At 39.3% G+C, this 144179-nt stretch overlaps 4 protein-coding genes and 1 non-coding gene across 9 annotated transcripts; 3 read left to right on the top strand and 2 right to left on the bottom strand.

The window, feature by feature from the left end:
- Window positions 1–8356: 8356 nt before the first annotated feature.
- Window positions 8357–8485, bottom strand: LOC118893732. The gene has a single exon (XR_005019580.1). It is a non-coding gene; the product is annotated as a small nucleolar RNA SNORA76 (small nucleolar RNA).
- Window positions 8486–24244: 15759 nt separating this feature from the next.
- On the top strand, window positions 24245–32872 carry LOC118893109 (granzyme A). The gene is made up of 5 exons (XM_036848322.1): window positions 24245–24342; window positions 26080–26227; window positions 27769–27910; window positions 31056–31328; window positions 32416–32872. Exons 1-5 carry the CDS (start codon window positions 24282–24284, stop codon window positions 32566–32568), a joined length of 777 nt encoding a protein of 258 aa, XP_036704217.1. The 5' UTR covers window positions 24245–24281; the 3' UTR covers window positions 32569–32872.
- A 10094-nt stretch (window positions 32873–42966) lies between these two features.
- On the top strand, window positions 42967–50964 carry LOC118892869 (granzyme A-like). The gene is made up of 5 exons (XM_036847896.1): window positions 42967–43072; window positions 45682–45820; window positions 47576–47717; window positions 47978–48247; window positions 50089–50964. The coding sequence occupies exons 1-5, from the start codon at window positions 43003–43005 to the stop codon at window positions 50248–50250; spliced, it is 783 nt and encodes a 260-aa protein (XP_036703791.1). The 5' UTR covers window positions 42967–43002; the 3' UTR covers window positions 50251–50964.
- Window positions 50965–54923: 3959 nt separating this feature from the next.
- On the bottom strand, window positions 54924–120639 carry CDC20B (cell division cycle 20B). The gene is made up of 12 exons (XM_036849027.1): window positions 120409–120639; window positions 120048–120110; window positions 95894–96113; window positions 91561–91691; window positions 88684–88777; window positions 81894–82010; window positions 77397–77593; window positions 76235–76329; window positions 73982–74207; window positions 61191–61316; window positions 60569–60686; window positions 54924–55095 (listed from the first exon to the last, which is right to left on the bottom strand). Exons 1-12 carry the CDS (start codon window positions 120469–120471, stop codon window positions 54995–54997), a joined length of 1551 nt encoding a protein of 516 aa, XP_036704922.1. The 5' UTR covers window positions 120472–120639; the 3' UTR covers window positions 54924–54994.
- GPX8 (glutathione peroxidase 8 (putative)) lies at window positions 109113–113836 on the top strand. Of its 5 annotated transcripts, XR_005019466.1 has the most exons (4): window positions 109113–109197; window positions 109284–109350; window positions 109945–110206; window positions 113226–113836. XR_005019466.1 is itself a non-coding variant. In XM_036849030.1 (3 exons), exons 1-3 carry the CDS (start codon window positions 109147–109149, stop codon window positions 113387–113389), a joined length of 477 nt encoding a protein of 158 aa, XP_036704925.1. In that variant the 5' UTR covers window positions 109123–109146; the 3' UTR covers window positions 113390–113836. The 5 variants fall into 5 exon arrangements, 4 of the variants coding, with proteins under 4 accessions (XP_036704925.1, XP_036704923.1, XP_036704924.1 ...); XM_036849030.1 differs by lacking the exon at window positions 109284–109350 and having other exon boundaries at window positions 109123–109197; XM_036849028.1 differs by having other exon boundaries at window positions 109125–109350; window positions 109942–110206.
- Window positions 120640–144179: the final 23540 nt, after the last annotated feature.

Consider the following 144179-nt stretch of genomic DNA (forward strand, 5'->3'; position numbering starts at 1 on the left):
TCAGAAACAATTTCCCATGAAGTTTATTTATGTCACTGCTGCCCTGAAAACAAAAGATCAAGAAAGTAAGAAAATAAGGATATTAAGGCTGGAAGGAAGACCTTAAATGAAGGCTCCAAACTTAATTTTATTCCTAGTGGGAGGCCCACATATAAAAGAAGTGGGCCTGAAACTGATGGGCTTTGGCTGGAACAGCATGTTCATCTGACAGGCTACAGAAGCAGCAGCTGTAATCAAGGGGGAGGATATGGCCCTCCAACGACAATCAACATTGCTGTTGGGGACTCTCCTGGACTGGCTGTCCCCTACTGTGGCCTGTCTCATGACCCTTTGACCTTAAGGCAGGACCACAAACTTCACTCCTATTAGATCAAGTTTACTGCCCATGCTTTGAGGGGGAAAAACAAAAACAAAACAGAACAGAACTTACAAAAAGTTTTCCCAGAGCTTTAAGCTCAACTTCTAACTTATGACAATAGATATATAATATGTGTAGTTGAGTGTCCAAGCTCATAATTTAGAAGACTCAAGGTAAGGAAAATATATTGTATTTATCCATATTTTTGCTTACTATGTTCTTTCTTCCATCTTGATGTTCCAAGATTCCTTCTTTTATCATTTCCTTTCTCTTAAGAGAACTTCCTCTAGACATTCTTTTAGAGTGGATCAAAAGAGAACAAACTCTTAGTTTTTCTTCATCTGAAAATGTCTTGATTTCTTCTTCATTCATGAAAGATATTTTCACTGGATATAGGATTCTGGGTTGACAATTTTTCTTTTTTTCAGCATTTGAAAAATGTTGTGTGACCTCCATGGTTTCTGATGAGAAATCATCTGTCATTTGAATTGTTTTTTCCCCTAAAGGTAAGGTGTCAGTTCTCGCTCACTGTTTTCAAGATTTTTGCTTTGTCCGTAGTTTTAGAAGTTTGACTATGATGTGTCTTGGTGTGGACTTGTTTGGATTTATCCTGCTTAGGATTTACTCAGCTTTAGATTTATGTCTTTTGGCAAATTTGGGAAGCATTCAAGCCATTATTTCCTTGAGTATTTTTTCAGGCCCACTTTCTCCTTTCTCCAGAACTCCTATGACATGAAAGTTAGATCTTTCATTATGGTTCCAAAGGTTCTTCAGGCTCTGTTCTTTCTTTTTTTTTCCAGGTGATTTTCTCTCTACTGTTCATATTGGGCAATTTCTATTGTGCCATATTTTAGTTCACTAATTCTTCCTCTGTCTCAGACGTGGGGAGGGGAACACTGGCCCTTTCTCCAGGGCAGCAGGCTGGGGTCTAAGTGGAGACCAAGGCAGAAGATCCTGGGCCTGTGGGTCCCAAGGGAAGCCACACCCAGTAGCCAGTTGATAATCACTCTTCATGTTATAATTCCTTTTTCTTACCCTTGAGTCATCAATAATATCTTTTTAAAAGATACAGCCTGGCCAAGCAGTTCTATGAGGAATTAAGGGAAAGGATATGTTTACGTGTGGCCCAGAGAAATAAAAGGGCAGCAACAGGTGGAGTTGCGGGGGGACATCCAGAACTACAGGTACAGTGGCTAGAGGCTTAGCAAAGAGGCAGTCTGCCCCCAGGTGACTGCAAAGACACAGATGTAGTGGGACCTGATGAGGTGACACCTGCCAGCCAATCCCCCAGAACCTTGAAAAGAAGTGGAGGTCTTGCTCTCACCAAGTGGGAACATTCACCCAGTAGCAGATTTAATATAATCTCCTTCATATACTCAAACAAGTGAGACCGAAGAGTTATTTGGTCCGCACCCATTGTATAGATGAGTAAACTTAAACTTAGGGGTGATAACAGCAATAACAGCCAATAGTAATAGCCAGTAAATAACAGAGCTGGCATTTGCACCATGTTGGACTGACCTCAAAATCTATACTATGTTTACTAAAGGGGAAGGGGAGGATTCTGAAAAAATGTGTGGAGGACTAGGCAGATTTAGTCAGACACCATGAATAGTATGAGAGGAAACTTTAGAAACTGAACACTTCAATGGTGCTACCTGTTAAGAAGATACTGGAAGCCTGCAAGTGGAGACCCAGAGAACTGGGAAGAGGCAGAAGTATCTTTTGCCAGGGAGTGACTGGCCAAGTGACCAAGACAGAGCTAAGTCATGTGATCACTAAACGTGGGCAGTCACACACGTTGCTTCAAAAATGATGATAGTCCATTACGCAGCATCCACTGAATGCACTCAAAGTTCACAATTCTAGAGGAAAAACTGAGAAAGTAAAAAGCACAGTGTCCAGCAAGATTGCTGTTTGGCAAGCGAACACACAAGACTTTTGTTGGCCACGTCTCTCAGTCTAACCTAAAACTGACCATGGGCCACAGCTTCAGTGTAGAGAGAAAACTTCTTTGAGCCAGTCAGTGCCAGTTAGACTGTGCCAGCGTCCCGGATACACCACTTCCTGTGTGTCTCAGTGTGCTGGTCTGCCTGCAGAGGAGGAAAGAGACCCTACCAAACGCTGGGGTGATGCCTCAATCTTTGAGATGACCCCCAGGTCTCACTGAAAGTGTGATGTAAATGCAATGCCCTTGAAAGCACTGAGGCAGTGGTGTACTGGTAAATGGTTAGCAACAGGCTGGCCCTTAAGGGGAAAAGCCCTAATTTATAGTGTTTGCCAATTTCTGTGGTATAAATACTCCACCACAGCCGATTTCAAACAACCAATGTGACATCACTGAACATGGAGTTGGGAAGAGATGTACAGTAGTGCATCATTATATAGCACAGATAAGACTGAAATAAAATATCTCAAAAGCACAGATATTAATAGAACATCGTAAAATGATTAAGTGATGAGTTTAGAGTATTATCTTTATTTTATATAATTTATGTAATTGCAAGTTTATCTAATTTAATTTTTAATATTGACTGTGTTTAACAACTGGCTTGCAAATTTCCTGAAAATTTAACAATTGGCTCTTGTGAGCTGGTATAAGCCAGAACCAGTATGCTACTGAGCCAGTGTTTTCTTTTATGGATAAATATTGACTGAAAGGTGAACTTGTAAAAGGATGGGCATTTTACAAAGAGGTAAAATATCCAAGGAGGTAAGGTTTTTGTTTTTGTTTTTGTTTTTTACTTATGCTATGTCAGAATAGGTTTGTTATATCGTTTTACTTAATGCTTTGTCAGATTGTGACTTCTCTCCTCTATTGAGCCCTCTACGGAATATATCAAAGGCCTAACCCAGTCTTCCACATGCTTCCATTATAATAAAATATAATAGGTGCCATCTTTACAGTTTTATCTGTCTCAAAGACAACATGAATGGGGGACAGAAGGTGGATGGGGGAAGATTGTAGTTAAAGAAGATAAACTGGTGGTTTAACACCACTTCACTGCCAACAAACTCTATATTAAATTTAATGCTGCTCCCAAGATCAAAGAGGCAGACGGACACATATAGAAATCAGCAGGATGCGCTGGAGCAATTAAAGATCAAAGATATGGATAATCCCTGCCCTTGAGGATTTTTGTTCAGGGATGTGTCCCCAGTGCCCAACACAGTACCAAGCAGATACACAATGGTATCTGGTGCTCACTCACTGGCCATTGGTTCTCCCATCCTTCAGAAGCAAGCTCAGTGCTCCAATGCAGACAGACCTATCTAAAGAAGGGATTGCCAAGCAATATGAACATACCCTATGGGAATTCAGTGCCTTGCTGCATTGTCCAGAGTCCTAAGGAATAGCTTCTTAGGAATATTTATATTGCTGGAAGAGTTACAGGAGTTTATAAATTGTAGACCTCACCTCCAAACCTCCATGAATTATTAAGGAAAATCAATTTACTACCACCTGTTTTGTAACAACCAAATACCACACTAAGGTCAGTATTTCCTTAAATTGATAATGGCCTCACTTATGATGGGTTCAGCTTCTCTGAGAAAATCTTCAGATTGGTTTGTAGGATTCTTGGCCACCGACTAAATCTAGCCTTCATCTGGCCCCAAAGCTTTAGGGGAAATTGTATTTCTCATCAGAAGTTACCTCCTCAGAGTCTGCCTTTTTCCCCTGGACAGGATCCCCTTCTTTGAGCTCCTGGCTATAAATTTCATCTGATTTAAAATATTTTAGTGAGTCTGTGGTGAAACATTTAGTCTGCCAGTAGGACTCAAAAAATTAAAAACAACTCCTTGACCACATACTTTCCATGTTCCGCATAAATCCTCACCTAAGACATACAGAGTATGCAACTTATGGCAAATCATGTTCTCACTTAACTAGAAGTAATTTGCCCAGGAATCTTTAAATCATCTTCCTTCTTGACACTCATGAAAGTAATATTTGGAAATAGGGAATTCAAAGAATGGCCGATCAAACAAAATGTTAAATATTTCCCATTAGAAAGGTATAGACTTGACAGGGTGAAATTTCACAAATGAGACTCTCAGCACAAAAAGAAAAGGCAATAAATATTTCTCTACATATGTAAAGCAAGGAAAATAGAACTTCAAGTTCCACTCACCTTTTAAGATTAAGCATAGCTGGAAACAATAATATACCCAGGAACAAGCATGAAGCCATCTTTCCAAGGTGGGACATTGGAGGAATCTGAACCATTAAAGATAACCTAAGACATCTGTGAAAGACACAGGTTGTATTCTAAGGATAATAGAGACAAGACATTTTCAAATGTTGTATATAGCAGGATGATCAAAACCTTGAAATGTTCAAGGAAATTCATTTTTATTACATATGTGAATAACTTCACAAGGAAAACACACATAGAATACGTCCACCAAAAAAAACCCCTGTTTATATAAATGTATAACCAGTTCTGAAGGTTATTTTCACACAAGCATAATTTTAATCTGGTTATAGTCTTTTCATGTATCACTATTTTATAAACTGTTTATCATGTAACAACAAAGTCCACCTGGTCATCCATCATTGTAATGACTGTCATAGGCTGGGTTCCTCCAGAAGCAGATGCTGAGACAGATGTGAATGCAAATAGCTTCTTTAGGAGGTGATTCCAAGAAGCACTCAGAAAACCAAGGAAGAATGCCAATGAGCAGGCTATCACCGTGGGCAACCAGGGCTCAATCCCCATTGGGGACCTTTGGAAGACAGTGTGGAACAAGCCTCAGAGTTAGCCCAACCAAGGAGGGAAGCAGTTGGGATATTTCTACACCAACCGCCATCAGTCATGGGTTAAGAACAGTTTCCAGAGGGTGTTAATTCCCCAACACCTCCAGGCTGCCCTGTTCATAGGCTGAGAGGGCGCCAACAGCTAGAGAAACCTCACAGGCAAAGATCTGTAGATGCCTGCGGTTGGAAGTTTTTGGTTAGAGAACATGAATAGGAAGTCCTGCAGGGCCCAAGAGCATCAGACACAGTAACTATGTGATATCTCATCACATTTCTATGCCATTGTTTTTCTATTTGCTTTGAGAAATACAGATTCAATTGTCCAAGTTTCAGAAGGAAGTCAGTCAGTGTAACATCCATGTGAAACTTAGAATAGGTACCTGGGGAAAGAGATGCATTAAATTGTTTTGTAATCAATGCTGTGGAAAGCTAAGTAAATTATTATTATTCAAAAGGCATTCATTCACTTCACCTCCATTATGATAGCTAACATAAAAAAACAGAAAATAGCAAGTGTTGATAAGGATATGAAGAAATTGGAACACTTGTGCATTGCTGGTGGGAATGTAAAATGCAGTTGCTATGGAAAACAGTATAGCAGTTCCTCAAAAAATTAAAAATAGAATTACCCATATGATCCAGCAATTCCACTTCTGGGTATATACCCAAAATAATTGAAAGCAGGGACTCAAACAGATATTTATATACCCATGTTCACAACAGCCCAAGTGTCCATCAATGGATGAATAGGGAAACAAAATGTGGTATGTACATATAAAGGAATATTATCCAGCCTTATAAAGGAAGGAAATTCTGACACAAGCTACAATATGGATAAACCTTGAAAACATTATGCGAAGTGAAATATGCAAGTCACAAAAGAATAAATTCTGTGTGGTTCAACTTATATGGGGTACCTAGAGTAGTCACATTCATAGAGACAGAAAGCAGACCAGTGGTTTCCCAAGACCGGGGGAGGGAGGAATGGGGAGTTACTATTTAATGGGTACAGCGTTTCAGTCTGGGAAGATGGAAAAATTTCTGAAGATGGTTGTTACTGAAGGTTGCACAACAATGTGAACATACTTAGTACCACTGAACTGAACACTTAAAAATGGTTATAATGGTAAATGTTATTTTATGTATATTTTACCATGATTTTTTTTAAATCCTGAAAAATTTTTTAATTTTTTAAAAATAAAAGAGTGAACTACTATTCTATGCATCAATATGGATGAATTTTTCAAAGATGTTCATTAATTTTCTCAACATCTTCCAAGCTGTATATACTTAGTTTCTGGAAATTAACATCTAGAGCCTGTGAAAATATTTTAGCAAAAGCCACTCCAGGGCCCTCTGATGTTCTTCCCATCCTTACTCTAAATGTGTACACACCAAAGGTCTTCCTCATGCCAGAATAAAGGCAGTGCTAGATCCAAAAAATGGAATGCTTTCACTTCAGCTCTTTCTCCAAGATACAGTTCACTTACAGTTGTGTGTTTCTAGGGTTTGTGCAAAGGAGCCAACTCATGAAACCAGGAGCTTTCAATACTCAGGAAGAGTTGGCAGCAGGGAACTACCAGCGGTGTCTGTGTGGAGAGCTGATTTGCCTGCCCCCTTTAGAATGGTTGTCAGAATCTGCTTAGGAAGCCATCAAGGAAGGCAGTTTTCAAGTTAGTCTTTTGGCAGGCTTCTCTCCTTGGCAGGATCCTAAAGACTCCAGGATGGAGGTAGCTTCTGTCCCTAACTCCTTTCTCTTTAGCACTAATTGAGGCAAGATTTGAGCCTGATACTGTCTTCCATATGATAGCTTGTTCTCAAAGGTGTAAGGGGTGGATGAGACAAAAGCCTCCAAATCGCTTTAAGTAACCTCATGCTCCCACCAAACTGAATTGCTTGCTGTGCCCCAAACACTTTCCCACATCCCTGCATGTGTGCACGAGTCTCCCTTCAGAGGAAAGAGACACTTCTGCCCTCTCTCCCCAACCTCTGTACATCCAAATCCAATCCTGTCCTCCACGATCCCTTGCCCAATGGCTAATTAGAGGTAATTTCTTCCTCTTCCAGAATCCCATAATACTTTAGCAGTTCTCAGGTTTTTGCATTTGGCATTTTCTACCTTGTATTTTAGATATTGATATTTCTATCTTGTCTCCCTTACTAGACTCTAACTTCCTTTAAGACAAGGTCCCTATCTGATTTACCTTAGTACCTATCCCACACAGAATGTTAGTTCAAGATGTTTCCCATAATAGGAAGTCAGTAAATATCTCACAAATGAATGAGTAAACCAATGAATGAATGCAAGCTTGAAATCCTACAAGAAAAGCCCACCAAGTCTGGGAAAAGCTGTGCCACCAACCATTTGTTTTTCAAATGCCCATGTTTCTGGCCGTGCCCTGCCCCTCCACACCTCTGCAAGAAATACAGGCTATAATGGGAAGACATGTCATCATCTTCAAACCCCTGTCTCTACCCCTTGAGCCTCTGAAGCACCAGACAAGCAATAATTCCCATGGCCCTCTCTGCACACCCCCATCCCCATGCCTTACTGTCACTTCAAATCTGAGAGCCCAGATTCCTCCAGTTAAGGAGCCTGAGTATAGACCACAATTTTCCAGCTCTTCCCTGGAGCCCTATAGTTTCAAGAAGGTGAAGGGGCCATGAGGAAGATACTGGGATGGCAAGCCCTTGGGACCCACACATATACACATATACTCACATTGTGCTTTGGCAAGAGCAGCTCTGGTTTTCATCTATTTTATATTTTAGTTTTCCACAGAAGATTTCATGGAGAGTAGAAGCTTCCCTGCTAAAAAATAAGATATCTGAAAAGCACTGGTGTAGCCCATGTATTTGGACTATGATCTCTAGGAGGGCAAGAGGTCAGAACTGTACCATTCATTGCCCCCTCATACCTGGCACAGTGCCATAAACTTAATTAGGAAGCATCTTGGTGGCACCAGGCAAGAAGTGCCAATAACCCAAGTCCCGGTCCCAGCTCTAGTATGAGCCAGTTGGGTAAACCCCTTCTCTGAGCTTCAGTTTCCTCATTTTCAAAACAAGGGGATGGCACAAAAAGAGGACACTCAAACTTACAGGGAAGGCACAGGATATGCAGGACACTAAGTAACAGAGACTGCAGGATCCCCGACATCTCCCAAAGAAATTTCAAACTTGGCTTTAAGGGCTGAGGCCTGAGTCGCTGCAGCACCTCACCCACTGGCAGACTGGCGATGCCGGCTCCCAGTTAAAAGGGCCGATGCCGTGGGGCCAAGTGGCCCCATTTATTCGCAAGTGTGGGCTCTGGCTTGGCAGCCTGACTCCAAAGTGCCACGCGCAGGCACGGCGGTGGCTCGAGGCTGCGCGTTAGAAAATATATTTATTTTTTTATATGAAGACATTGAGTTGTACTTTGAAGTGTTTGAGAAAAGAAGAATTTACCTGTACTTTTATATACATCTATTTTTATTTCATTATTAAAATTTTCAACTGTTTTAGCCAGCTTAGGCTAAGTCATGCTGCAGCAACAAATGATCTCAAAGCTTGTTGATGACACAATAAAAGTTTATTTCTTGCTCAAAAACAAAACAAAACAAAAACCAAGGGATTGGTCCAGAAGATTCTAGAACACCTCTGTCCAATAGAACTTTCTAAGAGGATGGAATGTTCTATATCTGTGCTACCCAATATGGTAACCACCAACCATATGTGAATAGTGAACATCTAAAATGTGGCTATTGAGATCAAGAAACTAGATTTTTAATTTTAATCAATTTAATTTAAATTTAAACAGCTATATGTGGTTAATGGCTGCCATATTGGACAGCACAGCTCCAGAACATGATCTCCAAGAACTCTTTCAGCTCTGACATTCTAGAACTCTCTAAATAACCCTGCCTCCACCTCACTACTCCCATCACCAGACATTGTGATTACAAATCCCTCCCACTACCAAACACACACACACACACACACACACACACACACACACACACACACAGGACATTGGATTCCAAGGACTAAAGTTAGCTGTCTTCCTCAAAATGAACAGTAGGTGTCTCCCTTACCCTGAAACATCCACTGCTGCAATTACCTCAGAAGCTTCGGTGATTAAAGCAGCCATAAGACGCAGGGATCTTAGTGAGAGGTACATGGGCAAACTGGCCAGAGCACCATAAGACAGAAGGAGAAAGGAAAACAAGATTGGAGGGACTCCATGATTCTTCTCCAACCGTGTGGCTGACAGGGTCTTGGTTCTCCAGCCGGGTGTCAAGCCTGAGCCTCTGAGGGGGGAGAGCCGAGTTCAGGACATTGGACAACCAGAGACCTCCTGACCCCACGTAATATCAATCAGCAAGAGCTCTCCCAGAGATCTCCATTTCAATGCTAAGACCCAGCTCCACTCAACAACCAGCAAGCTCCAGTGCTGAACACCCCATGCCAAACAACTAGCAAGACAGGAACACAAATCCACCCATTAGCAGAGAGGCTGCCTAAAATCATAATAAGGTCACAGACACCCCAAAACACACCACCAGACATGGTCCTGCCCACCAGAAAGACAAGATCCAGCCTCATCCACCAGTCCCCTCTACCAGGAAGCCTACACAACCCACTGAACCAACCTTACCCACTGGGGGCAGACACCAAAAACAATGAGCGGCTGCAGGTTCGTAGCCTGGGGGCTGCAGGCTACGAACCTGCAGCCTGTGAAAAGGAGACCCCAAACACAGTAAGTTAAGCAAAATTAGAAGACAGAGAAATATGCAGCAGATGAAGGAGCAAGGTAAAAACCCACCAGACCAAATAAATGAAGAGGAAATAGGCAGTCCGCCTGAAAAAGAATTCAGAGGAATGATAGTAATGATGATCCAAAATCTTGGAAACAGAATGGAGAAAATACGAGAAACGTTTAACAAGGACCTAGAGGAACTAAAATGCAAACAAACAATGATGAACAACACAATAAACGAAATTAAAAATTCTCTAGAAGGAATCAATAGCAGAATAACTGAGGCAGAAGAACAGATAAGTGACCTGGAAGATAAAATAGTGGAAATAACTACTGCAGAGCAGAATAAGAAAAAAAGAATGAAGAGAATTGAGGACAGTCTCAGAGACCTCTGGGACAACATTAAATGCACCAACATTCGAATTTTAGGGGTCCCAGAAGAGAAAAAGAAATGGGCTGAGAAAATATTTGAAGAGATTATAGTTGAAAACTTCCCTAATATGGGAAAAGAAATAGTCAATCAAGTCCAGGAAGCGCAGAGAGTCCCATACAGGATAAATCCAAGGAGAAACACGCCAAGACACACATTAATCAAACTATCAAAAATTAAATACAAAGAACAAATATAAAAAGCAGCAAGGGAAAAGCAACAAATAACATACAATGGAATCCCCATAAGGTTAATGCTGATCTTTCAGCAGAAACTCTGCTAGCCAGAAGGGAGTGGCAGGACATATTTAAAGTGATGAAAGGGAAAAACCTACAACCAAGATTACTCTACCCAGCAAGGATCTCATTCAGATTTGATGGAGAAATTAAAAGCTTTACAGACAAGCAAAAGCTAAGAGAATTCAGCACCACCAAACCGGTTCGACAACAAATGCTAAAGGAACTTCTCTAGGCAGGAAACACAAGAGAAGGAAAAGACCTACAATAACAAACCCAAAACAATTAGGGAAAATGGTAATAGGAACATACATATGGATAACTACCTTAAATGTAAATGGATTAAATGCTCCAACCAAAAGACATAGACTGGCTGAATGGATACAAAAACAAGACTCGTATATATGCTGTCTACAAGAGACCCACTTCAGACCTAGGGACACATACAGACTGAAAGTGAGGGGATGGGAAAAGATATTCCATGCAAATGGAAATCAAAAGAAAGTTGGAGTAGCATTCTCACATCAGACAAAATAGACTTTAAGATAAAGACTATTACAAGAGACAAACAAGGACACTACATAATGATCAAGGGATCAATCCAAGAGGAAGATATAACAATTGTAAATATTTATGCAGCCAGCATAGGAGCACCACAATACATAAGGCAAATGCTAACCATTTAAGCCATAAAAGGGGAAATCGAGAGTAGCACAATCATAGTAGGGGACTTTAACACCCCACTTTCACCAATAGACAGATCATCCAAAATGAAAATAAATAAGGAAACACAAGCTTTAAATGATACATTAAACAAGATGGACTTACTTGATATTTATAGGACATTCCATCCAAAAACAACAGAATACACTTTCTTCTCAAGTGCTCATGGAACATTCTCCAGGATAGATCATATCTTGGGTCACAAATCAAGCCTTGATAAATTTAAGAAAATTGAAATTGTATCAAGTATCTTTTCTGACCATAAGACTATAAGACTAGATATCAATTACAGGAAAAAAATCTGTAAAAAATACAAATACATGCAGGCTAAACAATACACTACTAAATAACCAAGAGATCACTGAAGAAATCATAGAGGAAATCAAAAAATACCTAGAAACAAATGACAATGTAAACACAATGACCCAAAACCTATGGGATGCAGCAAAAGCAGTTCTAAGAGGGAAGTTTACAGCAATACAATCCTACCTCAAGAAGCAAGAAACATCTCAAATAAACAACCTAACCTTACACCTAAAGCAGTTAGAGAAAGAAGAACAAAAAAACCCCAAAGTTAGCAGAAGGAAAGGAATCATGAAGATCAGATCAGAAATAAAAAAAAAATAAATGAAGGAAACAATAGCAAAGATCAATAAAATAAAAGCTGGTGCTTTGAGAAGATAAACAAAACTGATAAACCATTAGCCAGACTCATCAAGAATAAAAGGGAGAAGACTCACATCAACAGAATTAGAAATGAAAAAGGAGAAGTAACAACTGACACTGCAGAAAAACAAAGGATCATGAGAGATTACTACAAGCAACTATATGCCAATAAAATGGACAACCTGGAAGAAATGGACAAATTCTTAGAAAAGCACAACCTTCCGAGACTGAACCAGGAAGAAATAGAAAATATAAACCGACCAATCACAAGCACTGAAATTGAAATTGTGATTAAAAATATTCCAACAAACAAAAGCCCAGCACCAGATGGCTTCACAAGCGAATTCTAGCAAACATTTAAAGAGATAACACCTATCCTACTCACAGTCTTCCAAAATACAGCAGAGGGAGGAACACTCCCCAACTCATTCTACAAGGCCACCATCACCCTGATACCAAAACTAGACAAAGATGTCACAAAAAAATAAAACTACAGACCAATAGCACTGATGAACATAGATGCAAAACCCCTCAACAAAATACTAGCAAACAGAATCCAGCAGCACATTAAAAGGATCATACACCATGATCAAGTGGGGTTTACCCAGGAATACGGGGACTCTTCAATATATACAAATCAATCAATGTGATACACCATATTAACAAACTGAAGGATAAAAACCATATGATAATCTCAATAGATGCAGAAAAAGCTTTTGACAAAATTCAACACCCATTTATGATAAAAACTCTCCAGAAAGTAGGCATAGAGGGAACTTACCTCAACATAACAAAGGCCATATATGACAAACCCATAGACAACCTCATTCTCAATGGTGAAAAACTGAAACCATTTCCACTAATATCAGGAAAAAGACAAGGTTGCCCACTCTCATCACTATTATTCAACATTGTTTTGGAAGTTTTAGTGACAGCAATCAGAGATGAAAAAGAAATAAAAGGAATCCAAATTGGAAAAGAAGAAGTAAAACTGTCACGGTTTGCAGATGACATGATACTATACATAAAGAATCCTATAGATGCTACCAGAAAACTGCTAGAGCTAATCAATGAATTTGGTAGAGTAGCAGGATACAAAATTAATGCACAGAAATCTCTTGCATTCCTATGCACTAATGATGAAATATCTGAAAGAGAAATTAAGGAAACACTCCCATTTAGCATTGCAACAAAAAGAATAAAATACCTAGGAATAAATGTACCCAAGGAGACAAAAGACCTGTATGCAGAGAACTATAAGACACTGATGAAATAAATTAAAGACGATACAAACAGATAAGAGATATACCATGTTCTTGGATTGGAAGAATCAACATTGTGAAAATGACTATACTACCCAAAGCAATCTACAGATTCAGTGCAATCCCTATCAAACTACCAATGGCATTTTTCACAGAACTAGAACAGAAAATTTCACAATTTGTATGGAAACACAAAAGACCCCAAAAAGCCAAAGCAATCTTGAGAAAAAAAAAATGGAGCTGGAGGAATCAGGCTCCCTGACTTCAGACTATACTACAAAGCCACAGTAATCAAGACAGTATGGTACTGGCACAAAAACAGAAATATAGATCAAAGGAACAGGATAGAAACCCCAGAGATAAACCCACACACATATGGTCACCTTATCCTTGATAAAGGAGGCAAGAATATACAATGAAGAAAAGACAGCCTCTTTAATAAGTGGTGCTGGGAAAACTGGACAGCTACATGTGAAAGAATGAAATTAGAACACTCCCTAATACCATACAACTCAAAATGGACTAAAGACCTAAATGTAAGGTCAGAGACTATAAAACTCTTAGAGGAAAACATAGGCAGAACACTCTATGACATAAATCACAGCAAGATCGTTTTTGACCCACCTCCTAAAGAAATGGAAATAAAAACAAAAATAAACAAATGGGACCTAATGAAACTTAAAAGCTTTTGCACAGCAAAGGAAACCATAAACAAGACGAAAAGACAACCCTCAGAATGGGAGAAAATATTTCAAATGAAGCAACTGACAAAGGATTAATCTCCAAAATTTACAAGCAGCTCATGCAGCTCAATATCAAAAAGACAAACAACCCAATCCAAAAATGGGCAGAAGACCTAAATAGACATTTCTCCAAAGAAGATATACAGATTGCCAACAAACACATGAAAGGATGCTCAACATCACTAATCATTAGAGAAATGCAAATCAAAACTACAACGAGGTATCACCTCACACCAGTTAGAATGGCCATCATCAAAAAATCTACAAACAATAAATGCTGGAGAGGGTGTGGAGAAAAAGGAACCCTCTTGCACTGTTGGTGGGAATATAAATTGATACAGCCACTATGGAAAACAGTATGGAGGTTCCTTAAAAAACTAAAAATAGAACTACCATATGACCCAGTAATCCCACTACTGGGCATATACACTGAGAAAACCATAATTCAAAAAGAGTCATGTACCACAATGTTCATTGCAGCTCTATTTACAATAGCCAGGACATGGAAGCAACCTAAGTGTCCATCGACAGATGAATGGATAAAGAAGATGTGGAACATATATACAATAGAATATTACTCAGCCATAAAAAGAAACGAAACTGAGTTGTTTGTAGTGAGGTGGATAGACCTAGAGTCTGTCATACAGAGTGAAGTAAGTCAGAAAGAGAAAAACAAATACTGTATGCTAACACATATATATGGAATCTAAAAAAAAAGAAAAGAAAAAATGGTTCTGAAGAACCTAGGGGCAGGACAGGTGTAAAGACTCAGACGTAGAGAATGGACTTGAGGACATGGGAATTGGGAAGTGTAAGATGAGATGAAGTGAGAGATTGGCATGGACATATATACACTACCAAATGTAAAATAGATAGCTAGTGGGAAGCAGCCGCATAGCACAGGGAGATCAGCTCAGTGATTTTTGACCACCTAGAGGGGTGGGATAAGGAGGGTGGGAGGGAGACGCAAGAGGAAGGGGATATGGGGATATATGTATATGTATAGCTGATTCACTTTGTTATACAGCAGCAACTAACACAACAATGTAAAGCAATTATCCTACAATAAAGATGTTAAAAAATAAATAAAACAGCTGTTGTCCTACCCAGTGTGTTGTCACTCAGCTCTAACTAGGCCCAGGAATCAAGTCGCTGTATGGAAACTCTCCTATATGCCAAACTGTTGGGGAGTTACCCCAAGAAGCAGAAAGTCAGGCTACTCGCAGGCCCCTGGGCAGCTGTCCAGCCAGTCACCACCAGAGGTTCTCCCTGCTCCCCTGAGCCCCAAGGTACCCTCCAAACTTCCTCATAGATTCCCACACTTTGTAGAAAATGGTGACAAAGAAATTATAGATTGGTATGTATTTGTCCAAGATGACATTCTGCAAACAAATTTTGCAAGTCATTCACCTAGTCTCTGAGGCAGTGCCAGGACTTCATGTCTAACTATCCTCCCACGAAAGAGACAGAAACTGTAGCTGCGAAGTAAATAAATGGATTAGAGTGGGGGCAATCCACAGGGCACTGAGAGAGTCAGGGCGAAGATCCAGATTTTCTGCAGCTTTCCACCCTTTGTAAACCCAGGCTGACTTGGGTTGACCAGCTCCCTCATTTTAAGGAGATAGTTTCAGACATCACTGTTACACAGACATTGCTATTGCACAGTGATTAACGGAATGGGCTCTGGAGACAGCCTGGATTTGCATTCCAGGTGCATAGTCAGTGAGCTGTGTTACTTAACCTCCCTACTCATCAGTTTCCCCATGTATAAAGTGGATAGTTGAGAAAACTGCAAGAGATAATCACAGTGGCTGTCTTCTACTTGTATGTTAGTTATTATTAAAGAAGATTAGTTCTTTCTTGTAGCTCAGCTATATGATAACTGCTGTTCCATCTTACTCTTTAAAAATGTTGCCACCAAATTAGAGATGAAGCTGGACTTCCTTCTGGGGAGAGCATCTGGCCTGAAGAGAGTCTGTGACTAAATCCTTCAGGAGTCACTGCAAAGTCTGGGGTGGATCTGCAGAGCCTAGAGCCTCTCCTTCCACCCATGTTCTTCGTACGGTTTGAGAAGAGTGGAAGACTGGGGGAGTCACCTTGCTCCAGGTCAGCTGGACAAGTCCTGCGAGTACATAGGCAGGAAATTTAGCTTGTACCTGAGTGGTCTTCAGGAGGACACAGGCTGGCAAAAGGGCCAAAAGCCCCTCTCATTTGGAGGTTTCAAAAACAGTAAGATCTTTTACAAAAGGGATATAGATGGACAAAAGGCACAGTATTAGGAACAGAACCTTAGATGGGCAAGTGTCTTATCAAGTCTCTGATCCAATGACTCATCAAACTTTAAGGGCATTGGTCAGTTTTTGGGTCAGGCAGTACTGGGCTCAAATTCTGATTTATCAGCTTATTAATGGTGCAACTTTGGTCAAGTTATTTACCCTCCTAAACTTCAGTTTCCTCATCTGTAGATTAAGAATAAACAACTCCTCTTTCATAACAACAACAAATGGTGCCACTCTGGAGATATTCCTATTTAACATCTTAGTAAAACTACCTCTTTCATTATTTTCTCAGCTTAGTTGAAATTCTTCATTTCAACTAAACACATCCTAATGAAGCCTTTGTTTTCATAATTGGTCAGCTTACAGCACACACATACATATACACACACTTTCACTCCACACCATCCCCCTACACCTCACCCCACATCCCACTGCCCCAGGGCACCCTGGGACCCCAATCCCATCCCTTTCCAGATGTCAGTTAAGAAGATAAAGAGATCTCATTCTCCATTTACCCTCAAACACCTTCTTGAGAGATAATTTAATCTGATCTAATAAAGTGGCCTGGTGGACAAAGCAAAAACAATAACTCAAATTACTTAGTTCCCACAGGAGCACCCCAATAACTAGCTCTATTCTCCTTCAACATCAATGTGGTTTTCATCCTCTGAACATTTACTCTAGTAGGATGGGGCGTGTCTAACTCAAACAGCTAGGGAGCTACCACTCCCTGCCCAACAGCTGTGCTTTCAAGTTGTGGTTCAGTTTATGGCCACAAAACTGAGTCTATATTGCTCTCTATGAAGCTATAAAAAGTCAAATATACTATATGTCTCTTCAAATTCACCCAGACCAAAAATAAAAGATCAGCTATCTCACGGACTATCAATAAAAAACTCAAAAAATCCAAATAAAAACAGAATAAACATTTAAAATACACTAAAAAGGAGTTTAAAGATTTTTTTACATTATAACTCATAATTAGCCAAATTCTTCTGGACTGTTGATACGGGATATTTGGTAAACTGGCCAAGTTCAACAATACCTCTCCCTATGAATGGCAAGAATATACTAAAAGGTCACTCTTCTGTCAAATGTACAAATAATACAGAAAGCACAGGAAAGCCGACAAGGACTTTATTTTGTAATGTCCAAAAGTATAAAGAATAATATATATGAATCCCTACATATCTATCACCCAGCCCCCATCACCAGCTAATTATCAAATTTTGCCAATTCAAAGACTTTTGAAAGGAAGATTTTTTTTTTAAAGGATTAGTTTTTTTTGGCTATGTTGGGCCTTCATTGCTGTACTCGGGTTTTCTCTAGTTGCGGCGAGCGCAGGCTACTCTTCATTGCGGTGCACGGGCATCTCACTGCAGTGGCTTCTCTTGTTGTGGAGCACGTCTCTAGGCACGCGGGCTCCAGTAGTTGTGGCTCACGGCCTCTAGAGCGCAGGCTCAGTAGTTGTGGTGCACGGCTTTAGTTGCTCCGCGACAGGTGGGATCTTCCCGGACCAGGGCTCGAACCCAGGTCCCCTGCATTGGCAGGCGAATTCTTAATGAAAGGTAGACTTATACCATCTTATACCATCATCTAAAGTATGTGTTTTCACAAAACATAGAACAGGCATCTGGTTGTTTTGAGGGAGAGGAAAGACTGGACTAAATTTCGGAGAAACAAGAGGAAGACGCTACCTATGCTCTGGCCGAGAGTAAACTGCGGAAGTGTGTTGCCTTGAACTAAAGTCCTTGGTCTCTAGGTGCTGAGAGAGGCTGGGGAGGAGGAATTATAAAGTTCTAACCCACTATGTTCCTGGGAAGCAAGTCTCAGGCAGCTACAGCCCAGTCAGTCTCTGACTCACCGGCAGCAGACTTTCTTCCTTCTGACTCCATCCATTCCCCACCCCAGTCACAATAAAGAAGAAATCAGCCTTGCCCTCTGGGCTGCATCTGGCCAGGAATGTGAACTGCAGGTGATTCCAGGTTAGTCCAGGAGGTGCACCAACATTGCTGAGTGCCGTCTATGTGCCAGGTAACACTTTACCCCAGCACTTCTCCACCCTGACTACTGCTTTATAATCACCTGGGAAACTTTGGGAGAAATGCCTGGGATCACCCCAGACTAAGTATCTCAGAGCGAGAACCATTACTTTGCAGCAGTCCTTTCAACCGCCCAATAAGCTAGGTACCACTGTGCTCAGAAAGGATGTGGATGTTAAATGACAGGGCCAGGATTTAGAGGCAGGGCTCTCTCATTTCCAAAACCCTGCTCTTCTCACTGACCACAGCACTGGACATTAGTGTTTCTAAGTCTCTATTTAGGCCATGAGATCCATTCAGACAGTAACTCCCGGATCTAGCTCATGGTAGGTACTTTATACGTATCTTAAATTGAATGAATAAGTGAATGGATATTTCAGCGTTAAGTGGGTCCACATAGTCCAGATCAGTGAAACAAAGAATCAGATTGCAAATGTAGGCTCAGACTAACAAAGAAAAGTGCAAAGACTTTCATGCCTTCACCAGGATTAAGTCTCATCCTATTAATTACCTCTTCAAGTATTTCTTCTGCCGCCTTGCCTCTCTTCTTATTTGGATTCCAATTACATGACTGTTAGTTTGATATTGTCCCACAGGTCTTGCATGGCCTGCTCTGGGTTAATTTGTTTCTTTTTTCATTTTTCTCTTTGTGCTTCAGTTTAGACAATTTTGATTGACCTATCTTTAAGTTCCCTATTTTCTCAACTGAGTAAAATCTCCTAATGAGCCCATCAAAGTGATTAGTCTTTCATCCTATTTTTCATTTCCAGCATTTCTATTTGGTCCCTTCTTAGTTCCCATCTCTCTGCTGATAGCCTTCCTATGGTCATACAGTTGTCCATCTTTTCCACTAGAGACTTTAACATAATAATTATAATAATTTCAATTCTCTTTCTGATAACTCTAACCTCCAAGTCATATCTGAGTGCGATTTTGTTGATTGCTTTGTCTCTTGACTGTGTGCTGTTTTCTTTGCTTCTTTGTGGGTCTCATAATTTGCAGTGTCTACTAACACTGAGGTAAACAGTTTCATGTCTGGATATGTGAATAACTCTTCTTTTTCTAGGCCTCTACTGTGAGGAATTGAGTCAATCTAGTGAGGAGTTGATCTGGGTTTGCATTTATTGTTGCTACAGGTACCCTCAGGACACCTCAGGCTAGAAATGCCTCTGGCGTTACCTTGTACTTCTGGCTGGGTTTGGGTTTCCAGAGAGCATTTCTCAATGTTCTGTTCCACTTCAGCCTTAGGCTTTGCCTATGTCCCTAAACCTCAAAGATATTTTCTCCCCTCATTTTTGCCTCCAACTAGTAGTAGACTATTGTTATTTGTTACTCAGTTCTTGCTATCCTTGGGGTGGGAAGTGGGGAGACATTTTCTGTTATCCATATTCAGGCCCAGTCCTAGGCAGGCACTGTGTACCTTAGTCTCAGGTGTGGGACCATCTCAGTGATCCTATCTCTGCCCTAGTGGCAGAGGCTCTTTTCCTTCCTCTCCCTCAGAAGCAGAGGGTTGGTTTTTTCTTTTCCCTTCTTCTAGCTACAATATGTCTTCACCTTGACCCTGAGGGTGAGAGTATTTGCTGCCCTTTCCTCAGAAACTTAGGGCTTTTGCTCTGTGAAGAAGGTAGGGGTAAAGTATCCTGGCAGAGCTTCGTGCCCTTCCTGCAGAGGTGGCTGCTCTTGTCCCCTGCACCAAAGGGGAGGCTCCTTGCCGTCACTGCCTTGCCCCCAGCTGTCTCCTGATGAGGTCCATGGAGAAAAGCCTGCCACCTAGTGTCAATTCTCCTAATGTCTGTAGCTCCCAGGGGCGCTATATTCTCATGCTAAGTCACACTCAGCCCTTAGTGATTCATTTTAAAACTTATCCGAACTCTTCCGATCAGCTTCTATGATGTCCAGCACCTCTTCCGATCATGCCTTTCTCCAGGTAAGCAGGTCCTCCCTGGAGGTACCTGTCTTCCCTTAGATTTCAGCCTACTTGTTTGACCTGCAGCCTCAAGTCTGAGAAATTAAAGAAAAATTATGATTTTGTAGACTATCCAGATTTTTCTTTGTTATAAAGGTGGAATTAGCACTCTTTCCAACTTTCTACATCCTAAACAGAAACCAGAAGTCTGCAGCTAGAGTGCTGCAAGGATCAACTACTTGTATATTGAAAGTCCCAAGAATTAAGGCATAAGTAGGAGTAGAGAAAGTAACAGGAAGCTAGGATCTAAAGTTGTCAAATAAAGGGATTCCTCAAAAAGCTTAACATAGATTACCATACAACCGAGCAGTTCTACTCCTAGGTATATAACCAAAAAGCAGGGATTCAAACAGATATTTTTACACCAATGTTCATTGCAGCATTATGCACAATAGCCAAAAGGTGGAGACAACCCAAAAGTCAATCAGCCAATGAATGGATAAACAAAATGTGGCATATAAGTACAATGAACTATTATTCAGCCATAACAAGGAATGAAATTCTGATACTTGCTACAACTGAAATAACCTTGAAGACATTATGCTAAGTGAAATAATACAAACAAAAGGACAAATATTATAAGACTTCATTTACATGAAATATTAAGAATAGGCAATTTCATAGAGACAGAGGGTAGATTAGAAGCTGCTGGAGGCTGGAAGGAGAGGGAAATGGGGAGTTATTGCTTAATGATTACAAAGTTTCTGTTTAAGATGGCTAAAAAGTTTTGAAAATAGACAGTGGTAATACATGCATAACATTGTGAATATAATTAATGCCACTGAATTGTATATTTTAAATGGTTAAATGGCAACTTTTATGATATATATATATATATAAAACCACAATTTTAAGAATTAATAGCTACATATCAAGAACCATTGAATTGTACATTTTAAATGGGTGAATTGCATGATATATAAATTATATCTCAATAAAATGGTTTAAAAAAAATGAAATGAAGGGGACTGTCCCAGTGGTCGCAGTAGATGCAGCAACGGTGAGGTTGTGAGTGATCTAGTGGGGTGACATGAGACGCAAAGCTGGGGGTTGGGGACTGGGGGAGGAAAATAGTCTGTCGCTTCATTACCTAGAAAACTCACCACATAGAAACCTCTGACCCTAGACCACATCTAAATAACCGAATTATAACCAGAAAGATTTGGTGGGAACCTCTTAAAAGTCTCTTCTCACTCTAAGAGTTCACTCAAAGTTTACTCTAAGTCCAAAGTTCAGAAAATCAAAGAAGTTACAATTACCCCTTTCCCACCTGCCCTACTTCAGGGAAATCCCATTCCCACACGTGTCCTTCTTCACTGGGAGGCAGGGGACAGGGCTGCCCAGATCCCACATCCCAGGGTAGGAGAAGCAAAAAAGCCCACTGCCCCTTCACTCTCCCCACTTACCACCACCAAAGGAGTCCCCAGTGTTTCAGTTCAGCGAGTCATTCCACTCCAAATCCTACTTTTTGGGTCTAATTTACAAGGTTACTCCCAACTCCTAGTGCCACTCCCAACTGTCAGCCTGAGTTCCCGGAGGGGAGAAGTTAAGTTCTGCCACTTTCTTAGAGATCAGAATACTTGAGAAGGGGGTAGCAGGTGGTGTGAAGGGAGAAAAGAGGAGTGTTGAGGAGAAGCACAATACAAAGGTGCATGGTTGAACAGGAAACCTCTTGGCATCAGGCACAACTGATTGCTCAGACTATCTTCCAAGAACTCTAAGTACTAGTGCTTCAAAGAATAGCTTATTTATCAACTAGATTCCATCTCCTGCTAATCAATAGATTTCCCCAAAAGGCTTGAATTCCCCTACATTTCTGCATCATACCCTAGATCTCAGCAGCAGCAGTGGAGTCCAGTAGTGGGAGGCAAAAGCTGTATCATGCAGGCATGAGGCAAGGTGCTGTCAGGTGGTGCCCAAGGTGGTACAAGGCCATGCAGAATTAGTCTCCACAGAGTAGGTGGAGAAGAACAAGTGGCCAAGGTCCATGGATTTTTTTAAATATTTATTTATCTATTTATTTATTTATTTGGCTGCACCAGGTCTTAGTTGCGTCATGCAGGATCTTTAGTTGCAGCATGCATGAGGGATCTAGTTCCCTGACCAGGGATCAAACCTGGGCCCCCTGTATTGGGAGCATGGAGTCTTAGCCACTGGACCACCAGGGAAGTCCCAAGGTCCATGGATTACATGAGGCCAAGGGGATCTGTGGTGACACACAAGAGGTGTCTGATACAGCAACATTTTTGTGATCACTTTCCATGCTATTTAATGGTTGCACAGAATGGTTGTACAAATGAATAATAATTTACTTACTCTGATATGCAGAATAATGCTCCCACCCATCCAAAGCTGCCCACATCCTAATCTCTAGAGTCTATGAATCTTAGTTTACTTGGCAAAGAGGAAATGAGGTTGTAGATGAAATTAAGGTTGCTAATCAGCTTGCATTAAAATAGGGAGATTATCAGAGTGAGCCCAATGTAATTACAGGAGTCCTTAAATATGGAAGTAGCAGGCAGAAGGAAAGTCAGTGTCAGAATGAGAAAGACTCCACCGGCTATTGATGCCTTTGAAGCTGGAAGGGGGCCAAAAGCCAAGGAATGCTGGCAGCCTTTAGAAGCTGGAAAAGGCAAGGAAATAGATTTTCCCTTAGAACCTCCAGAAAGGAATGCAGCCCTGCTAATACCTTGGTTTTAGCCCAGGTAGACCCACATCGGACTTCTGACCTACAGAACTGTAAAATAATAAATTTGTATTGTTCTAAGCCACTAAGTCTGCAGTAATTAGTTACAGCAGCAATGGGAAACTAATATGCTTACCTAATTCCTTACTTGGGGGCATTTAGATTATTTTCAACTTTTTCTCATTAGGAACAATAATGCAATGGAACTCCTTATTGCTAAATTTCACAATTTTTAAAATTATGAATCATAAACATGACTTGTTGGGTCAAAGATCATGCAAAATTTAACAACCCTTTCATAGGTATTGCCTTCCAGAAAGATAGCAGCAGTTTGAAATACCACCAACACATGAGAATTTCCAACAACAGAGAGTATTTTTTGTGTTTTTTAATTTTCAGTAATTTGACAGGCAAAAATAGTACCTAAATGTTTTAAATTGCATTTTTATTATAGATAACTTGTGCTATGTGATTATGCATTCCTCTGTAGGTTAGGAATATAGGAGCCACTTTTATTTCTTCTTTTGTAAATTACTTGTTCAAATTCTCTGACCATTTTTCTTTTCAGGTGTTCATCTTTTCTTATTGCTTTATAAAAATATCCATTTGTGTCACGTAGATTGAAAATGTTTGCAATTTGGCTTTGTATTTGCTGTGTTAAGGTACAGAAGCTTCAATTTTTCATCATTGAATCTATCAATCTTTTACAAATTCTGCCTTTGACGTCATATCTCAAAGTCCCTTTCTCATTTCTGCATGTGTGTGAATATCTGTATCTTCATTTAGTGCTTTTATAGTTGAATGGTGTGCTTTAAGAATCTAACTTCAGTTTTCCCTTGATGATTACCCACCAATCTCAACAATGAATGCATCAAATATCTGTCCTTTCCCCCACTACAATAGGTTTAAAGATGCTATTTCAAAATAATTTCTTATATAGACTTGAATTCTCAGCTTTTTAAAATAAACTCATGTTAGAAAGTGAAAAAGTTGCCAAAGAAGAGCAATTTTCTGTTTAATGATCTTAATTTAAAACAGTCCCCATGGCTGATTTGCTTTGTTGTGCAACAGAAAGTAACACGTTATTGTGAGGCAATTATGCTCCAATAAAGATGTATTAAAAAATAATAATAATAAATAAAAATGAAACAGTCCCCATGGCTTCATATTTACCCTTTAAGGTAGGAAAGGTCTAACCCTGAAGGAAATGTGAAACAAATAAGTAACCACACCATCTCTAAAATAAAGCTATGTTTTTCTGCAATAAAATACCAAACTCTTTAGCCACATAGCAGAGAAAGATAAAAAGAAAAAACCCACATCCTTTGTGTTTCATTATATATTACTAAGTCAGTACCTGAAACTAAATAGTCTTCATATGTGAGTAACAGAAGCCATGAAAATTCCTTTCCCTTTCTCTTTTCCCACTGGCATGTGTCTCCTTCTAATTCCTGGAGGTAAGACATATTTCCATATGCTTTTTAGTTTTGCTTATAAGAAAATAGAATTTTATATTGCTTTAATTTTTGTTTAATATTGTGTAAAAGGGAAAAAGAAATCACAACTTAATTTCCAATAATTTTTCATGTTACCTTTTTTCTTTGCTATCTAAATGGCATATTGGCTTTTTAAGATGAAAACATACCCTATTGTGTCTACAGCAAAAATATGAAAGCATTAACTATATCTGGAGGTTATCATAAATTCAGGCCAGATCTACAGAGCTCAATCTTCAAGTGAAAAACCAACAAAGCCGTTAAATTGGGGATGGATAGATTACTTATTAACTGGAGGGCTCAGTCATACAGATACAACTGAGTAGTCATAGCTCTCAGATAAATCTTAAAACTTTGGTTTTCAGAAGGTATTTGTGAGTGTCTATTTCCAGCAGTGGGGGTGGTGAAGAAAGCAATAACATCAATGTAAAATAATCTAATGAACTGTGTGTGTGTGTGTGCACGTGTGTGTGTGTGTGTGCACGCACGCCAACACTGCATAAAACTTACAATGAAGTATAGCAGTATTCTACGTGTTTTACATATACTCTTCTTAAGTATCATTGTTATCAGCCCATTTTATATATGAGGAAACCAAGGCACAGATAGGCTAAGTCAATTTACTAAAGTCATCAACTAGTAAGTAATAGGGCTGGAATTTGAACCCAGAGTTCAGGTTCTTAACCACACACTATGATATCTTATAGCTCAATGATACCTTCAGAGCTGGGATTCTTAATGTGGGATCCACGAGCTCCCTCAAGGCCATGGATGGGCATCAAGAAGTCTGTGACTCTCCCAAAACTGTATGCATATATTTACATGCATCTGTGTGTCTGTACTATATCAGATTCTCAAATGGCTCTATATTTCGAAACTAACAAAGGTGCAGAGCCACTACTTTAGGCAAACACTGCATCACAATGGAAAGAGTATGATTTTTCATGATGTGGAACAGTATTAGAAGACTGCTTTGCTATTTATTAGTTGTGTGAACTTGGGTGAGGTAATTGCCCTGTCTAAACTTCATGTTCCTTATCTCTACATGGGAATAATAACACCCACCTTGCATTGTAGCAAACATCAGAACCAGTGTCTGAAACTAACCAGTGCCTGGTAAATCATAGATGCTTTCATTATTATTGCTACTATATTGTTGATTTTTTTTCTTTGAATTTAATATAACTTACCAAACCATCATTCCAAATAATAATCTCGCCATGGAACACTGAGATTTTTAAGGTCAATAACAGTGTCCAACCCAAGACTGAGACAATGCAGCCTGTAATAGGAAGTGAACAGACTAGTAATGGCAGAAACAGGAGAATGGGGTTTCTCCCCAATCTGCTCTTACTGTGTGATGTTAAGTCTTTAATCTTTTTGCTTTTTGAGCTTTAAGAAAAGAGACTCTATTGCCTGACATTTTCGACCTCCCAGGGATAGGAAGGAGACAGACATTATGTTAAAGGTGCTTTGCATTCTTGAGGAAGAGAAGATTGTTTAAGTTCAAGATACTATTATACAGAGCTGTCATGGAAAATTTTAAAAACTCTGTGCCACCTGGACTGCTTTGATCTTCTCTCCCTGACACAGAGTGCACATCTATGTACTCGATCTGGATCTATTCATTATATCAGAACTTTTCAGAGGGAAGCATGACTTGGTAAGATAGGATTTCACTCTGGATCACTCTTTTAGTTTTTCCAGTATCCTGTGAGGGAATTATAGGAGGAAAAGAAGTGCCACCTCACACAAGACGCTACATGGCTCTAATCAAAGGGCTGAAAGTCTGTGCAGGGGCTTTGATCAAAGAAAACTGGGTGTTGACAGCTGCTCACTGTGACCTGTAAGTAATTCTGAGCTCCTCTCATTCTCAGGCAGTTTGGGGGGTGGGGTGCGGGGGACAGGGGCTGTGAAAATGAAGTCCAAAACCAAAATTAGGTAGAGATGGAGAAGAAAGTGCACAAGCACAGTCACTGATACGGACTATTATTACGTTTATCTCTATAAGCAAAGGCCAGATCCTATAGAATAAAATTGAAATGCATGACCATTTTCTCATATTATTTAAAAATTTTTTTCACTATAAATAACAATATTATCAACATTTTGAAAAACAAAATGGTGAGAAATAGCACTCATAATCTTATCAACTTCACACAATCACTGTTAATATTTTGCTATATTTTGTTGCAAGCTTTTTCCATAAGTATATTTTACACAGTTGAGCAAGTTAAGTGTTCTCTATGATTACAAGCAATTTACTTACTGTTATATAATTAGTTTTGTCCCATGTTGCTACATATTAGATTGAACCATAAGAAATTACTGATATTTAACTGTTTGACTTTACAAAATAGCCATTTCCTATGGTTCAAACTAATGTTTTTCTTAATTGTGATTTGAAAGTCAAAATAATGTTTATCACAAGGATATGCTGCTGTTTTCTTTATCAGTACCTCTTGTTGGTACCTACTATTTCCCTGCTCACTTTTGCATAAATTGCATGAATAAAAAAAGAGACTTAAAAACTAGCTTCCCACAAAGAAGATCAAAACAGATCTGCATTATGTTGTTGTATCAAATGAGAATTTATCAAGTAGGAAATTCAGCACAACGTACACTATGAAGATCACCACTGGCACTCTTGATTAACAGACCCACTTGGTGCAAAGTCTGTCTGGCAAATCAAGAAATCCTTGTGCCCACCTCTCCCAGATTAGCTATCATTAGGTTCACAAACTAGACTTAGGGGCTAGCAGTTTATTTGCTCGTGTGTGTGTGTGTATTTAGGTTCAGCTTTAAAATTTCACTATAAAGTCGATTCATTTCTTCAGTCCTACCTATTAAAAGCCTGACTCTTTTCCATCTTTGTCATCTTTGAAGACTTAAGCAAGGTACACTGTCTCCCTGAAACACAGAAAAGCAAACCCACTACCCCTGCTCTCACTCTTAGGTTTAGTCTCTAGTTCTTGGGTTGAGTCTCTTCCATTAGGTGTTGATTCCACAAATCCAAGGCAGATGGAGAAACTGGCAGCTCCTCTTCCTGCAGCAGTCCTCTTTGGTCAGCACCCAAGCATACCTCTCCAGGCCTTGCCAACCCAACGCTCTTGCCTCTGCCAAAAGACCTGGGATTTCTCTCCTGTTGCTTCTTCCTTGAAAAGATGTGAAGCTGAAGCACCTAAGATAACACATGTCTTGGGAGTTTTAGGTGAAAATAACTAAAACACCAAAAGAAAAAACCTCATAAATTCCCCCCTGCCTTGCTGTGTTTGTTTATAAATAGGAAACCATCTGAAATAACTGGTCAGATTTAATAAATTAAGTTCATGCTTAATTTCATCTATTCTCTCACATAAATGATACATCGTCCTTGTTTTTTTCCAGGAAGGGCAATCCTCGAGTTATTCTTGGGGCCCACTCTACCTCCCATAAAGAGAAATATGATCAAGTATTTTCCATTAAAAAGGCAATTCCCCATCCATGCTTCAATCCACAGACATTTGAAGGGGATCTTCAACTCCTTCAGGTAAATATGGGGTTTTTTTCAATAACTATTTTGAAATTGCTGAATTTTGAAATTTGGTCAGTTTAACCTGAAACTAGTTTTTACACACTGGCCTCATAGCCAGTGGTTGGCTAATGCCAGGATGTAGGGGTAAGAAGGACAGCTGGGACCCAGCGCAATTGTACAGATGTTCACCCTCTTGGAATTCAGTTCAATTTAACAGATATTGACAGAAGTCCTACTGTGATAAGACCTGTCAATCCAAAGTGGTAATGCCACCAGCAACTCAACTGCAGTCAAACCAAGTTGCATTTGTTGATTCTTGCTCAGCAAGGGAGACTGTACACCATGAGGAACCACGGGGTGGCTCAGTAAGAGAGTGTTAGATGGGGCTTATCCTAGGATTTGGGCTTGTGTCAGATGAGGGGGAGGGTTCTAGGAAGTAGGAGTTTGCTCTGAACTGACTGTTGTCAGGAAGTGGGGTAATTCTATGACTGAGTATCTCAGTGAATCTTACTTATCTAGGAGACTAAACCTGTGATTGATAAGAAGCAGCAATCACTCATTTTAGCCGATAGGGGGCGCTTGGTCATTTTTGTGGTGGGCACAATGACCTTGTTTTTGCCTGTACTCAAACGTGACTGCAGAGCGGCCTAGGTTTTGCTCCCTTCTTGAGGCTCACCTTGTCTGATATTGGTGCTCTATGACAAGTGTTCGTGATCAACAGGAAAAATCGTGGCCCAGCTGTGATTGTCAGTAAGCTTTTCTCTTCCTCATAAGGTAAATAGGTTCTGTTCTCAAAGTGTTCACAGTCTAGTGGGAGAGACAGACAAATATATCAACAGCTCTGATCTGGTGGTATGTGACTCATCCGTGATGGAGATGACTAAGAAGGGGACTCTACGGGAGCACATGGTGTGTCCAGGTGGTCAGGGAAGCTTTCTTAGAGAAGGTGCAGGAGTTAGTAGGAAAGAAGGAGGAAAGGGCCTTTCAGGCAGGAAGAGCAGTGTGTATAAGAGGAGTCTTTCTGGAAAATGCATTTGGAAGAAGAAGGGAAGAAAGGGAAGTTATCATGAGATTTGAGAAAGAGGGGACCCAGATATTGTGAACCATGGGAAGAAGTTTGAACTTTATGGGGAAGGAGATGGGAAAGTGTGTTAAGCTGGGCAGTGACATGATCAGACTTGTTTTTAGAAGGATTATCTGGCTGCTGTGCAAAAAGTATAATAGAAAAGGCAGAACTGGAAGGCAGAGTGTGAGCTGAGGTTCACACTTGTCCCAAGGGGCTTGATGAGGAACTTCCCTAGCAGGAGTCAAGAGGATGCTCAGGGGATCCACACACCCTCATCAGGAGGAGTAAAGAGAGGGTCCTAGAGTGCCATGTGTTTCCGGCAAACTCCCCACATTCCCTGCTCCCCAATACTTATCAGTGACCCGCATACTATCTGCCTTGAGACTCTCAGGCTGGGCCTCTCTCTCAGGTCACCCTTCCTCCCCTATACTCTAATCCCCTCCAGTCCCCCTCCCTGGGCAGGGAAAGGCAATTCCCTCCCCTGCCCAGTAGAGGGCACTCCCTGGCCTACTTCCCTCCTGCGTTTTTCTCCACAGTACGCACTTCTGATGTACTTTAGTTTGTTTGTCTGCCCCCCTCGCTGGAATGTAAGCTTCAAAGAACAGATATTTTTGTCTTTTTATTTGTATGCCCTATATCAGGTAGTATAGTTCCTAGTACATAGTAGGCCCTCCATAAATATTTCCTGAATAATTTTGGATAAGGGATGGAATTAAGCCAGACAGTGGCAAAGGTCATCAAGAGAAGAGATTCTGCGCTCAGGTTTCAAGAAAGTGGTAGCAGTTGTCAAGTCTCCTTCAGGAACTAAAAATCTTTCCTTTACAATAGTGTGGGGTGAGTAGGGGGTGCGAGGGGTTCTTGGTCTTGAAGTAGAGTCAGGAAACTCCCTCTCACCTCTGACACTGTGGTCAGTGGGGTGATTTTGCTAGAGAACTCACAAAGAGGGTGTGAGAACCTCCTTGTGGTTAACTTTCCACGGTTAAAACCTCCCGATGTGCTCATCGCTGCTGTGTGTGTCTGACCCCAGGAGAGCTACTTACAAACATATGCACCCCGACTCCAATTCCGATCCATTCATTCAGACCTGAAGTCCTTTCTGGGGGTTCTCCTGTCTCCTTGTCCATCCAACCAGACAACAAGCATGAAGGCTGTGAGAAAGCATGAGTAGGAGAGAAGCAGAGACGTTGCGTGTAGGCATTTGAAGTCATGTTCTATGGAGAGATTTTAGACTATGGCCATCTCACTTTCAAAGTGCTAGCAGGGTAAGGGTTGGGCACACCAGCAACTCAGAGTGGGCACTGAGGAAGTGGGGACTGTCTAATGTCAGGAAGTGGGGTCTGAAAGCAATGCAATGATAGGAATGTGACAGTGGCCTTTGCTGCTGTGCTCCTATGTTTTTAGAAGGTCTGTAATACCAGGACTCCCTACAGCTTGAGGCAAGAAGAAAAGAAAGAAGTAGAATTATCTTCCTCTACCCTCTACTCAACCTTGATCACACTCCCTGCTCTCCTTGCCTTGACTTTTCAGAAAGAGAGAAAGCAAGGTGGTGAGCCAAGAAGAGAGCTTAGTGAATCAAAGAAAAGGTCAGAGTGTGGGTGAGCCCTCAAAGGCAGTTAAGCTGGTTTGCACTTGCTCAGAAGCGGGGAAGCCACATTTCCACTAAAGCGGAAAATGAGGACACCGGCCCCTTTCCCACCCCGCCCCACTGCACCTGGAGCCCTGGCTTCCTTCCATTGGTCTCAATACCAGTCAGTTCACAAACCTAAGACCACCTGAATAAAATAATGATTGCACTCTCCAGTACAGCTTTTCAACCCCGGAACTGTCAGTCACCACCAACATAATTTCATCACTGCTGACAGGTCAGCTGGACTGAAGTTTATCTAGACTAGCCTAGCAAAACATGCATGAAAAGGTGTGCTGTGACTTTTAAAAAATCAATAACTGATGGTCAATTAGGTTGGAACAGGACTATGGCCATGTCCTTCGTAAGAACATGCTAAATAAGCAAGATATCTATTGCAGTCAGAGCTGTGTTCTGGGTTTGGTTACTGTTGTCCTTCCCTAAAACTGCATCTCCTGTCTCTTTTCTAGCTGGATGGTAAAGCAACTATGACCAAAGCTGTAGGAATACTTCAGCTACCAAAAAGAGGAGACGATGTCAAACCCCACACCAAGTGTCATGTGGCAGGATGGGGAAGCACCAAAAAAGACTTGTGCAAAATTTCAAGTGCCTTGAGAGAAGCCAACATTACTGTGATAGATAGGAAAATATGCAATGATGCCCGGCACTATAATTTTAATCCGGTTATTGATCTCAGTATGATCTGTGCTGGTGGTAGAAAAGGTGAAGATGATTCATGTGAAGTAAGTAAATTAAAAATTTTAACCGTTTGGGGGCTATAGGAAATCAGGTTAAATAGAGTGCCTAGGAACAAGAGGGCGGACTGTCATTATTACTTTTTATGTGTGAGGCCTGCAAGAACGTCAGCTTGACACTGGGCTGGTGTGTGCTCCTTTGTCTCAAGGGAAACCTTCTGCCCAGGGAAACTTCTCTCATTCCTAATAATCAGGATCCCACTTAACCACCGCTTATGGGTGCTGTTCAGCCCTCTCAAAACTGGTCACAGCAGCTGGCATTTGTCAGATTGCAGGAACTATGTCAAGTTCTATACTCTATGCCACTTGATCCTCAAATAGCCCCATGGGATAGACACTATTATTACCAACTCTATTTTACAGTTAGGGAAATTAAGGCTTAGAAAGTTACTTCCCCAAGTTAGATAACTCGGCTGTCAGTGGGGTGGACCTGGACTTAGACTGGGGCCATCTGACTCCCACCTCCTGCGTTTTTCTGCCTCTCCATGTGCTTGACTATGGTTTGGTCCTATTTGGAACTCATGATCCAGAAGTGGTTTGCAAGGTCAGAGAGAATATGAAATGAGGGCTGATGAAAACTGGAAAAGATCCCTAAAAATTTTTTGAACTATCACAAATACTCCTTGGTCTGAGACAGCTTAACCTGTGTCCTCCTTCAGCGCAGGGAGTGGATCAGATCCCATCTCATGCCTTCAGGCAGCCCCTACATTCAGTTTCTTCCCCTAATATCTACTGACCAAGAAAAGGGGATACAGGTCAACTGAAGGAGACAATTATTTTTCACAATTATTTTAAAGGCTTCCTTTGTTATTCTTTCTTTGTTTTACCGATGAAAATGAGTTTGTACATCTTCTCCAGAATTGCCTTTTTCAAAATGAAAATGATTGGAAAATATAAACTGATCTGTGTTAATTGATGCTGAGGGCAGACAATTAATAAAAAGAGATATAAAATTAGCCTTTAAAAAGGAAAGAGAGAATGTATGAGCGAATGAGTGAATAAATGAATGACTAAAAAGGTAAGTAAATATCTTTGGAAAGCACTTCTGTTTAAAACATATGACTTTCTTTTCCAGGGGGATTCTGGAAGTCCTCTGATATGTGATAACGTTTTCAGAGGTGTCACTTCCTTTGGGAAGTGTGGTAACCCCCAGAAGCCTGGCATCTATATTCTCCTTACCAAAAGATACCTCAACTGGATAAAGAAAACCATTGCAGGAGCCATATAACATTTCTTCTTCAAAGTAGAAAATTGAGGTAACCAAGTAAAGGCGGTTTTAACTTGACCTATCTGAAGAAACACCTCACAACCCTCTTAACCCCATGTACAAATGACAGCCTGTCTGAAATAAAATCAGCAATGAAAGAAATAACCTCCTGCCTTCACTCTTCCACGATTAGTGAAGACTGATTCATCACATGTTCTCTATCCATGGCAAGAAATGTCCCTTGAGAAAAAGTTCCCCAGTTCAGTGATTCTGATTCTCTGTTTTATTCAGAATTTGAGGACTGTCACTTTTGTATTCATCCTTAAAAGGAAGTCAATCTCAGGGAAATTTAGAATATTCTTCTTTCTTCCAAATGAAACTCCAAAATATTTGTGGCCTTAGGAATTTAGAGCCTGATATTCTATTCCATGTTGGAATAAGGACAGAGATAAAGAGGGATTTTTCACTTCTTACTCTATGCTTCCATATAGTTTAACTTTTTACAAAAATTCTAATTATAAATACAGTGGGAAAGTTGCAATGTGTGTTTTAGATAGTTGGAAAATTTGGAATTTGAGGTTAGAGATAGTTCAGGGCAATTGTATCATTTATTAATTACAAGTAGACTAAAATTTCATAGACCAATAGGCCACGGTCCAACCAGTATCTTGATATGTATTTTGCCTTAGCTAATCAATTTATATATGCAAGTACTAAGCTTCATTCTATGTTATTCTTTTTTGGGGGGAGTATAATTGCTTTACAATGTTGTGTTAGTTTCTGCTGTACAACAAAGTGAATCAGCTGTATGTATACATATATCCCCTCCTTCTTGAGCCTCCCTTCCACCACCCTGATCCCACCCCTCTTGGTCATCACAGAGCGCCAAGCTGAGCTCCCTGTGCTATGCGGCTGCTTCCCACTAGCTATCTATTTTACACATGGCAGGGTATATATGTCAATGCCACTCTCACAGTTCGTCCCAGCCTCCCCATCCCCACTATGTCCACATGTCCATTCTCTACGTCTGCGTCTAGTTCTATGTTATTCTTAATAGATTGTGATATGTAATAAAGGAAAGTGGCTTTTTTATCACCTACCATTTGTATCTCATCTTTTTGTTGTGTTTTTCTCCACAGGGTTGATTTATAATAAACTCATTCTCTAATAATCCTGGGTGATTTATCCAATTTAATTCCTCAAACATTTCCTGAGGGCCCACCATGTACCAGGCATTACGTCCAGATTTATAAATACTAAGACATGACCACTGCCCTCAAAATATTTGAAGTCTAGTAGAAAACAAGGAGAAATCCATAAATAAGAGGACATCTGCTTCAGGTTCTGAAGAACACATAACAGAGTAAGGCTGTCTACTGTGTTGGGAAGGTGATGGGGGAAAAGATAAATAATATTTCACACTCCCAGCAGACCTCACAATTAGCCCTCAGAGCCTTCCTGCTGAGATCTTCCCTGTATTTAGACAGACCAATGAAAATTTCAGATTCCTGACTAGAATGCCACAGACATCACAACAGCCTGGTGGAAAGAATCACTGGTTCACAAGTCAGACACCAATTCCATCACTGGATAGTATAAGACCTTGAGCAGGGAATTAGTCTGTGCCTCCATTTTCACATCTGTAAACAGTAACATAAAAGGGTCTAATGGGAGGTGCCCCCAAAAATCTGAAGTTGAGTGGTCCCATCCTCCTAGTTCACACCTCCTAGGATGGCTGTCATCAAAAAACAGACAATAACAAGTGTTGGCGTGGATGTAGAGAAACCCTCCTACAACACTGATGGGAATGTGAAACGGCACAGACACTGTGGAAAAGTTTGCCTGTTCCTCAAAAGGTTAGACATAGTGTCAACATATGACCCAGCAATCCCACTCCTGGGCACATGCGAAAATCCATGTCCTCACAAAAGCTTGTATATGAATGTTTATAGCAACATCGTTCGTAATAACCAAAAAGTAGAAACAACCCAAAGTCGACAACTAATGAACAGATAAACAAAATATGGTATGTCCATACAATGCAATATTATTCAGCCATGAAAGGAAATGAAGTACTGATACATGGTATCATGTATGAACATGGCTGAACACAGCTAAAGCTTGAAAACACTATTCTAAGTGAAAGAAGCCAGATAGAAAAGGCCACATGTATGATTCCATTTATAGAAAATGTCCAGAATAAGCAAATTTATTGACAGAAAGTAGATAGGTATTTGCCAAGGGGTAGAAGGAAGTGGGGGACAGGGAGTGGCTGCTAATGGTTACGGGGCTTCCTTTTTCGGAGTGATGAAAATCTTTGGGAATTAGGTTATGGTTATGGGTGCACAACCTTGTGCATATACTAAAAACCATTGGATTGTACACTTTATAATGGCCGGGTTTATGCTATGTGAATTATATCTCAATTTAAAAAAAAAAAAGAGCTGTCTGTCTTCTAAGACTGAAACTAGAAGCAGCAGCTTTCAATGGGTGCACAGGGGTTACCCAAGCATCCCACCCAAAGGGAGGAGTTGTCAAGAGCTCACTAAATAGACTTGAGAAGAACAAGTCATACAGTATCTCCAAAGGGCATCCTAAAGATTGAGAAATAGCTGAAGAAAGCTATTCTGTAATCTAATCCTCTCTGTTATCACCAGTATGTCTAAGGAAAAGAGACAGGAGGGACAGAGCACTTTCTGAAAAAGGAGAGATAACAAAGAATCATTTGTCAGTGTTTATTGTTTACGGTATGCTGATTCTGGAGGCCTGATGTCAGCTCCTTTGAGAGAGACAGCACTAGATCAGCAAGGCGAAAGTCTTACTGGAAGGAAATGTGATTTCAGATTCGGGGTAGGAGTTAGGGGAGTTATAAAATCCTATCTAACCAAGCAATCTTCAGCCTTCAAGCTGATGTGCCTTGCGAGGAGAGAAGATGTGCCCAGAGCAAGTGAAAAATGCCATTCTTCTGTCACACGATAGTGTGCTAAATCTGCTCTCCATTTTAAACATTACTCTCCTCCAAGTTTGGGTACGTGGGTTAGGCCTCCAGAGCTTCAGCAGAGAGTAAACTGCAACATGGATTTTCAGGAGTGCCTTTCACCAACTCAAAGACATCAGCTCCAGCAATTCTGCATCCCTCCCCACCCCGCCACCTCATCCTCAATTTTTTCCATTCCCATAAGCATATAAACATGCTTCTACCTTCCCCAGCTTAAAAAAAGAAAACAAGACTCCTTCTCCAGGCATTTCCCCATTTCTCTGTTTTGTTCTATGTCAAAACTCCTCAAATGAGATGTCTATACTCCAATTTCTCTCCTTCCATTCTCTCTGAAACTGCAATATGGCGTTTGCCCCACACTCTACAGAAAAGGCTCATCAAGGGCTTCATTTTGTTAAACCCAATGGTCAGTTTTCAGTCCCCTTTTACTTGCCTTCCCAGCAGGATTTGACACAGTGGAGCTCTTCCTCCTCTTTGAAGTGCTCTCTTCACTTGGTTTCCAGCACGCCACCCTCTCCTGGCCCTCCTCTTACATCACAGGTCCCTCCTCCTCGGTCCCCATTGCTGGACCTCCTCTTCTCTTCTACCTCTTCATGCTGGGGTGACCCGCAGCTAAATCCCGGGACTTTTCTTATCCATCCTCACTCCCTCTCCCATGGCATTTAGGCTCTATGACTCTGGAGATGGTGTGCCATCTACACGCTGATAATTCCTAATCCGTCTTTAGCGCAGACATCTCCCTAACTCCAGGCTGCTAGAGCCAGCTGCCTTACTCTAAAGCTCCACTTGGGTGTCTAGCAGACGTCTGAAGCACAACCTGTCTGGAGCAGACCTCATATCTTCCCTTCCAAACCTGCATCAACTCTAGACTTCCCCGTTATTTCATGGCAGCTCCATCCTCCATTCTCCCCGTTGCTCAGACCAAATATTCTGGAATCTTTTTGACTCTTCTCTTTTTCTTTCACTGCACAACCATTCTGCAAGGGAATATTACCTGCCCTACCTTCAAAATATATCCAGAATCCGACTATATCTTGTGACCTCTGCTGCTACCTGCTGGGTCCAGCCCACCATCCTCTCTGTCCTAAATCACTGCAATCACCTCCTAACCTTCCCACTTCCTCCCTTGCCCCCATTCAGTCTGCTCCCTGCACGGCAGCCAAAGTGATCCTGTTCAGACACTTCAGCTCATGTCTCTCCCCTGCTCAAAGCCCAGCAATGGCTCCTGTTTCTCTTGGGGTCAAGGTCCCATGAGGCCCTCACAGTTTTGTCTCCAGCATTCCCCTGACTTCATTTCCTTCTGTGCTCCCCTCACTCTCTTCTCTCGAGCCATGCTGGCCTTCCTGCTCTTCCTCATACTCACCAGGAACCCACTTAGGGCTTTTCCCCTATTCCTGGAAAGTTCCCCCCGATATCTTCATGACTAGCACCCTACCATCCTCCAAATCTTTGCTAAAGTGTCACCTTCTCAACACACCTTCCTAAATTTCCCTGCTTAAAATCTTATTGCACACACATCCAATTCATGCTCCCTCCCCCTTACCCTGATCTTTATTTATATAGTTGGCCCTTGAAGAACAGCAAGGGTTAGGGGCACTGACCCTCTGGACAGCCGAAAATCCATGTATAACTTTATAGTTGGCCCTCCATATCCACAGTTCTGAATCTGCTGATTGAACCAACCTAGGATCAAGTAGCACTGTAGTGCTTATTTAGTGGGAAAAAAAATCTACGTATAAGTGGATGCTCAAAGTTTAAACCCATGTTGTTCAAAGTACAGTGCCTGGAAGGCACACCAAGCAACCTCCACTCACTGAAACCCAGCGTGCATAAAGTCCATGCTGAAAGAACCCCAAGTGATCAAAACAGTGGTTTCAGAAACCCACACCCTGGCCTTGTATATTCACTGACTGTTGAGCTTAGAAGGGCCCCAAAGAGCACTTAGTCCAACTCTCTCCCTCACTGTGTAGAGAAGGATGCTGAAGTCTGGAGCAGTTCAGAAGCCTTACTTACAAGAAAATACTCTCTGAAATGTCAGTTTTCCTGCTCCTTCCCTCTCCAAGTCTAAATTATCTCTTCTTTAAAATATGTAGAAATAGACATTTCTGTGTATCCAATGAGACAATTCCAAATATTGAATGCTTGTTACCTACAAGGCACTCAGCCCTGAGCAATCTCCCCCACTGAGAACACTGAGACAACCTGTACAAAAAGAACTGTACTTTCTCTAAGCAGAAACCCAGCTACAGAAGCGATTCGTCTGCAGCCCTGACTGGCAGAGTAAGAAGAGCAGTGAACCTGGGACAGAGGTCCTGATCTTCACTCTGCCTCCGACTCACCCCAGGACCCCATAAACCATTCAAGCTCTCTGGGCCTTGGTTTCCTCAATCTGTCATGGGCGGAGTGGACAAGAACATCACCCTGTTCCAAAAGTGTGTAAATAAAATATCCTCTAACAGAGGCCTTTTCACAGACATTGAGAACAGATCTGGACTTCCCACGGTGTACGAGGCCCTGCTCGAGCTGGAGTCTCTGCCTCACTCACTCCACTCTGGCTGTGCCAATATTCTTCTCTCAGTTCCACACACACACACACGTGCGCACACACACACACACACACACACATGCACCAGGCTTTGTGCCCACCCACCTGCCCTCACACACACACTCTCACATACATCCCCATCCCCACAGGCACTCACATTCACACCTGCACACACACTCACTCCCCACAAACTAGGTTTTCTCAGGTTGGCACCCTTTCATCCGGCAGGTCTGGGCTTTAATGTCAGCTGCTCATCTTCTCTGAGACAGACCATCCCTTAGTAGTCTCCATTTTGGCACCCAATTTTTTTCTTTTATGTTACTTTCAACAATCTAAAATCATTTCACATGTTTATAAATTTCTTCCTTAGTAGACTCTATGCTCCATAATGGCAAAGATTAAATCTGTTTTATTCACCTTTGCTTCTTATCCCCAGCATTTAGCACTGTGTCTGGCACCTGAGAGGCATTCAATAAATATTTATGTGATGTATCAATCAATATGATTCCAGGCCTTTTCCCCAATAGCTGATTCACTCCTCTATGACCATGGAAAGAGGACAGCAAATTCAAATACAAATGCATGTAACAGCATGCATTGCTCTCTTGAAAAATATCGATTCATTGAGTTATGTAGATTTTCCAAATGTTGACACATTCATTACACAGTATTTTTTAAAATACATTTGTTAATATCACTATCACCTCATTGGGAAAGTCCTTAAGTGTTTGGAAGATGTCAAGCTCATGATAGCAGACACAGGTGTTCCCAAAATTCTAATTTTCACTTGAAAGCTCTAATTTTATCATTAGCAACACATTGCCAATTGTTTTCTCTAAAGTGACAGGCTCACTTCATTCATGTTTGAGAAAATGTCTGTCAAATACCCATGTCTGAATAATCATATTTTGTCTGTTAGCATTCTTTCGAATAAAAATAGTATTCCATGAAAGAGATAGATAAGTTCACAACTCAACAAATTGCACCAGTGCTTTTCCCCAAAGCAACCGTCGTACTTTAATGTGTAGCCAACGTGCTTCATGCATATTTTGCACAGTTCCCACATCACAGAGAATATTAAAGAGACATTTACTACAGGGTAAAGATGTGTTAAATTTTTTTTTTAATTTTCCTGTTTCTACTGTCTCATCAAAGACATTCTTTTTTTTTTTTTAATTTTTATTGCAGTATGGTTGCTTTACAATGTTGTGTTAGCTTCCACTGCACAACAAAATGAATCAGCCATACACATACAGATATCCCCTCCCTTTTGGACTTCCCTCCCATTTAGGTTACCACAGTGCATTAGGTAGCCTTCCCTATGCTATACAGTATGTTCCCATCAGTTGTCAAAGAAATTCTTAGTTGAAACTGGTTTTCTCTTCTGACAGTGTCTGACAATGAAGAATACAGTGACTACTAGTACAGTTTGGTTCTACTGCATTGATTTGTGCTAAGGCACCAGCAGTTTTATCCATCCTTCCCTTTGTGACATCAGTGAAAATGTCAACACAGATGAGAAAGCAACACCTTAGTATTATTATGAAAATAATTTTAATCTTGCAGACCCCTGAAAAGGTTTCAGGAACCCCTAGGGGTTCACCAACCACACTTTGAGAACTACTGGCTTACAATATTGCAATGGCTCATTCACATCTGGAATAAATTAAAATTTTTCCCAAGAATGTAAATAAACAGCCTTAATACACAATTTTTAGAATTTATACTTTATAGTCAAAACATCTTGAAAAAGATGGTTAGAACGAACAAAGTTAGTGGGAAAGTTAGTGGACACACACCTTTCAATTTCAAAACTTTCTACAAAGCCTCAGTAATCAAGATAGTGTGGCACTGGCATAAGGACATATGCCAATACTGTACTGACATAAGGACAGATAATGTTATAAATTGAGGGTCCAGAAATAAACTCTAACGTTTATGGCAAACTGATTTTTGACAAAGGGATCAAGACAATTCCTTGGGAAAGAATAGTCTTTTTAAGAAATAATTCTGGGGCTTCCCTGGTGGCGCACTGGTTGAGAATCTGCCTGCTAATGCAGGGCACACTGGTTCGAGCCCTGGTCTGGGAGGATCCCACATGCCGCAGAGCAACTAGGCCTGTGAGCCACAACTACTGAGCCTGGGCGTCTGGAGCCTGTGCTCCGCAACAAGAGAGGCCACGATAGTGAGAGGCCCGTGCACTGCGATGAAGAGTGGCCTCCGCTTGCCGCAACTAGAGAAAGCCCTCGCACAGAAACGAAGACCCAACACAGCCATAAATAAATAAATAAATAAATAAATAAATAAATAAATAAATAAATCTGGGACAAATGAATATCCACATGCAAGAGAATGAAGTTGGACCCCTACCTCAAACCACACACAAAAATTAATTTGAACCAGACAAAATTTTAATTAAAAAGGTGACCTAAATGTAAGAACTAAAACTATAACAATCTTAGAAGAAAATCTAAGAGTAAATCTCTGTGATCTTGGGTTAGTCAGTGATTTTTCAGATGTGAAACTAAAGGCACAAGTGATAAAAGAGATGGATAAGTTGGACTTCATCAAAAGTTAAAACTTTTGTGCTTCCAAAAGACACCATCAAGAGAAATAAAAGACCACCCCCAGACCGGGAGAAAATATTTGGAAATCATTTATTTTTTAAGGGACTCATATCCAGAACATATAAAGAACACTTACAACTCAACAATAAAAAGACAAATAAGTCAGTCAAAAAACAAGCAACATTTTTGTATAGCCATTTCTCCAAATAAGATATACGAATAGCTAGGAAGCACATGAAAAGAAACTCAACATTAGTCATTAGTCATTACAGAAATGCAAATCAAAACCACAATAAGAAACTGCTTCACACCCACTAGAATAGCAATTATAAAAAATAATACTAATAGCAAGTACTGGCAATAATTTAGAAACCTGGAACCTTCATTGTTGATGGGAATGTAAAATGATGCAGCCACTTTGGAAAATAGTTTAGAAGTTCCTCAAGATGTTAAACATAGCTACAATATGACCCAGTAATCCTGCTCCTAGGTTTATGCCCACACCCCAAATGAAAATGTATGTCCACACAAAAATTTGTACATAAATGTTCATAGCAGCATTATTCATAATAGGTAAAAAGTAGAAACAACTCAAATGTATATCAGCTGCTGAAATGGTAAATAAAATGTGATATTTCCATATGATGGAATATTATTTGGCAATAAAAAGGAATAAAACACTAATACATGCTACAGTATGGATGAACCTCAAAAGCATTATGCTAAGTGAAAGAAGTCATTCACAAAAGACCACATATTATATGATTCCATTTATATGAAATGTCCAAAATAGGCAAATCTAAGGAGACAGAAAGTAGATTAGAGGTTGTCTAGGGCAGGGGAGTGGGGGAAGGAGGGTAATGCAGAGTGACTGCTAATGACCATGAGGCTTCTTCAGGGAATGATAAAAATGTACTAGAATCAGATTATGGTGATGGTTACACAACTCTAGAAATACACTAAAAGCCATTGAATTATACACTTCAAATGAGTGAACTTGATGGTATGTAAATTATATCTCGGAAAACTGTTAAAAGTTAACATGAGTCTAGGAAAGGTAACCATAGTCACATAAAAAGAAACAGAATTATCAATGTTTCCTTTAGGACATTTTCAGTAGCTGTAGTCAATTAAAATTTGATTTTTTTGAAAGTCTGCACTAAAATTATTCACCAAAAACAGAAGCAGGGTATCCCACTGCTTTACTGAAAATGATTCATCTTTGATGCGCTAGCAATATCTGGGAAAAGGAAACACAGGTGTCTCAGTAGGGCTTCCTTCCAAGGTCGTGTGATTTCTGAAAAAGCAGCTTCTGAGTCTGAAGTCATCAGGGTGTTAATTCTGGGGGTGGCTGGTTAACACCAAACACCCTGATCGAACGTATGACCATATACATGTAATATAATAAAGACCACATCCTCAGCTCAGAACAAGAGCTACAGACTTCTAATAGAAAACATACTGAACACTGTTCCTTCAGGGACTGAGGATGATCCTTCTTAGAGTGAGATATTTTCCTTACCGGAAGGAAATAGCCATGTCTGACTCCCATTTTCCTTTCTTAGCTAAATCCAGAAGGAAGGAAGGAAGGAAGGATAGGAGGGAGAGACAGGAAGGGAGGAAGGAAGGAGCAACTCAGAGATACTTCCATATGTCTAAAGTTGTAAAATCAAATGACCAGGGGAAGCACAATCAGGCGACTGGAAAGAGCCAACCCTCCCTGCCCCCACAGCCTCTGTCCCCACCTGCCAAGCTCCAGACAGGGGCACAATAAGTTACCCTCCACAAAGTGGGGGAGGAAAATCCAGGCAGGAGCTTATGAATAAATAAGCCTCCATCCTATATTTCCACGTGCCCTTGGCTGATTAATCCTTACAAAATCCAAGCAGATGACTAGAAAGACACTTGGTTGGTGACCAACTTTTAGGTGACCAATTTTAAATCTCTGATTTAAGTCTTTAAAGAGCTTTCATTTGTGGATAGAAAAGATAATGTTGCTGCTGATGAAAACTAGAATCCTCGAAATCTCAGCTGAAACATTTGGAGTCTCTTCTTGTATACTATGTTCTGATGGCAAAGAGGGCCCATTATCCCCATCCGCTCTGTAGAATTACAACCCTCTCCCCTCAGCAATCCTAGCCGAGGAAAGCATGCCCGCAGATAAGGAGTGATTACTCACTGTTCTCACTTGTGGTTTGTTTGTTTTTTTCCTAATACTCAACTTTGAAATTGGAAAGAAAGAAAAGAAAGGAAACCACATCCTCTGTACTCTCGATATATAAATAAGAGCCAGTAAGAACTGAAAACAGATTTTCACATTGATTGACGTGGGGACACCAGCCACAATGAACAACTCCTCTACCTTTCTGGCAGCCACTCTCTCAATGGTCATTTTTCTCCTTCTAATTCCTGAAGGTAAGACTGATTCTTGTCATTTCCATTATAGCAATTAAGCAAAATGGAGCAGACTCTTTGGCGATATTAGCTAAGTGTACTAAGAGGAGATGTTTTTCTCACAAGCCTTAACATTCTTTCTTGGATTCTACATATATCTTTATTTTAGAAGGAAAAACATCCTTCTTTCTGCTTTACAATTCCTTTACAAAAGATAATAGAACCACCAGTGCTGCTGACTTGTGGCTTGAAAACTGCCAGAAAGGACACTTTAAAAACAAGTAAACAAACAAACAAAAAGTTCTTAAGTTAGGAAAACAAATAGGACCTTTCAGGGAAGGAACAGTGATGCCTCAGCCTTTCTTGCTGCAGAAAATGCATAGATAGCTTTAATGACAAAATCGACTATACTTCAATAATAAATAAATAAATAGTTAAAAAAAAAAAACCTGACCTAGACATACCCCCAAAATCAGGAATGTTTCAAATATTTATCATTATTTCTCTAGGCTAGTGTGTCCTTGGGAATATATTAGGACATTGGGAGCATCCCCGCTTTGACTCTTTGGAAGTGCTATAGTATTTTGTATTAAGCTTATTCTTTGATGTACTAAGTAGTAACCAACTTGCCTGGTTTTGTGTGAGTTGCACATGCATCAGTTTGAAATGCTGTAAAAGTCATGGGATTATCACTAGAAGGGTAATAGCCCCTGGGTAGCTCTAGATGTTCCTTAAAAACTTTCTAGGCAGTGAAAACCACTCTGGGGCTAGGCTGAACTGTGCTGACAAGTGTGGAGCAACCATGGGTTTTCCCCACATTCTGGCAGCTTTTGGAGATGGAAGTGGTGGGCAGGGGTTGATGCAACAACCTATCTTACCAAAAATTCCCAAGGAAGTTCTCTGGTTTATCTTGCACCTAAAAGTTTTAGAAGTAAGAAGGTTGCAGGGCATTAGAAACAAAAGGGTGGGCAGAGTACTATAAGTATGGCATAGCACAACTATGTTCAGGCATGTTAAATCCTCCACAACAGTGAAAAGAGAGCAGATTAAAAAAATCCAATCATATCTTTTCTTCAAAGGAAACAACAGAAGCAACTTACTCTTTGTTTCCTGTGGTCAGAGGGAGCAGTATGGGTCCCTGAAAGGAACAGACACAGTAAAGCAAGACTTGATGCTCTGGACGGGAGGTCTCAATCCTTCTACACGTTAGAATCCTCTAGAGGGTTTTGAAACAATGCTGATATCCCAGCCCCAGTGATTTTAATTTATTGTGATTCTGGGTGGGAACCAAGAATTGCTAGTTTTAAAAGCTTCTCACCTGCTCTAAATCCTATTCCCGAATCCTAGGTTGTGGGATATGGGGACTTTTTCTGAGGTGGTATGTGTGCTCACCAAACACAGCACTCTGCAAAACGAAGTATTATATTGAGTTTATGATTTCTGCAGCCCAGACGGTCCAAAGATGCATCTTTGAAATCCATCTATTCGTGATACACCCTAGGAAAATTGAGATGTAGGTGAAGTTCTCTTGGTTTCTCTAAGTCCCTTATCCTTTTACTTCTAGAGCCTAGGACTTCCCCTTCCCAACTCCCTTCTGGAAACGAGAGGCCTTCTGGACACCCACTTCCCCTTCCCCCACTCTCATCATTTACACCTCATTGTAAATCTGGCAATGAGTTAGCTTTAATAATGGAGTAACAGGCACTGTGCCCTATTGAAGGAAACCTGAGTCCCAGCCAATGGTCAGGAGAAATGTTTGGGGAGAATCCAAGAACATCTGGTGTAGGAAGGTGGTGCTGAGAGTATATCACACGGGCACAAGATCCTCTCAACCAACATGTATGGTTTGCCTTGTGCTTTGGTCTCACTGTTCGCTAATAGTGAATCTCTACTCTTGTTCTATCACCAAAGAAATTTGACTAAGGCAGAATTCTCTCCCTATAGCATCTTCTCTCCTCTCTTCATTGGAAAAGGAATTAGATTAAACCATGTGGTTCAGTCTGGAGATTGAAGGGGAGCTTCAGGTGCAAAAGATATTATTCTCTCAATTTATGAATGAGAAGAGTGCAAATTTCAATAAGAAAAAGTCTCACAATGACCAAAGAACTCAAGGGTAGGGTCACAGTTAAAAGGCACTAATATCAGTTTGTAAGCTGTGGGGTTTTGCAAGGGCTTGGGGCAAAAAAGGGTGGTTTTCAAGCTTCTAAAAGCCACTCTGCTTCCCCAAATTAATACTTAGCCAGAAAGGGAGAGGTGTGGGGGAGCATTCAAGGCTGTCATCATCACCAGCGGCTCCTGGTGCACCTGTTCCTGGTATAAACCCGTGCACAGTTGTCTGCCTTTGCAAGTCCTGAGGCCTGAGGTCAGCGGTTGGGACAAATTTCCAGCCTGATAATCCCTGGAACGGCCAACGGCATGGTTTCTGTGGGTGAAAGAGCAGGACCTTCTCAGAAAGTCCAACAGGAATGGGATTTACATTCAGATATCTGAAATCCACATGAAGATGGGGAGGGTGCTCTCATCTCCCCTCCTCTCTGAGTGGGAAATGCATGTCTAGTCTTAGAAACATGGCTTTAGGTAGAACTCTTTGGAGGGGTCACTGATATGACTTGTCCTTTTCTTTTTAACAGATCTCTGTGTAAAAATTATTGGAGGAAGTCAAGTGACTCCTCATTCAAGACCCTACATGGTGCTACTTCAAGGGAAAAATATCTGTGCCGGGGCTTTGATTGCAAAAGACTGGGTATTGACTGCAGCTCACTGTAATCTGTAAGTGCTTGGGTTTAAAAAACATTTGTGGAGATATTCTAACCTGGGGGAATATTAATGAAGAGAGTAAATACCACTAAAGCCACAGGATCTTTACATCGTTTACATCTTTGACAACTTGCTTTACCCCAAAAGGGAGTTGAGCCCAGACTCAGCCCCAGAGAATCAGACCAATGAGGAAGCAGCATCCAGAGCTGTTTCTGAAGATCTCCGCTAGAGCCACCCGGCTCAGGTGCTGCAAGTCTTTGCTGCTGGTCTTGATTTCATGATGGTGCGGAAGGGTGAAAATTTCAGTGTCCACTCAGGGACCTGAGCACCACTGTCAAGTAGAGAAAGCTTCTTTTGAATGCCTTCCTGTTTTTCTTATGAACTTCTCACGCCTTCAGCCATCTCTTAACCACCGTCAACCACTGCCTTCAAACCTCTTCCAGAGCTGGTCTTTTCTCCGCTCCCTAAATCAAGCCTCTAAACCTGGGCTGTCTATTATGATAGTCACTGTCATGTTGGCTATGTAAATTACCTATGGCTATATACATTTACATTAATTAAAGTTAAATCAAATTGCAAATTTCGGTCCTTGGTCTCACTGGCCACATTTCGAGTCCTCAGTAGCCTACATGGGGCTCCATATTGGACAGTGCAGATTTATAGAACATTTCATCATCAAAGTATAGTCTACTGAAAGCACTGTTCTAATGTCTTAAGTGAGACTAATATCAGCTGTGTAATGGAAAAACAGCAATGTGAATATATGGTTGGTGTAGTTTATACACTAAGTTGTGAGTGATAATGGCCTTCATCATTAATGCATCAGAGAGTATCTTGATTTTATTAACCAAAATGAACCTTTAGCATGGAGTAATAAAAGGAAAGAATGCTGGGACCCTCCTGCAGACCACCATCCCCTCAAACACACACTCAAAGCCATGCAAATAGGGTCTTCCACTAAGCAATCTATCTCTGAAAGTTTTCCCATTTAAGTCTGCTGTTCTGTTACAAAGATATCTTCAGTGCATTAGTCTACAACTATCGAGTGTCTTTTGCTTTTGTCTCTAGACTACTGAGACCTCTGTTTTCCAGTCATCTGCAACCTGATTCTCTATTACAACTAAAGGAAGGTTGAGGGGACAGCAGTAAAACCCCAACAAAGATCCCAAGACTTGGCTTAGCTGCCATGGAATTCTCTTATCATTTGTTTTTCAATGAAACCTAGTTTAGCTTGTTATAAATAAGCTGCAGGTGATCATGATGATAATGGTAATGATAAATTCATAAACAATTCACTTTTTATTCTTTAAAGTACACATTTTTTTAATTTATTTATTTATTTATTTATTTATTTTTGGCTGTGTTGGGTCTTCGTTTCTGTGCGAGGGCTTTCTCTAGTTGTGGCGAGCAGGGGCCACTCTTCATCGCGGTGCGCGGGTCTCTCACTGTCGTGGCCTCTCTTGTTGTGGAGCACAGGCTCCAGACGCGCAGGCTCAGTAGTTGTGGCTCACGGGCCTAGTTGCCCCGCGGCATGTGGGATCTTCCCAGATCAGGGCTCGAACCCGTGTCCCCTGCATTGGCAGGCAGACTCCCAACCACTGCGCCACCAGGGAAGACCCTTAAGTACACATTTTTTTCTGAGCCACAAACAAGTATTTTCATAGCAAGCATATTTACAAATGGGACAATGAAACTGATCAGCACATAATATGCTCAGCTTCTGATTTAAAGAGTAAACCAAATTAACGGTGTTGTGTCTGTTTTCAGGAACAGAAGATCCCAGATCGTTCTTGGGGCTCACTCAATAACCAAGAAAGAGCCTGAAAAACAGATCATGTTTGTTAAGAAAGAGTTTCCCTATCCATGCTATGACCAGGACACGCATGAGGGTGATCTTAAACTTCTAAAGGTACGAACCTTTGATTATACTTTTGATTGACTTAAAAGTCATAGAAGCTCCTATAGTCTGGCCACCTACATGGAAACCTTTCTCAGTGCCCCGATAACTACAGACTGTAGCTGCGTAAGGGGGTGGGAGTTGGGGGGGTCCCTGAGGGTTGGGCTGGAATTTAAATAAAAATGTGAAATTTTTATTTTTTTTAATTCATTTTTATTGGATGAAATTCTTAATTATCTCATTCTGTTAACTTTTTGCTTGTCTTCCAACAGCTGAACAAAAAAGCAACAATTAATAAAAACGTGGCTATCCTTCCTCTCCCTAAATTGGGGGATGATGTGAAACCGGGAACTATGTGTCGAGTTGCAGGGTGGGGTATATTTCGTAATAATTCACCTCAGTCTGATATTTTGAGAGAGGTCAATGTCACCGTCATAGACAGAAAAATCTGCAACGATCAAAGGCACTATAATTATAACCCTGTGATTGGACTGAATATGATTTGTGCCGGAAGCCTCCAAGGTGGAAGAGACTCCTGCAGTGTAAGTAAAATAAGATCCCAAACTCTAGCTGTTGGGTTAAGTCATGCAGATGTAGAGAACGTGAAGTCACTCTTTGCCTTGTCATGACATTGGCTTCTACAGCGTCCTAGTGCTTTTAAAAAGAAGTTTGATAAAACTCCAGTCAAATTAATTAATGTTCTCAGCTCAGGTGAGTTGTTCATCATAAACCATGCTAGTGCCTGGGTTGAACTACTACATCTTCTTGATTTTATATCGAAAACCACTAAGAAGCTATTTTTTCTCATTTTTCATATTAACATATATAGATCTAAACTGAAAAATATATAACACTGAGGAGAGCTGAAGTCAGGGTTCCTCTAGGGCCTTCAGTACGTTTTCCCCATCTGAGCACCCCCCAAAATTCCTCTGCCATTTAACCAGGTAAGTCTGGAATGCCTGCATTCCCAAGACAGACTGAAGATCTCCGGGGTAAACCCCATAGCTTCCTAGAGCTGAGCTCAACCCCCGGAAACAACTTCCAAGAATGATACATTCCAAAGTGCACACAAGCCTCCCTACCATATGCCCTGAGAAGGGCTGGGGCTGGGCTCTGCTTAAAGATAGGAGTAGAAGAACCCTTGACAAAGGTTTAAGCTCTGAGCACTGGTTTGTCACTTCTCACTTCACTGGATGGAGCTGAGCCCTCAGAGCCTTGCATTTGCAGAACTCTGTGTACAAGCCTCAGTAGCCCTTCATCCGGCACCACCCATCCTCCCTAAAGCCAGAAACAGCCAATCTGGTCTCTAGACCTTAAATACATTTAAATATGCTGATTCTAAAGTTCCTTGAGAGAATACAAGGTCACATATTGGGTGGCTCACGCACAAGAATAAAGCATGATTTACAGCTAACTGAAGCCTCCCTCCTCATGGAAACAGGCAGTTCCAAAGTGTTATCATTGACTTCCGGGAGCATCCATCTAGCATCAGATGCTCAAAGGAGACTCGGGAGGAAAAGCAAAGAATAATGTAAATTCCACGAGAGCAGGACTTTTTGTCTATTTTGTTCACTGATTTAGTCCTAGTGTCTAGAAGACTACATGGCACATGGTAGATGCTCCATAAATATTGACTAAATGAACGATGTTTGCTAGAGAAGAATGGTGTTTGTGGGAGTTTGAAGGAATTGACCTCCAAGGTCTAATTTTAATGTTCATTGATACTATATAGGGTGATAGACTGGCAGATTAATAACACAAGTTTTAAAGTGTAATTTTCTCTTCAATGATTACTGTATTGATGAGTTGAATTTTATTTTGAGTCTTTCACATTCCATACGCTCTTTAGAGATATTGTTGTATAACTTATTTCATTAAATGTTTCTTTCTCATTAAAAAAAAAAGGAGACTTGAGGGAGCAATTTCTGTCTATTTGAGAAGGGGAAGGAAAAGGTTGCTTTGGTTTTGTTCCTTTGGGAAGACAATTATCTGCTGGAGGAACTAGAAAACGTGGCTTTTATTCTTTGCCTCAGTGGCCAATCTGCATTTGACTATTTTATCCCTTGAGTTATTAAACATTTTGAGAAAATGACAAACAGGAGAGTTTCTAAAGCAGAGAATTTGTCTCGAAGTTAGTGGATTACACAAACAATAATACAAGTTTCATTTCAATTTTCACTGCTTCACAAACAAGTCGAGAAAACCAATTTGAACATATTATTGAATATTCCCAAACATTTTGGTTTTTTAAGCACTAATTGTCAAGTAAGTCAAGGTTGGTCTTAACTTCACCTTAAGTGCTCCACATTAAATGGAATTTCTTCCATTCTGCTAGTGGTCATATTTGATGCTGGTCTTCATCATTCCTCTTGTTTTCCCCCAGGGAGATTCTGGAAGCCCTTTGATATGTGAAGGCATTTTCAGAGGCATCACTGCCTTTGGCCTTCCAGGGAAATGCGGAGACCCTCGAGGACCTGGCGTCTATATTCTTCTCTCAAAGAAACACCTCAGCTGGATAGCTAAGACTATGAAACATGCAGTTTAGATAACCGTATTTCATTTCATTTGCTGTTACTTCTTTTTTTTTAATTTTTATTAGAGTATAGTTGACTTACAATGATGTATTAGTTTCAGGTATACAGCAAAGTGAATCAGTTATTCATATACATATATTCACTCCTTTTCTTTAGACTCTTTTCCCATATAGGCCATTACAGAGTATTGAGTAGAGTTCCCTGTACTATACAGCAGATTCTTATTAGTTATCTGTTTTATATATAGTAGTGTGTATACGTCAGTCCCAATCTCCCAATTTATCCCTCCCGCCCCTTATCCCCTGGTAACCATAAGTTTGTTTTCTACATCCATGACTCTACTTCTGTTTTGTAAATAAGTTCATTTGTACCCTTTTCTTTAAGATTCCACATATAAGGGATATCATATGAAATTTGTCTTTCTGTGTCTGACTTACTTCACTCAGTACAAAAATCTCTAGGTCCATCCATGTTGCTGCAAATAGCATTATTTTGTTCCTTTTTATGGCTGAGTAATATTCCATTGTATATATGTACCACATCTTCTTTCTCCATTCCTCTGTTGATGGACATTTAGGTTGCTTCCATGTCCTGGCCATTGTAAGCAGTGCTGCAATGAACATTGAGGTGCATGTATCTTTCTGAATTATGGTTTTCTCCGGGTATATGCCCACTGCTGTCATGTCTTAATTTTATCATAAATAAAATCAATTTGTATCACTGTACTTGTTGCTCTCCTATAACTTTAGCAGGCAGATCTCCACCAGCAAAGTGAACCAGAGTAATATAGAGACCTTGTGGATAATGCAAAGGAGAGATCAAGGGACCAATGTCACCTGTGTCACCCACGTGACAAGTGATATGCAAACTTAGCTTGAATTATTCACTTCACTGATTCAGTGGGGCCCAGCAGGAGGGACACTAAGGTCAGTCTGTCTAGTAACAAGTACAGTGAAGGGCTCAGCAATTCTGCAAGAAACAGAAACAGCCAGTCTGGAGTGTTTGTATTAAAAGGAAATGTTTGCCCTTCAAAGGCCATTGTTTCACATCAACACCTGCTATTCAGATTTATATGTAAGAACCTGAGTCGATGGGAGAAGTAGAAACAGAAAATGCCTTACAGTATTTTCCAAAGGCAGGTGAGAAACAGAAATTAAAATTCTAGGGGATATTAATGAGGCACTTCGCTAGCCAAGAAAAGGATACAAGGAAAGTCAGCCTCCTTTCTCAGTAGTTTGAATTTAAGCCTTGGATTATCTAGGTGATTTCTTGGTTCCCCTTGTCCTTGAGTCTGGGTAGGTCCAATCAACATGGTGATTACAGTGACTGCCATCTCATACTAGGGAGTGAGTGTTAAATCGTGACCTGAAATTTTCCTTTGGGAAAAAACTCAAGGTATTTATTCAGCGTATTGAACTTAGTGGATAGTCATCAGCCCAGTAACCACTTCAAGATGAGATTATGTGAACAGATTCCTTTGATTTCCATCAGTTCCTTTTGGAATATAAATCTTATATTTGTGCACATGTATGCATACATAAACATCTACATACACACACACACGGTGTATCCAAACTAAGAACATACAGCAACACTAAGAGGACAGCTTCTTAAACAAATGAAGGAACATAGCTTAAAGACTGACCAAAATACTGGTCCTTTGGTTTTCAACCATGGCTGCCCATTAGACTTACCAGGCTCTTTAAAATGACCAATGCTCAGGTCTCACCCTTAGAAATTTTTATTTAATTTGATGAGAACCCAAGAAAAGTATTCTTTTTATAAGCTCCCCAATGATTTTAATATGCAGCTGGGGATGAGAACCCCTATATTAGAAAGTGAAGTCTCATGCTGATATCTAAAAGAGATGCTCTAAGAGGATATTTTAGATGCCTGCTATAATCCCTAATTAGGATTTTAATAGCAATAAGAGGATGGATGGAGTATTCCCTACTGGCAACATTTATTACAGATTTTGAAGTCTACTTAAAAAGAGTTGTATGAAACCCTTGTTCATTGCTGGTAGAAGTGTAAATTGGTAGAGCTTCTTAGGAAAAGTGGCAGTGTCTATTAAAACTGAATGAACACATATGCTATGACCTAACAATTCTACTCCTGGGTATATACCAAACAGAAATGAGGGCTTTTCTCCACCAAATACGTGTTTGAGGATGTCCGTAGCAGCTTTATTCTTAAAAGTCAAAATTGAAAATAACTCAAATATCCATTCATAATAAAATGGATAAACAATTGTTGTATATACAATGGAATGTTACACAGCAGTGAAAAAGACCAAACTACATGCCTGTGTCATGCATGAATGCAACAATATGTATTACTCTTACAAATCTAAGGTTGAGTAAAAGAAACCAGACCAAAAAAAAAAAAAAAAAGAATATTTACAGTAGGATTACATTTATCTGAAGGTTGGCATAAGGCAAAACTAATTCATGGTGACCAAGGTCAGAATAATGGAGGACTATTGACTGAGTGGACACAAAGAAGTCTTTGGGGGTGAAAGAAATGTTCACATCTTGATCTGGATGATTTATTCATATGATCTTGATCTTATTCATAAATTAAACACTCACTGAGCTATACACTTAAGATGTATGTGCTTTATGTGACTTATTAGTCAATAAAAAATTTATATTACAAAATTTGTGTAGCAGAGGCTTCTATTTTGTGTATTATCTGTAAGTTCATTTTTTTCTTTACTGAAACCATATTCCAGACTTCCACCAAAACTAACAGCAGTAAAAGATATATTGTTATTTTTCTTAAATGAGAGCCTTGTTCACACACCAGTATTAATTGAGAGAAGTGATCTTTTGTTATGTCATAATGCTGTGAGATTGTTAAGATAGAAGTAACCATATCAGAATGGTGGGGGACACTGGAAGTGGCCTCACCATTTTGCTCCTTTCCCTGCTAAACTTTTTCTTATAGTTTATACCTGGCTAAATAAGAAGAAGATCAAATGAAAGCCATTATCTTAAAGAAGAAGAGTGTGTATTGCAGGAATGTAGCATATTTGCAGCTTTTGGTGACCTAAAATTTTATAAGGTAAAAATTACTAGCACTACCAAGCAGATTTTCTGAGTCTAAAAACAGGGAAAAGAACAGAATGTACTGGCAATTTGTCAGGAGAGTCCTAACACCCCTTGTATTTACTATTCCACTTTTCAACTATCAAGGCTTTTATTTGGTATTTTTTTTTTTTTTTGAGGAGGGGTATTAAGGGAGTGTGTATGTATTGGTAAAAACCATTTATGACAAAGCAAATAAATTAATCAACATATGTTAGCTGACACATGCAAAACATTCCAAAGGACACCAAAAAATATAACATCTTGACACTAAAAAGCACGTCATCTTGTTTGAGCCTCATGACAACACCATGGAGAAGGCAAGGCCAATATCCCTCAAACTCCTCAATCGAATTGGTCCGGAAGAAAATAAGCATGTTAAAACTTAAATAAACAAAGATTCACATAGTAATAAAAGATTTTTTTAAAACAACTAGAATAGTTATATTAACACAAAATAGGTGATACAGACTGATGCCAAGAGTTAAAGCCAGGTAACATCATTTCAAAACACTTCCTGGAGAGGTCAGGACTTATGTGAAGGTGCAAAGCAAAAGAAGAGAGGAGCAGGAATTCAGACTAGAAAGAAGAGGTCTAACAAAGCATAAGGCAGGAAATCACAAGACCTAGCCCAGGGTTAACACAGGAGGGGTGAGGATTAACAATTAAAAAGATAGAACAGTGGTCTGACCAAGCTTTAAAGAAACCTTAGCAGTTACCAAATCCAAATCCTATTCTTGCAAATGTTGTGACAGGACCCAAGGTCACTCAGTAAGTTGTGGCAGAGCCATAACTGGTACAGGTCCCCAGCTTCAGGCCTGTGGGCTCAGGACTCCGAGCCGGAGGCCCTATGGGGTTAGGTAATGGGAGTCATTGGGAGTTTATGAGCAGGGGACTTGGAGGGTCAGCACAATGATACTAGAAATGTAACCAGCAGGAATGTGGAGACCATGAAGATAAAGCAGGAACCATTAGAAGGCAGTTACCACAAACTGGTCATCAGGTATGCAGACATTACTAGGGTAAAACAAAAAACAGAGAACAAGGGGTAAACTGAATAACCAGGGGGATCCCTGAGTAATGAGATGACCAGGATAAGGATGACACCATGATAAGAAAAGGGAGTCCCACAGAAGTCCTCTTTTTGAGAGAAGTAATATGCATGCTTAACATAGAGTAGCACTTTAATCATGTTTTTCAAGTGAATAAGTTGTGTTTTTAATGTATTGAGTTTGAGCTAAAGACAAAGAAGTATCTCAGAAAAGAAATATCCAGAAACAGACAGAAGTATGAGGCTGGAGCTTGGGAGAAAAGTCGAGTGACAAAGAAGCGTTTAGAAATCTTTGCTGTAGATATTCTTGTGACTATAACAGTGAAAATGCACCTCTAACGAGGAAAAGACAGAGAGAGAAGGAGAAGAAAAGGGGAGGAGGAGGAGGAAGTCAGAGAGAGAAGCATAGAGTCAAAGACAATGTCTGGGAAATGCAATGGACCGAAGCAGAGCAAATAAAGTAACCTGAGAAGGAAGGTCAGGAGAACAGGCATTCACCTAAGGAAAAGCACGTCATCTTGTTTGAGCCTCATGACAACACCATGGAGAAGGCAAGGCCAGCATCATTATTCTCACATAGAAATGAGGAAGCTGGAGCTGAGAGGGGCTGAGTGACTAGCAGCAATTCCATACACAGGCTGTGCCATCAGCTGCGGCAGAAAAAACCCGGGTCTGGTCTGGGCTCAAAGCCAGATGCAGCACTCTGCCTCGGTGGCCTGTGGGAAGAAGGACAGACAGCTCATGTTCCACATGTCAAGGGCTGTTGCTGAGGACTGGGAAGCAACCTAAGCTGGGGCCACGAATCCCATACAGGACAAAGGGCTTCTCCAAACCCCTGCCACATTCAGGGCTGGCGCTCCCACTGCGCCTTTGCTATGGAAAATACCAGTCAGGGAGGACTCTGGGTAACACCCTAAAGTGGCTAAGGTTTTGCTTCACTGTTGCCCTTCAGGGCTCTTCCCCCTTGTTTTGGTTCCCTAAGGCTGCTGTAATAAATTACCACAAACTGCACGGCTAAAGACAACGGAAATTTATTCTCTCACAGACCAGAAGTCCAAAATCAAGGATTTGGCAGGGCTGGCTTCTTCTGGAGGCTCCAGGGGAGATTCTCTTCCCTGCCTCTTCTAGTTTCTGGCAGTTGTTGGCCATCCCCAAATTGTAGCTACGTCACTCTAATCGCTGCTTCTGTGGGCACATCATCTCTGATTCTGTGGTCACATCATCTCTGATTCTGTGTCTGTTCTCTGTGTGCCTCTTATAAGGACACTTGCCATTACATTTAGGGCCCATCTGGATAATCCCGGATGATCTCATCTCAAAAATCCTTTACTTACTTACATCTGCAAAGACCCTTTCACCAAATAAAGTCACACTCACAGGTTTCAGGGATTTGACGTGGATAGCTTTGAGGGGACCAGTTTTTAGCTCACCACACCCCTCATGCCTTATACTATTATTAGTTCTATCTTCTCTAACCCACCAACACCCAGGAATTACCATGGCTGTGCTCCTACCACACACTCCATCCCTCTTCTTATCCTTCCCTGAAAGTCATCCTTTTGGGATCTTGGTTTCAAGAAACTAATCAAATAAACTGATGCAGCTTAATGGAAAAGGACCCAAAAATCTGTCTCACAAAACATACATGAGTCTTTCATATGGAATTCTGAAGACAATACCCTCTTTCTGTTATCTATCTGATCATTTCCGAAAGAATATTCTGTGGAACAATAGTTCTATATGAGGTTGATAGGTATTAAAAATGAAAAGAGTCTTTAATGTTCCCATTAATTTGGGAGCTCCAAGTTAAGAAAATTAAACAGGAATTCCTTATTTCAAAACTGCTATATGCATTAGAAATATTTGGAAGAAGAGGCTATAATAGGCAGCATTTCTGAAACTTATTTCACCAGAGTCCTTTTGACTTGAACATCTCAAACTATTAGGGTTCCTTGGAAAATACTTTGCAAAACCTAACCTAATTCAACAGTAACTTTCACGATCAAAACTTCAGGCCAAAATCCACAAAGCTGACTCCATGAAAGAAAGCTGGGACTGGGAAGATGAGAGAAAAAAAGAGGTTGGATATGTTTTTGAGTGGGTAGGTATTTGGGGGCACAACTAAACTTAAATGAGGTAGGTGGCCACCCCCTCATAGGAGGAGTACTGCTTACAACTCAATTGAGAGCTGGAATTTCAGAAATAATCTTGTTCTCTGACACAAGATTCTCAACAGCAAGGAGTGCAGATACACTATTCCACTCCCAAAGGAGACATTTCTTAGATACTTGGGGCTTTTTCCATCTAAACACATAACTCCCAATGCTCTCCTTCATGCATACACACACACACATGCACATACACATACACACACGCAAAGACACACCGCCAAGGAGACATGGGATTGGCGCTAGGCATGTTGGTGCATTAAAAATGTTTAAATTTATAGATATAATGCCATCTTCTTATTTTACAGATGAAGAAAAAATTTAAGAATATCGAACAATTTGTTCAAGGTCACACAGCTGATTAATGGCAGAGCCAGAACTAGAATCCAATTCAATGCTTTAACTATTTACCACGCTCCAAATCCAACGCAAAGAAGAATCTCTTTTTCTAATGAAGGCCAGTATCCATTATTTTTTAAAAATTAAAATTTTTTAATTTGAGCCATATAAATGAAAAGCAACTTAATTTAGTTAAGAAAATATAGATCATTATACCAATGCTTTAAAATTAAACCTAAAAAAGAAAAATCTATTCAATAAATATAATCAGTGATAAATACTCTTTCATTCTTTATTATGGTGTGTTAAGATGAAGAGGAAGGAGGAAGAGAAAGTGGAAAAAGGAATAACAGGGAAAAAATCCCAAATGTTTTATAGAGCAGGCTTTGAAAAATATCTTGACTTAAAAAATGGATAGCTACTTCTAGAACTTGTTAGGAATATGGCATTTGGATGGAAACAAAAACATTCTTGAAATACATTTTTCACATTAGTGGCAATCTTAGTTTACTAGATAGTGGGAAATGCCACCTTATCTCAGATGAAGGTCCTCTTTTAGGATTTACATCCCCACGTGCCAAGAGTACTGTCACTGAAAGCATTGAAAGTTTGGTTTTCTTTATGCAGCTACATCCATAAATGAGGCCACATACTGACGTATGTGCAATGGACTGATGAAACCCAGTCAAAGGCCAGATCTCACTTATAGACTAGAAAGTTACCTGCCACTGTTTCAAACCTTGGAAATTACAACTCTTGGTTGGGTGGATAGGAAGGGGAATTATAAGGTATCTTTCTTCTGTAGTCAGGTGGGTGAGACCTCTTTAACTAAAATTTTCCCCCAGAGAATTATGACTGTGGGTAACAGGGTGAGACTTACTAAGGGCATGACCACAATCTAGAACAGCTTTTTTCCAGCTTTATGACCACAACTCATTGTCAAAACTACATTTTATGCAGTGACCCCCGTACATGCAAATGTACTGATAACTATGACAAAAGTTATTCACAAAATAATACCTACTTTTCCATTTTTCCATTCTATACCATTCTATTTCTTTTTTTTTTTTTTTCAGTGCTGATCTTGACCCACAATGGAAACATTGACAGACAGTAAAAACACATAGAAGCTGAAGACCTCAGCAGCCCCATGCCATGTGGCAGTGTCCCCTGAAGCACGTTCACAGAGCAAGAACCTCAAGATGCTCCCATACAAAGATTTCCCAGATGAATTTGGAAAACAGAGAATGCTGTAACTCCTCTTGGAGATTCCCAGTACACATAATGCATCAAAGGCTTTGAGACATTCTTAGGAAAGAAAAACTGTTCTTGTTTAACCCAGAATTTCCAAATTTATCTGACCACATGGTGTGTGTTTGTAAAACAATCTTCCTGCTAAACATTTTGGGGAAATCTTGTACACAGCAGAAAACTACTGAGTAGAGATGAAAATTATTGTCTAAAAGTTCAAAATTAACTGCATCTTCTCCAGCCAAAAGCATTTTAAAGGAAGGAGAAAGGTTAAATGTACCTTTGGATAGCTATCTAATATCAATGAAAAAAATTCACAAGTCATTAAAACTAGAAAAGTATAACTTATTAAGGACAGAGAAACAACAATGCACTAAGTACATTCTTTATTCTAAGCATCAGCAAATGGTTCAAGTATCTATCAGTACTCCCACCTAGCTGAAGGACCTATCTAGCTGCTGGAATTATAATTTTGTAAAGAACTGGGTTTTGAGGCTTGATTTTAAGTGTTTCTCTAAACTAAAAAGGTCTGGTGAATTGTGATTAAATATATGCAAAGAACCAACTCATGCTTCTCCTACACTCATACTGGTACTGAAGTGGCTCTGTCAAGAGCTGCCTGTATTTTTTTTTTTAACATCTTTATTGGAGTATAATTGCTTACAGTGGTGTGTTAGTTTCTGCTTTATAACAAAGTGAATCAGCTATACACATACATATATCCCCATATCTCCTCCCTTTTGCGTCTCCCTGCCACCCTCCCTATCCTGCTCCTCTAGGAGGTCACAAAGCACCGAGCTGATCTCCCTGTGCTATGCAGCTGCTTCCCACTAGCTATCTATTTTACATTTGGTAGTGTGTATATGTCCATGCCACTCTCTCACTTCGTTCCAGCTTACCCTTCCCACTCCCCGTGTCCTCAAGTCCATTCTCTATGTCTGTGTCTTTATTCCTTCCTGTCCTGCCCCTAGGTTCTTCAGAACCTTTTTTTTTTTTTTAGATTCCATATATATGTGTTAGCATATGGTATTTGTTTTTCTCTTTCTGACTTACTTCACTCTGTATGACAGACTCTAGGTCCATCCACCTCACTACAAATAACTCAACTTTGTTTCTTTTTATGGCTGAGTAATATTCCATTGTATATATGTGTCACATCTTCTTTATCCATTCAACTGTCAATGGACACTTAGGTTGCTTCCATGTCCTGGCTATTGTAAATAGAGCTGCAATGAACATTGTGGTACATGACTCTTTTTGAATTATGGTTTTCCCAGGGTATATGCCCAGTAGTGGGATTGCTGGGTTGTATGGTAGTTCTATTTTTAGTTTTTTAAGGAACCTACATACTGTTCTCCATAGTGGCTGTACCATGACTGTATTTTTATTCACCAAGTCACACAGTATAACAGCTGAAGGATATGTAGTCATTTTGAGGCTAACCTGAGCTCCAGCCAGCCTGACCAGCAGAAGCAGGAAGTCTTTCTGTTAAGGGTGTTTTGTTGTGGCCAATAACATTCTCAGAATCTCCAAAGAGAGTCATGGTATTATCACTACCTAATATTGTATATATTTGGTTTTTGTCTGTCTGCTCTCACAAAAGTGTGAGCTCCATGAGGGCAAGGATATTGTCTGTCTGGTTCAGCTGTGTATTCCCAGTGCCACAAAAAGTGCCTGGCACATAGTAGATGCTAAATAAATAAATGTTGAATAAATAACTTTCAGGGATGACCAGAAGACAAGTTGAGTGGCAAGAGGAAGAAGATAGAATATGTAATCAGAGGTCTACAAGAGACTGGATGCCAGTGCTCTGTTCCTTCATCAGCCAACACTTCTGTCTCCCTATTTCCCTCAGTCCCCTTTAACATTTCAGATTGCACCAAAGAGCATTTAAGGCTCTTGAGGACAAGGCCCGAGTCTTGTTCTCCATCACGGGGTCTTGCTCTCAAGAAATAGCCAGTAAACATTTACAGAACTATGCCGAGAAAGAACAGCAGTCTGCCTTGAAAGGGCAGAGGCTCCCCAGAGTCTCACAGCCTGGAGTGGTCTCCCCACATAGAACAATGTCTCACCCTTTTCATACTTCTTTATCTCCCACACATTTCAGCTCTGCTGGTTCTTCTGCAAAGTAGGGTAAGATGAGTTATAATGCTAACTCCAGAGTTCAGAAACACATTTTGAAAACTGTCCACAATCATCACTGCATACACGAATGCAAGAAGACATGACAGTTATAAGTGACGAACAATCAAATTCAGAAACACTCAGCTATATACACTCCCTGAGGTGTGGTGGGTGTAGGGCTTTTACCTCTGATAAAATATATACTTCAAAGAACCAGAAGGAGAAAATCTTCCATTCATGGATTTTTCCACCAGTAGCAGCTCATTTTGCAATAGGTACATGGAATTTTACTTACCTATTTACTTACCAAAAAACCCATGGGACCTGGCCAGAGCAGGACAGGACCACACAATCACATCATTCTTAGGAGACCCTTGGCCAGTTGCGATCTCCTTTGTCTTAGGTAGCCAGATTAGGGAACAAATCTGTAATAATGACCCCCAAAGTATAGAATTATGGCAATTTCTGATTCATTGAATGCATTTTAAACTGATCCTAGGCTGTATACTCTGTCCACATCTATCCTCCAGTCCACACATGGGGTTAGGGTATTAGAGGAATTATGTTAGTTCTAGGAAAGTTTATCCCAAGGCAACAAAAGACTAAATATACAAATAGGCTTAGGCACAATGAACCTATGAATTGAAGTGGACTATGGTCATTGTCTAGGAAGAGTCAGACTACGCTCACGTTTCACAGTCAAAGCAGTGCTGAGAAAGAAGGGAAATGAAAAAAAAGGATACACAACTTAAATTAACTTTCAACTCACAGATGAAGAAGGTTTTACAAAAAGAAACTCTTAAGAACTGAAATTCCTGTAGACTTAGCAGGTAAAGAGAGGTGTGTTTGGGTCCTATGCTCTATCATAAGTTATTTTCACAAGATTCTAGAAGATCAGTATGAAGGAAAACTCCCTGAGAGACGTTTACCTGTGAGTTTGTGCTTGGGGTCTGGATGCTCTGCCCAGTATTTATGTCCAGGATGTGTAAGTGTCCGTCCTTCATTCCTCCTCCAACAGCGAGGATTTCAGACTGCCAGGGACACCAATCCATGGCCTTTAAAGTTCCAAATAATCACACAGGCAGGTCAGCTTTGGAGAAGTTGAACTCATGAATGAGCTGCACGCATATAAGCAGAAGTTCCAGAGCTCTGTCCCCGTGGCAGATCTCCAGGACCTCTGATCCAAAGGCAAAAGCTACTTTACTCTCCAGAGATTACTTCTCAGGGACTAGAAATCACATATTGGTGCCTTCTTCAAATTTAGATAACAATTGCAAATATTTTAAACATAGAAAAACTACACAATAATATGTTTGAAAAGCTTCATTCAACATGTCCTCTGGGGCAAAAATCTGCTGGAAGAGTTGACATGTGCCCCTAGCATCTGGTTATAAAATACAGTCTTCCTCTGGTTTGTCTACCTGTGTCCTTAGGTTCTAGGTCAGAGAGGGAATAGAAAAGAATGGAGAGCTATACATGCTTGCTCGCAACACAAGAAAATCTCATGTATTTCAAATCTTGATACATTTTAGAAAATAAAATTGCCTTTTCTTTAGTTATAAATTGTTATTGTTAATTCTGAAAAACAGAATTTAATATTATACATTTATATTGATAATTGAAATGACTAGTAACAGTAACTTTAAAAAACATTTTAACAAATATTTCAGTTATATTTATCTGTATATCCTTATCAATCATCCTGGCAACTATTCTCATTTTTACATATTATCTTCTATATGTAAAAGTATTTTATAAAGTACTAAGCATAATGTATATACTATTTTATTTTTCTGTTGTTTTCACTTACTATACGGCTTTCCATGTTTAACTTATTATTCATAATTATCATTTTTAGTAATCCCACAATATTCCATCATGTTATTATACTCTAATTAATGTTTGTTCTAATGTTGGACTCAGGTTGATTTTTTATCTTATTTTGGTTTGGTTTGCATTGGGTTGGGTTGAGTTTTTTGAAGAGAAGTGGATTTGGGGAGATTGTGTTTTCGTTGTTTGTTTTTATAAAGAATACTTTAATAGGGTTCAAGATGGCAGAGTAGAAGGATGTGCGCTCACTCGCTCTTGTGAGAGCACTGGAATCACAACTAACTGATGAACAATCATCGACAGGAAGACACTGGAGCTCACCAAAAAGATACCCTACATCCAAAGACAAAGGAGAAGCCACAATGAGATGGTACGAGGGGCGCAATCACAGTAAAATCAAATCCCATAGCTGCTGGGGGGGTGACTCACAAACTGGAGAACACTTATACCACAGAAGTCAACACACTGGAGTGAAGGTTCTGAGCCCTACGTCAGGCTTCCCAACCTGGGGGCCTGGCAACAGGAGGAGGAATTCCTAGAGAATCAGACTTTGAAGGCTAGCGGGATTTGATTGCAGGACTTTGATAGGACTGGGGGACACAGAGACTCCACTCTTGGAGGGCATACACTAAGTAGTGTGCGCATCAGGACCCAGGGGAAGGAGCAGTGACCCCATAGGAGATTGAACCAGACCTACCTGCTAGTGTTGGAGGGTCTCCTGTAGAGGTGGGGGTGGCTATGGCTCACCACAGGGACAAGGACACTGGCAGCAGAAGTGCTGGGAAGTACTCCTTGGCATGAGCCCTCCCAGAGTCGGCCATTAGCCCCACCAAAGAGCCAGGTAGGCTCCAGTGCTGGGTTGCCTCAGACCAAACAACCATCAGGGAGGGAACCCAGCCCCACCCATCAGCAGACAAGTGGGTTAAAGTTTTACTGAGCTCTGCCCACCAGAGCAACACCCAGCTCTACCCAACACCAGTCCCTCCCATCAGGAAGCTTGCACAAGCCTCTTAGATAGCCTCATCCACCAGAGGGCAGACAGCAGAAGCAAGAAAAGCTACAATTCTGCAACCTGTGGAACGAAACCACATTCACAGAAAGATAGACAAAATGAAAAGGCAGAGGATTATGTACCAGATGAAGGAACAAGATAAAACCCCAGAAAAACAACTAAATGAAGTGGAGATAGGCAACCTTCCAGAAAAAAAAATTCAGAATAATGATAGTGAAGATGATCCAGGACCTCGGAAAAAGAATGGAGCCAAAGATCGAGAAGATTCAAGAAATGTTTAACGAAGACCTAGAATAATTAAAGAACAAACAAACAGAGATGAACAATACAATAACTGAAATGAAAAATACACTACAAGGAATCAATAGCAGAATAACTGAGACAGAAGAACCTATAAGTGACCTGGAAGACAGAATGGTGGAATTCACTGCCGTGGAACAGAATACAGAGAAAAGAATGAAAAGAAACGAAGACAACTGAAGAGACCTCTGGGACAACATTAAACGCAACAACATTCGCATTATAGGGGTCCCAGAAGGAGAAGAGAGAAAGACCTGAGAAAATATTTGAAGAGATTATAGTCGAAAACTTCCCTAACATGGGAAAGGAAATAGCCACCCAAGTCCAGGAAGTGCAGAGAGTCCCAGGCAGCATAAACTCAAGGGGAAACATGCTGAGACACAGAGTAATCAAATTGGCAAAAATTAAAGACAAAGAAAAATTATTGAAAGCAACAAGGGAAAAATGACAAATAACATACAAGGGAACTCCCATAAGGTTAACAGCTGATTTCTCAGTAGAAACTCTACAAGCCAGAAGGGAGTGGCATGTGGCACGATATATTTAAAGTGATGAAAGGGAATAACCTACAAACAAGATTACTCTACCCAGCAAGGATCTCATTCAGATTCGACGGAGAAATCAAAAGCTTTACAAACAAGCAAAAGCTAAGAGAATACAGCACCACCAAACCAGCTCAACAACAAATGCTAAAGGAACTTCTCTAAGTGGGAAACACAAGAGAAGAAAAGGACCTACAAAAACAAACCCATAACAATTAAGAAAATGGTAATAGGAACATACATGTCAATAATTACCTTAAACATGAATGGATTAAATGTTCCAACCAAAAGACACAGGCTTGCTGAATGGATACAAAAACAACATCCATATATATGCTGTCTACAAGAGACCCACTTCAGACCTAGAGACACATACAGACTGAAAGTGAGGGGATGGAAGAAGATATTCCATGCAAATGGAAATCAAAAGAAAGCTGGAGTAGCAATACTCATATCCGATAAACTAGACTTTAAAATAAAGAATGTTACAAGAGAAAAGGAAGGACACTACATAATGATCAAGTGATCAATCCAAGAAGAAGATATAACAATTATAAATACATATGCACCCAACATAGGAGCACCTCAATACATAAGGCAACTGCTAACATCTACAAAAGAGGAAATCGACAGTAACACAATAATAGTGGGGGACTTTTAACACCTCACTTACACCAATGGACAGATCACCCAGACAGAAAATTGATAAGGAAACACAAGCTTTAAATGACACAATAGACCAGATAGATTTAATTGATATTTATAGGACGTTCCATCCCAAAACAGCAGATTACACTTTCTTCTCAAGAGCACACGGAACATTCTCCAGGATAGATCACATCTTGGGTCACAAATAAAGCCTCAGTAAATTTAAGAAAATTGAAGCATCTTTTCCAACCACAATGCTATGAGATTAGAAATCAATTCAGGGGAAAAAACGTAAAAAACACAAACACATGGAGGCTAAACAATACATTACTAAATAAGCAAGAGATCACTGAAGAACAAAGAGTAAATCAAAAAATACCTAGAGACAAATTACAACGAATATACAACAATCCAAAACCTATGGGATGCAGCAAAAGCTGTTCTAAGAGGGAAGTTTATAGCATTACAAGCACACCTTAAGAAACAAGAAAAATCTCAAATAAACAATCTAACCTTACACCTAAAGGAACTAGAGAAAGAAGGACAAACAAAACCCAAAGTTAGTAGAAGGAAAGAAATCATAAAGGTCAGAGCAGAAATAAATGAAATAGAAACAAAGAAAACAATAGCAAAGATCAATAAAACTAAAAGATGGTTCTTTGAGAAGATAAACAAAATTGATAAACCTTTAGCCAGACTCATCAAGAAAAAGAGGGAGAGGACTCAAATCAATAAAATTAGAAATGAAAAAGGAGAAGTTACAGCGGACACCGCAGAAATACCAAGCATCATAAGAGACTACTACAAGCAACACTATGCCAATAAAATGGACAACCTGGAAGAAATGGACAAATTCTTAGAAAGGTATAGCCTTCCAAGACTGAACCAGGAAGAAACAGAAAATATGAACAGACCAATCACAAGTAATGAAATTGAAACTGTGATTAAAATCTTCCAACAAACAAAGTCCAGGACCAGATGGCTTCACAGGTGAATTCTATCAAACATTTAGAGAAGAGCTAACACCCATCCTTCTCAAACTCTTCCAAAAAATTGCAGAGGAAGGAACACTCCCAACTCATTCCATGAGGCCACCACCACCCTGATACCAAACCAGACAAAAATACTACAAAAAAAGAAATTACAGACCAATATCACTGATGAATATAGATTCAAAAATCCTCAACAAAATACTAGCAACAGAATCCAACAACACATTCAAAGGATCATGCACCATGATCAAGCGGGATTTATCCCAGGGATGCAAGGATTCTTCAATATACGCAAATCAATCAATGTGGTACACCATATTAAACAACTGAAGAATAAAAACCATATGTTCATCTCAATAGATGCATAAAAAAAGTTTTTGACAAAATTCAAAACCCATTTATGATAAAAACTCTCCAGAAACCGGGCACAGAGGGAACCTACCTGAAGATAATAAAGGCCATATATGACAAATCCACAGCAAACATCATTCTTAATGGTGAAAAACTGAAAGCATTTCCTCTAAGATCAGGAACAAAACAAGGTTGTCCACTCTTGCCACTATTATTCAACATACTTTTGGAAGTCCTAGCCACGGCAATCAGAGAAGAAAAAGAAGTAAAAGGAATACAAAATGGAAAAGAAGAAGTAAAGCTGTCACTGTTTGCAGATGACATGATACTATACATAGAGAATCCTAAAGATGCCACCAGAAAACTACTAGAGCTAATCAATAAACTTGGTAAAGTAGCAGGATGCAAAATTAATGCACAGAAATCTCTTGCATTCCTATACACTAATGATGAAAAATCTGAAAGAGAAATTAAGGGAACACTTCCATTTACCATTGCAACAAAAAGAATAAAATACCTAGGAATAAACCTACCTAAGGAGACAAAAGACCTGTATGCAGAAAACTATAAGACACTGATGAAAGAAATTAAAGATGATATAAACAGATGGAGAGATATACCATGTTCTTGGATTGGAAGAATCAATATTGTGAAATGACTACACTACCCAAAGCAATCTACAGATTCAATGCAATCCCTATCAAATTACCAGTGGCATTTTTTACAGAACTAGAACAAAAAAATCTTAAAATTTGTATGGAGACACAAAGACCCCGAATTGCCAAAGCAGCCTTGAGGTAAAAAAAACGGAGCTGGAGGAATCAGACTCCCTGACTTCAGACTATACTACAAAGCTACAGTAATCAAGACAATATGATACTGGCACAAAAACAGATATATAGATAAATGGAACAGGATAGAAAGCCCAGAGATAAACCCACGCACTTATGGTCAACTAAGCTATGACAAAGTTGGCAAGGATATACAATGGAGAAAAGACAGCCTCTTCAATAAGTGGTGCTGGGAAAATTGGAGAGCTACATGTAAAGGAATGAAATTAGAACACTCCCTAACACCATACGCAAAAATAAAATCAAAATGGATTAGAGGCTTAAATGTAAGACTGGACACTATAAAACTCTTAGAGGAAAACATAGGAAGAACACTCTTTGACATAAATTACAGAAAGATCTTTTTTGATCCACGTCCTAGAGTAACGGAAATAAAAACAAAAATAAACAAATGGGACCTAATGAAACATAAAAGCTTCTGCAAAGCAAAGGAAACTACAAACAAGATGAAAAGACAACCCTCAGAATGGGAGAAAATGTTTACAAATGAATCAATGGACAAAGGATTAACCTCCAAAATATATAAACTTCTCATGCAGCTCAATATTAAAAAAACAGGGGCTTCCCTGGTGGCACAGTGGTTGAGAATCTGCCTGCCAATGCAGGGGACACGGGTTCGAGCCCTGGTCTGGGAAGATCCCACATGCCGTGGAGCAACTGGGCCCGTGAGCCACAACTACTGAGCCTGCGCATCTGGAGCCTGTGCTCCGCAACAAGAGAGGCCGTGATAGTGAGAGGCCTGCGCACCGCGATGAAGAGTGGCCCCCGCTCGCTGCAACTAGAGAAAGCCCTTGCACAGAAACACAGACCCAACACAGCCAAAAATAAATAAATAAATAAATAAATTTATAAAACAAACAAACAAACAACCCAATCCCAAAATGGGCAGAAGACCTAAACAGACATTTCTCCAAAGAAGACATACAGATGGCCAAGAAGCACATGAAAAGCTGCTCAACGTCACTAATTATTAGAGAAATACAGATCAAAACTAGGATGAGGTATCGCCTCACATCAGAATAGCCATCATCAGAAAATCTACAGACAACAGATGCTGGAGAGGGTGTGGAGGAAAGGGAACCCTCTTGCACTGTTGGTGGGAATGTAAATTGATACAGCCACTATGGAGAACAGTATGGACTTTCCTTAAAAAACTAAAAATAGAATTACCATATGACCCAGCAATCCCACTACTGGGCATATACCCAGAGAAAACCATAATTCAAAAAGACACATGCACCCCAATGTTCATTGCAGCACTATTTACAATAGCCAGGCCATGGAAGCAACCTAAATGCCCATCGACAGATGAATGGATAAAGAATATATGGTACATATATAGAATGGAATATTACTCAGCCATAAAAAGGAACGAAACTGGGTCATTTGTAGAGACGTGGATGGATCTAGAGACTGTCATACAGAGTGAAGTAAGTCAGAAAGAGAAAAACAAATATCGTATATTAACTCATATATGTGGAACCTAGAAAAATGGTACAGATGAACCAGTTTGCAGGGCAGAAATAGAGACACATATGTAGAGAACAAACGTATGGACACCACGGGGGGAAAGTGGGGGGTGGTGGTGGTTGTGTGATGAATTCGGAGATTGGGATTGACATGTATACACTGATGTGTATAAAATTGATGACTAATAAGAACCTGCTGTAATCCAAAACCTATGGGATGCAGCAAAAGCTGTTCTAAGAGGGAAGTTTATAGCTATACAAGCCTACCTAAAGAAACAAGAAAAATCTCAAGTGAACAATCTAACCTTACACCTAAAGGAACTAGATAAAGAAGAACAAACAAAACCCAAAGTTAGCAGAAGGAAAGAAATCATGAAGATCAGAGCAGAAATAAATGAAATAGAAACAAAGAAAACAATAGCAAAGATCAATAAAACTAAAAGATGGTTCTTTGAGAAGATAAACAAAATTGATAAACCTTTAGCCAGACTCATCAAGAAAAAGAGGGAGAGGACTCAAATCAATAAAATTAGAAATGAAAAAGGAGAAGTTACAGCGGACACCGCAGAAATACCAAGCATCATAAGAGACTACTACAAGCAACACTATGCCAATAAAATGGACAACCTGGAAGAAATGGACAAATTCTTAGAAAGGTATAGCCTTCCAAGACTGAACCAGGAAGAAACAGAAAATATGAACAGACCAATCACAAGTAATGAAATTGAAACTGTGATTAAAAATCTTCCAACAAACAAAAGTCCAGGACCAGATGGCTTCACAGGTGAATTCTATCAAACATTGAGAGAAGAGCTAACACCCATCCTTCTCAAACTCTTCCAAAAAATTGCAGAGGAAGGAACACTCCCAAACTCATTCCATGAGGCCACCACCACCCTGATACCAAAACCAGACAAAAATACTACAAAAAAAGAAAATTACAGACCAATATCACTGATGAATATAGATTCAAAAATCCTCAACAAAATACTAGCAAACGGAATCCAACAACACATTCAAAGGATCATGCACCATGATCAAGCGGGATTTATCCCAGGGATGCAAGGATTCTTCAATATACGCAAATCAATCAATGTGGTACACCATATTAACAAACTGAAGAATAAAAACCATATGTTCATCTCAATAGATGCATAAAAAAAGTTTTTGACAAAATTCAAAACCCATTTATGATAAAAACTCTCCAGAAACCGGGCACAGAGGGAACCTACCTGAAGATAATAAAGGCCATATATGACAAATCCACAGCAAACATCATTCTTAATGGTGAAAAACTGAAAGCATTTCCTCTAAGATCAGGAACAAAACAAGGTTGTCCACTCTTGCCACTATTATTCAACATACTTTTGGAAGTCCTAGCCACGGCAATCAGAGAAGAAAAAGAAGTAAAAGGAATACAAAACGGAAAAGAAGAAGTAAAGCTGTCACTGTTTGCAGATGACATGACACTATACATAGAGAATCCTAAAGATGCCACCAGAAAACTACTAGAGCTAATCAATAAACTTGGTAAAGTAGCAGGATGCAAAATTAATGCACAGAAATCTCTTGCATTCCTATACACTAATGATGAAAAATCTGAAAGAGAAATTAAGGGAACACTTCCATTTACCATTGCAACAAAAAGAATAAAATACCTAGGAATAAACCTACCTAAGGAGACAAAAGACCTGTATGCAGAAAACTATAAGACACTGATGAAAGAAATTAAAGATGATATAAACAGATGGAGAGATATACCATGTTCTTGGATTGGAAGAATCAATATTGTGAAAATGACTACACTACCCAAAGCAATCTACAGATTCAATGCAATCCCTATCAAATTACCAGTGGCATTTTTTACAGAACTAGAACAAAAAAATCTTAAAATTTGTATGGAGACACAAAAGACCCCGAATTGCCAAAGCAGCCTTGAGGTAAAAAAACGGAGCTGGAGGAATCAGACTCCCTGACTTCAGACTATACTACAAAGCTACAGTAATCAAGACAATATGATACTGGCACAAAAACAGATATATAGATAAATGGAACAGGATAGAAAGCCCAGAGATAAACCCACGCACCTATGGTCAACTAAGCTATGACAAAGTTGGCAAGGATATACAATGGAGAAAAGACAGCCTCTTCAATAAGTGGTGCTGGGAAAATTGGAGAGCTACATGTAAAGGAATGAAATTAGAACACTCCCTAACACCATACGCAAAAATAAAATCAAAATGGATTAGAGGCTTAAATGTAAGACTGGACACTATAAAACTCTTAGAGGAAAACATAGGAAGAACACTCTTTGACATAAATTACAGAAAGATCTTTTTTGATCCACGTCCTAGAGTAACGGAAATAAAAACAAAAATAAACAAATGGGACCTAATGAAACATAAAAGCTTCTGCAAAGCAAAGGAAACTACAAACAAGATGAAAAGACAACCCTCAGAATGGGAGAAAATGTTTACAAATGAATCAATGGACAAAGGATTAACCTCCAAAATATATAAACTTCTCATGCAGCTCAATATTAAAAAAACAGGGGCTTCCCTGGTGGCACAGTGGTTGAGAATCTGCCTGCCAATGCAGGGGACACGGGTTCGAGCCCTGGTCTGGGAAGATCCCACATGCCGTGGAGCAACTGGGCCCGTGAGCCACAACTACTGAGCCTGCGCATCTGGAGCCTGTGCTCCGCAACAAGAGAGGCCGTGATAGTGAGAGGCCTGCGCACCGCGATGAAGAGTGGCCCCCGCTCGCTGCAACTAGAGAGAGCCCTTGCACAGAAACACAGACCCAACACAGCCAAAAATAAATAAATAAATAAATAAATTTATAAAACAAACAAACAAACAACCCAATCCCAAAATGGGCAGAAGACCTAAACAGACATTTCTCCAAAGAAGACATACAGATGGCCAAGAAGCACATGAAAAGCTGCTCAACGTCACTAATTATTAGAGAAATACAGATCAAAACTAGGATGAGGTATCGCCTCACATCAGAATAGCCATCATCAGAAAATCTACAGACAACAGATGCTGGAGAGGGTGTGGAGGAAAGGGAACCCTCTTGCACTGTTGGTGGGAATGTAAATTGATACAGCCACTATGGAGAACAGTATGGACTTTCCTTAAAAAACTAAAAATAGAATTACCATATGACCCAGCAATCCCACTACTGGGCATATACCCAGAGAAAACCATAATTCAAAAAGACACATGCACCCCAATGTTCACTGCAGCACTATTTACAATAGCCAGGTCATGGAAGCAACCTAAATGCCCATCGACAGATGAATGGATAAAGAATATATGGTACATATATAGAATGGAATATTACTCAGCCATAAAAAGGAACGAAACTGGGTCATTTGTAGAGACGTGGATGGATCTAGAGACTGTCATACAGAGTGAAGTAAGTCAGAAAGAGAAAAACAAATATCGTATATTAACTCATATATGTGGAACCTAGAAAAATGGTACAGATGAACCAGTTTGCAGGGCAGAAATAGAGACACATATGTAGAGAACAAACGTATGGACACCACGGGGGGAAAGTGGGGGGTGGTGGTGGTTGTGTGATGAATTCGGAGATTGGGATTGACATGTATACACTGATGTGTATAAAATTGATGACTAATAAGAACCTGCTGTAATCCAAAACCTATGGGATGCAGCAAAAGCTGTTCTAAGAGGGAAGTTTATAGCTATACAAGCCTACCTAAAGAAACAAGAAAAATCTCAAGTGAACAATCTAACCTTACACCTAAAGGAACTAGATAAAGAAGAACAAACAAAACCCAAAGTTAGCAGAAGGAAAGAAATCATGAAGATCAGAGCGGAAATAAATGAAATAGAAACAAAGAAAACAATAGCAAAGATCAATAAAACTAAAAGCTGGTTCTTTGAGAAGATAAACAAAATTGATAAGCCATTAGCCAGACTCATCCAGAAAAAGAGGGAGAGGACTCAAATCAATAAAATTAGAAATGAAAAAGGAGAAGTTACAACAGACACCGCAGAAATACAAAGCATCCTAAGAGACTACTACAAGCAACTCTATGCCAATAAAACGGACAACCTGGAAGAAACTGACAAATTTTTAGACAGGTATAACCTTCCAAGACTGAAAAAAAAAAAAAAAAAGAACCTGCTGTATAAAAAATAAATAAAATTAAATTTAAAAATTAAAAAAAAAAGAATACTATAATAAATACATTCTGGCATATGTCTTTTCTGTCTGATATATTATTTTTCTAGGTAAATTCCAAGCTTCAGAAGTGCTGATGTAGATTTCCAAATAGTTGTAACTTTTTATAACACCAACATCAAATGAGTACATTAATCTCATCCTGAGTTTAAGCTTAATTGGAGTTAAAAATTAATCTCCCATCCCACATACCCTTTATCAACATCCTCCATCAATATGTAGAATCTCATTCTCCTCCCTTTGAATCTGGGAGGGCTTGTGACTAGCTTACAAACAATAGAATGCACCAACAGTGTCACTGCGTGACTTGCGGAATTAGTTATAAAAGGTGATGCCGCTTTCACCTTGTTCTCTGAAGCACTGGCCCTGTTGCCCTGAGCCACAAAGTCCAACTCTCTTAAGGCTGCCATGTTGTGAGGAAGCCCAAACTGACCCAATGTGGAGAAGCTCTGAGACCACGTGAAGAGGGAAGGATGACTAGCCAGCCAACAGCTGCGCCAGCTCCCAGCGCTTTTAGCTTCAGTCACTGTCTGACTACAACCTCATGAGAGACCCTGAGCCAGAACTGCTGAGAAGACCCCTTCCCGAAGTCTGACCCACAGAAACCATAAAAGATAATAAAATAATCGTTGTGTTAAGCCACTAGGTTTTAGGGTAATTTGTTACATAGCAATAGATAACCAGAATAAATACCATAAATAGAAAACTTAAACAATGAAATATGGTTATAGTTCATACAAGAAAGACAATGAAGAACTCTAATCAGTCAACCTACCTTCAAAGTAAAGACCTTGACCTTGTATGGTGAATAAATGTACAATTTAATTTTCAGTTGAAATAAAATATTTGCAATATATATGTATCATATCTTATGGTTACCTACCTTAGTTGTCTTTTTAAAATAACCATTCAGCTACACCCCTGACTGGGCTGGATAAGAGGGCTATTTCAGTAAACACAAAATTTTGCATACAATTTGAAGAGGCTGAGAAATTCTCCTGAGCCCGTGGACCCCAGTTTTATCATAGAATATTTTTATGTTTTTTAGAGAGTATCTTTATGTTTATTAGCAATCATTTTCTTCAATACCTTACTTCCAATTAGCTTTTACTATAAACAAGCTGTTTTGGCAAAACTAGAATCTCCATCATGAGAGAAATCACACAGATGTCAACCTCTGAAGTCTGCTTCTGCTCCTGCTATACTAGTTGGCTAGTTGGTGGTAAGTGTGAAAATATTTACACTGGTGACTGTTCTTATGATTCCCCAGGTAGTAGCTGCCACAAGGCTTGGCTTGCCCAGGTTTCCAGAAACTCTTAGTTCAATTCAATGTATTTCTGATAAGACATCTAAGAATGTAAGCAGCTCTTTGCAGGAAGCAGCTCTCTGCAGATCTTTTGTCTTGTCACTTCAGCAAAACTATATTTTAACTAATTTTACACCAGATGCCCCATGCTTAACTAACCTCCAGCCCAAGCACAACTTTCAAAACTGTTGGATTTCTTACCTTGACTGCTGTAGGTTGGGGTATGACGTTTAGCGGGTGACCCTGTGCATTCACACCTGGATCATGGGGCCATATAGTCAGCAGTCCGTCACTACAGCCACTGGAAAGCAGCCTGCCACCCGGCGACCACTTCAGGGCACACACAGCTTGCTTGTGGTGAAGAGTTCCAACATGGTGCTGGGCTACCCGAACATCGTGATGATAAACACGGCCCAGTCTCGACCCACTGCCCAGAGGTAAAGGGGCAGGTTTAGGACAGAAAACTTGAGCCCTAATGCTGCATAAGCATAACATGAAAGAAAGTAATGTTCAAACCCCTGAAAGACCCCTGAGGACAGATACAAAACACAGACATTTCTTGAGTTAATAAGGATGGAGTATTCTGCCTGGGTGATTCTTCCCACAAGTGAAATAGATTTGCCTGGCAGAGTTTCAAATCTGGATATTTAAAACATATCTTTTGATAGATAACTCTAATGGCTTTAATATGATGCTTTAAAGTTAATGGCTTTAACTTTAATGGCTTTAATACAGGCATGGAAAAAATAAATTTAGAAGATTATCATATTTTCCCAGATAGTAGTTTATGTACTAGACCCAGGAAATATTACTTTTCTGGAATTCAGAATATTTCATATTATCTCAACGAAATGGCATATGCGTATGATATATGTGTTAGACATAAAAATGTATTATTTCCTTTATCTATTAATCTACAGATCTACTATTAGTTTGCTCATGCTACTAATATCTAAAATGAATATAAAACTATCTGAATGTCACAGCAAACTGCAATATGATTCAAAATCACTGGATAATGTCTCCAATCTCAGTGATTTGGATCCAAATGATGATAAAGGTCCTATTGCACAAAGATAATGAACTCTTTCTGGACTAGTTTTCTCCAAGGAGAAAGTAAATAACTGCCTACATTTATTTCTGAAGTTTCTCAAAGTGCAGCATCAGATTTTTAAAAACTACTTAGGCACAGCCCAGATAGCATTTTGATGAACAGTATGGACTCTGTGGCCAGACCACCTGGTTCGAAGCCTGACTCTTCCCCTTATGTTAACCATGTGACCTCAGGCTGGTGTCTCAGTTTACTCCTCAGAAAAAGAGGGTGGGGGGACATAAACCACTTTATAATGTCATTGCAGGGATTAAAACGCAATTACACACATAAAGAGTTAGCACATTGCCTGGCACAGAGTATTCTAAAATGTTAGCTGCTATGATTATAAGAAAGTATTTGTTCATGTTCCTCATGGATAATGAAACTAAACTTAAGCAATGTAAATAGATTGTAAAAGGAACTCGAGTATAGAATTGACCTGACTACAACAACTTCACAGGGTAAATATTTAGGCCTATATAAGGGCAATTTGCTTAAGTAGTTTTAAGTCTAGCCTATAATCACAAGGTATTAAAACCTCAAATTTACATCTGTGCTACTTAAAGAAATGGTAAAAGGCTTAAATTTTATTTAAATTTAAATCTACTTTAAGAAATACAGTATGAAGATGAATGACTGTTATTAAATACGTATTTAGACCAATTATGTAGGCTCACAGGGACAAGTCGCTTAACTTTCCTGGTCAAAAAGAAGCAGTTAGATGACTAAATCAGTAGCTCTCAAAAGTGATAAAGTGTCAGCATCACTTGGGAAATTAGAAATGCATATTATCAGCACACCTCAGACCTACTGCATCAGAAATTCCCAGAGTGAGAGCAGCAATCTGGGTTTTGAGGAGCTCTCCAGGGATTCTGACACACTCTCAAGTCTGAGAATCACTGAACTGGTTAATCTATGAGGTTCCTTCCAGCTCTAACCTCTGTGGGTCTGGGAATTGGAAATGTGCCCCAGAAAGCTTAACATATTCCAAATTAGTGATACTGATAGCAATAAATACCCATTTCAACAAAATATCCCTCTAGTAGGTATTACTTGGCACGGAGAAACTTTTCGCTTAAACGGAGTATTGCATTTTATCTGAACAATCTAATGAATCCTGCACGTCACATCTCAGTATGAGTACATGCTTTAGGCACAGAGCCACCGTGGTACACGTGGCCACTGGACCGCTTATAGCACCAGAAGGTCTGAACACCTGACAGGTAGGATCATAACTGTTACTAATCATGTCTGTTTTGTTTTACTTTGGTTTTGGTTTAAAATATTGTAGTTCTGTTCACTCAGCACCCATAGTCAATTGGTGATGCAAATATAATTGGTTCCAGTAAGACACTGCTCACCTGCTAAGGAGGTAGTTATTCCAGCTTAGAGCCCCAACTACTGACAAATGACCAAGCATATTTCTCAGTCGCTTTTTAGTGACCACATCCCATAACTGAAAAAAATGAACAAGCACAGTTATGTAGCATTTTCACAACCCACGGTCTTCTCAAAGGCCTGTGTTGATATAGCCAGTCCTTATGCTAAGTGAAAGTTCAGCACCTCTAACCCTAGTCAGCAGTTTTCAATGCTGTCTGCATATTAGGATCATTGAGGGAGCAGGCTACGGGTGCTAGCCATTCTGACTTAATGGTGGGAGTAAGAGCCTGGGAATATGGCATTTATTTTAAAGTTCCCCAGGTGAAGTCAATGGGCTGCAAAGGGTTGAGAATCACTATGACACTTCTAGTTCCTTCAAATTGTGGGAATTCCAAACCTGGAAATTCACCTATAGTTATCAATAAATAAAATTTGAGTGCCTAGACACTTTCTAAAGTCAAGAATTCTATTTACTGCTAAGAGACTCCTTTTCTGCCAGCTATAAATGACATTCTGACCCATATTAGGAATGAGAACTTTGGCATAAGAAGAAATCATGACATAACCCTCATAGTATCCAGTATCATTACAGAGATGAGAAAACAGTAGAGCCATCTGTGGCCCTCCAAAGTCATTGAACACCTGAGCAATACTGTTTACACTATTGCTAATAAACAACAGTAACAATAATGGTACATGAGAAATTAGATAGATTGATGGAAACTTGGTAAGCTCCCATTTCAGAGAGCCTATTAGAAAAAAATTCACTCATTTTAAGTAACTCTACTCCTGATCATGGCTTAAGGTGAGACAGGAAGACTGGAAGTTTGTCTTCTTCCCTCCAAAGTCCTAAAACTGGGGATCTCATAAGTCCAACTTTAGTCTGAGAGAAAGAACGGGGGGAAAAAAGGAAATGTGACAGAAAGAAAGCTTGTGTGAAAAAACTAAGCAGAGTATCCCTACATCCTCATTAAACACCATTGAGAAAAGACCCAAAATGGTATATCCTCTTACTCCCCATAGCTTCAAGTACCACATCTACTATAGTTTCTTTATTTTATAATAACCTGTTATTAAAAGTCAATCTTAGTTATCTAGCAACTATACAGAACACATTATGAGAAAGAAAAAGGTGTCCAGTACTTGCACTTCTCCCTCGCTGGTGCCAACTGCCAGGCAGGTTCCCTCTTTTGTCCAGGACACAGAAGATATATAGTTACAAGTGACACTTAAGTCTATATTTTCAATCCTATTGTGATTATCCCCATTCCAGATGTATACAGAAGATCCAAGGGCTATAGCAACAAGATTTTGAAAATTCCAGTCCAGGATATTCAGATCTATAAGAAAAGCATTTCAAATTAGGGTGATTATACAGCCAAATAAAAATATTTTCAAATAACTTTATTTATAGATAGAGGAGAAAGATTGATAACTTCCCTATGGTCAGCTGGAAAACAGAATCATGGATCCAAGCAGACCATGAGAAGTTCAAAAATGAAAGTTGGAATAGAATCTTGTATCAAGATACACAGTGTAATAAGCAATAACACTTACCATTTATGCTCTTATATAATTATTTAGAGGCATTTAGAAAACTTGGCAGTTTCATCTACCATAATAAATATAAATGGATTTCATCTAACAGATCATTAAAATTTAAAATCATGTAATTCTTATGGAGACATCCTCGGACCTAGAATATACATATGGGAGATGACACCATCATTGCTAATCAAAAGGCAACCCAATTACAGTATATCTAGAAGAGGTGATCTCTGGCTTATTTATGATATCTAGAAGTTCTTAGTAGTATTCTCTATCTTACCCTATAAGAATCATATGACTGCTCAGAAAAACCATATTTGTATGACCACATACTAAACTGTACCCTATCTTATTTCTTATAAGACAGAAACTCCTATCCTGATTGACACATATCAGTACAAAACTATGAAACACACCAGTTTCACTAGAGCAGTCTAATCCCCTATAACTCATCCTTCCCACTGATGCAAACTACAAACTCTGAACAAAATTCAAAAAACAAATACCTGAGAACTCTGGAAAATAAGCAAAAGCAGGTAAACCAAGTAAGGGAGTGAAAATTTGGAGAAGCAACCTGCCCAGGGGTGAGTTTTCCATTTTTTTCCTCACACAGCTTTACCCTGAGTGTGGGCCCCAATCATGGAGTAACACCAGCAGCTCAAACTCTGATAGAAAGCCCACCATGTCCCTGGTCAAAGAAACCAGAGAAAGGAGCCTGAAGTGGCCAAAGTGTGAGGAGAAAGCCTGGGAGGGATAGGAGGGGAGCCACAGAAAGGCATCCTCTAATTGTGAGTGTATAAACCCACACACATCTCAGCCTAACCCCAAATCGTGTAAGTGCAGGGAAAACTCAAATTATCCAATCTAAAGAACATGGAGGAAATGTAAAATAGATAGCTAGTGGGAAGCAGTCACATAGCAGAGGGAGATCAGCTCGGTGTTTTATGACCAGCTAGAAGGGTGGGATAGGGAGGGTGGGAGGGAGATGCAAGAGGGAGGAGATATGGGGATATATGTACATGTATAATTGATTCACTTTGTTATAAAGCAGAAACTAATACACCATTGTAAAGCAGTTATACTCCAATAAAAACATTAAAAAATAAATTAATTAAATAAAATAAAAAATAAAGAACATGGGGGAAAAATTTTTACAGAAATGGACAGAACCTCAGGGATTTGTGGGATAATATCCACAGATCTAACATATGTGTAATTGGAGTCAGGTCTTGGAAGCAAGAGAGCAAGGTTTCAAATGAGTTCTCACCAGAAACCATAGAGGCTAGAAGTCAGTGGAACATCTTTAAAGTGCTGAAAAAATACATCTGGCAACCCGGAATTCTACATCAAGCAAAAATATCATGATAAGGGTAAGAGAAGTCTTTACCAACAGACCTGATCTGCAAGAAATACTAACAGAAGCTTTTGACTGAAAGGAAATTATATAAGAGGGAAATTTGGATCTTCAGGAATGAAGGAGAATGTTGTAATTGGTAAATATTTGGGTAAATATAAAGGACAATTTTTTCTCTCTTAAAATATTTAAAACACAAATGCGTATGGCTTTTTAAAGTAAAACTTAACGATGGTGGAGTTTTCAATGCATGTAGATTTAAAACATAGACAACTAAAGTAACTCTCCCAAAAAAGTTGGGGGCTGGGGAGACACATGTGACTGCAAGATTTTTACATATTGTGTGAAATATGCAACAGTAATTCTAAGTAGACTGAGAAAGTTTAGATTGCATTGCAATCCCTAGAGCTACAACTAAAAACGTAATACAAGGAGATATAGCCAGAAAGCCAATAGATCAACTAAAATAGAGTAGAAGTCAAAAAGAAAAGATGCCCAAGGAATGAGACTTGGTGCATTCCAAAATGTAGGAGGCAGAGAGATAGAAGAGGAAGAGAAACCAGCAAAAAAAGACTAAGAAAGAGTGAACAGAAAACTAGGAGGCAAACCAAGACAGTGGGATATCAAGCAGGAGGGAGTGACCAACTGTCTCCAACGTGGCTGATAGAGTTAAGTAAATGATCTCCAAGAAGTGACTGCTGGATTTAGCAATGAAGAGTTTTGGGTGATGTTTGGAAGAGCAGTTTCAATGGAATGGTGAGATTTAAGAACTGACTAAAGCGGATTCAAAGACAATGGGGAGAGAAATAAGAAATTGTGAATATAGACATCTTTTGACAAGTTTTGCTGTCAAAGGGAGGAGACAAAAGGGGTTATGGCCTGAAGGGGAAGTAGGGACAAAAGGTTTTTGTTTACTTTTTTTTAATATGAGTGTTGTGCTTTTTAAACATCTCTTGAAATGAATTCTTCAATTTTCATTAGTCATGGCAATAAATTCTCTTAGAGAAGGAGGTATAGGAGGAGAATGGTAGGAGAACTGTTCCCTTTAACGATTTAGCTTTTTCCTGCTCATTCCTCTCTGTGAATGCTCCCCAGAAGCAGACCTCTTCCCTCTGCTCCTTTCTCCCTCACCAGGAGAGCTCACCAGGGCTCTCAGCTTCAATCATACTCATCTGACCTACACTCTAGCCTTTCCCCTCTTTCAACTACAAACCTCATTTCTAATAACCTGCCAGAAACTCTTGTATATCTCACTGTCTCCTCAAGTGTAATACTGCAAGATAATCTTCCCTCCTCACATGGCTTCTCCTGCTAACTTGTCTTCTCAGTGACACCATCCTTCCCCTGCTTCAAAACGTGGAATAATCTCTTTTTTTTTTTTTATAATTTTAGCAATTTCATGTATCTTTATTTATTTATTTTATCTATTTATGGCTGTGCTGGGTCTTCGTTTCTGTGCGAGGGCCCTCTCCAGTTGCAGCAAGTGGGGGCCACTCTTCATCGCGGTGCGCGGGCCTCTCGTCATCGCGGCCTCTCTTGTTGCGGAGCACAGGCTCCAGACGCACAGGCTCTGCAATCGTGGGCCACAGGCCCAGTCGCTCCGCGGCATGTGGGATCCTCCAAGACCAGGGCTCGAACCCGTGTCCCCTGCATTGGCAGGCAGACTCCCAACCACTGCGCCACCAGAGAAGCCCCCAAAACGTGGAATAATCTTAAACTTGTCCCTCTTCCCATATACTTTTCCTCATGGAGAGAAAACAGTCCCTTACTTTTTGGTAGCTCTCCTGCTAAAGGCATTCTGCATACTCTGCCATGAATTTTCCTTTGATATTTCTCCTAGTTGAGAATTCCCACAACAAATCTAAAAATCTACATCAGGATTTGAAATATATCCATAATCTGCATCCATCTCCTATTCACCAGTCCCCTGTGTATCCTCTTCATTGCCATTAATTACCATGAATTACCAACATCCTGCCTTTGTTCATGCTGCTAACACCACTGAAAATGCTCTGTCTTCTCTCTTCCACTCCTCCAAGTCCTACCCATCTTTTAAGACCCATCTCAAGTCTGAATGTCTCCACAAAGCCTTTCTGGACAAATCCAAAGATCAGCAAACTACTTACAGTCCTTATAACTCCTTAAACCCCACAATTTATTATTTATACTCTACATTGGCACGTTGGTAGCAGGTCAATGTGGGTTAGTCCCATTTTCCCAACTAGATCACAAGCTAGTGACATAAGAAGAAGCTAGAGACAAAGAGCCAATGTGGTTGTTTGATAAGATTTATCCATGTTTAAAATATAAGCAAAAAGAGTGGATATATGTATATATATAACAGATTCACTTTGCTGTATACCTGAAACTAACACAACATTGTAAATCAACTATACTCCAATAAAAATTTTTTTAAATAAAAAATAAAAGCAGTGAGTGTAAATAAATAAATAAAAGATAAGAATAAGAATAGGCCACCATTTATACACTTCATTCTAACACAGTAAAACGTAATGTGTAGTTCTTGTGCCTCACCAAGACCAACAATACCCATTCCTGAACATGAAAATTCCACAATGAAAAAACCACTATATTAACCATATTTGGATGGTACACCATTTAAGCATGAGGCACAAGGCCATCTGGTTCTTCCAGAATCAAATTTCAAGTTTATGCCAGAGCACAGAATACATTTTGTCATTTCAACTTTTCAATTCATGATCTAAGCAATAACTTACAATAGTCATTTCGAAGAGCGGTAAGATGAATCTTCACCTCTGGTTGGAGTATGGAATAGTTTATATCACTGAACCTTTGAATGTGGAAGTATTCATCTCTGACTCCATCACTGCAGCCTACAAGAAATGAACAGTTCTACACTATAATCCTGAAAACAAAATCTTTATCCTTGCAGGTATTAAGAGATAAGGGGGGTGTAAAACAAAGTGGTCATCATGATAAAATTGAATTATAAGTTGCAGGGGGAGGAAAGGAAGAAAAAGACTTCAGCATTAATTTAAACAATTTTAAAAAAAATATTCAATGACATTTTCTAATAAAAAGCACATGAGTATCAGGCCTAAATGTAATGACAGATTTTGTGGGGAGCACACAGAGACACTACATCATGCTTTGAATATTTATTCTGTCACTTGAGATTTTAAAACCAAAGTAATGTTCACATATCCATGTATCTATAACATCAACAATTATCTAATAGACCTAAGCCCTACTCTGAGTCTTTGTCAATAAGACTGTTGAGTCATTGATTTTGGCTCTTTCTCTCACTGTTTCTGTACCAGAGCACACAGAGTTACTTTTGGCTAGTGTTACCCATGACTATCTAAATTCAAGGTTATATCTTGTGCTCAGTTTTACTTCTCATCAAATGACCCCACTAAGTCTAAACCACAAGCCACTGTCTTTTCATCTTTCCAACCACTTGGCTTGTAATCAAACTGAGAATGACATGATCAACAGGAAATGAGCCCCCCCAGGTAACTTGTGGTCCTACGACCACATGGCTTCTGATAAAAGAATGAGAGCTTCACAATGCTATACCAAGAAGCCAGATTGTTACTCATCGTCGCAACGTTAACTATGAAAACCTGCAGTTGTGGGCAGAACTACAAGGTTACTAGAAATACATACTCAAGCACTGCTGATAAAGGTTCAAAAAAAAAATCAAGTACAAACTTTCAGTTACAAAATAAATAAGTCATGAGAATTTAATGTAAAGCATGTATGGCATCTTTGAAAGTTGCTTAAAAAGTAGATCTTAAAAGTTCTCAACATAAGAAAAAATTCTGTAACTATATCTGGTGACAGTTGTAAACTAAACTTATTGTGGTGATCATTTTGCAATATATACAAATATATCATTACATTGCACACCTAAAGCTAACATAATGTTCTATATTTAAAAAAAAAAAAAAAAAAAAGCAATACCCAAAGAATCAACAAAAAACTCCTGGAACTAATGAGTGATTATAGAAAGATATAAGATTAATATACAAAAGTCAACTGCTTTCTTATATACCAGCAATAAGCAATTGGAATTTAAAATTAAAAGCACAATACCATTTACATAAGTATCTCAAAAATGAAAAACTTAGGTATAAATCTAACAAAATATGTACAAGATCTATGTGAGGAAAACTACAAAACTCTAATCAAAGAAAAGCTAAATAAATGAAGACATATTCCATGTACATGGATAAAAAGACTCAGTATTATTAACATGTTAGCTCTTTCCACCTTGATTTATAGATTCAGTGCTATACCAGTTAAAATCCCAACAAGTTATTTTGTGGACACTGACAAGCTGATTTTAAAGCGTATATGGAGAAAAGTCAACACAATATTGAAGGAGAAGAACCAAGCTGAAGGACCTACGCTATCTGACTTTAAGACTCACTAAAAAGCTACAGTAATCAAGACAGTGTAGTATTGGCAAAAGAATAGACAAATAGGTCAATGGAACAGAATAGAGAGCCCAGAAATAGAGCCCCACAAATACAGTCAACGGATCTTTGACAAAGGAGCAAAGGAAATACAATGGAGAAAAGTCAGTTTTTTCAACAAATGGTGTTGGAACAACTGGACATCCACACGCAATCTGGAAAAAAAATAATCAAATCACTTTGCTGTACACCTGAAACTAACACAATGTTGTAAATCAACTATACTTCAATTTTTAAAAATGTATCTAAACACAGACCTTATACCCTTCTCAAAAATTAACTCACAATGGATCCTGGACCTAAAAGTAAAACACAAAGCTATAAAACTCCTAGAAAATAACACGAGAGAAAATCTAGATGTCCTTGGTTTTGGCAGTGACTTTTTTTTTTTTTTTTTTCCGGCCACACCACACAGCTTACAGGATCTTAGTTCCCCAACCAGGGATTGAACCCGGGCCCATGGCAGTGAAAGCACTGAGTCCTTAATTCACTGGACCGCCAGGGAATTCCCTGGCAGTGACTTTTTAAATACAACACCAAAAGCATGATCCATGAAAGAAATCACTGATATGCTGGACTTCATTAAAATTAGAAACTTCTGCTCTGCAAAAGACATGTCTAAAGAATGAGAAGATAAACCACAGACTGAGAAAAAATATTTGCAAAAGACATATGTGATAAAGGACTGTTATCCAAAACATACAAAGAAACTCTTAAACCTCAACAATAAGAAAACAAAAAACTCAATTTAAAAATGGGCCAAAGATCTGGACACCTCACCAAAGAAGATGGCAAATAAGCATAAGAAAATATGTTCAACATCATATTTCATTAGAGAATTGCAAGTTAAAACAATAATGAGACACCACTGCACATCTGTTAGAATGGCCAAAATCCAAAACGCTGACAAACACCAAATTCTGGCAAGGATGTGGAACAACAGGAGCTTTCATTCATTGCTGGTGGGAATGCAAAATGGTACAGCCACTTTGGAAGACAGTTTGGCAGTTTCATATGAAACTAAATATGCTCTTATCATACAATCCAGCAAACACACTCCTTGGTATTTACCCAAGTGAGTAGAAAGCTTATGTCCACAGAGAAACCTTCACACAGATGTTTACAGCAGCTTTATTCATAATTGCCAAAACTTGGAAGCAACCAAGATGTCTTTGAATAGGTGAATGGATAAATAAACTGTGGTACATCCAGACAATAGAATATCATTTAGCGCTAAAAAGAAATGAGCTATGAAGCCATGAGAAGACATGGAGGACACTTAAATGCATATTACTAAATGAAAGAAGCCAATCTGAAAAGGCTACACACTGTATGATTCCAACTAAATGACATTCTAGGAAAGGCAAAACTATGGATACAGTGAAAAGTTTGCCAGGGTTAGAGGAGGAGGGAGAGATGAATAGGTGAAGTACAAAGGATTTTTAGAACAGTGAAACTACTCTACATGCTGTTATAACGGTGGCTACATGTCATTACACATTTGTCAAAATCCACAGAATACACAACACCAAGAGTGAACCCTAAAGTAAACTATGGACTTTGGGTGATAACAGTGTGTCAATGTATGTTCATCGATGATAACAAATGTACTATTCTAGTGTGGGATGTTGGTAGCGGGGGAAGTTGTGCATGTGTTGGGGCAGGGGATATAGGAGAACTCTCTGTATTTTCCATTCAATTTTGCTGTGAACTCAAAACTTCTCTAAAGAATAGGATGGATGGATGGATAGATTGTAGACAGATAGGTAGATACATAGATACATAGAGATAGATAGATCTCCTAGGATAACAAAATAATATAGGTACATTCTCTCTGCCTTTATAGAATATACAATTTCTATTCTACATCAAATCTTCAGCATGTTACAGAAACACAAACTTGTTGCCATCAGAAGAAATGGGAGAGCTAAGTTAAGACGTGTCCCCAGATATTTTATTTTGCTTTTAAGAAATTATAACTCTAAGGAAAAGGATAAAGAAGTAAAGGATAAGTTTCACTCATTCATCCAACTGTACATTCCCAAACCTCCCAAAAGAATATTCAGCAGGCCTTAACTTTTTGTGCCTACTTTTAGGCATCTAACTCCGTTTATGTCCCTTTTATACTGCTGGGAAACAGAGGCATGAAAAATACACATGCACAAAGTTATCTTATCCCAGAGGGAAATTTAACAGGCAAGTTTCCTTGGCATTTATGAGTTGAACCACTAGTTCTCTTAAGTTTCTCTCACAGAGCTAGGCTCCTAATCAATTATTTTCCAACCATGATAACAATCTCATGAATGACACAAAGACTTCCAAGATGGAAAGAGGAAGTAGGAAGGAGAACACGTGGGGTGCAGGGTAAATTTGACTTTGGGGGCACTAAATGCAGCATGGAAGGAGGACCTTCTAGAAACTGCCACAGTAGCAATATCTCCCCACTGCATGGCTGCAGAGTCACCCTGATGCACACATGACATCACCAACCAAAGATTTCTACCAGCTTTGGCCCCAATAGGTATACTTACAAGTCACAGGAGGTGCCTACTGTGAGGTTTCAGAGTCTTAGCAAATATGGGTGAGGCATGAAGAAATACTTTATATGCACAGCACCTGGATAAAATTTGTCCCAGTGATCCACTTGCCTAAGAGTAGTTACCTGGCTTACGTAGAATCTGTTTCACACTTTAACTCCCCTTAAAAGAATTAAGAACAGAGCCCTTCATAGAACATTCCTTTCAATCAGACTCTGCTTCCAACAGCCCATGCCTTCATATCTTCCTCAGTGCTGCCACCAAAGTCATCTGTCTAAAGCAGAGCAACAGACTTGCAAGTCAAGTCAGAAGAATGGTCACATACGTGTATTTCCTCTGCCTCCTATTTTCAGCCTCACTAGAATGACAGCAAATGACTTTTTTAAGGTGTGAAGATATAAGAACAAAGAGTATGGGAGTGAAATAGCAGTAAGAAGACATTACAGTAGTTTTCTGCAAAATGGATAAAGGTTTGATAACTGACCAGGAGGAACATAAGAAATGACCCTCAAGTGCCTATAGAGGGGGCATGGTGAAGAGAAGCAAGCTGATTTGTCTTGCAGAAACCCCACAAGGGGTCAGGGCTCAGAGGCACAGGGAAGGTTTAGAATGAGATGAGTTTGGTTATAAGACTGTCAAGTTCACACGCACACACACACACACACACACACAAATAACCTGTACATACACACACGTGCACATGTCAAAAGAAACCAGATGTTTACTCCCTGAATAAACCAAAAAAGTGACAACCTCTTAACTCAGGAGCACCAGCAAAAACAGATAGAGTGAAAATTGTCATAGTGAATTTGGCAGGTCACAGCTCTTTACCTTAGTACTATTTCTAGAACACCACACATTTCAGGAAACTTCACTGAAGCCTTCTTGACTCTGAAAGAGGGAAACCAAAACTACTGCGGGAGGAGCTAAGCAAAGAAAGACAATTCAGGAAGAACAGCAATCCTTCCAAAACTGTATGTGAAATTTTTTCAGAGAAATAAGAGAAAATAGTATATACATGAAGCATGAACAGGATGCTGGACAGAGAGAAAGAGAGAAGGAAGGAAGGAAGGAAAGAAGGAAGGAAGGAAGGAAGAAAGGAAGGAAGGAAGGAAGGGAGGGAGGGAGGGAGGAAGGGGTATAGGGGGGAGAGAGAGAGCGAAAGAGAGAGAAAGAGATTAAAACTAGGATAGCCAAAATAAAAAATTTAATCGCAAGGCTAGTGGACAGAATGAGGTAACCACCTACAAAGTAGAAGAAAATGTGAGATGAAAAATAGAATAGAAAAAAATAAGAGAACTAATCCAGAAGGACCAACAATTATGGTCAACATTTCAGAAAGAAAGAAAAAAGAAACAAAGGTGAAGAAATTACTAAAGAATATTTCAAGAAACTTTCCAAGAATTAAAAGACATAGGTCTCCAAGATTGAAAAGATCCACCAGTGGGCTTGTCAGTTATAATGAGGTTTGTTTTTTTTTAAATCTACACGAAGCTTTATCATCATGAAATTTTAAAACACTAATGATAAGAGATTTTTCTGTGTGCATTCAGAGAGAAAAAGCAGGTGGCATACAAACGACAGGAATATAACTTCCTGGAATATAACAACATCATATAACTTCTCAGCAGCAACAGTGGACGCTAGAAAACAATAAAGCAATGCCTTTTTTCACAAAATTCTGAGTGAAGCTAGAATCTGTAGCCAGCCAAACTATGAATCAAGTGTAAAAGTAGAGTAAGCACATTTTCAGACCAGCAAACCCAGAAAGAGCACAACATGGCTGCCAGAAAATAACGGATCTAACATCAGAGAAGAGAAGTCCCAGAATCACAACTGTGGGACTGGCCAAGAGAGCAGCGTGTTCAGCAGGCTCTGGGTAGGAGGCCACCAAGGAAAACAAGAACTGATATGGGTGGGTATGTGGAAAATGTTATTGATGGCTGTGGAACAAAACATGGGAGCATTTAGGGAAAACAGTCATAGTTTCACAGGTATCTAATAAACGAAAAAATAAAGCAACTTTTTAATTCTAGGGAAAAAAAGGTTATACTAGAAAAGAGGCATAGTTATAGTACACTATTTGGCTTGACAGGAAATAATAGTTTTATAGTAATATGATGTAAACGTTAAATACTAACTTTACTCTTTAAAAGTGTAATATAAATAGACTGAGGGAGGTGAATGAAACAGGAGGAGAGCTAAGTTCTTACTATGCTAGAAAGTTGTGATAAAGTCTAAAATTGTAAAAAAAAAAAAATAGCAGTTTACAAATATTACTTAGAACATAGATGTAAATACCAGGGGGCATAGCTGGAAGAGCTAAGGGTGGTTGCCTCTGGGAAATGGGAAGTGGTGGTAGGGATGGTTAAGACAGAGGATCACGAGAATTATCTACATTTTACAATTATGTTGAGTTTGTTCTAATAAATATAAAAATACAATATTTTAAGATAAGGAAGAAATGAAGGAGGCAGGGAGAGAGGAGGGTAGGAAAGAAGGACAAACAGAAAATCTTTGGCCCATACCTTTCCAAATGCATTGGGATTGTTCGCAGAGCTGCATTTTCCCATTAACCTGCTGAGCCACTTTCTGGGTTGATAATAGCTGGTTTAAGCTTTTCTGAAAACAAACACAAAGAGATTACTTATTCAGAAACATATGTGTACATCTCAGATGTGTTGTATGGTATAGAATTAAAACTGATAATTCACTGCAAAGTTCAAAGACTACACATCACCGAAACCAACACTAGAATAATTGCCATTATTTATTAGCTAACCACTGTGTAATAAACACAGTGCTGAGCGTTTTACTGCTATATTATTTGTAATCTCCCCAACAACTCCAGAGGGAGGGTATCACTCAGCTACAATAAAATCCTCTTTTATTCTTCTGGCCTAAAAATTCTTTTAGCCCACAAACCAACCATATGCCAGTGACATCATCAAAGCCTGCAAGAACTGAAATGTCGTATTTCTAGTACTCTCTGAAATTAAAAGACCTCCTCAAAACAATAAAGTTGAGTATTAGTAAGAATGCTTTCCCCAAGAAAGATTTATTTCAAGGGGTGTCTCTCAGCATTCAACCCAGAGATGGTCTCTCAGTCTGTTACTGAGATTTTCTCTGGACCTCAATTTTCCTCATCTGTAATATGTTGGGATTAAACTTATTATCTTAAAGGTCCTTTTCCACTAACACCTTTACCCATGAGAAATGGGAATATCAAGTCAGAGAGAGCTTAAGTAAATTGCCTAAATTTCCATGAGCACAAAACTCTGATTGCTATCTCTCTGGGCCAGTATATAAAGAGCACTCCTGGTGTTCTTACTTCCAACTTCAATCAAAAACAGATGGGAAATTAGTAAAAAGGGGAAAGAAAAGTACTTATCCTAGAAATATAATAGTAAATAGTTAAAACACAGAAGATTCTCTTTTTTCTCTTTCACAACAATACATTTAATCACTGGATCACCATACTTCAGACAGAAGTCTCTCTGCTGAACATCATTTTGATATTTTGGTTTTCTTCCCAGATATTGTGTCACATAATAGGCATTCATTCATAGTCAATGAATCATGGATTTTTAGGTATTCAAAGTAGAACAATTAATTATAAAGCAGGGCTTCACAACTTCAGAACTATTGGCAGGTAATGCATTATTGTGGTCTACTAGATACCTATCCCTGGTTGTGATAATCAAAAATGTCTTCAGACTTTGTCAGATGTCCTCTGGGAACAAAGTAGCCCCCGTTTGAGAAGCACTGGTATAAAATAACATTCCTACAATGACCTGCTGGCCAGTAGCTCAATGTAACTCTTCACAGATTCACTTCTTCAGAATCCCATAGTTACCTCAAAGCGGACCAAGGCATTGCCCAGACAGTGTGCTTCTGCTCGATATACCCAGGGATACTCTTCCCTAGGTGAGATCCACTTATTATCGGGTTGGCCAAGAAGTTCATTCGGGTTTTCCTGTAAGATCTTATGGAAAAACCCAAACGAACTTTTTGACCAACCCAATACTTTAATGAGCAACTTGGCATAGAGCTGACTGGATATGAGAATTCTGAAGTCTCTAGAGTTATGCAGGTCTCATTGTGGAAACACCCTCCAGATGATCTCTGAGGACCACATGAAGACACACCTTTACTGTCAAGGTAAAAGACCTCACTTTATATATCTGCACCATTCTTGCTGATGTTAGACTTCCAGTTAGTCATGACAACAAATGCTCTACATAAAGTAGTAAAAAGGCTTCCCTTATTCCCTGCCCAGGTTCTTCAGTGATGCTGGGTTGATGTTCTGGCTGGATAACAATTGCTATAACAATAGTAACTTGCCAACACCATTGTGACCCCACAGACAGAGCCACCAACTTTGCTGCCACGAGTTACCAGACAGCACAAGAGGAAGGAAAAGGGAAGTCGTGATGGTCAGGGCAGTAAAAACTCCAAACAGCACCAGAGGGTGGAAAGGACAGTGGTGTTAATAGCCAGGCCTGGGCATGAGCTCGACAGCACCCATAGTTACCTCAATAGAACCCCTTGGCCATCCACCCACCCCAAACCCTTACCCAACAATAAGCACCCAGCAAAAGACCTGCTCTAATAACATTTGTTTCCAACTGCATATGAGTTCAAATAATTAAATTTTACATTCACAATATTTTATTGTTCCTCCAGCAAGATATATATGCCAAACACAGGAAGCACACACTCAATGAGTAACTTTGCCTAAACTGAGAATTTATGACATTCCTAGTTCAAAGTTTTCTAAATGAAACATTGATTCCTTCAGAGGCTCTTCATGGGATTTGATAAACCTAGAAACGTGCTACTGATATTTAATGTGCACAAAGGATTTAGGGCAGACTCCTATGATCTTAAAACCATAATAAATAAGATACTTAAAAGAATTAAATTAACTTAGTAGAGAAACTAAAAAAACAACAACAAAGACGTAAGGGAAATATTTAAAAGACCATCTTATAGACGAAGAGTCAAACTGATCCTGAGAGACCCCAAAGGGCAGACCAAGTCACCACATACTTTCCAAATAGTTTGGAAATTATTGTACAAGAGAACTTTTGGCTGAGAGGAAACATACCATAGTACGTATAATTTTATTCTATTTTTAGTCTTTACCTTTTTGATGGTTAGTCTCATTTTCACTTTTTTGACTGATGCTAATTAAACCCTTTTTTGTGTATTTGCCAGGTATTCTATTTCTTTTTGGAAACGCCTCTTTTCATGTCCTTCACAGACTCATTTCTTTCTGTTAGGAACCCGTCATCTTCTTATTGATTCGTCACAGCAGCTAAGCCAGCTCTTACCTCACATTTGGGACTCAGTTGTCTGAGCTTCTCAAGATGTGAGATCTTCAGTTTTCTCTCTTTACCTACCTGGCCTTTTGAGGCAACAGTTTTCCTCTTGCCTCCGTCCAGTGCATGAGGTGCCTTGCAAAAATGGAGAGCAGAGTTATTTGTTTCAAAACTTCCTTTGTTGGGGGTCTTCAGTGGCTCTTTGTAGGATCCTGCCAGAAAAACATTTAGCTTTGAATTTGGTTTTTAAAACAATATAATCTTTTAAACCTTTGGTTGGAGGTCAGCCCTTGGCATGTACCATAGAACGGAATGTGAAGATACAGGCCCTCGTCTCTGCAAAATCCTGGGTGGGGTGGGGTGGAGAGGGCGGCACAGGGCCTATGCAGAGCACTGGGTTCATAAGTGAACACTGCATAAGAAATTGCCTCAATGGCTTCCAAAACCAGGAGGAAATGCTAAGATTAAAGACCTGACCCCAACAGCAGCAGCAGCAGAAATGCTTTATGTCTGCCTGGAAAGGACACATTTGCAGATTTGAAGAATGGATACAAACAGTTCAATAGTTTAAAATGCTGGAGCGAAGGGTACCTGGTTTGCCCAGGCTGTGATCATCCTGCCAGGAAATCACTATGGAATGCTTGCCTTCCAATCATTGACGTTCACTACATGATCACAAGCAAATCACTTTGCCTCTCCCTCTTCCTATTGCACAAAGATGTAAAGCTAGTTTGAGATGACTTTAGTAAGATTCTTCCTAAGTTACAGTCATGGAAGAGTCAATGTTATTTGCATTGTTATTGTCCATTTCTAGTCTCTTCTCAAGACTGAGAAAGCCCTTTACCATACTTAACTGCACTGAAAACTTTGACAAATCATCCTCTAAAGCTAAATATCTGCTATATCACTTGTTCATCAGCGGAACCGTGGGGCCACTAGATTAAGTATCTTGGCCTTTTGCGATATGACAATCCCTTCTTCGTTTGGACAAATGTGTGCTAGATAAACTGTCACTGATGTTCCTAGAGCCCAACACCTCAATTTCTGGGCTATCCAAAGTCTAAGAGGAAGGAGGAATCCAAAGTCTAATTTCAAGGAGGAAAGAGGGATGAAAACATGAAATGTTCTGCAAAGTTTTATTTTTTTTTAAAGGCATTTCTTTTTTATTTTAACGTATTTTATTTATTTATTTATTTTTGGCTGTGCTGGGTCTTCGTTGCTGCGTGCAGGCTTTCTCTAGTTGCGGTGAGGGGGGGTTACTCTTCCTTGCGGTGCACGGACTTCTCATTGCAGTGGCTTCCCTTGTTGTGGAGCACGGGCTCTAGGTGCACGGGCTTCAGTAGTTGCAGCACACAGCCTCAGTACTTGTGGCTTGCGGGCTCAGTAGTCGTGGCACACAGGCTTAGTTGCCCCACGGCATGTGGGATCTTCCCGGACCAGGGATTGAACCCGTGTCCCCTGCATTGGCAGGCGGATTCTCAACCACTGTGCAACCAGGGAAGCCCCTTCGGCAACGTTTTAGATCTTACTCTTTGTCTTGCAAAATTATGCATCCTTGTTTTGTCTTATTTGTAGACAAGTAAAGAGGAGAAGAAGCCAGCTCTCTGAACCTCAAATGAGAAAGAAAAAGTTACAGTTGTATGCTAGTGCTGACAATCACCCCAGTTATCAACAAAGAGGTCAGGTCCACCAGGCTAAGGAATCCGGGACCTCTCAGGTTTTGTCCACAGAGCATGACTGCAAGTGAACCTCTCTGCAAACATCCCTTTTAGGATGGGAGGGTCTTCAGGGTTCACCCTTCTGGAACAAAAAGAAAGAAACCCCACCAGCAAAACACTGAGAAACCAATGTTTCTGATTAATATGCAGTATTAACTTAAAGAGAAAATGAAATGTACTTTCTTGTAAAATTATTTTGACTGATAATCTCTCTTAGAATTCTGAATTTCTCATGCAATGCTTTATTTGAAAATAATTAATTAATTAAGGACCTATGAAGGAAAAAGGAGCCCTTAATTTTAGCCAGAAATTCCTCTGATACAGTTAGCATTAAAATCACCCCTCAATTAAAACATCTTTCAGAAGATAGCCATAAGGATGACCTTTCTTACAACCCTTTTTCTCCTACTGCTTCAATAAGCTATTTTCTGTGTTGATACTTACTATTGCAGGAAAATTTCATTGGTTTAAAAATGATTTGAGCTCCCTTTCAATCTGCAGGATTACGGTGCTTCACTGTGTCTAATGTCATTGAGAAGAGAGTGGCACTAAGTCACCATTTGTCTTAAACATGCTGATAAGACAATGAATTACGTTGCCTAGGATTTTAAAAAGGAAGAACAGAAATTAAATCACTAAGTGTCAAGTTTTGCTTCTGAAGGATGGGAATAAAAAAGGTTGTGCTCCTATTGGTGGGAATGTAAATTCATGCAGTCACTATGGAAAACAGTATGGAGGTTCCTCAGAAAAGTAAAAATAGAACTATCAGCAATGATCCAGCAATTCCACTTCGGGGTATTTATCCAAAGGAAATGAAAATAGGATCTCGAAGAGTTATCCACAATAGCCAAGATATGGAAACAATCTAAGTGTTCATCAACAGATGGACAAAGAAGATGGGGTAGGGCTTCCCTGGTGGCGCAGTGGTTGAGAATCTGCCTGCTAATGCAGGGGACACGGGTTCGAGCCCTGGTCTGGGAAGATCCCACATGCCGCGGAGCAACTAGGCCCGTGAGCCACAACTACTGAGCCTGCGTGTCTGGAGTCTGTGCTCCGCAACAAGAGAGGCCACGATAGTGAGAGGCCCGCGCACTGCGATGAAGAGTGGCCCCCACTTGCCACCACTGGAGAAAGCCCTCGCACAGAAAACGAAGACCCAACACAGCCAAAAATAAATTAATTAATTAATTTAAAAAAAAAAAAAGATAAAAAAAAAGAAGATGGGGTATATAAACATACAATGAAACATTATTCAGCCATGAGAAAGAAGGAGATCCTGCCATTTTCAACATGGATAGAACTTGAAGGCATTATGCTAAGTGAAATAAGTCAGACAGAGAAAGACAAATACTGTACGATCTCACTTATACCTGGAGTCTAAAAAAGCCGTACTCAGAGAAAGAGAGAGTAGAATGGTGGTTGCCAGGGGCTAGGGGGTGGGGAAAATGGGGAGGTGTCAGTCAAAGGGCACAAATTTCCCATTAGAAAATGAATAAACTCTGGGGATCTAATGTATAACATGATGATTATGGTTAACAATACTGTATTATACACTTGAAAACTGCTAAGAGAATAGATCTTAAATGTTCTCACCACAAAAAAAATGGTAATTATGTGACGTGATGGCAATGTTAACTAACTCTATTGTGGTAATCATTTTGCAATACATAAGTGCATTGTGTCATCATGTCATACACCTTAAACCCACATAGTATTATATGTCAATTATATCTCAACTGGGACTTCCCTGGTGGTCCAGTGGGTAAGACTCTGCACTCCCAATGCAGGGGGCCCGGGTTTGATCCCTGGTCCGGGAACTAGATCCTGCATGCATGCCACAACTAAGAGTCCACATGCCACAACCCATGCCACAACCAAGACCCAGCACAGCCAAAATAAATAAATCTCAATACAGCTGGGAAAAAATTTTTTAAAGTTGTGCTAATATGAGACATATTTTAGAAGGAGAGCTTGTGTTTCAAAGCTTTGACAGGTTAATCCTGGATCCCTGCCCACCAGATCACAGCTTTGGTGCCAATTCCCCATCTCTGTCCCAGGCAGGCATTAGACTGTCCCACTCTCATCTTTCCTTCTCTTTGCTTCCCTCTTCCCTCTTTCCCTCTCTTCTTGTTTCCCTCCACTCCCCTCATCTCTTCTCTTCTTTCTTCTTCTTATTCCTCCTCTCTCTCTCTCTGTCTCCTCTCTACTCTCCATCTCTCTCCTCTTCCTTCCTTTTCTTTCTCTGCCACTCATCCTCTCCAGTTTTCATCTTTTTCTTCTCCTATTTCATACCTAATTATTTCATTACTAATACATCTTTTTCCTGACTGTTGTAGACAAGGATTCTTACCAGAGTCATCAAAAACTCTATACTTTACAAAACATAAGAGATACATATTTGTGTGTATACATATGTATGTATACACATATTTATACATACTTAAAATCTTTACAAAAACAATCATCTACCAATGCAAATCTCAGAGACACATTTAAAATACAACATACTTTCTTCTGGTTTTGTTTCAGGCCTCCCCTTCCCCCTGCCCCTAGAGATTTCTTATTCAAAGGGAGAAAAAGAGAAAAGCAGTTGACTAAACGTGACATCAGATATTTCTGTAAGACAAAGGTTTTCTCAGGAATACATCTTTTTTTTAAGATTTCAAAACTGGCCTGTGGCATTTTTATTACCTCACCTGGAATCAAGGTCTCTTTCTCAGGAGTTATCTTCAGCAGAGTTTCTGGGTGGTCAGTTGTTGAATGCTCTTCCCCAAAGGAATGGGCTGCCACATCCCTGGTTTGGCTTTGCCGCCATCTTGTGGTAATTGGGCTACTGGCAACAGGAACTTCAGCCGATAGCCTCTTCGCAAAGTTGCTCTTGAAGTTAGAGTATGTTGGATTAACTGCATCAAATACCTATTTAACAACAAAAGGATCCATGATTTATAGTAGCCTCAATGATACAAAAATTAAAATTCCTTAAAAGAAAATTATAAACAACTCACCTAGTACATTATATATATATATATATATATATATATATATATATATATATATATATATATACACACACATGTATATATATACCACACTTAGAGCCTCTGCTCAAGGGTCTGAAGACATACCAAAGCAGTTACAGGAGTAAATATGTTTATGCTTATTACTATTACATACAAATATAAAATATGAAGTTGAATAACACTATATACTGATCATATAAGATGTTAATATAAAATCATAAAATTTCATAAAAGCATAAAATATCATAAAATCTGGAAATAAATAGCAATTGTCTAGTCCAATCCCATTTTGCAGATGGGAAAACTGAGGCCTAAGTTGCTCAACTTCTGTCCATCCCCTCTGAGAAACACCAAGAGTTTGGTATTTACAGATCCTTTAGTGGTGAGCCATGCCATGTAGCTATGTGAAATTAAAATGCATATGACAAACTGAAAATGAATTATTTTTTAACAAAATGACAAGCATGTTAGGTTAATATCTTTGTATAAAGGGCTCTTACAGAAATTTAGACAAGTTTATCATCCCAAGAGAAAAATGAACATGGGACATAAAAAGACAATTCATAAAAGAGATATATAAAAGCCCCAAATATATTCAAGCTCATTAATAATCAAAAATGCAAATTTAAAACAATAATGAGGTGTTAGCAATGATTTTTTAAATGACAATTCCCAATGTTGAAGGTTCTAGAAACAAACACTGGCATACAGTGCTGGTGGAATGTCAATTAGTATCTGGAAAGGACAATTTGGCAATGTGTGTCAAAAGCCCTCAAATATGTGCCTAACCTGTACTGACCCAGCAATGTCACCTCTAAGAATTTAAGGAAGAAATCAAAGATTCCAGCATCTATTGATTGCTTACCACGTACAAACCCATATGTTAATGGCTTTACGCACATTCATATTTAATCCTCTGAAACACTTGGTGAAGCAGGTCTGTTATTTATTCCCATTTTGCCAATGAAGAAACTGAGATTTAGAAGTTAAGTGAATTGCCTAAGACCACACTAGGAGTAAATGGAGATGCTATACCCTAACCTCATCTGTCTGACTCCACAGTCCATGCTTTCAACTGAGAACGTGAGGGTGTGTACTGCAGTATATATGTAAGGGCAAAAAGATGAGAGGGACTCAATGTTTACCAGTGGAGAATTGACTAGATAAACTATGTGGCATCCATAAAAGGGAATATTCTGCAGCCATTAGAAATTAGGGAAATGAAATCAAAACCACAATGAAGCACCACTTCACACCCACTAAGATGGCTATAGTCAATCAATCGACCTATCTATAACAACTATTGGTGAGGATGTGGAGAAATTAGAACCTCTGTACATTGCTTATGAGAATGCAAAATGGTGCAGCTGCTGTGGAAAAAGTTTGGCACTTCCTCAAAAATTTAAACCTCGAATTACCGTATGACCAGCAATTCAACTCTTAGGTATATACCCCAAAGAAATGAAAACAGGTACTCAAATACAGGTACACAGATGGTCACAGCAGCATTATTTATAATATCCAGAAGGTGGAAATGGATAAACAAATTGAAGGGGGAATGTATGTGTGCAATGGAGTATATATATATGCCTGTATAACAATATGTGTATGAATATTACTCAGCTATAAAAAGGAATGAAGTACTAATAAAATGCTATAATGTGGATAAACCTTGAAAATATTATGAAAAGTGAAAGAAGCAGACACAAAAAAGTCACATATTGTATGATTCCATGTATATGACAAATCCAGAATAGGTAACTCCATAGAGACAGAACACAGATCAGTAGTTTCCATGGATTGGGGGAAGGAGGAAATGGGGAGAAACTGCCTAATGAGTATGGAGACTTCTTTTGTGTGTGTGTGTGTGTGTGTGTCTTCTTTTGGGATGATGAAAATATTTTGGAATGAGATAGAGGTGGTGGTTGTACAACACTGTGAATGTACTAAAGGCCATTGAATTTTTCACTTGAAAATGTTTAATTTTATGTTTAATTTCATGTTTTTTAATTTTTATGATTTCACCTCAATTTAAAAATCTTTAAAAATAGGATTAAATTCAATAAAACACAGAAATGCTTATACTATACTACCAAGTGAAAAATGGACACCAAGAAAGAGTATTCCAATATGGTCCTACTTCCTATCTATAAATGAAAGATAGGAAGGAAATATGCCAGAACATTAAGGCAGTGAATATTGGTTTTGTTTGGGTTTTTTAGTAAATGTGTGTAAGGTGACCACCCGGTCGCCTGCAGCCACTCCAGCGGGTGGGTGGAGATCTCTCCCCTACTGCTGCTCTGTTTTCCTCCAGAAACTGCACCAAAAAGGCCACCTTCCCCAGAAAAAGAGAAGTCAGGAGCCCGAGGCCTTTGCTGTTGTGAACAGTGTTGTTTGGGGTCAGTTTTTTTGCCTTTCGATTGTTCTACCCTTGTTCTTGTTTTTGAGTAGGAACAGGAAAAGCTGAAAAGAGGGAAAGATAGAGCCCTGGAAACGTAAATCAGGCGTCTCATCCTCAGAAGCCCAGACAAGGCAGCGGCAGGGAAGGAGCTGGCAGAAGCGGGCCTGGAGGGAGAAACGTGGCCCACTCAGACTTTCATCTCCTGCTTCTTGGTTTCTCTCAGACAAGGAAACTGCAGATCCAGCTCAAAGACTGGAGACACTCGGCCCCAGTCAGAGGGAGACTGGGTGGTGGGAATCTCTCTCTGATCGGAATGCTCGTGTTTCAGCAAGAAAGATAGTCAGAGGGGTACGTTGTCCCATGTTTTAACAGAAGTTATAAATTGAGACTTTTCCTATCAATTTCCCTACTTTTCAAAGTTTTCAAGTGATTCAAAAATTTTAAAACGCGTGGGATTAAGCAAAGCATGTCTGTGGGCCCCATTCAGGCTGTGGGCTAGGCTAGGTCTGCAACCTCTGCAAACACCAGCGAAGCAGCCCTCACCCTTCTAGGCAGCAAGAAAGGGAACAGCCACCATATTTGAAGATATATTTAACTTGCAACAAACATGATACTCTTGATCAAGGTTTTCCTGGAGTCCCAAATTTAAATATACATTTAAAAACAAAATAATCCTGAGTTTAAAAGAGGGAAAATAAAGAATAATTTGATATGTCAGCTAAGAAAAATGATTAAGAAATTTCACACTGAACTGACAATGAGCCATGTTTCTCTGGCTTGTCCACTGTCACTCTCTCCATACGGTTTCCCCATCTGGGATGCTCTTCAGCAGTTCTCTAGCCCACCCTCATGGCTGGGGTCAGCCACCAACTCCTTCAGGAAAGTGTCTCTGACATTCCTTTCCTCCCCATTCTAAACTGGGTTGGGCAGCCTGTGGTGGGCTATATAATTGTGATGGTTAATATTATGCGTCAACTTGATTGAGCTAAGAGATGCCCAGATAGCTCGTAAAACGTAATTTCTGGATGTGTCTGTGAGGGTGTTTCTGGAAGCATTTGATTCAGTAGACTGAGTAAAGAGATCCACCCTCACAAATATGGGTGGGCATCCTCCAAACCACCAGGGTCCCAAATGGAACAAAAAGGCAAAGGAAGGGCAAATTCTCTCCCTTTGTGAACTGAGACATCCATCTTTTCCTGGCCTCAGACATCAGAGCTCCTGGGCCACAGATCTTCAGACTCCTTAACTTACAACAGCAGTCCCCCAGTTCTCGGGCCTTTGGACTTGGACTGAATCATCCACCAGCTTTCCTGGTTCTCCGGCTTGCAAATGGCAGGCTTGTGTGATTTAGCTTCCAAAATCTCATGAGCCTCTTATCTATATCTACATCTATATCTATACCTATAACTATATCTCTGTCTATATCTATATATCCTATTCATTCTTTTTCTCTAGAGAATCCTAATACAATAATGGCCCCGTAAGATATCCATATCCTAATCCCTAGAACCTATGAATGTTACCTTCTATGGCAAAGGGGTTTCGCAGATGTGTTTAAGTTAAGGATCTTGAGATGGGGAGAACATCTTGGATTATCTGGGTAACCCCTAAAGGAAATCACATGTCCTTCTAGAAGGAGGCAGAGGGAGATTTGACTACACACAGAGGAGGAGAAGGAAATGTGACCACAGAGACAGAGACTGGGGTAATGCACAACTAAGAAATGCTGGTTCACCAGAAACGGGAAAAGGCAAGGAATGGCTTCTCCCCTAAAGCCTCCCCTGCTGATTCCTTGCCTTATGCCAGCAAAACTGATTTTGGACCTCTAGCCTCCATAACTGTAAGAGAATAAATGTGTGCTGTTTTAAGCCTCCAAATTTGTGGTAATTTGTTACATCAGTTATTGGAAACTAATACACAGCACTCCTGTGCTTCCATAGCTCACTATGTGTGATTCCAATAGAGCCTGGTCACATTTTATTAATAATAACAGCATTTATCAAGCACTCAATAAGTGCCAAGCACTGAGATAAATGTATTAGAGGGTTTTTATTTAAACTTCATCACAACCCTGTGAGATAGGTACAGTTATATCCCCCATTCTCCAGAGTTGGAAAGTGAAGGTTGATAGGTTTGAACAAGGATAGCTTGAGAAAAGATACAGCGCTGATAAGTAGAGGATCCAGGATTCAGACCACTGCACACAATTGTACACAACATTGCCTTTATGAATGGCAGCCCCTGGAGCATGCAGTGCACAACCTCACAGCCAACCAGGGTAACCCAAGGTTTAAACTCACAAAGTGATTCAGTCCCCGTGCTTTTAGCACCTCTGCTCATGCTGTAGTCTCAATGTTTGTGTCCCTCCTCCCCCCACAAAAAAAATCATGTTGAAATCCTAACCCTTAAAGGTAATGGTGTGAGTAGGTGGGGCCTTTGGGAAGTGATTAGGTCATGAGGGCAGAGCCCTAATGAATGGGATTAGTGCCCTTATAAAAGAGGCCCCACAGAGCTCTCAAGTCCCTTCTACCATGTGCGGGTACAACAAGAAGTCTGCAGTCCAGAAGACAGCCTTCAACTGACCATGCTGGGACCCTGACCTCAGACTTCTAGCCTCCAGAACTGTGAGAAATAAATTTCTGTTGTTTATAAGCTACCCAGTCTATGGTATTTTGTTACAGCAGCCCACAAAGACTAAGACGGCTTATATTCCACTTTTCTGATTATTTTTATGTCCTTCTACTATATTATCAATTCATTAAGACCAGAGACTTTGTATTTTCTCTTACTATCCTCAGATTATAAGACATTTAGGGCATCTAGGAGCTCATGAATAAATGAATGAATCTCTTCCCTCAGAGGCAATGAATCCTAAAAAGCCACAAGGGATTTAAGAAAGAATCCAGAGGCAAGGAAATAAGGTATTTTCTTTCTTTCTTTTCCATTAAGAAGAATGATTTTCAAATTGGACAGGATATAATAAACACTTCTGCAGAAACTGGAGAGTGAGATAAATTAAGCAATAGATATTCATCTGGGCAATTTAAATAAGTTCAAGTCTCTGGGACCAGATAAATGAAACCACAGAACACTGACGACACTTCCAGAATGGATACTGATTAGTGATCTATGATGACAGGTGAGAAAATGCCCTCCCCTCCAAATTTAGATAGACAAGTGTTCTCCATGGTTTTCCAATAGGAAGAACAAGTAACTAGAAATAAGTAGCTTGTCGCCAGTGGCCTGGATCACACGAGTCTTACTGGATCCATGTTGGCCTGAATGAATCTGCCTGTGATGTACAGAAGGGGTTTTGTCCCTGGCCTAATGCTGTTCAGTTTGTTATCAGTAGTTTGAATGGAAATTTATTTATCGAACTTGTTTTTCCTAAGGTGAGAAGAGAGTTAAAATATTAAAGGACAGAGTAGGATTCAGAATAAAGTCTGGGACAAAGACCAAAATCAGCAAAATTCAATTCAATAAGAATATGTGAAAAATTTTCCCATTTAGATTTTTTTCACGGCACAGGCCTAACATGGGAAAGAACTGATAAGAAGTGAAAATGATGGGCAGTATTAGACAACCACATCCAGAATATGAGTCAACAGTATAATGCAATTACTATTTTTTTAAGTAGTACAATTTTAGGTCTTGTTAAGAGAAAAACAGTGTCCAGAAGAAAAGCAAGCAAAATCTGATTATCTCTGCACTGATCAAAACTCATCTGGAGAATCGTGGCCAGTCTCAGAACTGTTCTTTTGGAAGGAGATGGACAAGCCAGGATTCAAAACTTGATTTTATTTGGAGGAAAGAGACTGCAGTGATAGGAGGGCAGGGAATACACAGTAAAAGAGCCACACATGAATGGAGTGAGAGCACCTGGGGTATCTAGTCCAGAGGAAAGGAGACCCAAAAGGAACTGTCTTCTTTAAAGAGAAGCAATTTATGACAAAAAAGCAACACTTATTTTGTGTTGCTCCCTATGACAAAACTAGGACCAATGCATCGGAACAGGCAAGTCTGTATTCAACACAAGGAACGTTCAAAGAGTTAGAAAGCAATTGTTCGCAACATTTTGAATATATTGTTCTCAGTCAGTCCCTCCACTAAGGACATATGGTCTGTAATGGCACAGATGAACATTTTTTAATAGTTATGTATTTTAACGTGCATTTTTTAATGTTTTAAATTTTTCAATGTTGATAGAAAATTTTCCCTTATAAAAATTAATTTGAGTAAAATAAGTGACTCGATTTGGACAAAAAAAGTTAAGTAACTAACAAATGGTATGCAGACAGGGCAAATCACTGAGGCAGTATGCAAATAACTACAGCTTAGGAAACACTGCTGTAGGTTGTGGTATTTCATCTTCAATGTTTTTAAACTTTTGTTCCAGGATCTATCTCCTGCTGAGGAAATGCCTGTCGCATAGTTTTAAATGACTCAAGTATTTATTAATAGAGAGGAAGAGGAAGATAAGGAAAATAAGACAAAGAAGGGAAAAGGGATGAATGACTTGATACTCCAAGCACATCAGTGTGCCTTGTTTACCTTTAGAGTTCACATCATATTGACACTAAATCGGGAGGAATTCAGGGCACCGGAGCCAAAAAATAAATAGAAAGGAACCTAGAGAGGTTAAAAATAAGGTCAGGAAGTAACAAAATGAAACAACTGGGAAAACAGAAACAAATATATATCTAGTGATAAATAATCTGACACACAAATATTCAGTGGGTGGGAAAAACCTAGACATTCCAAAGAAAGATATGCTGGTGATGCCAGGGTCTTTCTAGAACCTAATGGCAGAGACAAAAGTAACAAAGATGGTCCTTAGCTCTCAGGCATATCCCCCCAACCGCTCTTCCTTGGCCTCTGAATGTCTGCCCCTCCCACCTGCCCCACCACCAGCAGCCCAACACAGCAGCATTCTGTCCACAGGACATTTCGAAATCAGGGTCTAAATATTATTTAAAATTGATCGTGAAGACCAAAATATTTACCGTCTCATTTTTTAACTTCCAATGCCCCCTCATCCTAAGGAGCAATACAACCCAAGCAAAAACAATCAAGGTCAGACATCCTTTATTCTGCATTGCCAACACCTGCCACTGGGGGCTCCAGAGTGTCTTTAGCATCTACCCCTTCCTTTCTTATCTCCCTCATCAAGGTTGCCTTCGTTAAGACACTATCATCTCTCAGCTTGACTTGTTGCTCTGCAGGCTCTGACCCCTTCCACATAACTTCAGTACACGTGACCAAGGTTTTGGTTGTTCTCCATTCCCTCCCTTCTTCAGACCCTTACAGTGATTTCTTATAAAACTAAATGTCGGGACTTCCTTGGAGGTCCAGTGCAGGGGGTGCGGGTTCCATCCCTGGTGGGGGAGCTAAGATCCCACATGCCTCGCAGCCAAAAAAACCAAAATATAAAACAGAAGCAGTATTGTAACAAATTCAATAAAGACTTAAAAAACAATGTACCACATTAAAAAAAAAAAATCTTTTAAAAAAAATCTAAATATCTAGTGATGAATAAAACCCCTTCACCAGAGTACTACAGCAATCTCACATATCACATTTTCTTCTAAGTAAACATATTTTGTCTATTACAGAGAAATAGTTCAATGTCATTGAAATAATTTTGGTTATGAAGTTGAAAGTCCTAAACTCTAGTCTTGGTTGTCCCACTTACTAGTTCTGTGATCCTGGGTGAGTTATTAACTTCATATTTCAAAGAATTGTTACATAATGTCTGTAAAGAGCTTTATACTACACTTGATCCCCTATAATATAAATATATGCATATTTATATATTAAATATTAAAAATAGCTTTCTACAAACATGTTATTTATTTAGAATCATGGGTAGTACAAAGCTCTTACCAACATGTCATTTCTTTAGCACTTGGTTATTTGCTGCCTTATAATTGTTCCCTTGTTTCATGTGTGTTTTGTCTCCAAACTTGATTTCATACTTGTGTGAGGCTGCTTCCATCACTTACACTTTATTGTATCTTCTGCAGTGCCTTAGTTGGTTGACTGAGTCCACTGCTTTATCCCATTTTTGACCCAGTAGCTTCCCTTAACCTTGACCTTCAACCCCATCAATGTCTTCCCCTCCTTTAGGAAGCCTTTCTAGATCTTCTGAAAGAGCACTGGTGGGTTTTCTAACATATGATCCCCTAAGCAGAGAAATTTGCAATGTGGATTTATTTATAATCTGAGGATGGTCTTAGTATAGACCATGTAAGCAATGATGACGGTCCCCAGAAAGCTGAGAGATGATGAAATCAAATATATACAGAGAAAGACTCTAGCAAGGTCCAAAATCTATCTGTGGTCACCACTGTCTAGGGTGGGTGTTCTCCAAACCACTGTCTTAAATGTTTGGTTAATGGGCCTGTATGGATATTTAGATATCATAGATATATATATACACATATGTTTATATTTATATCTCATGCTCCTAAGCCTTAAGAATCATAAAATTAACAAACTGGCTCTGATCTGATTTTGTCCTTGACAAGAGACTTACTTAAGCTTTCCAAGTAGTTTTCATATAGAGTGAATTTTCTGGTCAAACGAACAGGAAACATCAGGTCTGCACAATTGTTTTATTTCTGGTTGTAAAAACTGGCATGCTGGCTTATACAGCAATCTCTTGTAAGTTCATACAGCATAAGATTGGCCTTCTCAAGTCCTTTCAGCTCTGGATCACTCAATGGGAGATTCTTAGAAAACAATGGACTAGAAGCTAGCATAATGATTTTATCAAAATAATATCACCCTATGGAGTCCTGCCTGGGAGATGGTCCGTCAACATCCCTTCCAGAGTTATCCCTCTGTCTCCTCCCTCAAAGCACAGTTATAATGGAATGAGTTTACATGGTTCAAATTACAACAGGTTCTATGAATTAACTTTTAAAGCTATTTGCTTAAACAGCCTGCGGAGTTAAAGTAGCTAGTGTAGACACAGAGACACGAAACACATCTACTGTGGAAGATAAAGGGAAACCAAAGAAGCTTGTTGCTCTGCAAACCAGAAAAAGATTGAGGTCTAAAGTTTCTCAGACTTAAATGTGCATTTGAGTCATGAGGGGATCTTGTAAAAATGCAGATTTTGATTCAGAAAAGGCTGGGATGGGGCCTGAAAGGCTGTGTTTCTAACAAGCACCCAGGTGATGGCAGTGCTGCAGACAAGGACCTGACTTGGAGGAGCAAGGGCAGAGAAGTTAAGCTACATAGCAGTGTTCGGAGATAATATAAACACAGGCACTTTGTCTCTTTCAGTAACTCAGCTAGAGAGCACCAAAGTAAAGTTATCACAGTTAAGAAGTGATATAATACATTTTGTATTAGTATTTGTATTTTTAATTTTTACTAGAAATTATATTTACAAGAGAATAGTTTTCTTTCGTATCCATTCTTATCAGGTCCCAAGAGTGGGACTGAAGTGGTTTATGTTCTCTGACAGGTTTATGTGCTTAAGCTGTGGGCATTGCTCAGCTACCTCCAAACACATACCCCAGGAGCAGGGACCAGAGCAGGGCTGACAGCCTCCTTAGCATGTCCTCTAAAGCTCCAAATACCTAATGGTGATGGGAAGGGACTCTCACAGCTTCTCAGATTATTCTGTGCACTTTTCTAGCGCTTTCTGGAAACTTACCACAACACCAACAGTCAGACCCTAGTGGAACAAAGTACCTTCATTCAAAACCTGCTATGTGTCCTAGAACAAAAAATTTCACAATTTGTATGGAAACACAAAAGACCCCGAATAGCCAAAGCAATCTTGAGAACGAAAAATGGAGGTGGAAGAGTCAGGCTCCTGGACTTCAGACTATACTACAAAGATACAGTAATCAAGACAGTATGGTACTGGAACAAAAACAGAAATATAAATCAGTGGAACAGAATAGAAAGCCCAGAGATAAACTCACGCACATATGGTCACCTTATTTTTGATAAAGGAGGCAAGAATATACAATGGAGAACAGACAGCTTCTTCAATAAGTGGTGCTGGGAAAACTGGACAGCTACATGTAAAAGAATGAAATTAGAACACTCTCTGACACCATACACAAAAATAAACTCAAAATGGATTAAAGACCTAAATGTAAGGCCAGACACTATAAAACTCTTAGAGGAAAACATAGGCAGAACACTCCATGACATAAATCACAGCAAGATCGTTTTTGACCCACCTCCTAGAGAAATGGAAATAAAAATAAGCAAATGGGACCTAATGAAACTTAAAAGCTTTTGCACAGCAAAGGAAACCATGAACAAGACAAAAAGACAACCCTCAGAATGGGAGAAAATATTTGCAAATGAAGCAACTGACAAAGGATTAATCTCCAGAATATACAAGCAGCTCCTGCAGCTCAATATCAAAAAAATAACCCAATCCAAAAATGGGCAGAAGACCTAAATAGACATTTCTCCAGAAAAGATATACAGATTGCCAACAAACACATGAAAAGATGCTCAACGTCACTAATCATTAGAGAACTGCAAATCAAAACTACAATGAGGTATCACCTCACACCAGTCAGAATGGCCATCATCAAAAAATCTACAAACAATAAATGCTGGAGAGGGTGTGGAGAAAAGGGAACCCTCTTGGACTGTTGGTGGGAATGTAAATTGATACAGCCACTGTGGAGAACAGTATGGAGGTTCCTTAAAAAACTAAAAATAGAACTACCATATGACCCAGCAATCCCACTACTGAGCATATACCCTAAGAAAACCATAATTCAAAAAGAGTCATGTACCACAATGTTCATTGCAGCTCTATTTACAATAGCCAGGACATGGAAGCAACCTAAGTGTCCATCGACAGATGAATGGATAAAGATGTGGCACATATATACAATGGAATATTACTCAGCCATAAAAAGAAACGAAATTGAGTTATTTGTAGTGAGGTGGATGAACCTAGAGTCTGTCATACAGAGTGAAGTAAGTCAGAAAGAGAAAAACAAATACCATATGCTAACACATATATATGGAATCTTAAAAAAAAAATGGTTATGAAGAACCTAGGGGCAGGACAGGAATAAAGATGCAGACTTACTAGAGAATGGACTTGAGGATATGGGGAGGGGGAAGGGTAAGCTGGGAAAAAGTGAGAGAGTGGCATGGACATATAAACACTACAAAATGTAAAATCGTTAGCTAGTGGAAAGCAGCCGCATAGCACAGGGAGATCAGCTCGGTGCTTTGTGACCACCTAGAGGGGTGGGATGGGGGGGTGGCAGGGAGATGCAAGAGGGAGGAGATATGGGGATATATGTATATGTATAGCTGATTCACTTTGTTATAAAGCAGAAACTAACGCGTCATTGTAAAGCAATTATACTCCAATAAAGATGTTAAAAAAAAAACTTGCTGTGTGCCCTAAACAGGGCATTTTCTAAGGTGGCTAAAGGAACCATGGATTTCAGGATATGCAGCCCTCAATTCCCTTTCCAAATCTGCCCCTAAAGTTTTCAACAAAGTTAGGCCTCCTGTAGAAAGTGACAGCCACAGAAAAAAATGAAGATAATAAGCAACTGGATGATGCACCCAAGTAGGATGGGGGATGGAGTGTTTTTGCCTTTAGTGTAGAAATACCTTATTTAATTATTAAAGTCCCGCTTTATTATACAGTTCAGTATTTTTCTATCTACAGTTTGCAGGCCATTGGTGAACCTTGAAATCATTTTCATGGTTCAGAACCAGGCTGTTTTAAAAATGCAATAGACCAGGGTGCAACGCAGTTCAAAGGGGAAGTATCATTTAATGAAACTTCTCAGTTACACCTGTCTATGTACTGAGCTATATTGTAAAGTGCATTTCTTTCTATGCATCATAATCAAAAATTTGAAAAATCACTGAACTATAGCTTGCTTTATGGTAGAGGAGGGTTTTTTTAGAGCCATCATTGTTTTTAATCTATTTATTTTTACTATATTCACCTGGCATTGCCTTAGCTAGATGAGGTCATAGCGAGTAGCCTTTTCAGAAATGTCACTGCCCTTTTCACTATAAAGTCCTTGAACTCATATAGCATGCTTAAGCCATATGCATTATATATACACATATAATATGAAATTCCTATAGATCATGTGTCATACTAATAGACCAATTTAATTGACACTCTGAACTATTCCTGGGTATTATACACCCAATTCCCTACATCCAGTCACTTGCTGGGAGCACCTCACAGCTTTCAAGTTACAATGGCACCATCTTCTGGTGAAATATTTTCTTTGTTGGGCCGATATTAAAAAGCTACCAAAAATGTCCTGATATTTCAAGCAAAAATTGCAACTGACATCATATATACATTGATATTCTTTAGAGCTTTTTACTTCATTCAGGAGTTTCACTCCGTTCTCAATCTGAGAAAGGTCTTTCTATTCCTCAGCAGTGAGAGGAGCTAGTCTGTCCTTCCTGACTTTCCGTTACACTAAGCTGGTTTCAAGTTTCAGCTCCTCCTTGAATTCCAGCCTGCTGAGACTTCCCTCTAGAATCATCCAAAATGGAGCCTCTCACAGCCTACCCTTTGAGATGTTCAGGGCCCAAAGCAAAGGTATTTGCAGTTTTGCTGTCTATGGTTCTATGTACAGTAATGTTATTTCTTCTACAACTAAAATTCCTAAAACCTAAAATCAACAGCTTTTATACATTCGAAGTGAAAGATGCAAATGGAAGAACGGTTTCTCTGGAAAAGTTTAAAGGCAAAGTAAGTTGCATCTTCTGACTTTTATTTCTGTTGTTTGTGCTCTCTGCTTATTCTCTTAAGAGTCCATTTTTCACTGTTAAACGGTCATATTATAATTTAGTCTTCAAAGTAATGTTATTAGTATATCACTTTAGCCATCAGAGCTCTCAGTTTATATACTTCTAATTGATAACTGCTTATGTTAACTGTTTGCTTTAAGTGCTGGATTAATACTTTAAGTTGCTTAGGAAATTCTTAGAGTTAGTAATGTGAATATGGAGTATTCCATATAATGTGAATATGAAAGTATTAATTCCATAATCTAACAACATTAAAAAGCACTCTATCAATAATCATATTTTATCTTTTATTTTTTAAAAAAAACTTTAGTTGAGTACATAGGGCTTTTTCAATGGTCGTGATTTTTCAGAGTTTTAACTCATGCATCCGCGTTATGATTTTCAGCAGAATTGGGTATATCTAAAAATATGAGATAACCATCTATCAAAGGTTGTATTCCTCCAAAATGGTTTAGGATTTTAACTACTTGCAAATATTTTTTTAAATCTTTTATTTGCTTCACTTTCCGTTTGGATTTTTTTCTTTTTCCGGGAGGTTGCACTAGTTGTAAACGTGGCTAGTGACTGCCAATTCACAGACAGAAATTACTTAGCACTGCAGGAACTGCACAAAGAGTTTGGACCATTCCACTTCAGCGTCTTGGCTTTTCCATGCAATCAGTTTGGAGAATCGGAGCCCCGCCCAAGCAAGGAAGTAGTATCTTTTGCAAGAAATAACTTCGGAGTAACATTCCCCATCTTCCACAAGATTAAGATTCTAGGACCTGAAGCAGAACCTGCATTTAGATTTCTTGTTGGTAAATATCTACCTTGCCTCACCAATTTAATGTTTTTAATTGCTTTTCATTTTTAAAACAAATATACCAGGACAATATATTCATTTGAAATGTTTTAGTGGGAAAGTTTTATAAAACTATCAGAGAGCTAGATTCTCATCCTTTGTGACCTTCTAGAAGTTATGCTTCCCTGAAATCAATGTTTTAACTTCTTGGATGGCAAAATAAATCTACTCCAATGTATTTTATTTTTATGATCATTTTCCTGAAGAATTTACTTTAAGTGTGGTCATGGCTATTTTCACAAAATATTTTAATTCGCATTTAACTAGCATGTGGGCAAATATCCCTCCCCAGTATTAAAGCTATACATCCCACATCAGTAGTGCTGAGCATTATTAGTTGAACTTATCTTTGTGGTTAATTTTATGTTGCCTTACTTATCTAAGATATTATCCTCAAGGGTGAATAATATCTGTTTGCCAGGTGGTTTTTGGTAAAATTCAAAGCAATATATCTTGATTTTTTTTGGAGGAGGGTAATGTTAGGCTATCTCTGTAATTAAGCTAGCTACAGAAACCTATTTAAAGATTTTCCAGCGTAAACATGCTGCAGTATAGTGACTAAAAGCTAAACTTTGGCCCCAGTCTGTGCTGAAACCCCTGCTCTTTTACTTTTGCTGGGTGGCTTCAGGCACATAATTTCCCTGTGCCTGTTTCCTCGTAAAATGACGTTATCTACCCCCTAAGATTGCCTGGAGGATTACGTGTGTTAATAATAAAAGTAAAGTACTTATTCACATACAGCTTACACTGTGGCAGACACTATTCTAAAGGACATTCAGCTAATGTCCTCTCATCTAACTTTTATAGATGACAGCCTCAGTCATTTTCACTGTGGGTAATTTGAGTTTTGCTAAAACCATGACCTCAGCCAGGCAATCAAGCTTCCAATGAAACAAACCAGCTAATGATGTTCTATAATATTTCATTTAAGTATGAAATCAGAATCATCCAAAAACATTATATTCAGTTTCTAGGGAAAGTCAATATAATGCCTAACACCACGAATAGCAACTAGAGTGAGGTCTTCATTCCTTTTATTTCCAGGGTGCACAGGGGAAAAAAAGCCAGAGCATGTGCCCTGTAATCATCTCTCAATTATAGCAGCCAAATACTTGGGCACAGTAGCTTCTAGGTTCTTCCCCTTTGTCACTAAAAAAGCTTCTGAAACTCCACTCAAAACTCAAAAAGGTAACAGTGATTTAAGGTTTCACTAAAGTTAGATGAAGCTCCAGAGACAAAGATTATGAGTTGACGGCCAAATGAAAATTAGATCTTTGAAAATTGGCCAGAATGGACAGTACCTGATCATGCACTCACAAACAAGATGGCTCTGTACAGGTGTACAGGTTGTTCACTAAACAGGAGTAAGGAGGCAAACGGGGGCTGAAACACAGGCGAGTGCAAGGTATGTGCCGAGGGACTGTCCCCACCTGGAAGGGTATCTTTTTCTAATTCACACGAAGATGTTACACTGACTAGAGAGAGCCCTGCCCTGATGGGCATTATCTTTAAAAACACATTTTCCATCATAGAAAATGGCTATTTTTCAAAGCGATTTTCAGAAGGCTTTAGTTAATAATATGATGTTCATACCAAGTCACTGATGTTTGAGCTAATCAGCAACACTATTAATAATGAAATAACCAGTGTAAATGCTTGGCACAGTACACAAAATAAAACACATATAAGTAAATATTAGGCTACTTTTCATTCGTTATTTTTAACCTATGCTCCCGCATTTGTTCTTTCCCCAGCATAAAGCAAAGTATCCCTCAATTTTAAAAACTCTAGGCAGTGTGTTCCTTCTACCTACCTCATCAGCAACGTTTTTGAAAGGATAGTTAACATTTGTTTTCTCCACTTCCCTGTCTCTGCTTCCTTCTTAGATCTCTGTGTTTGGCCTCTCACTCCATAACTCTCCTGAGCCTGGTGGGTCTCGCTGCCTGTGACTTCTACTCTGGCCCCTTCTCTTCCTCCCTTGCAGGTTCCTCTTTTCCTCCACCCTTAACTCTACTGATCCTCAGGATTCTGCCACATCCACATGGGCTCTCCTTACTCTGTCCCCTTTCCCTGGGTGAGCTCTTGCTCTTAAGCTCCGAAGCCTCCTCTGATTGGGTGTCCCACATAACCTGAATCTCCTTGTGTACAAAAATGAATTTGTCATCTTCCTCCTAATATCTGTTTGCTTTGTCATGTCCCCTATTTTAACAGCACGAGCTCTGCAAATAGGAAGGTCTAGATATCAATCCAGGCTCTACCACTCACTAGCATGTGACTGTGAGTCCAGGCCTCCATTTTTCTCATCTGCAAAATGGGGATAATAATAATATCCAATGTTTACAGGGTTGCTGTAAAGATTAAAGGAGAGGATTCATTTAAAGCATTAAGCATACATTACTAGGCACATAATAATTATATTTTTTCTCATGTTAGTCAATAATAATGCACACAAATCCTGTATGATATAAATAGAAAAAAACTTCTACATTTCTTACCTATTAAATTAAGATGTATCAAAGGATATCTACAATTATTTAGAATTCCTTACTATATAATATGCAACAATATTAAAAACATATATATATTTACTACAAAAAGTAATCCATACATTCCTATTACCAAAGACATTTAGAACATCACTTTATCTTAAAAAAAATGTTAAGAAACTGAAAGTTTTCAGCTAGTGACAGGGTAAATTTTTTGTGGTGGAGATCAACAAATCTAAAATAAACTAATTTATTTCATTTCTTGATTCTAGGTCAGTAGAATCATCAGTGAAGTCACCAAGTATATAGAAATCTGGTCACACAAACTTTGAGTTGTTTTGTTTGGGTGTTTTGCTTTTTGTTTAGTTTGGTTTTTGAAATGATGACAATCCTAGAACTTGATTCTAAAGTTGTAATTTATGCAGATACTGACAAAAATGAAAATCTTGACAAAGAATTTACTCATGAAAATATATTCTGATATTTTAGATTCGTCAAAGAAGGAACCAAGATGGAATTTCTGGAAGTATCTGGTCAACCCTGAAGGTCAAGTTGTGAAATCTTGGAGGCCAGAGGAACCCATTGAAATCATCAGGCCTGAGATAGCAGCTCTGATTAGACAAATGATCATAAAAAAGAAAGAGGATCTATAAAAATGCCATTGAATCATTCTAAGGCAATAGTCAGAATACAGAAATGTCTCCATGAGGGTTTCATCCCATTTTAAATACTCTGACAATTAAATGTGGCACTGAAGGATGACTTTCCTTTTATGTTATCTTGTCAGTGACTGGTAATGAATGTCCCCACGATAGAGATGTTACCTAAAGCAAAAATGAAGAGTAGCCAAAGACTCTAAATGAAATATATTAAATACTTCATCTGACCACACTAAATAATTCAGAATACAGTCACCAATGTGCTTCAATATCCTATTCTCTGACTTGACATTTTCTAGTGTCGTTCTTGATGGAAATGCCAACACACTAGACCACTGTTTGAATTCAAGACACTGTGTGACATTTCCAGAGTAACTAATTATAAATGATTATTTTTATGTAATAAAAAGCAAAATAAACATTGAAAATGTGAAATATAGATTCTAATCCTTATGTATTTTTATTTGTTTCAGGTACAGGACTTTGGGTTTTTTGGGGTTTTTTTTTAAGTACAGGTTCATGGTATGTTTTACTACACCTGGCCAAATAGTCACTTATAAATGACATTATCACAATATTTGAAAAAGCCTTCATCTTTCTCAATATTTTTTTCTAGAAGCAACTCAAATTCCATAATTAGAATATTAACACTTGAGTCAGTCTGTATTTTTGAGTGAAAATCCCAAGTGTAAGGAAAAAGCCATGAGTATATGAACATTCAGCTTGATTCCCCTTCAGGTTAATTTTGATAAATTCCTTACAGGTTAATTCCTTACAGGTTTTGGCTAATTCTCTACAGGTTAATTCCTTAAAGGTTCCTTACAGGTTAATTTTGGTTGCTAATCTAGTCAGACTAGATTAGCCATTTGGAAAGAATTCAATGCTGCATCATTCTCATGGCTGTAATAAGAAGAATCAACTGCAAACAGTCAAAACTCTTAATGAAGAAAAGGGAGTGATTGCAACTACATGAGTCTTAGAAACATCAGCAATCACTGAGCCTTTTGAAAGAGTCACAACATACCTTTTCTCCCAAAGTCCTGATCTTTACGTTTTGTCAGCCTTCTAATTATTGGCTAAAAAAGCAACCTGCCAAGTTGATGAAGGTTAATTATTGCCCCATGAAATATATATTCATTTCATAAAGGAATTAAACAGGAATACTGGAGCCAAAAAAAAATGTGAAAAAACAGTCATGTAGAATTTGGCTAAGAAGGAAGACCCAATCTAAATAACTGGGAATTGGCTCTCCAATTCTGACCTGATGAGTGAAAGTGAAGATTCTTTTTTATGGTGAAATCAGTAGTGCCACCTCAGTAAATAATTCTGCAAAAGTGTTTAAAGGTCTTAAAAAAATCAAATGTATTTCCCGGAATACCTTCTACTTCAACATATATGTCCAACCCCCAGCTCTGAATGTATTTAGTAAGCTCTCTGATGGGGGTGGAGGTGTGGTTCCACTCAGGTCAAGAGGATGTGCAGAGGCACCTCAAGAATAGCAGTCAATATGGTTAAAATAGTATGTTTTATATTATGTGACTTTTACCACAATAAAAAAGACATTAAAAAAAAAAAAAAAGAATGGTGGTCACTGTGGGAGCAAAGCCCGCTTCTACCTCTCACCAGCGGCAGGGCCTTGGGCCAAGCTCAACTACTTTTCAGTTTCCTCACCTATAAATTGCGGGTGGGGTCAAAGTGAACAAAAAGCCCCTTCCAAGTTCCCAAGGTCTTTCAAGTGATCAGGAATCAGTACTAACCTGGATTGTTGTTTAAGAAATGGAAGCCACCTCACTAGTCTATCTGCCTTTTGCAAGCTTGCCCCCGAAAGCCTGTTAGCAATTTGAATTCTGGGACTCTAAGCAAAATTTTATTTAGGATAATCCCTCCAAGTGTTGCTTCTGGAACACTCTTGCTGTTTACCCCCGCTTACGACTTCCATGAGTTCATATCAGTGCTCTGGGACGGCGGGGGTGTTTATGTGCTCACAATCGGGGTGTGAGCAGAAGTGTATCTGCCAGGACCACAGAGGTTACGTAGACACCCCACTGCCAGACAGAGGGCAATGCGCTGGGGGACGACCAGGACTCTCCCAGAGAACGCAGCTGGGATGTCCATCCTGCCCCAAATCACTAGTTCTCTCCAAAGCCATAAAAAGTGGGTTTTTCACTTATGTATCTCCAAACTTGGTTGCCTTATTCAACCTATAATCTCTACTAGGTTAGGCTTGATTCTCTCCTCTTGCCCCTCTGAGTATGCAGGGAAGGCAGGTAGGGATTTGAAAGTGTGTCATACAGGTGTCCAGTCAGGGTTCTGTAACAACCAGGCTATGTGTGAGGAAAGGGAGGAGAGCCATTTGCTGATGTGCTGCCACCCAGACCTCAAATGTCTCATATGAATACCATCAGGCAAAGACACAGAGAAAAAAAATGCATTTTTCTTGAACTGAGCACAATACCTTCTCTATCTCAGCATCAAAAAGTCCAGGACATAAACTGCTACGAGCTGCCTGAACTGAGAAGTATAACAAAAATAGTAGGCATCCCATAAAAGAGTATTCAGCAGTTGTCCTCCTGACAAAGGAAAGGGACAAAATCAAATGCTTTTAACTGTGGTTAATAATTCATTGACGAAGTTTGTTTAATTTGGGAAGTGGGGAGGAGTACTTCCTACTAACTCCTAATCATCATCTTATGGCAGAGGTAAAAATACAGAGTGTTGCAGAGTGGAATAAATATGAATTTGCCTGAAATATTCCCTAAAAATTGTACTTCATTTTTGAAATTGCATACTAATTATAGCATACCTATAGTATGTATATATGTACATATACATAATTCTTAATAACTATAGTATATATAGCATATATACAGTGATGACTGGTAAATGTTTAACAACCAGATCTCTGGAGGAGGAGTCCCAATTTGCAGCATTTGCAATTTCCATGGTGTGAATGCTCCCACATGGTCAATTTTAATCTACTAATGGTTTGATAACTGGCTTGTAAAATTTCTGAAAATTTAACAATCAATTCTCACAGACCAGGATAAGCTGGCTCCAGCACAACAAAATTTTTAAAATCAGACTTATGGTAATAAGGATCTCCAGAGAGAAAAATCTAAAGCAAAAACATATCACATATACTCTTTATTTTTATTACAAATATATTATTTTGACAGGTTATATATAAACGTGGATGTATATGCAGTTATACTGAATTATGAAAAGCTGCTAACATTATAACTGTATAATCACAGTATAATCTAACAACGTAACTGGATTGCCTGCAGGTAATTTCAAGTAGGAAAACACTCCAGTAAAAAATAAGAAAAAAAAAAAAAAATATATATATATATATAGACAAAGTCTAAGAAGGAAAACAAAAACTATTTCTCTACATTTATTTTCTTTAAACATATTAACTGTTTCAAGACTGCCCGATATGAGCGGGAAGGTCTTGGGTGATCCCTGTACAAAATCATGTGTATTCCTGCTAACGTGTTCCTTTGAAAGAAAAATGTCATGTTTGGGTGCAGCTAATATGGGGACGCTCTGTATTTATCCCTCAGCTTGACTTCATCTTCCCCAGGGAATAATAAAATCCTAATAACTGTTACACCAAGAAACTAACACATCACACTTCTTCCCACTCTTCTTGTTCCTTCCTCCCTCTGAACCGTTAAGGCCACACCTTGGAGGGAAGCATTCTCTTTTGGGGGCAGAGGCTGGTGGGGGAGGGAGAGCCATTTTCCAGAGGGTGTGATGGGAAGCAATTACATCCCAAGCACCAATGAACAGCAGTGGCTGCCCCCAGAGAAGATACTTCCAACCAGCTTTGCCTCCCTCCTCCTCTTTTTTTCAACCCACTTCCGTCTTCTCTTCCTCTGACATCCCAAGTGTGGATCCCTCTCTTTCCTTCTCACTCTTACAAAAACAATTTCTTTTTGAATTTAAACATTCAATCGCCTCCTTACCCATTGATCTCCTTATTTATCTTTACTACACTCCATCCTTTCTCTCCTTTCTCATCATCTCAATAATAGGAACTGAACTATGTATTCTGTTTATTGAGTATAAATGTTGGCATTTTACGTCTTGCTCTGTAAAAAAATTTTTTTAAAGTAAAACACAAAGGACAAGCCTTCTAAATTTAGTAGGTTTTATTTTTATCAACAGATCAGTGATTTTCTATAGAAAATAACATGTTGAAATTTAACCTTAAAAAAAACAAGATGAAAACAATATTTACATTAAAGGAATACTTAAACACAAAGATGCTGAAAATGGAATGATACTAGGCAACAACAAAAAGAGGATGAGATTTGAAAGTAGCAAAATGCATAAGAATCAAATTATAGGTATCTCTTTAACCCATGGTTCTAGAAATATTTACATTTAAATAAGGTAGGAATTTAATTTTACCCATAACTTATAATCCAATGCAGTAGAGAATGTGATACATTTCTCACTTCTCATTTAGGGTGTTAATAATTGACCAGACCACCAAAGTCAGTTCCATGAACTTGCTGCAAATGTTTATACAACCACAGTGTGTCTGGGACCCAGCACACACCTGACACGGCTCCATGAGTCAAAATGGCCTCCAAGGGAATGAGAAAATATTTTAAATTATATTGTGCGGTCAGTTCTCCCCCTTCACAAACTAAATATCATGCTCTCTTCCAAACACTGTATGAGTCTGTGATTTTACAGAAAATGAAGACTCAAGGCAAATCTTCCAAACAATTCAGCCCCATCCCCTAACCCCCAAAATCCCCAATTCTCTTGATATTCAAGTGAAAATGTTTTAGTTGACTGACTCATCTGGAAAGTTACCTCAATTCTCCCTTTAGCTGTACACACACATGGTAAATGAGACCTACTCTAATGTCAAATTAAGAAACTAATCATCCAGAAAGAATTCTAAAGACTTAGTTGAAAATTTGAGGAAACATTTTAGGTTTTCCATTCCAAATTGTCATTATATTTTAAATTTTATATTTAAAATAAATATATAATTTCACAAATACTTTAATACTGTCTACAAGTATTAAAGACTCCAGAATATTACCTGAAATTTTTAAAATAATTAACTGGAGTAGTTTCTTCATCATTATAAAGCTGTTTGTTGTATTATAACTGAAAAGTAGTAATAAGCATTATGGTAAAGAGTGACCCGGTTCATGGTAAAAAGTACACGTACACACAAACATACACACATATTACTTACAGATTTAATTATACTCTGATGTTCATTGTACATGCAATAAGATAGCAGTTGCATGTTAGCTGATGCCATTCACATATTCAACCAGCTAACAATACACTGCCAACCCATCACACACAGGTAACCAGTGTACTTCGTTAACAAGAAGAATTTATCCAGAAGCAAGTGGCAGGGTAGTTGTGGCTGCTGAATTGACCCAAAGCAGCCAGCTAACAATACACTGCCTACCTGATTCAGGTCACCGCTGCTTTTCATGGCCCATAAAGTCACTGAGGCTAAATTTGTAACATGAAACAGTGGCAGAACTTTCATCTTAATAGTCACATTAAAGAAAACTTACAGACAAAACCTGTTCCTCCAAAAATATTATAAGAAATAAAACAAATATTTTATTTAATCTATTCAAAAACTTAAAAAGAAAACTTTCAAAATACTTCCACTTAGCTTTTACAAATTAAAGGCTCGGATACTGCTATACAAGTGAATTAACAAAGTTATACATAACTGTAGCTTTTCCCATTACTTCTATTTACTGACGAAAAGACCAGTTGTCTATATCAGGTAGTCAAATATCTAGGAGTCATGGTGATACAAAAGGTAGGCAAGACAAATCTTCAGCTTTGTTTGGGAAAAATAAATATTAAAGTATTTAGGGAATTTTAGGAGTCAAATGTCATTTGTTTTCTCCGGCTACAAAGGCTATTAGTCTTTGCATTCTGAAAGTTATGTGTTCAATTTATTGTGTCACCAATTAAATACAGGAAAATTTAAAGAAGGTCTAGAAAAAAATCTATAAAACTGGTGATGGGTTTGAAACTAAAATCTATAAGTAAAGACTAAAGGAATGTGAACTATTTAGCCTAGAGAGAAGCAAGGTGAATCATGATAATGATTTACACTGATTACAAGAGAAGCTAAAGGCCTTTGTGTTCGGACTTTCAAGGTGAAAAAGTACTACATGGGATCAACTGTTAAGTTATTAACCTAAGGGCCGGTAGATTATGCCACTTCTCCTCTTGACCACAAGATAGCACCATTTCCGTTCCTTTGGGGGGCAAGCTTATGAACGCAACAGAGGGGAGTGCAACTAGCAACTGTTAAAATGAAATTATAACAGCCAGCTAAAGATGCACTGCCTACCTGACACATCCAAGCGTCATCTTTTGCTGTAGAGGCAAAAACTAGAACGTAACATTCAGATTAAAATGATTACCATTATTTGTCAGTCAGAGATCTTCAGTTTCTTACAAAAATGTTGTAATATATAGACTCTTTAATATATAGACTGTAGTTAGTGATAGTGTGAGATTTTTTTAATTTTTCATATTTTCAGACCAATTCATACTTCCAGCAAATATCTTTAGCAAGAATTAGTTTGTTCGAGGTCATATTCAAGACAGAGAACTGGAGTAAGCACTGGACACTCACCTTGGGAGAATCTTGACCTCTCTTCTGTTTCATGTCTTTGGCGAGCACCCGCATGACCTCCTCCTTTGAAAATACAGACAACATATATGAATAGAAACTGTTTAGGAAAAGCATAATATTAGGCGTGGAATGTTTCTAGATCCTTACTTAGTCAAACTACATTCATTCAAACTACATACATTTTTTTTTTTGAAAGAAAACAGGCACCTCCAGAATATAACTAAATTACACAACTCAAAATTAAAATCAGGATTTAGAGTTTTGAACTACCTGTTGGTCCTAAACAGGTATTATAAACGGTGCCTTCGACAAGAAGTCCCTTTAGGGAGTTGGGGCGAGGAAACAAAAGGGCGTTACTCACCCATAGGATCTCTTCTTCGGTCCGGACCCTCCTCCGGGCGGTGCGCTCAAGTTTCCACTCCATCTCTGGAGGAGTTTGCCCTACCTGGCTGGAGTGTAGCCTCTCCTCGAACGCTTTTGGTTTTGCCCCCCAGTTCAAAGCCAGTCTTGACGCTTAATCGTCAAACCTCTGGAGTCTTGTCCCGCAGGACGATCATACTTCACCCCTAACCTCCCATTTTTCCCCACTCCTCCCACCGCTCCCAGCGGGCTTTCCCCAGGGTACGGTTTAAAAAGCCGGCGGGGCGGCAGCCAGAGCGGGAATCCCCCTCTCCGGCTTCTCATTGGCCGGCGCTGCGGTGACGTCAGAGCCCGGGAGGGATTCCCCCTGCGCGCGCCTGGGTCCTCTCCTCTCTCTCTCTCTCTCTCTCTCTCTCCCCCTCCCGGCCGGCGGCCGCGCCCCGCAGCCTCCAGCTCTTTGTCCGCAGAGGCGCGCGCAGGAGCGCCAAGCTTTGCCGCGAGCGGTGGCGGGCCTGAGCCGGGCCAGGAGCGGAGGGCTGGACAGCTGCAGGAGGCAAGGCGGTTGGCGGGCGAAGAAGCGGGTTCTGGGATTTCACGTTCTTTCCATTTTAGAAACAAAAATGTTCTGTAATAACGAACCCTGCTCTCTTTTCCTCGGCCCCCACTTCTCATTCTCCAGCCCCACCATCCTGCCTCTGCCTCTGAGGGATCGGAGGGGTGCATAACTCTCCGGCCTCCTCTCCTTTGACGCTAATCACCCTTTGCTTAAAGCTACTGAGTCTAGGCGTGTTCCCTCAACGTGTCATCAGCTCTTCCTCCATCTTCAAACGGACAAGAAAACGTGGCAAGATTTCTATGCTAATGAGAAAGGGGGGGCGGGAATCATTGACATATTTATTCAAGAAATTCTTCTTTGCTCTAACCATTTGGCAGTGGTCAGGTTCTCTCACTTCAGCTTCTGAGCTTTCTCCCCTAACAATGGTTAGTGAAAGTTGGCGAAACGGCCAGTGACGGGGAGGACCTGATAGGGAGTGAAAGACCCAGCAAGAAAGCTGAGCAGACTGGGGGCTAAGTGATAAAGGAGAGGATGATATTGGGGGTTGAGGGAGGGGTTTGAGGGAAATGACAAGGAGCCAGATGGGCTGTGCACACCTGAGCTGCCAGGAGAGGAGAGCTGTGCCGTATGGCAGGAGGGGAAACTGTCTGGGAAACCTCTGACAGTCTGGCAGCCTGCTTTTCCCCCCTCATTACCTCCTCCCTCCTCTTCACCCCCCCCCCAACTGACATTGGATTGCTTTCCCTCTAATGCAACATGTAGGTTTGTGCATTTGGGGAGGGGGGAAGGGTTAATAGATATCAGGTAGTCAAAAGGGTCAGTGATTTTTAAAATCTAAACTCATTTCTCCTGCTTTTCTTCATACTGAAATAAAAATAGCATCAAGGCTAAGATCCAGTCTTAGACCAGTTTTCCATTTACAGTGATAAAGGGTTAGAGGAAACGCTGCACAGGGTAACTTAATCTTCAAATGAGATTTATCAAAATGCTTGCTAGTCAAATAACCTTCGGATTAAAAGATCTCTAAGTTTCACCCACAAGAATTCCACTTTCCTTGCAGTGCATTCAAAGGATACTCATTCCAACTTCCAGTAAATACTTTCAGCAAACATTGAGGCTAAGTAAAGTGAAATATTGTTGGATAAGAGTCAGAAGTATTGTTGATTTAAAGGATTAGTTTTCAATACCAACTAAAAATAGCAATACATTGAAATAAAATTTAAAACTTCTAATCTTAGTTCTATTTAAAATACCATTTTATGTTCACCCATTTATAAGAATGGGTACAAACATGGGAGTATAAAAACCAATTCGATTAATGAGCTTGTAAATTCATGTAAATTGGGATTTCAGATCCCATGTTCCTTACAAGTACTAAGAATAGTGAATTATTCATTTAGAATTCAGTTATCTATAAGTAATACATTCAATAATTCCATTTTAGCCACTAATTCCATGGCATATCACACAGCCTCCAAATGCCTTTTCCCCCCTAGTGTAAAGTAGAAAAATATTAGTCAAAATCTTCCTTTTAAAAGTTATTGTGCATTTAAATATTCAGACTGAAATTTAACACCAGAATAATGTCAACAGAAAAATCACCATTTGGCAAACACCACCTACTGTCTCAGTCAGGAGCCATGAATGCTAAAACTGGTGTGCATATGATGAGGATGTTTGCCTCCTATGATTAAATACAAAAAGAAAAATTACAGCTTTTCATTGGACAAACCTGGCAGACACCACCTTAACAAAGTAATCAATTAAGGTCACCATTAATGACACACGGATATCATGTGTCTCTTGATATAATGTACTGGGAAGGGTACAATATTACCTCTGTGATATTTTTGCCAAAAAAAAACTATAACTTGAATAATGAGAAAATACTAAACAAACCCAAATTGAAGGACATCCCCAAAATAATTGGCCAGTAGTACTCTTCGAAAGGGTCAGTCATGAAGAAAGACTGAGAAACTGTCACAGATCAGAAGAAACTAAGTAGACATGACAACTGAATGCATTATGAGATCCTGGATTGAAACCTAGACCAGAAAAAAAAAAAGGACATTTGTTGAATAATTGTAAAAATGTGAATAATATCTGTAGATTAGTTAATAGAGTAATAGTAATACTAATTTCCTGTATATAATCATTTATTACGGTTAAGTGGTAATATTTAGGGAAGTTGGGTGAAGGATACAATGGGATTCTTTGTACCATTTTTGTAACTTTTTCTAAGTCAAGTTAGTTCAAAATGAAAACTTAAAATAAAAAAATTAACATCATGTGGTTATACAAATAGACAAACTATGGTACACCTGTTTAGGAGAAAATAGATATATTCTATAAACATTTTATCTTAATTTGTATCAAATATGTTTTAGGAGTAATGGCTAGTTCAAATGTTCAGGTGCCTGTGAGTAATTACCTGTTTTCAAAATGTTTCCTCTTTGAGAGTGGGTTTGGAAGGTAGATTTGTAATAATGAGAAAGGCTGTGAGGACTCCTCAGCAAGGGCAAAGGCCACTTGGAAAGACTTCGAATAAGAAGGTGAGGGGGAAACAGGTAGAGTAGTGAGGCAGAGAGAAGGGCGAGTGGGAAGAAGCTTTTCCTGACTCATCTCTTGCCGGTGCTCTGAGTCTGAGCAGGTCCCTACCTATGGGAAGCAAATGGATAGCCAAGCTTCCCAAATGCAGATTTTTTTTTCAATTACATGATCACATTTTCATGCTATAATGTTAAATAGCTCAGAAATGTACAACGTACAAAGTAAGCTCCCTCCATCCGCTCTCCCAAGCTACTCCTTTCCCCAGAGCATCGTCAGACCTTTTCCAGGGCATTTACATACGTACACACAGATAATTTGGCGCTGTGAATCTTTCTACATAAATGGGATCTTACTATACTTATCGGTTTTGCAACTTGCTTTTTCTACTTCACTGAGTTCAATTGCTTTCCAGAAATGCAAACCGGAGAGCTCCTCATCCCCAACTCCAACGGTCGGTTGTCGCGTCCCTCGGGCCGCTGCTCCTCCCGCCGGGCTGGAGGCTGGTCCCGCGTCCCGGCCCGACCTCCCCCGGGCGCCCCACCTGCCCTGCGCCAGCCAGCCCGGCTCGCGCCCCCAGCTCCCGCGCGCCAGCCCGACCCTCCCTGCGCGCTCCTTACTGGACAAAAGGGACGGTTGGGGTTCGCTCCAACGGTCCCCGGGGCACGTGCCCCGCCAGGTGGTGGGTGGGGAAAGCGCCACGCTGACGGGCATGTATCCAGCTCCAGCCTGCGTGGGACAGGAGGGGACGCTGGATGAAGGGGGACTTCCCTCACTGCGGAGGGGCGAGGGGAAAGGAAGGGAAGGACACCGTCGTGTCCTGGACTAATAAACTCTCTGAGCGTGACTGCTCCCCAGAATATACAGCTCAAAATAGCGCTGGGGAAGGAATCAGTGAATCCCTTATAATTCAGACTATGAGTAGGACTCTAAAAACGTAAACTGAGAAGGTTTCAGCAACGTAAAAAAGCCTCAGTCAGAAGAGCAGTCAATAAAGTACGTCACCTCTGGTTACATGACTTATTATTTTTCAATTATAAGTAGTTTGTGTCTACGCATATTGTCCCGTTACTGAATGATTTCTAAGTAGTCTGTCCTTTAAAATGTCTTTCTCCAATACAAAATAATATATGGTGAACCAAATAACTTATGATGTATTGCAGTGAAACTCTCACCACAGTCACCAAAAAGTTCAAGAACTGAGCAGAAGTTCAAGATATGAGAAAGTCTGGGTAACTTTGTAAGTAACTCAATAATAACTAGAAAATAAAACTTTCTATTTTAGGTGGTTGTCCTGATACTTTCTAATTACCTTCTTACCTTATGAAGTACTTCTAAAGTTTTCAATAAGTAGATTTAGAAAGCATTAGAGATTAGGTTAATTGTACTAAATGTATATATTAATTTAGAGATAATTACATATTATAACATAATTTCTTCCCATCCGAGAACATGGGATGACTTTTCTTTTGTGCAGATCTCATTCTGTCTCTCAATAAATGTGCTCTCACTTTGTTCAAAAAAATAAATAAAATGTCTTTCTCCATCCATACCCCAACTAATGAAGATGGAGAGTAAAGTCTGCCCAGCTGAAAGCACGAAAATCATTATATCACTTCACCTCCAACCACTTCAAGCATTTTCCCCTTCTCTTTTTCTCTGTGGTATAGCTCTTGCATAGGGTACTAAGTTACTTCCCCACGATTTTAAGGAATGTAAGGAAACTATCAAACTGAAATCAGTACAAATCTGTATAAAACAACTGATGAAGTCGGGCTTATGAACATGGTATCCTCCTCAAAGAAAAGAGGGCTCATAAATGCTCTAGACCTGATAATCCTTTTACTAGCTATCCTACCAGCACTTCAAATACAACATAATCCAAAACAGAATTGAGAATCTTCCCCTATTCCCATTCTCCCCAAATCACCTATTCCTCTGCATGCACCTTGTTCCCAGTATCACTTATCTTCCTTGTGCAGCAAAGTCAAAGCCAGCCTTAACTCTCTCTTTCCCATGTGCCCAAATTCAACTATCAAAGACGGTCATTTTCACCTGTGTAGTATTGATTACATCTGTCCTCTTCTTGAATGATTACAAGAACCTAACTGATAATTCAACCTCCAGTCTATTCTCCTCTAGTCCATTCATTTAATATGTTTATTTGCAGCCAGCAAGTGTCATGCACTAGGCAAAGTAGTGGAGATCCAGTGACAAAACTATAGAAGGCAATAAACACTATCTTGCACTGACCATATTTCTTCCCTGCCCCAAATCCGTGAAAGGATCTTTCTTACACATAGAATTAAGTTCTAAACTTTCTAGCTCACATACAAGTCCTCTATTATTTTAACATCTCTCTACCTTTCTTGCATCATGTCCCACAATCCCACCAGCATCTCCGGTCCCCCACAATGTAGGTAATGCCCATCACTCTCCTGCCTTCTGGCCTTTGCTGAGGCTGCCTCACCTTTGGGTTCTTTTTCCCTATCTTCTCCTGGCAATCTTACCCATGAAATTTCAGTTCCCATTTCCAAAAAGCCTTCTCAGATCTTCCTAGTTGGAATTTTTTTCACTTCCCTAAATTCCCATAGCATATCTTTTGTACTGTTTGTCTACTTAGTTCCAGCTTTTGTGTGTATGTGTTCTCCACTATGTTGTAACTCCAAGAATACAAGGATCTTGTCTTTTTCATCTTTGTGTCCTCTTCAGAGAATGGCTAACTGTCTTGTATATAGTAAGCTTTGTACATCGTTGTACAATACAATAAATGTTTGTTGAATTGATTTGTAGATGAGATTAGTACCTTTCCTAAATCATGGAACTAGGATTACAGAGTCACAAAAGAAAACCTTAATATGGCTATGCTTAGAATGTAATAAACTCAAGAAATTTGTGAGTTAAAAGGTGTAGTGGAAAGCAAAGGTGCTCGGATAAGGTAGACCTAGGTCTTCCTAGGCCTGCCACTTGCTAATTGTGTGACAGGTATTGAAAATGATATTTGGCCCCTTTAAGTCTCAGGTTCCTCATCTGCAAAATGTGATAATTATTTTCTACTGTACATATTTATGATGAAATTAAGATAACTCATAGAAAGCCCCTAAAATAATAAATTTTTCTTTTGAGATAAAGTAATGGTACTTAGATGTCTAACTTTAAAAAGTATTTGGATAATAAATATGTCTCTAGGGCTTCCCTGGTGGCGCAGTGGTTGAGAATCTGCCTGCTAATGCAGGGGACACAGGTTCGAGCCCTGGTCTGGGAGGATTCCACATGCCGCAGAGCGGCTGGGCCCGTGAGCCACGGTTGCTGAGCCTGCGCGTCTGGAGCCTGTGCTCCGCAGCAAGAGAGGCCGCGGTAGTGAGAGGCCCGCGCACCGCGATGAAGAGTGGCCCCTGCTCGCCACAACTGGAGAAAGCCCTCACACAGAAACGAAGACCCAACACAGCCAAAAATAAATATAAAAATAAATAAATAAATAAAAGATTACTATTAAAAAAAAATAAATTTAATTTAATTTAATTTAATTTAATTTAAAAATAAAGTGAGTTTTATAAATAAATAAATACATACATACATACATACATACGTCTCTATAAAGCACTTGTCCAGAGAAGACGATCCTTGGGCCCAGATCCTACACATAGTAGATTCTCTTTTTTTTTTTTTAAATACTCAGTTATTTACTTTTTTTTTTTTTTTTTTTTTTGGCTGTGTTGGGTCTTCGTTTCTGTGCGAGGGCTTTCTCTAGTTGCGGCAAGCGGGGGCCACTCTTCATCGCGGTGCGCGGGCCTCTCACTATCGCGGCCTCTCTTGTTGCGGAGCACAGGCTCCAGACGCGCAGGCTCAGTAGTTGTGGCTCACGGGCCTAGTTGCTCCGCGACATGTGGGATCTTCCCAGACCAGGGCTCAAACCCATGTCCCCTGCATTGACAGGCAGATTCTAAACCACTGCACCACCAGGGAAGCCCCATGCTTATGCCTCTTGCTGTGGTTTGAGTAATGAAGTCCTTTGTTCTCATCTGAAGAAAAAAAAATTACAACTGTGTATGGTGACAGATGTTCACTAGATTTATTGTGGTGATCATTTCCCAACATATACAAATATCGAATCAGTATGTTGTAGAGCTGAAACTAATATAATGTTACATGTCAATTATATTTCAATAAAATTTTTTTTTAATTTTGTTTAAAAGTCCTTTGTCTCTGACACAGGAGTCTTGTGTCTTTTGCCAGCACCCATTCAATACTAATAGGCTAATTTATTAGACTGTATACAGGGTAAAATCAAATCAAAGACCCATGTCCTTAAGTGAGAAGTTTCATGAGAGACTACAAGAGCAGAAAACTGAGTCTCATATAGCCATGGAATTTTTTATGCTTTCTCTTTTGTATAATTGTCATAGTTTGATTGCAAGATATCTGCAGATGGCTAGAAATTTAGATGTCAGAGAAATTTAGTTAACCCCCAGGGTTAGTAAAATATTAACAAGATCAAAATTATTATTTCAATCTCTGCAGAATTTATTTTTTTTTAAATTCTGAAATTATTTGGATACCTTCATTAAAAGTCAGTTAACTCAACTGTGACAGATAAGAATTTTAAAAGCCCAATAAAATGCATTAAAAGTTTGCATTCTAAATAGATGAAACTTGTTCCATGGTTGAAGTTTTCAATGTAATTCCATTTAAGCCATCATATCCTCTTATTATCCTAATTGAAATAATGTGTTCAAAGGACCAAATTGGCCTTTATACTCTATATTTTGATTTAAATTTTTAATTGTATTCATTACATACATTTTAGTAAGAATGAAATAGGTCATATTCAACAAAATCATTTCTACTTGATTTGTTTTTGTTTTAAATTCTGTATTGTTCTACTTAGCAAATTAAGGCATTTCCAAAGACTAAAGCTTGGTCTTTTAATCATTTTAATAATTTATGGAGTGTGGTGATATGGAGTCTTTAAAAGAGGGAAGCATAGTCTTTGTTCAGTGACGGAAGACATTACTCTCTGAAATCCAGGCTCATCCATCTCCAGTGACATGTGAGAGCTTCACTAATTTAACTTCTAGTTTCTTTCACTATAACTTGACCTTTAGTCTGAACAATTCTTGGTACTGAGAACCAGAAATACCAATAGCTTTACTGATTAAATAAGAGGATTTCCTTCATGAGGATATTAGCCATTTTTCTTAATTTTTTAAGTTGCATTTTTTTAATGGAAATTATTTTTTTTAATGTAAGGTTACCTTTAAAATATTTATTCTGCACATGAGAAAAATCTCAGGTCTCTTTTTTTTTTTTTTTTTTTGGCATGTGGGAATCTTAGTTCCCGGACCAGGGATGGAGTGCGGAGGCTTAACCACTGGACTGCCAGGGAAGTCACCTCAGGTTTTTTTTTTTTTTACTTAGATCCACACATGGTACTTGGTTTTTAAAAATATTCATTCAAATACTTAAGCCTATATGAAGCACAACATAATGTCTTTGTTCCCATGTAGGAATTATTAAAGCACTAAATGACATAAGTACTCTAAAAAGCCCTCTTCTTATCTGAAATCATGTGAGGTACTTGGGATCATTAACATCCCAAATTTTACCTTTGAAAAATTAAAGGCAGGATATTATAAACAGAGGGTCTGCCTATTTAAGACTTCACTAGCCCATGGCTTATCATTTGTATTTTTTGTTTGTACAGTTGTATAGTTTGCTTTTAAGGTACTGTTCAATCATCAAAAATACTCATAAGAGTTGAAAGAGTCAACATGTCTGGAAGAATTAATTCAGTCATATCAAAATCTAAAATTACCTCTCCAGGCTGCAACAATGTGCCAAAATAATATTTCATCAAGCTAAATATAAAATCTACACTTATTCTTAAAAAAAAAAACTCACAAACTAAAAAAACGAAAACAAAAACCATACTCTTCCAAGCAAAGGATGATTATGATAGAGAAAGAGAAGTAATGTTTAAAAACTACCATCATATAAGAAGGAATTGGGGGTTTTAGTTGACTACAAGTTGGTATGAGTCAGCAGGATGATGTCAATGTGGCTACCAAAAAAAATGCAGGTTCTATTAATAGAAATGTAATGTCGGCACAAAAACAGAAATATAGATCAATGGAATAAGATAGTAAGTCCAGAAATAAACTCACACACCCATGGTCAACTAATCTACGACAAAGGAGGCAAGATACACAATGGAGAAAAGACAGTCTTTTCAATAAGTGGTACTGGGAAAACTGGACGGCTACATGTAAAAGAATGAAATTAGAACACTCTCTAACACCATACACAGAAATAAACTCAAAATGGATGAAAGACTAAATGTAAGGCCAGACACCATAAAACTCTTAGAGGAAAACATAGGCAGAACACTTTTCGACATAAATCACAGCAATATCTTTTTTGATCCACCTCCTAGAGTAATGAAAATAAAAACAAAAACAAGTGGGACCTAATTAAACTTAAAAGCTTCTGCACAGCTAAGAAAACCATAAACAAAATGAAAAGACAACCCACAGAATGAGTTGAAATGGAGAAAATATTAGCAAATGAAACGACTGACAAGGGATTAATCTCCAAAGTATATAAACAGCTCATGCAGCTCTATGTCAAAAAAACCCAAACAGCCCAATCAAATAATGGGCAGAAGATCTAAATAGACATTTCTCCAAAGAAGACATACAGATGGCCAAAAAGCACATGAAAACATGCTCAACATCACTAATTATCAGAGAAATGCAAATCAAAACTACAATGAGGTAACACCTCAAACTGGTCAGAATGGCCATCATCAAAAAATCTACGAACAATACATACTGGAGAGGGTGTGGAGAAAAGGGAACCCTCCTACTCTGTTGGTGGAAATGTAAACTGGTATAACCACTATAGAGAAGAGTATGGAGTTCCTTAAAAAATTAAAAATAAAATTAAAAATAGAGCTACTGTATGATCCAGCAATCCCACTCCTGGGCATATATCCAGAGAAAACCATAATTCGAAAAGATACATGCACCCCAATGTTCATTGCAGCACTGTTTACAATAGCCAGGACATGGAAGTAACCTAAATGTCCATCGACAGATGAATGGGTAAAGAAGATGTGGTACATATATACAATGGAATATTACTCAGCCATAAAAAAGAATGAAATAATGCCATTTGCAGCAACATAGATGGACCTAGAGGTTGTCTACTGAGTTAAGTAAGTCAGAGAAAGACAAATTTCATATGATGTCCCTTATATGTGGAATCTTTAAAAAAAAGGGTATGAGTGAACTTATTTATAAAACAGAAGTAGAGTCACGGATGTAGAAAACAAACTTATGGTTACCGGGGGTAAGGGGGGGAGGGAAAATTTGGCAGATTGGGACTGACATATACACACTACTATATATAAAAAAGATAACTCATAAGAACCTACTGTGTAGCACAGGGAACTCTACTCAATACTCTGTAATGGCTTATATGGGAAAAGAATCTAAAAAAGAATGGATACACATATATGTATAACTGACTCACTTTGCTGTACACATGAAACTAACACAACATTGTAAATCAACTATACTCCAATAAAATTTTTTAAAAAAATAGAAATGTAGTGTCCTCAGGAGAGAAATCTTACTCCTTCCTTTGTATGAGGCAGACCATATCTGCAGATATCACTTTTGAGTATCATACTTCGCAATGGTTATCGATTGTCATAACCAGAGAAATCTCACAAGTATATTAAAGTATCTAAAAATCATGTCAGAAAAAAAATCATAAAGTAGAAGGTAAATCTGAGAAAAATAAATCCAAGTCTGCCTCCTGGGAAGCCCAACCCGTGACACCATTTTCCTCATTCTCTCCTATGCAGTAGAGAAAATAGCCCTTCTCCTAAGGTTAATTTCTCTAGGAATTTTACCATCATCTCATCTCAGGATCCATACTGTAGTAGTAGTATCTCCCCAGCCCTCCCTGTCCTACCTTATTTGCAACCTTTCCCTTGGATTCATCCAATAAGCACTGAAATGTGTATAAATCTCCAGCTATTGTTCTAGACTATCCTCCCCACAGCTAAGCTTCCCAAAAGATTTGTCTATACCCCAGTCTCAGTTCCTGACTCCAACTCACTCCTCAACCTACTCACTATTACTTCCCCATTGCTACAGCCCACAGGTCTCACTTTTCATCTTACTTGATAAAAGTGAGCAATATTTGAGATTACTCATCATTCCCTCCTACTTGAAATTTTTTCCATTTTCAGCAACACTACACATTCTTGGTTTTCCTCCTTCTCAGTAGTTACTACTGGTTCATTCTTCTTACTATGCTTTTGAAATGTTTCAGTTTTATCAGTGGCATGCTGATAATCAGCTGGGAGGCAGGGAGAGACCTACAATTTGAAGTTTTTGCCAGTTTCTGTGGTGTACATACTTCCACCATTGCCTATTTCAAGATACCAACATGACATCATGCAGAGCAAATTGGCTCATGGACAGTACAGACCAGCTCCAGCCCACCACTAACACTGTACCTACCCTCCATGGGTAATCTCAACCTTGTCCACAGTGTCAGTGACCCATACCTAATCCAGACCAATATGTTTCACAGGCACCTCAAACTTCTAGCTGGTCTGAACTAATGACCTTCCCCCCAAATCTTGGCCTCCTCCAATATGCACCAATTTAGTGAATGTGCCATAATCCATCCAGTGATATAAGCCAGCATTTTAGGTGTCATCCTTGACATCTCATTCCTTCTCCCTGTTCAATCCATCACAAGGTCCAGTCAATTTTACCTCCTAAATTTTGCTCAGATCTTCACAGCCATCATCTTAGTCCAAGATACCATAAATTCCTTTTTTTTTAATTGGAAAAAAAAGGATGGTAAAAGTCACAAGAGTAAAGTAAATGGGAAAAAAAGACTAAAAAATTACAATGAATTTGATGGTCTTTCCCTAGTTGGATGTATTTCCATTGAAAACATACAGATAGTTTGGAATCTTAATCTGTAAATGATCCCTTTCAGTTGCCCTCTTAGAAAAAGCACACATAAGTTGTAAGAGGTCTTGATCTGCTAATATCAAGAAATGAACAGAGCAGCTTATGGATCATCTGCAACCTGACAAGTGAAACCTGGGACACAGAAGATGAGAGAAAACAGATAAAGATTTCCAAAGGAGGAAATAATGAAAGGTCTGGGATTTGAAGCCCTATGGCCCAAGGCTATGTATGAAACTAGGACAGGAACCCACCACTCTGAGATGTCTTCAGCTAAGTGTGTGATCACCTTCCTTTAAGCAAGCTCTTACTAGAAAATCGTAGAGATTCTGCTGTGACATCCTCCTGCCCCTCCTCCTTGACCTAGTTAACTTCTGCCCTTATTGCAGAGCTCAGTTCAAACATTACTTCCTTTCTTGACTTTTCAGACCATATCCCAACCTCCAATTATTTGATGTCATAGAGCCCTCTTCTTCGCCTGCTTAGGATTTATCATAATTCATCCCACCCCAAATGAAGTGGTAAACTATATGAGACTCAGCTACAGGACATCTTAGACAAGCCATTTAACTTCTCTTGTCCAGGAGATCTTGGCCTCATTTTTCTCAACTATAAAACTGAAAGTTTGAATTAAAGCCCTACCTTTTCTACATAGCTCTGATTTCTGTGATTCCAGGTAAAGGTTATTCCATGAGGTACTATAATGTAGATATTAAGAAAGTGGGCTGTGGAATCACACTTGGTTCCAATACCCCCTCTTCTACTTACTAGCTATGATATCTTGAGCAATTATTTAATCTCTCAGCTTCAATTCCAGGTGAAAACATGAGTGATCATGGAACTTTACTTGAAGGTTTCTTATCAGCACTTAGTATAGGGCCAGGCACATGGTATGTGCTCAGTAAATCTATCATTGTTATGAGTGCTACTGCCACTATAATATGTAGGCTGTAGAGCAGTGCTACCCAAAAGAAATGTAACACAAGCCACCTATATAATTTTAAACTTTCTAGTAGCCTCATTAAGAAAAGTAAAAATAAATAGGTGAAATCAATTTAAATAATTTATTTTATTTACCTAATATAAAGAAAACATAATTTCTACATGTAATCCATATAAAAATATTAATAAGATATTGTAAGATTTTTTGTGTGTATTAATCCTTCAAAATCCTGTGCGTATTCTACTCTTGTAGCGCAGCTCAATTCATACTATCTGCATTTCAAGTGCTCAGTATCCATATGTGGCCAGTGGCTATCATATTGCACAATGCAGCCTTGGAGAGGTCTTGCAGCTCTTCCCCTTTTCCCCCAGGTTGTTTAATCTGAACTACTCCAGCTTCCTCAACCAATTATTCATCCATTGGGTACTATTCTAAATACTAAAAGTAATAGTTTAATTTCATGTTTCATTCAATATAATAGAAAATTCCCTTATGAGACTGATTAAAGGAACAAACTATCAAGGGAGACTGTTAAATCTCCTGTATATAACATTAAAATTGCATACTTTATATATTATGATGTAAGTATGATGTCCTGAAAGAAAATAAATTAGAAACCATATGCATTCCCTTTCTAATCAATTTTTTAATGCCCCACATCAAAACTTTAAAATTACAGATTGATCTTCTGCATTAACACAGCCAGGCAGAAAAAATCAGAGTAGATATTCTCATGATAATCAATTAAACTAAAACAAACTTTGTCTTTATTATGCCTAATCTTCAGGTATTTGACGTAGCTCAATCCAATAAGGATGTATTTGCACTAAATTAAAACGAAACTTGTCTTTCCTGAAGGTGGCACTGTGAACAAGAAAAAGTAATTAATTCACTAAATTCTTCAGGAAATACAGGACTATCTTATTAGGTTAAAAAAAAAAAAAGGCAACAATATGCATCCTGGTGCCTTTGATTTCTTTTTTCTTTTTATGTATTTATTTATTTTTGGGTGTGTTAGGTCTTCGTTACTGCACGCGGGCTTTCTCTAGTTGCTAGCTGCAGCGAGCGGGGGCTATTCTTCGTTGGGGTGCACGGGCTTGTCACTGCGGTGGCTTCTCTTGTTTGGGAGCACGGGCTCTAGGCGCGTGGGCTCAGTAGTTGTGGCTCGCAGGCTCTAGAGCACAAGCTCACTAGTTGTGGCGCACGGGCTTAGTTGCTCCGCGGCATGTGGGATCTTTGCGGCACCGGGGCTCGAACCCGTGTGCCCTGCATTGGCAGGCGGATTCTCAACCACTGCGCCACCAGGGAAGCCCCTGCCTTTCATTTCTTAATTGCCGTTTTCTTTTCACTTTGATTCCTCAAATTTATTGTCTATTGTAGCTGCACCCATTAACTTTTTGACTAAATTTTTAGATTAAGACATTGTCTTCTTGAAAAAAACTAATGGCTAGAGTTTATTGAATGCTATGTTCAGCCACTGTACTACAAACTTCAGCAGTGGACTAAAGAAAGGAGCTATTTTAAAAGAATATTTAACTCCCAGAACTCCAAATTACTTGGTTTTGCTAGGGAATCGAAGCGTTTATAAACTTGTTTCTCTGCTTTTTTTTTTTTTTTTTTTTTTCTGGGACGACATGTAAGGAGTCAAGGTATGATGTTTGCCTTTATTAACTGGAGACTTGACTAAATACGAGCCTTTATTTTGTTACCTGCTACCAAACAAAAACGAAGATCTCATCAAGGATGTTTTCTGTTTCCTGTTAATAAACACCAACCAACTCACACCAGAATCAGACCTACTTTAGCAAGGTACAAGCCATCTAAATTATTTTGTCATCAAATGTAGGAAGTTGTGATTCAAACAACCTAAACGTTTACAGTTACCTTACTGCTCAAAAGGCTGGTAAAATTTACAACCACCCTCAAAGTTGGAGAGCATAATTTGACGACATGAATTGGCTGTGTGCCATTCTTAATTTTTCTTGAGATTTCACAGCTTTATCTCCTAGATATTTAGTTTTTAAAATACCCAGAAAACTTGAATTGTATCACTATGGTGGAAAGCTTGCCCCTCAGCTGCAGCACAAGAGGGTCAGATCATCACACTTAAATGAAACACTTCCAACTATGTTTATCCAATAAGTAAATATACCTGTGTAAATACAGAAGCATTTAGTTAACATTTTGTACAGTTCAAATTAGCAAGTGGGTCATAATTTCAACACAATTGTGTTTACATTTCAGTAATATTATACACAAGGACCTGATATACTAGAGTAAGGCAGCAAGGAAAAGCTTAAATTATTCTTCATAGGAATAAGAAACACACAGTAGCATACTAGCAATATTTACAGAGTCACATGGCTGGCAGTTCCTTCAGAAGCTTATGAAGATTAACATAGTGACTGTAAGCAGGGCTAAACTCTGGTTGCTCTCTATTTCTTTGAGATGTCATGATTATGTTCAAATCATGTTCAATAGACAGCACACACTACAGGGTAAACAGAGAAGTGAGATCATTTCTGCCCTCTGAAAGCTCTCAGACTAAAAGTAAAGAGGAGACATGGACAATAATAATTCTAATATTGACAGATTGTGAGAGTGACATAGGAAAATACAAGGTGCTGTGGGATATTCTTTTTATATAAATAAATATATAGTCATCTGTAAGCTTCCTCTTCTTAAGGTTAAATAATTTCAATTCCTGTTTCTCAATGCTTTGTTTACTGTCTTCTTCTGAATCCTCAGCTTTCAATATTTATCTTAGATTATAGAACTCAAAACTGTACCACCATTATAAAGGCCTGAAAGGCTGAATTTTGGAAGAAATGCCTTACTTCCCTTAACTTCCTAGCATTTTGTTTGCTTTTGAGATAATTGTAGAAATGTGCATGATCCCATGCAGATTTGTTAAATATCCAGCCACAGGGTGTTGGTTAAATAAATTACTCCACATCTGTATAATGAAGTGAAGTCATTAAAATATTTCAGAAATAAAAATCATAAAAGAATCATCACTACTACCACAATGTTCATTGCAGCTCTATTTACAATAGCCAGGACATGGAAGCAACCTAAGTGTCCATCAACAGATGAATGGATAAAGAAGATGTGGCACATATATACAATGCAATATTACTAGGCCATAAAAAGAAACGAAATTGAGTTATTTGTAGTGAGGTGGAGGTGGATAGACCTAGAGTCTGTCATACAGAGTGAAGTAAGTCAGAAAGAGAAAAACAAATACGGTACGCTAACACACATATATGGAATCTTAAAAAAAAAAAAAAAGGTTCTGAAGAACCTAGGGGCAGGACAGCAATAAAGATGCAGACATAGAGAATGGACTTCAGGACACGGGGAGGGGGAAGGGTAAGCTGGGACGAAGTGAGAGAGTGGCATGGACATATATACACTACCAAATGTAAAATAGATAACTAGTGGGAAGCAGCCGCATAGCACAGGGAGATCAACTCTGTGCTCTGTGACCACCTAGAGGGGTGGGATAGGGAGGGTGGGAGGGAGGGAGACGCAAGAGGGAGGGGATATGGGGATATATGTATACGTATAGCTGATTCACTTTGTTATAAAGCAGAAACTAACACACCATTGTAGAGCAATTATACTCCAATAGAGATGTTTAAAAAATTAAAAATTAGAAAAATAAAATTAAAAAAAGAAGAATCATCACTACTGTCAGGGTAGGAGAAAAAACAGGTGTACAATGGGATGATTCCTGTTCTTTTAAGTATATATTTGTATGTATATATGTAACAAAAATGTCTGAAGTCCCCATCAAAGTGGAGAAATATGGGTGTTTTATGTTACTCTTTTCACTTGCAGTCATTGATTTTGTAACAAGAAAAAAAAAATAATAAAATACTTGAATTTGTAATAAAATTCTCAGAATTAAAACAGATTTTAAATCTTGGTTTATTAGCATGAGGCCTAACAAATCTAAAGAAAAGAAGTGTAAATTGCTTTTTATGAGAAAATTCTTATTTTTTTAGGACTTTTAAGCTACCTTTAGAATAGGCACAATATACATGCTAAATCGTAATAAAAATCAGAACCCTACTGAGGAGTGGGCAGATCAGGCTGCCGCAGTAATGCTATGTAATGGCAAAAGAAAAAGATACTATTGTAGAGTTGCCTTTCCTTTGGATTCCACAAGCTTTCTTTGGTTTTTAAGATTTCTCTTTTAACATGGAAATTTTCTTGGCTGGGTCACATTATTCAGTGTTATTTATTGACATCTTAGCAGAAATTAGGTAAAAGTAAGAATCAAATAGGGTTAAGCAGGGATGAGACAGAGTGACAGACACCAGGAGAGTCTCCAGTGCCAAAAAACAAGCTGCTCAAAATTTTACTGAGGCAGAAAGAATGTAAATGTCCCGAGTACTTGTGTTATCAAGTGAGAAAATGTATGTAGGGTACTTTAAAAATGTTAGAGCTCTCTACCGATAATAGCTAACATTTACTGAGCTCTGACATGAGCTCCGTAACTTGTTCCGGTTGTACCATTTGGTTTTGCATAAAACCTACGTACTCTGCCGGTGAGTGAAGCAGCCCTGCCAGTATCTCCATTTTCCAGCTAGGAAACTGAGGCATGGAGAGGTTAAGTAACATGCTAGATCCCACAGCTAGAAATGGTCAAGCCAGGATTAAAACCCAAGGGCTGGGCTTCCCTGGTGGCGCAGTGGTTAAGAATCCGCCTACCAATGCAGGGGACATGGGCTCGAGCCCTGGTCCAGGAAGATCCCACATGCCCTGGAGCAACTAAGCCTGTGCACCACAACTACTGAGCCTGTGCTCTAGAGCCCGTGGGCCACAACTACTGAGCCCGCATGCCACAACTACTGAAGCCCACGCGCCTAGAGCCTGTGCTCCGCAATAAGAGAAGCCACCGCAATGAGAAGCCCTCGCACCACAATGAAGAGTAGCCCCCGCTCTCTACAACTAGAGAAAAACCCTCGTGCAGCAATGAAGACCCAACGCAGCCAAAAATAAATAAATAAATAAATAAATAAATAACCCCAAGGGCTCCAGAACAGCTCTTAACCACTCAAAATTTTTGCTTAAATGTTAGTGTTAAGGTTTTCTTGCTACTTTCTTCAAAGACACTATTTTTAGTGTGTTTTAACAGCTGCATTTGCATAGCATAAAATTCACGATTTTAAAGTGTACAATTCAATGATTCTTAGTATATTCACAGAATTGTGCAGCCATTACCACAATCAATTTTAGAATATTTTAATCACCTCCCCCCCAAAGAAATCCCTTACCCTTGAGCAGTCACTCTCCATTTCCCCCTTTCCCCAGCCCTAGGCAACCACTAATCTATCTTCTGTCTCTATGGATTTGCCAATTCTGGAATTTCATATAAATAGAATCATTCAATATGTGGTCTTTGTGACTGGCTTCTTATATTTAGCATAATGTTTTCAAAGTTTATCCACACATTGTATCATGTATCAGTACTTTATTCTTTTTATTGCTAAATAATATTCAATTGCATGGCCATACTATATTTTATTCATCCATTAGATGACAGACATTTGAGTTGTTTCCAACTTTTGACTATTATGAATAATGCTGGTATGAACATTCATGCAAAAGTTTCTGTGTGGACATGTTTTCATTTCTCTTAGGTAGATACCTAAGAGTGAATTTTTTGGGTTATGTGGTTACTCTATGTTTAACTTTTAATGAACTTCCAAACCGTTTTCCAAAGTGGCTGCACCATTTTACATTCCCACCAGTAATATATGAGGACTCCAGTTTTTCCATAGCCTCACCAACACTTTTTATCTGTCTTTTTTTTTTTTCAATCATAGCCTTCCAGTGAGTATAACGTGGTGTCTCATTGTGGTTTTGATATGCATTTCCCTGATGGCCATGTTTGGATTATTTCTAAAACTTAAAAAATCAAGCCTTCAACCAATAGTAACATGGCAAAGACTCTAACCAAGGAAAGGTCACACTTAGACAATAGGATCCTGGTCTCATTCATCTTGGAGACTTTCTCAGCACAAAGCACCATTCTTTACACAGCAGAGGTGTTCCATGACTGTTTGCTGAGTTGCACGCCCGATGTTCTTTTGTAAGTCAATTGCACTTTCCTACAGACTTAATTTTAAATGGTATTTAACTTCCAAAATTAATCCACAAAACCTTTTAAACCTATAATGTAGCAGAACCACTGTATTAATAATACAAGTCTGAGTCCTGGGTGCTGACAGAGTGATGTAGTACAGCAGAGAGTGAGACTTTCTTAAACCTCTCCTCCTGTGGTCAGAGGGCCAGACCTATGGGGAAAAGCTTTTACTTTTTTACTGATACACACATAAAGGGCACTAATCTTAAGTGTATAGTTTGATGATTTATTTCGCACGAATACACCTGTGTAACCATCATTCAGATAAAGACATAATATTTCCACCACACCAGGAGGTTTCCTCATTCTCTTTCACCAGTCAATACCCCTCACCAGAGGTAACCACTACTCTGACTTTAAAACCTGCAATTAGTTTTACCTAGAAAAACTTTTTATTTTGAATTTATCTTTGCCACCCTCCCACCTCCAATTCTGGACCACTTTCTCTGGTACTTTGTGGGAGAGAATGGTCATGCTTTTCACAGCTCTGCCCTGACCTGTCCTGGGTCCAAAGTACTCCTGGATCCAAGCAACCTGTCTCCCTCCTCTTCAGTCAAACTGCTCATTCTTTCGTTGATACAGCTTTTCCCCAGTAGACTGTGAGCTCCTCAGGGAGAGGGGCTCTACCTTCCTAGCCTTTCAGCACATAGGAGATGTTCAATGTACTGGCCAAATAAATAAATGCATATGAGCTTGGTAGGAAGGAGGGGGAAAACAACCCAGCACAACAAAATTGCACTAACTCATGAATGCCAAACAGCCCCATATTCCTTCCAGAGAAAGTTAAAGAAGCTGTTTACTCATGATGGGGGGTGAAACTAGAGGTAATTTCTCATTACTTACTCTATTTTCTCATTACTTTCTCTATTTCCTACAACTGCATTAATGAACACATACTACTGTTATAATGGAAAAAATCATATTTTTAAATGAGACTACTTATTAACCCAAATTCATCTTTAATCAGAGGAAAGTTGGACCACGTATCTAAGTGAAATGAGAAGATTCAGGGGAGGGAGATGTACTGGGGAGAGCAGGAGGCCTTCCCTGGCTTGGCATCAGCTCTCCTGAATGAACCCTACTTTTTGTAGTTCTTCCCCCAACTCCATTTCTGAATCTGAAAATGTTTCCTAAAATGCCCACCTGTTTCTACACATAAAAGCGTTTTACTAGCAGAAGGTTCCCTGGACTCTAATAATACCATAGAGATTTCCTATATTTTTATTTAAAAGCTAAAATTAGAATAAATAAATTAAAATCCATTACAAAATACCTTAGATGTTTTCTTCGTATAGAGAGTAAGATGGATCAGTGAAGCAATTTTCAAAATTTTGCAAGTCAAAAAGTGCTTTTTATGAAAACATCCAGAAAACCAATTGCCTCAATTCTCAATTTCACTTTGTATATACAGGAATAACTTTAGTCTCTTCCACTTTACGTTTAAATTCTTCTGTGTTGATAAATAAAAGTGGATTTTCAACAACCAGGCATCTGCAGTTTCTTCATTTGTTGACCATATAAACTTCATTCTGCACAATGTACTTGTCTTGACACAAAAGTAGCTTTAAATCCAAAATACAACTCAGCCTCTCAGTTTTTTCCTTTGTCTTAAATCTTCATTTGTTTCTGTCAGTTGTTCTAGCACATAAAAATAAAATGTTCAACATTTACATTGGCAATAGTAAACACTCTTAAGATAAAACCAAGATAAACAAGTGTTTTCAAATGTCTTTCTATTTACTTGGTAATCATTAGTTTGATTCAAAGGAAAAAGGAAATGTTTTCTGCTTCCTAATAACCATAGAAGATTTCAGCCTATCAGGCCCCAGCCTCTTTTTATCTTTTCAGATGAGGAAACAAACCCAAATGAGTTTACCCAAGTACATGATCTCCTAAGTAATAAAAAAAGAATATTTTGAGCCTATGTTTGAGGTAATGTTTGAGCCTGGAAGATTTTTTTCTTTCTCTGTTAAAGCCAAGGCTATTTATAAAACCTCTTCTCATGCAGTAAGTGATAATATACTAGGAATCATTTCATAGACGGTATGCACAAGTATTAATAAGCCTTTCCAGGTAAAATATATTTAAGTTAAAGGAGCATCACCTTACTTAAATTTCCTACGTCACATCAGTTTGCCTAATAAGAAATGAGAACATTTATGGGACTTCCCTGGTGGCGCAGTGTTTAAGAATCCACCTGCCAATGCAGGGAACGTGGGTTCCATCCCTGGTCTGGAAAGATCCCACATGCCACAGAGCAACTAGGCCTGTGCACCACAATGACTGAGTCTGCGCTCTAGAGCCCGCGAGCCACAACTACTGAGCCTGCATGCCACAACTACTGAAGCCCGCGTGCCTGGAGCCTGTGCTCCGCAACAAGAGAAGCCACCACAATGAGAAGCTCTCGCACCACAACGAAGAGTAGCCCCTGCTTGACGCAACTAGAGAAAGCCCGCGCACAGCAACGAGGACCCAACGCAGTCAAAAATAAATAAATAACTTAATTAATTTTTTTTAAAAACCTTCAAAAAAACGAAATGGGAACATTTAAGGTCCATCTGGACTCCTTGGGAGCCAGGACAATGGAACCTTCAGCCAACTTTCACAGAAACCATTTTAAATACAGCTTATACAGTTGACCCTTGAACAACATGGGTTTGAACTGCACAGGTCTACTTATATGCGGATTTTTTTCAATCGTAAATACTACAGCATAAAAAGATCCACGATTGGTTGAATAAGATGCAGAACCACAGATACAGAAGAACCACTGATAGGGAGGGCCTACAATAAGTTATAGGTGGATTTTCCACTTTGCAGAGGATTGGCACCCCTCACCCCTATGTTGTTCAAAGTCACCATATAGAGGAGAGAAACCTTTCCTCCTACATCACAAATGCAACCACAGCTTGGCACTTCCCATGGGAAGCAGGCCTTTATCTCCTCCTTGTATGCTCTGCCCATAAGCACTGAGAGATGCACATATTTCTAGACACCTTGTAACTGGAATTCCCTCCACTGTGTTGAGCGTTGATCAATCAGAAAGATAAATATTCAGTATTACATGGACCAGATTCTGTTGCCACTGAATGGCCATCCCACCCTCCACCTTCCTTGCTAACATACCCGATTTTATTCACCTCCTTCAGAGCAGCTTCATCCTTCAGGAGAAACCAAAGTTATCCCGAGTATGACTCTTTTTCAGTCAAAGGCAATCCTGGTATCTCCATTGCCGTTACCAATAAATGGTTTAGAAATGGATATGAGATGCAATGCCAGCCAGGGGGATGTGAAGGGGCATGTGGGAAATATGTCTTTGCTCATGAAAAGAGACATGTGTAGTGGATGCTGGGTGCACCACCCAGACCCCCCTTCAGGACAGAAGCTCTCACTCCTGTAACTTCCAAGAGGTCTATGGCCAAGGTTAAGCCCTCATCCAGTGACTGGTCCATGTAGAGGCACATAGGTCCAGCCTCTTGCCTCAACTTGGGAAACTCAGGATTCAAGCAGCTCTAATGTGCCCTGTGGAGTCAGCTGAGGTCTCTGCTGCAGCTGCATCTTGGCTCAATTTTCTCTTGCTGGCCAGTCCTGTCTGTCATCCGTATCAGGTCCTGTTCCTGAAAGCAACCACCCATAACCTCACTGAATGAAAATTTCCATCTCAGGAACTGCTCTAAATCAACGTGGGAGAAGAAAGTTCCCTTTTCACTAGAAGATGTTGCTTTCTGCACGTGGAACTACAGAGCCCCAAGGGGACCATGAAGGGAACCATCTTAAGAAGACAAGTCAACAACCTGAGGATGATGGAGCAAAAAGATGGACGAGCGAGAAGACAGCTGTCTATAAGCCAGGAAGTGGGGCCTTACTAGACATCAGATCTGCTAGCATCTTAATCCTGGACTTCCCAGCCTCCAAAACTGTGAGAAATAAATATTTATTTTTTTTTTTAAAAAAAGAGAAGAAATGAGAACAGAATCAGCCAGCACGACAGAGTTTAATTAATGGAGTCTCTGTAGTTGAGGTAGAAAGTTCAGATTTGAAAGACTGAACTTTAGGTCACTGTGAATAGATTGCAAATTCTGCAGTTAGCATATCACTTCAGATACAAAGAACTAATCAATTTCACATGGACTGGTGTAGACAAGGAATTATACAAAAGAGGGAGATTTTAAAAAGAAGAGTCTGGGTCAAGGACAAGTTACATGAAGCAGTCTGGCCCAGGGCTTCGTCATCACCCTGCTGAGAAATGACTAATTCTTTTTTTTTTTCCAACTTTTAAAAATTTAATATGTGTGTGTTTTAACTTTTTGTTTGACATAATTTCAAACTTACATAAAAGTTACAAGAATAATAAGAGGGGGCTTCCCTGGTGGCGCAGTGGTTAAGAATCCGCCTGCCAATGCAGGGGACACGGGTTCGAACCCTGGTCCCGGAAGATCCCACATGCCGCAGAGCAGCTGGGCCCGTGAGCCACAATTACTGAGCCTGCGTGTCTGGAGCCTATGCTCCGCAACAAGAGAGGCCGCGATAGTGAGAGGCCCGCGCACTGCGATGAAGAGTGGCCCCCACTTGC

The sequence above is a fragment of the Balaenoptera musculus genome, chromosome 3, assembly GCF_009873245.2.
Source record: "Balaenoptera musculus isolate JJ_BM4_2016_0621 chromosome 3, mBalMus1.pri.v3, whole genome shotgun sequence".
In the NCBI taxonomy this organism is placed as follows: Eukaryota; Metazoa; Chordata; class Mammalia; order Artiodactyla; family Balaenopteridae; genus Balaenoptera; species Balaenoptera musculus.

What these genes read in the sequence shown, in the direction of transcription:
- LOC118893109 (XM_036848322.1), top strand. Translation starts at nt 24,282, where the DNA reads ATGAAAATTCCTTTCCCTTTCTCTTTTCCCACTGGCATGTGTCTCCTT. An exon ending in TCTCCTTCTAATTCCTGGAG is followed by an intron (nt 24,343 to 26,079) that starts GTAAGACATATT and finishes TCACTCTTTTAG; the next exon opens with TTTTTCCAGTATCCTGTGAG. An exon ending in GTGAAGATGATTCATGTGAA is followed by an intron (nt 31,329 to 32,415) that starts GTAAGTAAATTA and finishes TTTCTTTTCCAG; the next exon opens with GGGGATTCTGGAAGTCCTCT.
- LOC118892869 (XM_036847896.1), top strand. Translation starts at nt 43,003, where the DNA reads ATGAACAACTCCTCTACCTTTCTGGCAGCCACTCTCTCAATGGTCATT. An exon ending in ACTGCAGCTCACTGTAATCT is followed by an intron (nt 45,821 to 47,575) that starts GTAAGTGCTTGG and finishes GTCTGTTTTCAG; the next exon opens with GAACAGAAGATCCCAGATCG. An exon ending in GTGATCTTAAACTTCTAAAG is followed by an intron (nt 47,718 to 47,977) that starts GTACGAACCTTT and finishes GTCTTCCAACAG; the next exon opens with CTGAACAAAAAAGCAACAAT.
- GPX8 (XM_036849028.1), top strand. Translation starts at nt 109,147, where the DNA reads ATGGAGCCTCTCACAGCCTACCCTTTGAGATGTTCAGGGCCCAAAGCA. An exon ending in TGGAAAAGTTTAAAGGCAAA is followed by an intron (nt 109,351 to 109,941) that starts GTAAGTTGCATC and finishes TTCTTTTTCCGG; the next exon opens with GAGGTTGCACTAGTTGTAAA. An exon ending in TGCATTTAGATTTCTTGTTG is followed by an intron (nt 110,207 to 113,225) that starts GTAAATATCTAC and finishes CTGATATTTTAG; the next exon opens with ATTCGTCAAAGAAGGAACCA.
- CDC20B (XM_036849027.1), bottom strand. Translation starts at nt 120,471, where the DNA reads ATGGAGTGGAAACTTGAGCGCACCGCCCGGAGGAGGGTCCGGACCGAA. An exon ending in CCAGCGAGGGAGAAGTGCAA is followed by an intron (nt 76,330 to 77,396) that starts GTACTGGACACC and finishes CATTTTTTTCAG; the next exon opens with TTATGGGATGTGGTCACTAA. An exon ending in CCCCAAGCACAAACTCACAG is followed by an intron (nt 60,687 to 61,190) that starts GTAAACGTCTCT and finishes TCATTATTACAG; the next exon opens with ATTTGTTCCCTAATCTGGCT.